Genomic DNA, 142,792 nt, shown 5'->3' on the forward strand with positions numbered 1-142,792 from the left:
TACTTTAAAGTTTTTAAATTATTACGAAATACCCCAAATATACACAAGAGTACACAGAATAATTGGAGAAGGAAATTGCAACCCACTCCAGTATTCTTGATGGGAAAATCCCATGGACAGAGAACCCTGGTGGGCTGCGGTTCATGGGGTCGCAAAGAGTCGGACAAGACTGAAGTGACTTAGCACACACGGCACACAGAATAATACAAGCAGCATCTTTTACCCCAACCCAGACCTAACAGACATTAACTTTTCATCATATATTTGACATTTCTCTCATTTCTTGCCCACAGATAACCATTCCCTTGAGATCAGTAAATGTACTGCCCAGGCATGCATCCCTGATGTTTTCATGCAAATGCTTATTGATTTATTCAAAAGTAGCATCGATATTTTGGAGTGAGATTGAAACTTAATGTTAAATGGTATCACACTATAATAGGTGCCATTCTGCATATTGCTTTTTTCATTCCTGCTATATTTTCAAGATTTATTTCTGCTAATTCATGAATACACTTCATTTATTTTAACTGTTGTATAATGTACCATTGTACCCACTCCTCTATTGGCAGCTATTTAGACTGTTTTAAATGCTGTATTTGTAATATACATCTTTGTATGTATCTCTGTGGAAATGTATGCACTTGAGGAAATCTGATTGTCTGCATACCATCCCTTGACACTTAGTGACACTCTATCCTACATCCCTTTCCGGAGAATCTATCAACTAGGGGCCATGTCCCTAGTATTCTGACACTATCTCCTACTGAATGACACTGCTGCTGCTGCTGCTGCTGTTGCTAAGCCGCTTCAGTCGTGTCCGACTCTGTGCGACCCCATAGATGGCAGCCCACTAGGCTCCCCTGTCCACGGGATTCTCCAGGCAAGAATACTGGAGTGGGTTGCCATTTCCTTCTCCAATGCATAAAAGTGAAAAGTGAAAGTGAAGTTGCTCAGTAGTGCTGAACTCTTAGCGACCCCATGGACCGCAGCCCATCAGGCTCCTCCGTCCATGGGATTTTCCATGCAAGAGTAGTGGAGTGGGTTGCCATTGCCTTCTCCGACACTATGTCCTGTGGAACAGGTGAGAACTAATATGTGAGAGCTTCTCTGGTGCAGTGATTCTGAAACTCAAGCATGCATCAGAGTATTTGTGAAGTCTTTGAATGCACCCCTAGTAAGGCAGTAAGTCTGAGCTAGGGCTGGAGAATTTGCATTTCTATTAAGCTACCCGGTGTGGTGTTGCTCTGGCTCAGCGATCACATGTTGGAGAACTCTGCTCTGGGAGAGACGAGACCCCCTTGTGTGATCCTGGTCCCTATTCTCAAGCGTCTAGATAATGGTAAATTGATTCCCCTGGCAGTCATGTGAGTGTTCCATGTAGTCCTACTGGCAGGATATGGGGTTCCTTGTGTGTCATTCCCTTCCAGTACTTGGTAATGTCACGTTTCAATGACAGAACTGTAATCTGCTAGCTTCTTTGTCAATCTGAATTTTTCCTGATGTTTAGTGAGGTTACAAATCATTTCATGTTTACCAAACAATGGGTTTGCTCTTCTGAGAATTGCTTGTTCATATTATCTATTTATATTTTTTATTGATTTGTTTGTCTTTTTCTTATTGACTTTCTTAGTTGTATGTATTGGGAAATCTCTCAGTTGGTGGGTTGCCTTTTAACTTGGTTTATGGTATTTCTTGTTTAGTAGAAATGTTTTATTTTAGTTAACTGTGCCTTTTTTTTCCATTCATGTTTTATGAATTTTTTGTCTTTTAACAAGTGAATGAAACATTATTAAGTCTGAAAAATTTATATCCAATCTGATTTAACAATTATCTTTATAAATTATTTACATGTATTTTAATTTAAATTTTTCAAATTAATTTTCTTCAAGTATAGTAAATTGACAATTTAAAAATCAGGTTAAAGCATGATTTTATCAGTTATATTGAATAATAAAGTGATTCTTCAGTTCAGTTCAGTCACTCATTTGTGTCCGACTCTTTGCAACCCCATGGACCACAGCACGCCCGGTCTCCCTGTCCATCACCAACTCCCGGAGTTTACTCAAACCCACGTCCATTGGGTCAGTGATACCATCCAGTCATCTCATCCTCTGTCGTCCCCTTCTCCTCCTGCCCTCAATCTTTCCCAGCATCAGGGTCTTTTCAAATGAGTGAGCTCTTTGCATCACGTGGCCAAAGTATTGGGGTTTCAGCTTAAACAACAGTCCTTCCAATGAACACCCAGGACTGATCTCCTTTAGGATGGACTGGTTGGATCTCCTTGCAGTCCAAGGGACTCTCAAGAGTCTTCTCCAACACCACAGTTCAAAAGCATCAATTCTTCAGTGCTCAGCTTTCTTTATAGTCCAACTCTCACATCCATACATGGCTACTGGAAAAACCATAGCCTTGACTAGACAGACCTTTGCTGACAAGGTGTGTCTCTGCTTTTTAATATGCTGCCTAGGTTGGTCATAACTTTCCTTCCAAAGAGTAAGTGTCTTTTAATTTTATGGCTGAAGTCACCATCTGCAGTGATTTTGGAGCCCCCCAAAATAAAGTCAGCCACTGTTTCCACTGTTTCCCCATCTATTCCCCCATGAAGTGATGGGACTGGATGCCATGATCTTAGTTTTCTGAATGTTGAACTTTAAGCCAACTTTTCAACTCTCCTCTTTCACTTTCATCAAGAGGCTCTTTAGCTCCTCTTCACTTTCTGCCATAAGGGTGGTGTCATCTGCATATCTGAGGTTATTGATATTTCTCCTGGCAATCTTGATTCCAGCTTGTGCTTCATCCAGCCCAGCGTTTCTCATGATGTACTCTGCATATAAGTTAAATAAGCAGGGTGACAATATACAGCCTTGACATACTCCTTTTCTGATTCTAGTTAATAACTTGTCCATTGGTGATGTTGCTGAAATGATATTTGAAGTGCTAAAAATGAGCCTATTGTAGTATTAAAACCTCAGCCTACTTCCACCACTGGTAATATTTTTTGCCTTTTACTTTGACGATTAGGCACTTTCTTCAAGGAGAGAAGAAAAAGAGCTTTTGAATCAGATGACTCCGAAGTATAATTTGGCATAGGAGAGTTTTACCAGGTGGGAGGTGTGCCGTGTGTGACTTTCAGGCTGGTAATGGTTGGTGAATTTTTCAAGTCATAAGAAATGCTGACCTACTCCAGAATGTCTCCTATGTGGCTCCGCTGCTTGGAGCAGCACCTCCTAGGTGTTTATTTGCATCCACAGTTTTGAAGTTCAGTTATCTCTGACGTTGTTAGCTCGTTTATTCAAAAGGAAGAGAGTGCTTACTGCGTGCCGGGCGTGGTGTGCAAGATACTTTGCAGTAGTACGTGAACTCCCTCTGCAAGGTAGGGATTTTCCTTGCTTTATGGGGGCAGAAATGGAAGTTCAGAGAGCTTTTTAAGCTTCTGAGACTCTCATTGCTAATCACTGAGAGAGCTGAGATACAAACCCAGATTTCTCTGCCTTTAGAACTTTCTTGCTACCACTGTGTCCTCTCAGTAACATTCTATCAGAGAATGTTTGTAGGCATTAATAGCTATTAATACTTTAGTGAGACTATTTGCTAAACTGGGAAACCTAGCTGAATTGGATATACTAGATGAACTGGATACACTAGCTGAATTGGTTACACTAGGGGAATACATGAACAGGTGGGCTGTTGCTGGAGGGTTTGAACTTGGCTGTAACACCTTCTGAGAGCCTGAAATACTGGTGCCCAAGGACTGCATGGAGTGGCAACTAGACAGGAGGAGTTTCACATCCTTTGACCTTTTTTCCTAGGGTAGTGCTTCTCAAATTTTAATTTCTTTTAAAAATTTTTATTTTTTTAACTTTTTGAACTTCTAATTTTTTACTGGAGTATAGCCAGTTAACAATGTTGTGATAGCCTCAGGTAGACAGGAAAGGGACTCAGCCACACTGGCGGGATTTTGTTAAAGCATAGATTCTAATTTCCGAGTCTAGGGTGGAGCCCTAACATTTTGGATTTCTAACAAGTGGGCAGGTGATGCTGAGGCTGCTCATTAAGGAACTTCAGTGAATAACAAAGGTCCAAGGTAGACTCAGAAAGAGTGTGTGTGGGGTCATGGACTGGAGAGGTTTGGTAGACACATGGGTGGCTGGAGGAGTTTGAGGGCTTAGCAGTAGTGCCGCAGTTTCAAGGAGGGTGGTGGAGGCTGGGCGGTGGTGGTGGGCGAGGTGGGTGGTAGGCCCTCTGCTGCAGGTTCAGAGCCCGGGCTGAGCAGTGTCACTTGTCCATTATGGTGTCTGGTGAGTCACTGGATATGGTGCTGCAGTACAGGTGATCCTTATGTCTCAGAAGCCAGTGAAAGCAGATCATGCTGAGCAGTGGAATTAGAGATGTGTTTGTTTCATCGTCCAAGGACCCTTTGGGTATAATTCTGGAGCATTCAATGGCAAACTTTCTGCACCTGAGGCTATGAGAGGCTTTTTTTTTTCTCCTAAGCTCTGGTAGCAGAAAGGAGAAGAGTAGCTGGCAGCAGATAAATAAACAACCACAACTTTGTGAGTACTTACTTTTTTATTATCTTGAATTAGGGAAAAGTTGAAGCACTTTTAATAGGCAACACAGTGTGGGCAAAGGAGAGAATACTTATAGTTGGAAGGACTGAGTTTGAGCGTGGTGTCACTTAGCAGTTGTGTGGCCCAAACTAAATCATGGAATCTCCCTGGACTTCCTCCTCTGTTAAATGGGGATGGCAGCCTGCTCAGTTACTGTGAGAGCTGAAATTTACAGGAGTGCTTTGTAAACTGCAAGACTTTCTGTATATATTTATTTATATGGAATATTTACATCAGAGACAGTAGGAATGGAAGGCTGCTTCCACGTAGATGTGTGTTGCTTTTCAAAATAGGTTTTTAGAATCTGTCCTCAGCCCCCCAAATAAGACAGTTTTGTAGACATTCCCAAACATGAAATACTTCTGATCCAACTTTATTTACTTTTGGATGGGAGGCCTAAATTAACTAAATAATTATTTTAGTTTCTTATTTCATTTAAAATATTTAGATCTCAACAACACTGTTCAGTTATATAAAAATATTTTCTAGAGTAAATAAGGGCTTTCCTTGTAGCTCAGTCAGTGAAGAATCTGCCTGCCTATGCAGGAGACCCAGGTTTGATCCCTAGGTCGGGAAGATCCCCTGGAGGAGGAAATGGCAACCCACTACAGTATCCTTGCCTGGAAAATTCCATGGACAGAGGAGCCTGGTGGGCTGCAGTTCATGGAGTCACAAAGAGTTGGGCACGACTGAGTGACTAACACTTCACTTCAGAGTAAATAAGGGAAAGACAGAATATCGAGAGAAACTAAAGCCAGATGACTTAATGACTGTGGTTTTCTTTTTCTACAATTTTTACCTCTAGAGTGTTTAGGTTTTGGGGATGGAGATTTGTTTAGCAAAGAAACTGTATTCTGGGGGATAGGTGACAACTTCATTCTTTTCCATACCCTTTGGCTGTGTTGTGAAACTGTAGGTCAGCGATTTAACCCCATTAAGTAAATTGTGGACTGAGGTGAGGTCACTGTCAATCCATACACTTTGCAGATTTCTTACCAGTATTGATGAGTTTAGAGGGAAGGACATGATATTTTAAATTTCTAAGGTCAGTTGGGATAACCTGCAATTTTTAAAATAGAACTTATTTATAATGGCTGACTACAGCCATGCTGATTTTAATCAAAATGGAAGTTAGATGCATACATGTAGTCTGTAGTCCATAGGGTCCTTAGCCTATGCTGATAGATGTCTAGATACATCCTAGCTAACTTCTCAGTTTAGAGTTGAGAGGGGATGGCTAATTTCTTGAAATCATGTATAGTATATTTAACATTCATATTGATTGCTGTGAATTGATTCTTAGATTTGACTCATTATTTTTCTACTTTAAAAATGCTAAATCATCTACAGCAAAGCAATTTTTAGCTGAGTAGAGGGCTCCATAGGAGCGCACGGGATTTGTGATTCCCTGTCTAACAACTGGGCCTCTGTAACCCGCCCCTTCCTTCCCTCAAGCGAGAAGTCTCTATGTTGGGAGATCAGTGGGCCAATCCCATGCTGCTCTTCCATCCCACCCATCTTCCTGCTTTTTCCTCCAAAATTACTGGCTGACATTAAACATACCCGTGCTGGCTCCGTTTTCACTTCAGTTATGTATTTACCTTGGCAAGTGTGCTTGCTTATGTAAAAGGAGTAGTGTTTATTTCATGATAACAGTAACCTTCAGAATCTTAGTTTTTAAATATAGAATCACATGCTTATAGAAATTCTTCTAGAAATGGCTTTATTGATCAGAGTATGGGGTTATTTTAATACTTTGTGTCTATAAAGACTTTCAGTTTTCTGGAGGCTCATTTAACACCACCTGACCTGTTGAGTAAGACATGGGGAATGTGCGTAACAGGCAATGCTGGTATATTTGCAGGGTAGGAGACTGGCGCAAGTCCCTGAGAGCACGCAGTCCTCCCCAGAGCGTCAGTGCTCACTCGCCTCCTGGCAGGGTCTAGTTCATCCTGAGAACACCCTGCGTTTGTATTTATTGTCATTATCTCTCTACTGTGGCATCCCGTGTGTTCACCCAGGTCAGTCACTTGGAAGTGATCCCTGAATCCTCCCACCTTTTTGCTTCCTACATCCAATGAGGTATCAAATCCCACTTCTGCTTTCCACCTGTGCCAAGTAATCTCTCTGCCTCTGGGACAGACAGCTCTAGTTCAGTTTAGTCAGTTCAGTTGCTCAGTTGTGTCCAGCTCTTTGCAACCCCATGAACCGCAGCACGCCAGGCCTCCCTGTCCATCACCAACTTCCAGAGGTTACCCCAACTCAAGTCCATTGAGTCGGTGATGCCATCCAACCGTCTCATCCTCTGTTGTCCCCTTGGGTGGGCATAAAACAGTAGCAGCAGCTGGCAAAATGGTTTCCATAGAAAGTCTCATCCACGCACATCTTTTTTTTTTTAATTTAAATTTATTTTTAACTGGAAGATAATTGCTTTACAATATTGTGTTGGTTTCTGCCATATATCGACAAGGATCTGTCATAGGCATAAGAATGTCCGCTCCCTCTTGAACCTCCCTCCCACCTCCTACCCCATTCCACCCCTGTAGGTTGCCACAGAGCACGGGAGTTGAGCTCTCTGTTTCATACAGCAAATTTCCACTGGCTATCTAATTCACATGTAGTAATAATGTATATGTTTCAGTGTTACTTTCTCATTTCCAGGCACAGGCTTGAAGCCCTTCATCAACTTCCCTTTGTAACTAGGAAAAAGTCTAGACTCCTTACAGGAACAACAGAGCTCTTCGTGATCTAGCCCCTGCCACCACATCTAGTCTTCTCTCTGGCAGTTCCCCAGCCCACACCCCAGCCTCACCAAATAACTTGAAATATCACAGAGGCCTCATACTCTCTCTAGCTGTGGGTCTCTGTAAACGATCTTCCCAGTGCCTGGAACATTTTCTCCCAGTGTTGCCTGGAATATTCAGGAGGGCCTGCTCTATTCCTGATATGGAGTAGGCATTTAGTTCATATTCACAGAATGAACGCCTAGCAGTCACATATGAACAGGGAAAGATGGTAGATGCGTGGGTCCCTGGGCAGCCTGGGGGAGCCTGTCCTGGCAGCTACCCTGCTCCCTTCCTACCACTGCTGAGACGGCAGCCCAGCAGGGCATATGCAGCTTCCTATCCACGTCTTGTCCCTCAGCACAGACTGGCTTACGGAGAGATGACAGCTAGCCTGATCTTCTGGTGTAAACTTCAACTCAGTAATTACTCCTGCTAAGGCCAGGGGCTGGGCCTCCTGCTAGAGATTTAGCTCTAGAGTGGCCTCTTCCTCTTCTTTGGAATTCTTGCTCCTTGGCTGTCAATTGTCAGGTTGTATGGTCTTCAGTCTGGGCCTTTAACTTCTCAAAGAGTTTTCTTCCTCTTGTGTTTTCAAAATAATTTTATGTATTTAGTTGGTTATATTTGGCTGTGCTGGGTTTTCATCGCTGTCTGTGGGTCCTCTCTGGTTGTGGCCAGCGGGGGCTAAGCTCTAGCTGGAGGGCGCAAGCCTCTCGTTGTGCTGGCTTCTTTTGCTACGGAGCGCGGGCTCTAGAGCGTGCAGGCTCAATAGCTGTGGCGCATGGGCTGAGCTGCCCCGAGGCATGTGAGATCTTCCTGGATAAGGGATTGAACCCACGTCCCCTGCATTGTGAGGCGGACTCAACCGCTGCACCACCAGGGAAGCCCTCACAGGTTTTTCTCAAGAAGATAATTTGTAATTTTGAAAGTGGTGACACTTTTTTCTGCGGCTTGACAATGCCTTCGTGTTATTTCTTTTGCTTTCTGCTGCACTGTCAGCTCCTTGATGTCAGGAGTCATGCTGGGTTTTGTTTTGCTGGTTGTATATCCAGAGCAGTATCTGGAGCACGACATAGTAGGTGCTCGGTAAATAATTCAGTGAGTCATGTGAATGAATATAGGGGTGAAGGAGCTGAGGTAAATTTTCAATTTTTAAAAACGTTTAGAACTCTTCTTGATTTACAAAATTATTGCAGAGTTAGTACAGAGTTTCTGTATACACTGAATCCCCATTCCCCTATTATTAGCATCTTACAGTGTTATTGGAGCTCTTTCTCGAGCTCTTCCCTCTGTGATCTTTCTAGTTTTTTCCCCACTCTGGGCCTGTCCTTTTAATCTGTTGTGCAGAAAACTGGCTTTTAGTTACCCTGCTCTGCTGTATGTTTTGTATGGCTAAGCCTGCACCTGGGATTTAGCTAGGTGCCTAAGAAAAAACAATAGGGATTGGTCCCACTTTCTTGGGATTACAGCTCCTCCATTTGGAGAGAAATTTCCCCTCCTTCAGGATTTTAGGTGCCTATAGGCCCAGCTGCTAATTTTGTCACCCCGGAATTGTCTAGGGGCAGGGGCTCCAGAGAATGGAAAAAGGAAAAGAAGTACAAATGATTTCCCTCCACTGTCTCAACTTAGGAACCCCTTTTCCTGCTCTTGAGTCAATAAAAGGGCCTCTTCCAGAGCTTTCTCTGTGTGCGCCCCAACACCCACTCCTGAGTTTTGCGCTGCCTTGGGGCCAAGATACAGGAGGGGGGAAAAACAGGGAACCTGCCTGCCTTTTCCGTGATACTTTGAATTTTGGTCTCTTCCCCTATTTGTCTACTACTGGTTACTTTGCAGAATCCTCAAATAGCTACTTCATGTATTCTGTGAAGATGCTATAGCTGCATTCAGTGAGAGAGACAGGGAAGAGCCTGCTTATTGTCCTTCCCCATCTCATCTGGAACTAGGACTCAGAAGGTTTAATTAACTCTCAGATTTTTAATCTAAGTAACACATACAGGGGACTATACTATAGAGATACATGGATATATTTCCTTCAGGAGAAAATATGCCAACATATTAATCATGCTCATCAATCTATGAATGGAAGGATATAATATATTATTTTTCTTTTCTGTATTTTCTGAAATTTTCCCACAGCTACCATAAATTACACCAGAATAAAACTCAACTTTTTTTTTTTTTAAGAAGGCCTACTATGGTTGAGTGCTATAATTAGAACCCCATAGCACCATTTAATCTGAAACGTTTTGCTTTTATTTCTCTATGAGAAACGAACCTAAAACAGCCCAGAAGTTTGGGAATGATGTATTGCTTTCTAGTTTTGGAAACATTTTGTTTATGCCAGTATCGGACACTGTTTTCATTACTGTAGCTTCTGTAACTGAAATTGGAAAATGTGTTTGTGTACTCCAACCTCATTTTTCTTTTTCAAGATTGTTTGGCTATTTGAGATCTTTTTCAATTCCATATTAATTTTAATATAAGCCTTTATAATTCTGCAATAGATGCCTCTGGGATTTTGATAGAGATTGCATTGAATCTGTAGATTGTTTGGGGTCCTATTGCCATCTTAACGATTTGTTTTCAAACTCATAAATGTGGGATGTATTTCCATTTAGGATTTTTAAAAATTTATTTCAGAAATTTTCAGTAGTTTTCCACTGTAAAACCTTGAACCCTGTTAAATTTTTATTTTATTATTTCTGATGCTATTGTAAATGGAATCATTTTCTTAATTTCCTTTTCATGTTATTCATTGATAGCATATAGAAATAACTGATTTTTGTGTGTTTATTATATACCCCAAAGTTTTGCTGAATTGGTTTATAAGCCCTAATAGTGTACTTTTGTGTGGATGTTTTAAATTCTTTATATACAAGGTGATGTCGTCTGTAAATAGAGACAGTTTTACTTCTTCCTCTGCAGTTTCAGTGCCTTTTATTTGTTTATTTTTTCTTGCCCATTTGCTCTGGCTAGAATTTCCAGTACATTGTTGAATAAAAGCGGTGAAAATGGGTATCCGTCTCTTGTTTCTTATCTTGGGGAAGGGGAAAGCTTTGAGTTATTTACCATTGAGTATAATGTGAGCTGTAGGTTTTCCAAAAATGCTATTTATCATGTTGAGGAAGTTCCTTATACTCCAAATTTGTTGAATATTTTTATCACTTTGATTTTTCAAGTCCTTTTTCTGCATCAAATGAGATGATTATGTGGTTTTTCCCCTTCATTCTATCACTATAGTGTATTACACTGATTTTCATATTTAACCACCCTTGCATTTCTAGGTAAATCAACTTTGGTAATGATGTATGTTTCTCTTAATATGTTGCTGAAACATGTTTGCTAGTGTTTTGCTAAGACTCTTTCATCCATATTCATAAGGGACGTTGGTCTATGGTTTTCTTCTCTTCTGATACCTTAGTTTGCCTTGGTATCAGTGTAATATTGGCCAGATAGAATGAGTTAGGAAGTATTGCCTCCTCTTTTATTTTTTGGAAGAATTTGGAAAGGATTGGTGTTAAGTATCCTTTAAGTATTTGGGGAACTTCAACAGTGAAATCGTCTGGATCTGGGGTTTTCTTTATTGGAAGGTTTTTGATTGGCAATCAATCTCTCGTTAAGTTTTTTTTTCCTTCAGATGTTCTATTTCTTTTTAAGTCAATTTTGTTTGTGTTTCGAGAAATTTGCTTACTTCTTCCACTTATCTAATTTGGTTACAGTTCTTGTATGCTCTTATAGTCCTTTTCACTTCCATAAGGTCTGTACTAATGTCACCAACTTTATTTCTGCTTTTAAAAACTCCAGTCTTCTCTCTTTGGTGTCTTTTGGTCCATTGAGCTAAATGTTTACCAATTTTGATTTTTTTGAAAGAACCAACTTTTTGTTGATTCTATTTTGTGTTCCTGTTCTCTCTTTCATTTATCTCTGTTCTAATCCCTGTTATGTTATTCCTCTGCTAGATTTGGGTCTAACATGCTCTTTTCCCCTAGAGTTTCAAGGTGTAAAATTAAGTTATTGGCTTGGGATCTTTAAAAAATATATATATATAAGCATTTAAAATTATACATTTCACTCTGGGCACTGCTTTTGGCTGCATAACAAATTCTGTAATGTTAATTTTCCTTCACATCAGAGTATGTTTTAATTTCATATGTAATTTTTTTGATTCATTTTTATTCAAGATTGTGCAGGTTAATTCTCATGTTTTGGTGAATTTCCTAGCTCCCTTCTGTTACTGATGTCTCTCTTCATTCCATTGTAGTCAAAAAAGATTCCTTGTATGATTTCAGTCTTTTCAGATGCATTGAAAGTTCTGTCACCTAACACATGGTCTACTCCAGAGAATATTCCATGTTCACTTGAGAATAATCTATATTCTACTTTCAAATGGACTTTTCTATGTACATTAGTTAGGTCTAATTGGTCTACAGTGTTTTTCAAGTCCTCTCTTTCTGTATTGATCTTCTGTTTAGTTACTCTACATATTATTAAAAATGAATACTTCAAATAGTTGAAATCTCCAACTATTTCTACCTTCTACCTTTAATTATGTCAGTTTTGCTCTGTATATTTTGGAAAGGCAATGCCAAAAAATGCTCAAACTACTGCACAATTGCACTCATCTCACACGCTAGTAAAGTAATGCTCAAACTTCTCCAAGCCAGGCTTCAGCAATACGTGAACTGTGAACTTCCTGATGTTCAAGCTGGTTTTAGAAAAGGCAGAGGAACCAGAGATCAAATTGCCAACATCCGCTGGATCATGGAAAAAGCAAGAGAATTCCAGAAAAACATCTATTTCTGCTTTATTGACTATGCCAAAGCCTTTGACTGTGTGGATCACAATAAACTGTGGAAAATTCTGAAAGAGATGGGAATACCAGACCACCTGACCTGCCTCTTGAGAAACCTATATGCAGGTCAGGAAGCAACAGTTAGAACTGGACATGGAACAACAGATTGGTTCCAAATAGGAAAAGGAGTACATCAAGGCTGTATATTGTCACCCTGCTTATTTAACTGATATGCAGAGTACATGTGAGAAACGCTGGACTGGAAGAAACACAAGCTGGAATCAAGATTGCCGGGAGAAATATCAATAACCTCAGATATGCAGATGATACCACCTTTATGGCAGAAAGTGAAGAGGAACTAAAAAGCCTCTTGATGAAAGAGAAAGAGGAGAGTGAAAAAGTTGGCTTAAAGCTCAACATTCAGAAAACAAAGATCATGGCATCTGGTCCCATCACTTCATGGGAAATAGATGGGAAAACAGTGAAAACAGTGTCAGACTTTATTTTGGGGGGCTCCAAAATCACTGCAGATGGTGATTGCAGCCATGAAATTAAAAGACGCTTACTATTGAAAGGAAAGTTATGACCAACCTAGATAGCATATTGAAAAGCAGAGACATTAGTTTGCTACCAAAGGTCGGTCTAGTCAAGGCTATGGTTTTTCCAGTAGTCATGTATGGATGTGAGAGTTGGACTGTGAAGGCTGAGTGCCAAAGAATTGATGTGTTTGAACTATGGTGTTAGACAAGACTCTTGAGAGTCCCTTGGACTGCAAGGAGATCCAACCAGTCCATCCTAAAGGACATCAGTCCTGGGTGTTCATTGGAAGGACTGATGCTGAGGCTGAAACTCCAATACTTTGGCCACCTCATGCAAAGAGTTGACTCACTGGAACAGACCCTGATGCTGGGAAGGATTTGGGGAGAGGAGGAGAAGGGGACAACAGAGGATGAGATGGCTGGATGGCACCACCGACTTGATGGACGTGAGTCTGAGTAAACTCTGGGAGTTGGTGATGGACAGGGAGGCCTGGCGTGCTGTGATTCATGGGGTTGCAAAGAGTCAGACAGGACTGAGCAACTGAGCTGAACTGAATTGGCTTATCTTCATATTCACTGACTCTTTTGTCTGCCTAAATGTGCTGCTGAACCCCTCTAATGAATTTTTTATTTCTGTTATTATACTTTTGAGCTCCAAAATTCCCAGTAGGTTTATTTTTAAAATTTTGTCACTTTATTGATATTCTCTATTTGGTGAGACACTATGCTGACTTCCTTTAATTTTTTTCATCTATGGTTTCTTTGTATCTTTGAGAATATATAAGACAGTTGATTTTAAGTCTTTGTTCCAGTAAGTATAAGTAAGTACAATGCATGTGCTTCCTCAAAGGCAGTTTCTATTAGTTTCTTTTTTCCCCCCTTGCATGAGGGCTATACTTTTTGTTTCTTTTTGTGCCTGGTAAATTTTTGTTGGAAAATGGACATTTTTTATGTTATAATGTGACAACTCTGGAAAAAGATCTTCTCCTCTCCCTGCACTTGCTATTGCCATTTGTTGGGTCACTGTTTCATGTTTTCCTGAACCATTTTGTGTTCTGCACTTTTGTTCTGTGTGAAGTCTGTGTTTCATTAGCTTGGTGGCTGGCCATTGTTTTGACAGAGATTCCTTATATACCGGGATCCTAGAAAATAGAAAAATGCCCTCCCAGTCTCTGCGGATTGTCTCCATCTTAGGATATTCTTTAGTGCTTATTAGGGCATCTGTAACTCTGCCTTACCCTTACCTTCCTGTTTTGAGAAGCCTGAAGTTCAGCCACAGATGATAATACATGGTCTTCCACTTGTTATTTTTGACATTTAGAGATTCCTCAGGGGTAAATCACTTTCACTTTTCACTTTTATGCATTGGAGAAGGAAATGGCAACCCACTCCAGTGTTCTTGCCTGGAAAATCCCAGGGACAGCGGAGCCTGGTGGGCTGCCGTCTGTGGGATCGCACAGAGTCGGACACGACTGAAGCGACTTAGCAGCAGCAGCAGGGGTAAATCTAACTGAAAGTGGTATTTTCAAAGCCAAGTTTCTTCAGAGGTTTGTCAGCAAAGCTTTAGAGTTGAAGGTTGTTGCATGGAAATGAGATCAACTTTGGGCCTTTGACACACTGTATTGGGCATAGGTAATCAGTGGGGCTGGGTTAGAGGACATTAGGACAATTCATGTGTAAGGGAGAATGGGACAGTCTGTGCATAACGGAGGCTTTAATTTGAGTTTATGATGGTAGATTAGGGCTATGTAGTTCTTGTGGGTTCAGCTTTCTAGATAATTACATTGTTGCTAATATCTGCCAGTTCCATCTGCAAAGGACAGATTGATGCTGCTATTTTGACTCTTGGTTGCAGAGCTGTTTCTGTTCTCTGCTGCTGCTGCTGCTGCTGCTGCTGCTGCTGCTGCTGCTGCTAAGTCGCTTCAGTCATGTCCGACTCTGTGCGACCCCAAAGACGGCAGCCCACCAGGCTCCCCAGTCCCTGGGATTCTCCAGGCAAGAACACTGGAGTGGGTTGCCATTTCCATCTCCAATGCATTAAAGTGAGAAGTGAAAGTGAAGTCTCTCAGTTGCTAACTGGGTAAAATTTATTGCAAAAGGGAAAGCTTTGATCTAACTCAGCGTTACCAGGGACTTGCATTTTGTCTTGTTTTTAAAAGCATGCCAATGATTAGTATTTTCTCTGCAGCATCATAGTGACATTAAATAATTAGAGAAGTTGAAAATATCCAGCCACTGGGAGCTGACTGGTTAAATAATGTATTTTATAGCCTCATGTGGGATACTAGTCAAGTGCTAAAAATGAGATGTAAAAAGAGGACAAAAGTATATTGTCGAAAAAAAAAACCAAGATGCAAATAACATACATATAGATATCTACTCTTTTTCCAGGAGAAAAGCATGTACATAAACATATAAGGTGCTTGTGTGCTCACTCAGTTGTGTCACTCTGCAGCCCCATGAACTGTAGTCCACCAGGCTCCTCTGTCCATGGGATTTCCCAGGCAAGAATACTAGAGTGGGTTGCCACTTCCTACTCCAGGGGTTCTTTCTGACCCAGGGGTTGAACCTGCTAATGCCTCCTGGGAAGCCCCTATAAGGCGCTTAGGTAATATTTTATTACATCCTTATTATGTGCTAGCAGTATGCTTGGTACTTAACATGCCCATGTGATCTCGTATAGTTCTGACAACAATGCTATGAGGTAGGTAAATTATTTAACCCCCTTTAAAAGATGAGGAAACAGCACCCTTAAGAGGGTAAGAAACCCACCCCAGGGTGCATAGAGGATTAGAGGCAAAACAGGACCCCAGCCCTGAAGCCTATACTCCTAACCACTGTGTTCTGTGCACTTTTTGTTAACATTCATCTGCTGAAAGAGCATATGGTGGCCTAGTATTTAGTAGGAATGTCATATGAGACTCATAAAGTGGATTCTCAACTAGGTGCCTTCCAGATCCCTCCCTCCCTGTGAATATGTGTCCAGGCTGCAGAAGCCTCCTGCATATGTTTCTGAAGTGCTGCTTCTCTGGACAGGACATTGTCCCTTCCACTTCCATTCACTCCCCCTCACCCACCCCCTGCCTCTTTACACCATGATGCTGTTATTCATTTTGGAGTTCAGAGGGCAATTAGCCTGCTTTGTTTTCTGACTTCTTGCTAGCTCTAGGGATCTGGATGCACACCTTGTTCTTAAAGCGTGGGAGGGGGGTTCAGGACGGGGAACACGTGTACACCCATGGCGGATTCATGCTGATGTATGGCAAAACCAATACAATATTGTAATTAGCCTCCAATTAAAATAAATAAATTTAAATGAAAAAATAAAATGCAGAGTCATCACTTTGCCAACAAAGGAAAAAAAAGAAAAAAGGACATAATGACTATAGTTGTTAACTGCTAGTGTAATCCAGGTCTACAGCTTGCATTAAACATTAGCTCATATTGCCTCCAGGTTTGAAACCAATGTACCCAGAAGAAATTTACAAAGGGACAATGATGTTGAAATATTTTAAGTGCAAACAGGATTCCTGTGTGTTGACAGGGACAAGGCCATGTTGTCTAAAGTCCCTATATTGATTCCTAGTTTTCCATTCCTTTCCAGTGGCCTTTCCCCTTTGGACATTCTGCAGTCTTGTGACTGAGCATTCTAGCTCCCTCTTTGTGAAATGCCTCTGATTGAATGTGTATATATAAAATCTCTTATTTTATCCCAGCGGAGGTGACTTTAATATGGAGGGATAGTACTGCCACTGTTGACCGTGGAGGGGTACTACTGCCACTCTTGACCAGTTGGAAAACTTAGCATTTGGAGCACTGGAAAAAAATTTTTTAATGTTCATCTTCTAAGTAAAGAGGGAATTCGGTTGCCAGAATTATTAGTTCATACAACCGTGTTCTACTTTTTGCTTCCCACAGAGCAATGTTTGGTGCATGAGGTTTTGGTTGATTACGTTTTATTGCATTCTAGTGGGAACCAGTTTCTCCACCCATTCTCACTCTCTGTACTTTCAATTCCCTTTTGTTCCTTGGGTCAAAGGATGCAGTTAGATCTGAGAGCTGGAGAGAGTGAAGTAAAAGATGCTGGCATTTAATGCAAGAATTGGTTCAGTATATAATCCTACTTATTTTCTTGGTCAAAGCAAAAATAATGCAGATCTTGCCAGAAGGATGTTTCTCAAGTGTATAGGACCTAATGTATAGATGCTTAGTTTATCATATGGAAGCTTTGGGAAACTGGAGTCTGATAATTTCCCTATAATGAATCTGCCTCTCAGGATTTTTTTTCCCAAAAATCATTGTTCTCCATAGCCTATCTAGATATTTTTTAACATCTTGCTTGTTAACGTGACTGCCAGCATCTTAGAGAAGTTGACAGTTTATGTGATTTCTATTAGCAGAAAAAAAGTGGGCTCAAAAGCTTTTTCTCTAAATGAATCTATTGTTGAATGTCTGAACTGGCTCAGAATACAGGTGCATGCTCTGCTCTGAGAAGGTAGAAGAAGGGGAAGAGCCCGATCCAGACAAGGTATGTGGGCGGAGGAGGCCGGGAACACAGAAGCGACGGCCAGCCACCCTGTGCTGTGATCTCAGCCTAAACCGTATCCCTGGGAAGGAGTTTCTTACTTCCTATTTGTATCCCTGGGCAACCACAGACCCCCACCTCCTACGTGGGATGTTAGCCTTGGAGCACTGAGGAGGTGAGCTGCAGAGCTAAGGCAGAGTCCCAGAGGAGCTTCAGTTCTGCAGAGTCTATGCAGCCGTATTTGCCATACATTGGTCACACGCTTAGGGCTTGGGAGATGAGAGCTGAGGGCTAAAATTCCGCAAGGTAAGAAGACCCCCTCTCCCAGAAAATGGACTCCTCCAGTTTTCTCACATGACTACTAAGGTACTTTCACTTTTCCATATATAGGAGTCCCTCAGGAGCAAGGTCTGGCCAGTCAGAGGGAGTGACACACCCCTCTCCAGTCCCTCCTCTTCTGCCCATCCGCACCTTTACTCTCACGTGCTTGCGGGCACTTAGGCAGAAGTGAGCCCCGTGGCTCTGCCAAAGACGAGCCTGTTGGGTTTAAAGGAGGAAAATTAAAAAAACCTCAGGCCAGGTCCCAGCATTAAAATTGTTACCTCGAAGAAGCTGAGTGGAGAAGTGTGAAGAGATGAATGGACCAGTGGATGGCCTGTGTGATCATTCTCTAAGTGAGGAAGGAGCATTCATGTTCACATCGGAATCTGTAGGAGAGGGGCACCCAGGTGAGTAGGTGGTCTTGGACAGATGGCAACCTATACAGGGTAGGGGGCTATTACTAAAGGCCTGGAAAACAATGTGCGTAAATTACTATTAAGGATCTCAAGAAGAGCAATATGCAATCTTTTTTATTTTATTAATTTGCAGTTTTGTAAAACAGTCACTTGTTATGCAAATAATAGATTGTAAGTTAATGAAGCCAAGGGTCTGTGCTGCTGCCCACCACCAGCGTTTCCTTGGGGCTACAATAGAGAATATATGGTTGCTTGGATAAACATACTATGTGTGTAGAATGTATCATCAGGTATTCACTTTATGCAGAGTTTTGTTTTGTTTTCTGGTAAAGCTTTTTTTTTTTTTAATCAATGAGCAGCTTAAGTCAACAGAGAATGTTCCCACAAACAAGTCCACCGGTCACTAAGTTTCGAATGTAAAGCATATAGAGTTTAGAAATGAACAGCAGTGCATTCTAATAGGGGCTGAGACAGATCTCTAGGTCCTGCAAGAAAATCCCAGCATTTATTTTTTTTTGATCTCTGAAAAGTGCGATGTGGAGAAATGAGAGAGGCTTCCGTGAGGACCACGATGGGAGCCTCCAGTTTCTGGGACAGTGGTTCTCAGACTTCAGGGTGCCTCACCATCACCCAGTGGGCTTGTTAGAACACAGAGTGCTGGCCCCACCCCCAGAGTTCCTGATTTAATACGTCTTGGGTGAGGCTCAAGAATCTGTGTTCTGAAGAAGTTCCCAGGCAATGCTGATACTGCTGATGTGGGAGCCACACTCTGCGGACCACTGATCTAGGAGAACCCTGGGGGCCAGACACACTGATTTATGCTTTTAAGCACCTCTTCAAAATTCATCAGAGTATTTGAACTTTTTGGTGACTTATCGTCATTGAGTTTAACTTTTTTTCATCTTCCTCATCCTTGCTATTTCTCAAAGATCTCTAATTTTTATACCTTGTAACTCAGCTTTAGATATCTCAGTGCACTGCCCCTTCCATATGCTTTAGCCACTGGTTCTCAGCTGGGGAAAGTTTTGCAACCCTTTTCCCCTAAGGGCGTTTTGTAATATCTGGAAACATTTTTTGGTTGTTACAGCTATTCCAGGGGGTCGAGGCATGGCCTGATACTGGCAGATAGTGGAGAGAGGCCACGTGTGCTTCTAAACACAAGACCATCCCCCACAACAAAGAAATTTTCCAGCCCAAAATGTCAATAGTGCTGCTGAGAAATCTTGGCTTAAACTGAATGTTGTTTGTAGCTTAGCTCATTTCAATGTAAACAGCATCTTTCATTCTGCATGACTTTATAAAGTTCCTAGGTTTACTTTACTCATAGCCTCAGATTTTCTGCTATGTCTGATGTATTCTGGACAGCTCCATGACTTATTAAGGCCATCCACAGGTCAGAAAATGGCCTTATATAGAATTTGCTCCATGTGGAGGAAGAGGGTGCTTTTTCACAAACAGTGGCCAGTGGTCCTATTGTACACACAGCTATGTGCTCAGTGGACAGAAAATGAAAATTCTAGTCAGTTGACTATTTTGTCTGCTTAATGGCAGGCCTTCAATTTGCCTGATTTAGCTTACCACTGTACATTAGCTGTCCATGTAAAACTGATTTCTTGGTGGTTTTCTTCTTGTCATTCCAGTGCTGAATTCCCCTCCATCAGAAAGATAAGATTAATGCTTCCTTTTCAACTTCCAAGAAAGCTATTAGCTATCTTAAGGCTACTAAGTGATATTGATAGAAAATTTGAAAGCCTTAAACAGTTGAGAAAGGACCTCCTAAGGCATTATCTTAATCTACGCAGCTATCTTAGTACCCTTGCTCAACTCCAGTTTATCCCTAATATCCCTACCCCATTTCCCTGTGTGCACTGGAAAATGTGACCTGTGTCCTCTGAGCGAGCAGAGTCGCCCATGGTCAGCATGTGAGTGGCTCCTAGGAGTCCTGATGGCTGGGTCTAAAGTGATATTTGAGCAGCAGGAGGCCTTTACTGGTAGGTGGTTGTAGGGGCATGAACTCAGGCAAACCTTGATTTATAACCAGGATCAGCAGGGAGATGGAAAAACTCAAATATATATTTAGTAGCAGCTTTTGAAGGAAAGATTAGAGAATTAACCTTCAGATTAACATTTTAACTACAGAATTTCATACGTACTTTCAAAATCAGAAATGCTTGATTCTGGGCCTGCCTTCTTAATTTAAAAACTTATAAAATGACAAAAGGGACACAAGGAAATTTGAGAGGTGATGGATGTATATTAAATCTTGATTGTGGTGATGGTAACACAAGTATGTACATATGACCAAACTTGCCAAATTTACATATATTAATTATATGCAAATTTTTATATGCCAATTATACTCCAATAAGTCTGGGAAAAATCTTATTAACTTACTAAGAGTGGACTCTTTGGGTATTTTGAACACTAAACAAGATGTATTATGTGCAAATAGACGTCACTTTTATTTCTGAGTTTGTAAACATTGGCAGTACACATAACTCCAGAGCAAGAGTGGATTTCTCCAGTGTCTACATGCTCGACCATGAGGAGCCTTTTTTAAAATTATTTATTTTGGCTGCACTGGGTCTTCGTTGCTGTGCATGGTTTTTGTCTAGGTGCAGTGAGAGGGGGCTACTCTCTAGCTGCAGTGTGCGGACTTCTCATTGTGGTGGTTTCTCTTGTTGTGGAGCACGGACTCTAGGCACAGGGGCTCAGCAGTGGCCACACCCAGTTTGCTCCAGCATGTGACATCTTCCTGGACCAGGGATTGAACCTATGTCCCCTGCATCAACTGGCGAATTCTTAACTACTGTATCACTAGGGAAATCCCATCGACCATGGGGAATATTTAAGGCAAATCATAGAAGAACAAGATGAAGTACCAGCCCATGTTGAACTTTTGTCAGTCCCACCTTGATGAGGAGGTCAGACCCAGCTGCTGGGACATCAGGCCTTCAGGAGGCTGCATGATGGTGGGGAGGATCTCAGAGCAGCTTGTGGAAGTGTTCAGCAAAACAGCAGTGGCCATGATGTGTAGAGGTTCTCTCGCAGGATTCTTACAGCTGGAGTCATGGAGGTGGGCGTGGCTTTATGCACAGCGCACTCTAACTGGTGGAACCAGCAGTACAAGCCTCTACCCGTTCTGGCCTCTTCTCCCCGTCGACGCCTAATCTCACTGATGCCATTAGTGTTTTAAATTCTGTTTCTAGGACTTTTCTTAAATTCTAACATGAATTTAAGGAAATATGCTGAGGAATGAGATATTTCTGTGTGTGTATCTTAGTTCCTTGCACATCTGTCTCTATTACTTATTTAGATATAGTTAGATATTCCTATAAATCTAGTTTTCTATGAATGAGATACTTTTTGATTGGAAGAATAGATGTGTGTGTATATGCGAATTACTTTAGACTCTTGTAACTGGCTTTGGAATATACTTTTCTTTTAGGGAATTCTATGACTTTATATAATATACATCATCCAAAATTGAGGCAAAAGTGGGAAGAAATAAAAATTCCAAAAATTTACAATTTCTTATGCTTTAAAAGTGTCCTCTTGGGTAGACTTGATGTGTAAATTGGCAAAATATCTAATTGTTTTAACATTTCAGTTTTTAGGCTTGACATGTCTGTGAATTTTGCTCATGTTCCCTCTTGTTCAGATAAGATCTGCGACCAGATCAGTGATGCAGTGCTGGATGCCCACCTCAAGCAGGACCCCAATGCCAAGGTGGCCTGTGGTAAGAGATGCCTGACCCCTCCTGTTGGAGCCCTGAGTGGGCTCGACTCGAAACCTGTGCCCAGGTTGAAGCCCTCGGCACAGCAGGGAACCGGGGACTTCAGGGCCTAGAGGGCCCCGGGGTGATAGGACTAGTCTCTTCAACTTTACAGAGGGGATCTTGGGTATCCCTTGGCCAAGGTCATGGGGTAGGGGTCCTAGTGTGGAGACCAGAGCCCCACTCTCCTCACAGTCAGCAGCTTGTTTTGTCCGATGCTCAGAACCACACCCTTCCCTCTCCAGCGCCACCCTAGCCCTCAGACTGAGCACTGTGGGGACCCGTGTCCCTCTAAGGGTGAACTTCACCCTGACATGTTTATAAATAACTTGCCTTGACTCTATGCTCAGGACCCCATACCCTAAAGCCTGCAGTGGCGCTTTAGCTGGAAGGGGGCAAAAGAGGCCTCATGTATGCTGGCTGCATTTTTTATGACTACTTGCAACCATTGTCTCGTTGCAATGCACACAGCAGTCTTAGGATTATTTCCATCCAACAGCCGAGACTGAACAAGCAGTTCAGGATCGGGCAAGTCGTAAGTGCGTGGTATAGAAACTTGGAATACGTGTGCCCAATTCTTTCCAAAGTGCAGGTCTCTGAACGCCTGTGAAGACGGTCAGAACTTGTGCTGGGCTGTACTGCCTGTTATCACCGTGATGGTCCTTCTGGAGTCCGTTCCCTGTGTGGTCTCTTGTGCAGGTCTCTGTCAGCACTCTGAGAGGTCCCCTTAGCCAGCACGTGGCCACTAGCCTGTCTCTTTCCTTCAGAGACGGTGTGCAAGACAGGCATGGTGCTTCTGTGCGGGGAGATCACCTCCATGGCCATGGTGGACTACCAGCGTGTGGTGCGGGAGGCCATCAAGCACATCGGCTACGACGACTCCGCCAAGGGTGAGGCTGGGTCCCCGGGGTGGGGCCCACCTGAGGCTCTCCATCTCCTGGAAGAGCAGATGTCTCTCCTTCTGAGCTCACTTGCCAGGGTCCAGGGCTCGCAAGCTCTGGCAACAGCATGGCAGCCCAGGCAGACTGGCCCTTGTCCATCCATTGCTGACTCTGGTCTTGTTTACGGTCCTGACTTCTTAGAAGAAGAAGAAGAAGCTCTGGGTCCAAGGGGCTGCTCTCTCTTGGGGACGTGTTTTCTGCCGGGTGCTAGGGCAGATCTGTGTGTGTGTGTGTGTGTGTGTGTGTGTTGTTGGAGGAACTCTGCTCCACTCCCTATGATGCAAATGAGGAAACTGAGGCTTAGAGATGGCAATAACTCATATAGGTGGCACAGTCAGTAAGTGGCTATCCCCAGGTGGGACTCCGTGCTTTCTGCTAAGCTAGGCTACTCTTTCCCACATAGAGAAGAAGGTGACTCAGTCCAGCACAGGTGCCGAAAGCAGGTGGAGGAGAGGCTGGCCCAGGGTGGCTCCAGTGCCAGGCAGTGTGGGAGCCTGCAACCCTAGGAAGAGGCCCAGGCACTGGCTGGAGTTGAGGAGGAGCCCTGTGATGAGGTGGGGGTGAGAGAACTAAGGGCCCTGAAGCAGACGCCTGCACTAGGAACAGGCAGGCTGGGAAGGAGCCCAGCCTGGAGGGCGTCAAAGGACAGGGCATGAGGGCCCAATTCTAGGACTGGGGTACACTGGTCTATTTATTGGTTGTTTGGGGTGATATGTGGCATCTTTGTGGGTCAAGGCAGGCTGCGCTGACATGCACACGTCTTTTATGTGAGAGAGGCCCTCTCTGTGTGAAGGCACAGACACATAGAAGCTCGGTGCGGTCACCTACCCGCTGGCTTGCCCAAAGGACTCACTTGAGCATACGGAAATTTTGCGGATATATCAAGAACCTCTGGGAAGAAGAAACCAGTGAAACCAGGTTGCTTCTCCCAGCCAGCACAAAGGGTGTTCACGGAGCAGGCATATTGTCCCAGAACAGCAGCTCCCTGCCACATTACCTTGCAACCCTTCACCCTGTTCTGCCAAGAAGAGCCAACTTATTATTTACTTATCCCAGAGCAAACTTTGTTCTGCATTAGGTAGTAGGAAAGTAGTTTCCCCAGGGGTGTTACTTCCCCTAGAAGAGAGAAGTGGGAGTGGGCCCAGCTCTTCTTGTCAGCACGCCTGCACCAAGGGGACCTGCAGGCTGCGGGCTGGCCTGCAGTCACAAGGCCCCCAGGCTAGAGGCTCCCACTGCTCCTCGCTGCAGAGTTGACCTTTCTAAGCCTTCCTCCTCTCCCCTTAGTGCCCTGAACTGTTTCCCCAAGTGACTTGGAGCCTTTCATTCCGTCTCAGCACTGAGATTTATTCTTTAGACAGGGAATGTAAGGTGAAATGGGGATTTGGTGAGCCCTTGGCAGCTGAAGGCTGTTCCCTGGTGTGTGTATTCAGAAGCCTTCACTAGGAATAGGGGCTGCAGAGGACAAGGTGGCCTGGCACTCCTGAGCAGAGGCACTGCCTGGCATCAAGTGTGATGCGGTACGAGACGCTCGGCAGCGAGTCAGCGGCAGAGTGTGCACGGAAGACCTGGGGTGGGGGCCGCTCAGGGATGTTTACTGAGAGCTGGATGGACTTGTGGAGGGGGACGGGGGTCAGAGGAGGAGCTTTCTAGGCAGAGGGTCCTCGTGGAGCTGGAAAAGGAGGTTGTGTTTACGCTAAACCTGAGTTCACTTCGGTTGCGGGCTCAGCTGGGAAAGCCTGGCTGGAGCTGAGCAGATTCCAGTTTATTGCCTTTGGTGGTAGGTCTTCACTTGAAGCTTGTAGGTAAATAATAGGTTGAACCTAGGGGTGTTTTTGTGGTTTTATGTGTTTTAGTAAGCCCATTCTGGCCGCATGGGTGGGAGAACAGATTGGAAGAGGGTGACAGTCAGTGTGTCACTGACACTTGACTTTGTGGTGCAATCTCTGTGCATTTTTGCTCCTCATTCATACCCATCCTGTAGCTGAGCCCAGCAAGATGGGGAAAACCAATTTGGGAAGAGTGTGCAGTCTGCCTAGGGGCACCCTCGTGGGGCTTCTTGGCCTGAGCTGCTGCTACCCAAGATGTCTGTGTCCCAGGCCCCAGCCCACAGTCCCCAGCCTGGGCCAGGCAGGAGGAGGGGACTTAGCTCCATCTCTGTGCTTGAGCTTTGGGGGTAGGCTGGCAGGGGCCTCAGCCTCCAGAGGTGTGGTTTTTCCCACTTTGCTCCAGGCCCTGTGCGCACCTCGGGCTCGGGGCACTCTGGCTCAGGAAGTGTCTCTGGATGGCCTACATGCACCTATTTATTGTTCAGTATATTTGATACTTGGGTTTGGTGTATATTTCTGATACTTGGCCTCTGATAGGCAGTGTTGGAAGGGCCCTTGGTATTCACTTAGTGCAGTGATTTTCAACCTCGGGGAGAGCCTAAGCGGGCAGGCCCTTGGTCATCCACCGCCCTTCTACCAGAGCAGCCGTAGCTGTTATCTGGTTTTCATACCACCGTTCTGTGTAGGGTATATATTTTCAATTGAGGTGTAGTTTAATACACTGTGGAGGGTTTTTTTTTTTTTTTTCTAAAGAGTTCCATGTGATAGGATGAGAAGGATACTGACATTCCCCATCCTAGGCCTCAGTTCTGAGCCCAGACTGATGGCAGAGACCACCTACCCCAACACTAAATGCCCTCTTGGGTGCCAAGCAGCCCCCAGGAGCTCCAGCCTCCCTCAGCTTAGGCCTGCTCTCCTTGTGTACAGGCTTTGACTTCAAGACCTGCAACGTGCTGGTGGCTTTGGAGCAGCAGTCCCCGGATATCGCCCAGTGTGTCCACCTGGACAGAAATGAAGAGGATGTCGGTGCCGGCGATCAGGTCACTAAACACTAGCGTGGGCGCCACATCAGAACTGCAGGGCAGTGTGCTCTGTGTCACAGGGCTGGCTGTTCGTGGGTAATGGACTGAGTGCACTGTGGGCAGAGCTCCCCCGCCCCCTGTCTGGAGTCACACAGCCTTTCTGGAGGGCAGGATGGGTTGGGAATGCCCGGTGTGGCCTGTCTCCCTACCTAGAGTGTTGGGTTTGGGGACCCTGTCTTCCCCTCCACAAATACCCAGTATAAAAAGTCATATGCCTGGAAGGGTGGAGGGCCAGTGGGGCTTTAGATCTGAAGAGAGTTGTCACCTGTAACCTGAAATGGGTGTCTGCTACAGGGCCTGATGTTTGGCTATGCCACGGATGAGACGGAAGAGTGCATGCCCCTCACCATCATGCTGGCGCACAGACTCAATGCCCGCATGGCAGAGCTGCGGCGCTCAGGGCAGCTCCCCTGGCTGCGGCCTGACTCCAAGACACAGGTGAGCCCCTGCTCTCTGAGCCCCTGCAGGGCTCCAGAAATGCACCTCAAACTAACCCCTTCCTCTTGATTCTGGTCGTATGTTAAGATCAAAATGTTCTCTCTGGGCACTCAAAGAAATGTTGAATCTGAAAAGAACTATTTATTTGAAAAATCTTCTGCTCCAGATAAATCTTTTCTTTTCTCCCCTGATCCGCCAACATTTTAGTATGAAAAAGTTTTAAACACAGAAAAATGAACAGTTCTAGGTTTTGAGGGGGTGGGACTTCTTAGCATATGTTTACTCTAGTAATATGATTCCGCAGTTCCTGCCGCAAACCTTCGTAACTGGTTTCAGACTTTTGGCCACTGCCTGTCAGGTCTCCGTGTCTTAAGCAAAGCTTGAATACCCCATGAACAGGTGCTGTCTGTAGCTTGCTGCAGCCCTTTTGCTTTGCTTCTCATAGAAAGGGTTTACCTTTGCTGATCCTGATGCTCTGTTGCCAGTGACCCTGACCCCGTGTTCCCTGCCATGATGAAATGCGCACTGAGTCCGGATGTGAGAGCTGGCAGTAATGCAATTGCTGGCACATGCTGAGGCCTCTGTCTGCCTTCACTCTCCACATCCTGACAACCCTGATGGCCCCTTTCCTCGGAGCTCCTTTCCCAACTCTACTTCCGTACTCCAGTGGGGTCTGGACACTTCCTTCTACATTCTCTTTCCTGCTACCCACACTTGTGGGTTATTTTCACCTCTGCACACTTGGCTTCCAAATCTTCCACCTGCAGGTCTGTCTGAATCACCAGCCCCCATTTCTCACTCCTCTTGCAAACACATGGGCCCCAGGAGTGCTCCTCAGCTGAAGGGGTTTCGTGGAGCCCACCTTTCCCCAGCCCTCTCTGTCTCCACTGGGTCTGGGTTACATTTGTCCCTCTGGAACATCCTTCTCTGGCCCCCTTTCCCAGGCCAGGCTTTACTGTGTCCTCCTAAAGACTCTCTCTGTCTGGAAACTGCAGTTAATTTGCTTTGGACTTCGCTTTTAATTTCTTTATACCTGCTCAGAACCATCTACAACTTTCTACTTCCTATTGGAGGCGAGAGGAATACCCACTTGTTATTCTGGCATTTAAAGCAGGCATTTAAAGGTCTTCCAGTTGTACCTTCCTCGATCCCCACCCCCAGTCTTTGCTTAATCCTTATGCTTTCACCCACGTTCCCTTCGCTTCTCAGTCCTTCGCACCTGTGCTCTCACCCCTCACCTTCCTTGGAATCTTTCTCTGGTCCCCACCTGTCCTTCAGTGGCCAGCCTGGCTCCTGCCTCCTTCTGGTCTCCCCTGATCACTCTCGAATGGGATGTCTTCTTATCCTGCACTTGGAATTTGGCTCGTGTGGTTTTATAGTTCAGCACGGTGCTTGTGACTCTGTCTCGGTACTCCCCAAGGGTCAGGCTGCCCATGGTGGAGGTTGCATATTGGCTGTACCTGGAGCAACAGAGTGTCTCTGTGGCCTAAAGGAAGCCCTTGGGACTTCAGGTGTTATCCACATGACCCCCACACTGGGAAGTGGGTTCATGAGCATCACTCAGGTGATCTTCGAGGTGGTGGGCCGAAGAGCTGAAATATGTAGGTTGTGATGGTACCAAAAGAAAGGAGCCTGCCCTGCCTGCTCCATTCTGTGCCAGAGCTATGTGGGGATGAGGAGGAAGGGCAGAGAAATCCTAGAACACAGATGAGAAGAAGTAAGTGGAGTGGCTCAGGTTTCCTTCTCCCTCCTTGAGGGTGAGCATTGGAGGGCTCACCTATCAGATTCCCTGAAATAGCAAAGGTCTCCTATGTTTGCTTAGTAATAGTAGGTTTCCGAGTCCAGAGGGCAATGAGGGAGGGAGGGGAAGACGGGCCCTTCCAGGCTTTCCCTTCTTGCAAGGAGACACTGAATTCTCATATAAATGTCCTCTGCCAGCCTCCACAAGGCTGCTACCGTGGGAGAGGTGTCTTGCCGGGAACAATGTCTGGGCCTTCTCGTCTACTGGTAAAGGATTTTTATCACCTGCCCATGGTGTTGACTGTGAACAGAGTGAGCCTTTCCACCTGAACAAATTTTTGCTGCTGATAACTAAGAGCAGGGTGGCAGTACAAATGGCTATTTTTGTACCTGGCCAGAGTTGTGTTTTCCACGGTGTACTTTTCTCCACATCTTGCTGACACGAGATAAGCTCAATGCTTAGGGCCCTTCACTCAGCCGCAGCTCTGCTTGGGGTTTGCGGCAGAGTGGGGGAGCCCAGGAGCATTGGAGATGGACCTCAGCAGCAACTCAGGAAGCGAGCCTTCTCTGAAGGCCAGGTACAGCAGGTCTGAGTCCAGAGCTGCTGTGGAGCCTCCCCTCTGGAGCTCCCTAACGCCCAGGTCCAGCTTCCTCTCCCAGGTCCGGGAGTGCACGCAGCCCAGCATGAAAGGTGCTGTGCTCGGTTCACAGCTGGTGTGCATATGCCCGTCGCCCTAGGATCAAGCATTGTGCAGCCAGGGCTCTGTCTCTTCCTTTTTCTGGACCCCACCCCGTTGTTCTTTGGACCAGGCAGGACATAGAGTTTGATGGATATGGAAGAGGTCTTTGCCTCAGGCAGAGCCCCAGGGGGACACTGTTTGCTGCCTGCAGTCCTATCAAGGCCCTTGGGGTGGGAGCAGCCTGTGCCTGCTGGTCAGCGTCCCTGCCAGGGCCATCTGGCGTAGCTGCACTTCTGCAGGCCCCATAGCCCCTCTGGGCACTGTTCCTGTGGGTCCACACTGCCTTGGGTAGCAGTGGGGTCTGGGGCTCCAGTACTGAGGGTCTTGGGTGACAGCCTTCTGCTGGGCAGAGCCCAGTTACCAGGCTGCACAGTTCCAGGTCACAGCCCCCCTTTGCTGGCTGTGCGATCTTGACCGAAGTATTTACATTCTGGAAGCCGATTTTCTCTCATCTTTGAAATGGGGCTGGTAGCAACTTCTCACGGCATTTGGCATTCCTTGTAGCATAGAGTACACACCCAGTCAGTGCCAGCTTCTTTTTTTATTTTTCCAGCCTCATCTGCCTTCCGCACCACCTCCTTCCCTCTTGCTCTGTGCGCAGCCCAAGGTGCGCAGGCTGGGACATGGGCTCTCGCCCTCTCTGGCGAGGTGGGAGAGGACAGGGTGCAGAAGCATTCTGTCTGCACTGCTGAGGCCGTGACACAGGCTGAGGGAGCAGGCGGAACAGCGGCTGGCTCGTGGGCTTTTTCACTGACTGGCCTGTGACTTCAAGGAAGTTGTTATTCTTCGCAGAGCCTGACTTTTCTCATTTGTAAAGTGGTGACAATTGTGCCCAGCTTGCTGGGATGGCTGCAGTATTCATTGATAACGCATGAAACAGGCACAGAACTGACTACGCTGTGGGGAGAGAGTCCCAGCTCTGTCCTGTGGCCAGCCCTGCAGGGGAGCTACAGACACGATCCTGCTTTCCTTGTGCCTGCGGCTCTTCTTGCTTTTGCCCAAATACCCGGAGGCTGGCAACCCAGGCCTTGCTGCTGCCTCTTAGCTCAATCACCCTGGCTCAGGTCCCTCCACCAGACAAGGTCCCTGGGCACATATGTTTCCAGAGGCCCTCCGTTGAGAAGCTGAGGCAGCGGGCATGTGGCCTGTGGACTCCCGTGTTCTTAGCAGAAGCCTGGGTGTCTTACCTAGAGCCATGGAGGGTCAAGACAGGGCTTTAGTGGAGGGACATTTGCTGGCATACAGGACCCTCTGAGACAGACGGAGTCATCTGCTGAGTCACAGACAGAGGAAACTCTGCAACACCTGGTCTCCAAAATGGCACTGATTGTGGTTGCGTGGGAATAGCTTGTGCCTCCTGCCTGATCAGCTCATGGCGCCAGGCAGTCATTTGCTATAAGAATGTGATGAACTGCCCTGAAGGCCCTTTGAGGACAGGAGGCCGGCGCCCCCTCCGGCTTTTGGGAGCCCTGTCCACCTCCTCGGCACCTCTGCCCAGCAACGGAGTGTCCTCAGGTCTGGGCAGGACTTCACATTTCCTCCCACCCTGCCACCCCCAGGTAACAGTGCAGTACCGGCAGGACAACGGCGCGGTCATCCCTATGCGTGTCCATACCATCGTCATCTCCGTGCAGCACAATGAAGACATCACGCTGGAGGACATGCGCAGAGCCCTGAAGGAGCAGGTGATCAGGGCAGTCGTGCCAGCACGGTACCTGGACGAGGACACCATCTACCACCTGCAGCCCAGTGGGCGGTTTGTCATTGGAGGCCCCCAGGTGCATCCCTGTCTCCAGATGAGCCCTGATTTTGCTTACGTCCCCAGCACAAACCTGCAGGAGGTGGTGGCTTTGTGTGACTCGGCCCTGAGTGAGATGTGAAGTCAGCTCACTTTGTGCAGCCTGCTATGTGCCCTCAGTACAGGAGGGTGGGGGACATGTCCCAGGAGGTTCCCAGCCAAGGGGCTAGCTAACTTTCCATCACAGGTGCCGAGCTTGCCCTGGTGGGTTTGCCCTGGTGGTGTTTCCTGGGTCTTGGCCACATGTGACCTGCAGCTCTTGTGGGCACCAAGGTGGGGACACAGAGTGGCCCCTTTCTCCTGTGCCACAGGCATGAGCAAGCAGAGAGTGGCCTAGCCCCTTGGAGAGGCCGCTGACCACTGCCAGGCATCTCTGCTGTGGACGTGTTGCCATGTAACAGAGCTCTCGGGCGGGGTCCTAGGCCAGAGTGGCACAGAAACCCAGGGTGAATGGAAGTCCTGTATTTTCCTGCAGAACTTCTCAGGGCCTTGGCATGCTCAGGGCCTTGGCATGCTGCTTAGAACTGTGGATTTCTAAGTGGGGCGGGTGTTATGGTGGTATAATATGCAGACTTTCCCCATGTCATTTAATATAGAGCCCCCTCAAACATCTTCTGAGGACTGGCATTTCATGAAATAGACACCTGAGCAAACGGGGAACGATGTTTGCCAGGTGGCACCAGCTGGGGCTCCGCCCAGGGTATATTGGTCCCAGCGCAGTTCCCATCTGAACTCGGGTTTCTCCTTTATGATCGACTCCTACAACAAAGGCTTGGGGAGCGGACTGTGACCCCAGTGGCCCATCTGACGAGGGGCCTTTTTCTGACGAGGTTCCAGCTGGTGACCTGACTTCAGTGACTACTCAGTGACTGAACTGGGATTAGAGCCCAGGGTATCTGGCTGACTCTCAGCCAAGGGGGTCTTTGGAAGACGCACTCCTAGAAGCTTCAGAGACTGTCTCCAAGTCGTGGTCTAGTGGCCATCCCAGTGTTTCGCCACCCCTCCCCCCACATCTTCTGCGTCTTCCTCTTCCTCCGCAGGGGGATGCTGGTGTCACTGGCCGAAAGATCATTGTGGACACCTATGGCGGCTGGGGGGCACACGGCGGAGGCGCCTTCTCTGGGAAGGACTACACCAAGGTGGACCGCTCGGCAGCGTACGCTGCCCGCTGGGTGGCCAAGTCCCTGGTGAAGGCAGGGCTCTGCCGGAGGGTGCTGGTGCAGGTGGGTGGAACCCCGCCCTGCTTGGACCACCACACCTGCCCTCAGGAGGGGCTCACTGGCCTGGCGGAAGGCCGCACTGCCAGAGGACCTGACTCTGTGCCATGCTGGGTTTTGTGGCCACTGTCCTGCAAACCCGGGAGTGGGATAGCAGAAGCCTTCAGGCAGCAGGGCACACGTGGAAACTGCAGCTGTGGCGTGGTGGGTGTGTCTAGGCAGATGAGGGCTGTGGGTAGGGAGAGCGTATTGGGCAGGGTGTGTGTGGTTTCAACGGCCTCTCCCTGAGGACATCAAGGTCTCCGTGAGGGGCCTCTCCCTGACCCTGGGCTCTTCTGACAGGTGTCCTATGCCATTGGTGTGGCTGAGCCACTGTCTATTTCCATCTTCACCTATGGAACCTCCCAGAAGACAGAGAGAGAGCTGCTGGATGTGGTCAATAAGAACTTCGACCTTCGGCCTGGTGTCATCGTCAGGTAAAATGGCTGCCCCTGCAGTTGGACAAAGCCCTCTTCCCCCCCACCCCGTGCTCGCTTATCGGAAAGAGAATCAGAAGGAAGGATGTTCAGCCCCCTAGAGGCAGGAGGGGCTTCAAGCTCCTGGCCCAGTACGGTGCAAACCCCAAATGCAGAATGTCTAGTTTTCAGGTTGAAAGAGCCCAGCAGACACTGACTTCAGGGGGCCCATCTTTGAGCAGGTTGGGGATCTTAGGAAAATAACTGCAAGACCAGATGACTGGGAACTGAGTCAGCAAGTCTGGCCCCAACTGATCTCGCTTCTAATGCCACCCCTGTTTTCTGGAGCTTGCGGTGTCGATGTTGGTTTGTGCCAGGTCAGTGGAGCAGAGTGTAGGCCAGAGTTCAAATCCTGATTCCTGGTGCGTCTGTCTGTGTGATTGATCAGGCTGTCCCGGAACCCTGAGACTGTTTCTTAAGCACCAGTGGTAGTGACCTTGTAAGGTGTGGCATGGCAGAGATAGGAAATTTAGGAGAATTGCTCTTGAGTGGTTAACACCCCACATACTCATAGTCTGTTAATTACTCCTGTGCCCCCAATTCAGGGAAAGACACTCCCCTCCTTTTCCATTAAAACTGACCCTTTGCTCTACTGAACGTGCAGGGACTTGGACTTGAAGAAACCCATCTACCAGAAGACGGCGTGCTACGGCCACTTCGGGAGAAGCGAGTTCCCTTGGGAAGTTCCCAAGGAGCTTGTATTTTAGTTCTGCTGGGGGCCAGGCCTGGTGAGCCCTGCAGCCTTCAGGTGGAACAGCTCCTCTCCTCCAGGACCCCAGCTCTCAGATCACCCAGTGCCCCCTTCCTGGGCAGAGCCAGGCCCCTCTGACTGAGCAGGAGGAAGGGGGCCTTCCGGTCCCGGGGCTAAGGTCTTCTCATGACGCCAGTCACTATGTTTCCCTGCCTCTCCCCCAGACCAAGGTGATGTGAATTTAGTGGAAATAGCACCTCTGTCGGAGGAAACCTGCTCACTCACCCGCCCCCGCAGCCTGGACCCTGAGCGGGTCCCTCCCTCCCTGGCGTGTGCTGGGAAGATCTCAGGGCTCCGTGAAGGTCTGGGCGTGCTGGGCCACCCTTCAGGTCTGCAGCCCTGTGGTCAATGTCCTGATCCTGGGCCTTCCCACAGGCCCTCCCAGGCCATGCCTGGGGCAGGGGTGACAGCAGCTAGCGTGCAAGAGACTACGCTCATCACCGATCGCATTTCTTCTTCACTGTAATATGATGAGGTGACCCCTTATGTTACCTGCATTTAAGGTGAGGAGGCCGAGGTAACTTTCACAGGGCCCACAGCTGCACGGGTCAGGGCCTGGACGTGCGTCTGGGATCTTTGAATTGTGAGCCCATACACTTTGACCCCTCACCCTCAGCACCACCCCCTACCCTGATCTCATGCTAAAAACAGGTCTGAGTGAAGACATGAGGCTGTGACCTCTGTCCTGAAGACCTGAGTTTGCTGAGAGTTAGGGGATCGACCCCCTTGGCGACCCCTGAGCAATGATCTACAGAGCCAAGACAGAACCAAAGGGATGTTTCCTTTGCCTCTGTAATTTCAGAAGATAGATCAGGTGGTGCTGGATATCCTGGCCCATGGGGCTGGGCTGGAGTTTGAAATTAAGAGGCACCTATGTTATCCCAGCCCCTGACTACTCAGGGACACGCAGGGTTGGGCCCATGGACTCCTCCGATGAGGGTCCAAGGCCAGTCCTGTCCCATATAAGGCTTCCTAGAGCAGAAGCAGCAGCTTGTCCCTCAAACAAGGGATGGAACCCTGTGTCCTCTGCATGCTTCTCTCTCTCTGACCCCTTTCTCTCTCTTGTCTCTCTCTCTCGTAACCCCTGCAATCTGAGTGCTGTTGGAATAAGTGGGTGAGCCTCTCAGATCCCCCTTCCAGAGAGGACAGCCCAAAGGCCTGAATTCAGATGATAAATGGTGACTGAAGTGGCAAGTCTTGACTCCTAGAGGGAGCTAAGTTGGCTGAGATGTCATGAGGAGATTTCTGCCTTTGCCAGGTGGCCTCTGGGGCCAGGGCTACCCCCGAGGCCTTGGGTGATTCTCGGCACATTAAGATCTTAGAAGCTATGCATTCTCTTGCTTTCCCTTCCATGGCCAGCACCTCCCTGTACTCCTTCCCCAACCTGGGCCTCTGACTGCTGCACCGCTACCTTATCCCCCGCTCCTTGGACCACAGGTTCAGGCAGGAGTTTCCACAGGTCCCCAGAGAATACTGGGGGCTGGCTTCTTCCTGTGGCACTCAGTGCCAGCTCCGGCCAAGACTCACAGCTCAGGAAGCCTCATCTGGGCAGCAGACAGCCTGCACTGAACTGTAGGCCTAAAGCACAAAAACCTTTGGCTTTCTCTTTCCATCAGGGGCAAGGCAGCTGTTCAGGGCAGAAAAAGAAGCCAAAATGACCGTAAAAACCTAGAGCTGATGTGTGATATGGAAGCTCAGGAGTCTCACAGGGCTATGGTCACCTGGGAAGTTTCAAGTTCCTTTTCGGAGAGGGAGGCTTAGGTTTGCAGGTGGCTGAGTTCCTCTAACTTGGGCCATATTTGAAGTGAAAATTCAAATTTTTATACTTTCTACACCCCCTGGGAGAAACAAGGTTTTCTTGAGTCAACACTGTTATATGAAACTGGAGTCTATTTGTTAATAGTGCCTGCTAAGCCAGTGAATAAAACCTCGAGAAGCAACTACTCTATGTTCAGTTTCTGTCTGCAGCTGCCCTAGACACCTCACCTCCGAGTAGCATCACCTCATCCAGCCTGCAGCCAAGCAGCTGTCCTGCCCTCAGGTGGCCCAACTGAAGTCTCTGCCATCCTGTCCACATGGGCTCTGGGGCCTCACGCCAGCTTGTGTATTATCGCTGCCTCACCTATTCATTCCACACCACACTGCATGGAGGTGGGCGGACCCAGAAAATCCCCGTTACTCGTGGAGACCTTGAGGCAAACCGAAATGGGTTAGGACCCAGAGTGGCTGACAGGTGGCTTCCCCAGCCTTCGGAGTGTGCCCCTCGTCCTCGCCTGGTTTCTTCCGCTTCCCCTTCTTGCGTGTTGTCTACAGTGTGCTTGGCATGAAGCAAGTGTTCAGGCAGTATTTGTCAATCGGTTCGGTGACTGAAGCCAAGTGAGGTGAGTGAGCCAAGGGGGTTGGTCAGCAGAGTTGGGAGTTTGGTCTGGGAGGTGGTGGTGGTTGGAGGATTTGGGGCATGAGAGGGGACTGGAAGAAATAGCAACCCAGCAGTGGATGGCTAGGGTGAAAGGCTTGGAATGGGGGACTTTAAGAGAAATTTTTGCCAAATTTTCGACAAATTCCCCAGAGCTGATATGACTAGGGCACAGTATCAGTAACAATGATACGATAGCCAAGATATGGAAACAACCCGAGTCTGCCAATGGATGGATAAAGAGGATGCGCTTTATGTGTGCAGTGGAGTGTCATTCATGAACAAGAAGGAGATCCTGCCATTTGCAGCAACATGGATGAAATTTTAGGGCGTTAGGCTACATGAGATAAGTCGAAGAAAGACAAACGGTATGACGTCACTTCCCTGTGGAATCTACAAAAGCCGACCGAGAGTAGAATGGTGGCTGTGAGTGGGTGAGACAGTGGGTAGATGGGGGAATGGGGAGATGTTAGCCAAAGGGTAGACACTTCCAGTTAAAAGTTCTGGGGAGCTGATATATAACAGTGATTATAGCTAATAGCACTGTATATACTTAAAATTGCTAAGTGTGTAGATCTTAAATATTCCCACCACAAAAAAGAAATGATAATTGCATGACATGGTGGAAGTGTTAGCTAATGCTCTGGTGGTAATCATTTTGCAGTATATTAAGTGTATTAAATCAGCTCTTTGTACACCTTAAGCATATCTATGTTATAAGTCAATTATATCTCAGTAAGTCTGTGGGGAAAAAGCAGAGGGACAGACGCCTGGTTCCTGGACTCTCAGATCTACTGCCTTCTTACTGTGGCATCTTCATGAAAGAGGTTTTGGGGAAATAAGAGAGGCTGTGCTCTGAGTTCGGCTCATATCAGCCTTCAGTTCAGTTCAGTCACTCAGTTGTGTCCGACTCTTTGCGACCCCATGAATCATAGCATGCCAGGCCTCCCTGTCCATCACCAACTCCCGGAGTTCACTCAGACTCACATCCATTGAGTCAGTGATGCCATCCGGCCATCAATGCAGAAAAATGTGGGTAGGGAAATAACTCCATGTAAGCAGAAACTAGCCAGAGGGAACCAGGAGAGTTTACAACCCCAGAAGTCTGCATCAAAGGTGCCATTGGACCTCCCTTTACAATATGGGAGTCCAACAGACCCATTTGCTGTGACTGTCTCAAGACAATGTGAGCCTCAAAAGTCATAAGGGAAATAATTCACTATATTTCGTTTCATAAAAAATTTCTGTGCATTGGAAAAATGCAAAGATAAAACATAAGTAACAAATGGAAAATATTTGCAATGTCAAATTTAATGAACCAGAGATCAATAAGAAAGCAGCCAAAACCCCAGAGGTAAATGAACAAAATACAAGAACAGGAATAGACAGATGTCATTAAAGTAATGGAACAAACCACCAGAAATGAGTGTTGCTCAGCTGTACACATTTCAAGAAATAACTTTTAAAAAATGCAGTATTGGATCTTGGCCAAGAAATGGCTGGGGGGTGGGGTGGGGAAATAGTCTTAAAATTCAGAGCTATCAAAGGCATAAGGAAGTACGCATTTCCAAATACAGTCCCTGTGACTTGTTCACAGACTTCCAAGAGGGTACTCGGTTCTTTTGTTCTTAACATTTAAATGCCATGTTTGTCCTGTTTGACCTCTGGGTCAGAGGTGCCATCAAGACAGGGAGGGAATGCTTTGCTCCCTGAACTGTGGGTCAGGTGGCCATGCCCCATCCTGAGGACGACCAGGAAGGCAAGGTTGGTGTGTGCTGAATGGATCATGGTGGTGGTGGTAGGGTGGGCATGTGACTTTTCTTGGGAAACCCATGTCTATTCTTGCCTACCTAAGAGCAGGGTCCTCTCTTGTTGCCAAGGTTGAAGGGGCTCCCTCTAGGGTGTTTTGTGGAGTTCCAACAGGGTGGCCCTGGGACACTGGGGGCTAGAAGGAGCCCCTGTCCTCTACAAGCCAAGGCTGAAACTGCTGAGGCATTTGTGTAGCCTAAGAGGACTATTCAGATCCCCAAGTTACAGAGGAGGAAACTGAGGCTCAGGAGGGTGGGGCCACCTCTGAGGATCCTCACTCCATAAAGGGCTGACCCTGTCCCCAGGCAGGATAGGAACCACAGGTGTGGTGGCTGAGTCTCCTTCACTTCATTGCAAGAAGTGGCTGGATCATGTCCCACCCAGCACTGGGCCTCACCATGCTGCTCTGGAGGGTATGAGGACCCTCCAAGCTGTGTGTACTCTCCGGTAAGAGGGACAGCCCTGGGCCCCTGGGGAGGAGTAGGGAACTCCCTTTCACTTACCCCTGGACCCTGTGGGCCCCCCCACCTCCAGGGTCCCTGACCTCAACCACTGGCACACACCTCCCTCCTCCTGACTGAAGGTTGGGTTGGGTGCAGTGGGGTAGGGGTCTCTTGATATTTGTGGGTGACATAAAGCTGGTTGGCTTGTTCTGTTGGGCTGAGGGTTTCCTACACAGCTCCAAGGGGGCAGCCCTGGCTAGGCTGACAGTGCTGCCTCCCCATCGCCTCCCCCAGGGCTGCGCCCCTCCCAAGAGGCAGGCCCCTCCACCTCCCTCCACGCACCTCTGAAGAGCAGTGCCCCTCTCCTGTGGCCAAGATTGAGGGTCCTACCTAGGAACTTTCTCCCTAAAAAAAAAATGTGGTGGGGGGAGAAGGGAAGAAGGAAGATCACCTTTAATTAGCTCCGGTTTTGGCACCAAATATCCCGAGGTCATGAGCTCCACGGTATCTCAGTTGTTTCTGTCTTACTTCTGTTTCTCTGCTTTTCTTACGTTTCATTTTCCATTTCTAACTTTCTGAGCTCCAGATAGATTCCAGTGGCTTCTAGATCCAAAATTTACCCCAGAGGCAGTTCTACAGTTTCCACATCGTTTTCCACTTCAACTTTTTCACTTGTTTCTAGTTTCTCTGACAGGCAATTACAGAAAATAATCTCTGTTACTTGTATTTTTCAAAAAATTTTGAGGTTTTTGTTGTAGTCCAAAATGGTGAATTTTAATCTTATGTGATGACCTGATGTCATTAGCATGTAGATTTGCATCTATTTCACTTTGTTGTTTAAATGTTTTGAATTATGTAAATCAGATACTCCAATGGACAGTAATTTTAAGCTTTCCTTAGGGAAAGCTATAGACGAAAGAGAACAGTAATGTGTGAATGCTCAGGCACGGCAGATGGTGGTTTCCTCCCTCCCCTTCTCTTCCTTCCCTCCTGCCTCACTCCCTCTCTCCCCCTCCTAACCATCCCTTCTTTTTCCTATCTTTTTTTCCTTCCCTCCCTCCTATCCACAGAGGGTCTCCAACAAGATGAACCCAAACAGACTTACACCAAGATATTTAAATTTTAAAAGTTAAAGAGAATTTTAAAGGCAGCAAGAGAAGAACCAGTTCACATATAAGGAAACCCTTGTAAGACTGTCAGCCGATTTTTCTGCAGAAAATTTGCAGGCCAGACAGGATCTCTTGTAACTTAATATAAAAACAAACAAATAATTAAGAAATGGGCAGAAGACCTGAATAGATATTTTTTTTCTAAAGAAGACATTCAGATGGCCAACAGTCACATGAAAAGATGCTCAACATCACTAAACATTAGGAGATGCAAATCATAACTACAATGAGATATAATAAACCTGTCATAATGGCTGTAATCAAAAAGAGAATAAATAGGGAGTTACCTGGTGGTCTAGTGGTTAGGACTGTTATTCCCATCTCTCAAGAATTTCTACAGCTTGTTGTGATCCACATAGTCTAAGTCTTTAGTGTAGACAACGAAGCAGAAGTAGATGTTTTTCTGGAATACCCTTGATTTCTCCATGATCCGTGTTGGCAATTTAATCTCTGGTTCTTCTACCTCTTGGAAACCAGCTTGTACATCTAGAAGTTCTCAGTTCATGCTGCTGAAGCCTAGCTTGAAGGATTTGAGCATAATCTTGCTAACATGTGAAATGAGCACAATTGCATGGTAGTTTTAACATTCTTTGACATTGGAATGAAAACTGACTGTACAAAAAAGGTCTTAATGACCCAGATAACCATGATGGTGTCGTCACTCACTTAGAGCCAGACATCCTTGAATGTGAAGGCAAGTGGGCCTTAGGAAGCATTACTATGAAAAAAGCTAGTGGAGGTGACAGAATTCTAGCTGAGCTATTTCAAATCCTAAAAGATGTTAAAGTGCAGCACTCAATACGTCAGCAAATTGGAAAGCTCAGCAGTGGCCACAGAACAGGAAAAGGTCAGTTTTCATTCCAATCCCAAAGCAAGGCAGTGCCAAAGAACTACCATATGATCCAGCAATTCCACTCGTGGATATTTTTACCTGAAGGAAATAAAAACACTAATTCAAAAAGATGTATGCACCTTAATGTTCGGAGCTGGGGCTTCCCAGGTGGCGCAAGTGGTAAATAACCCACCTGCCCTGGGTCTAGAAGATCCCTTGGAGGAGGAAATGGCAACCCACTCCAGTATTCCTGCCTGGAAAATCCCATGGACAGAGGAGCCTGGTGGGCTACAGTCCATAGGGTCGCAAAGTGTCGAACACGACTGAAGCAACTTGGCATGCTAGCATGCACATTCACAGCTGCATTATTTACAGTAGCGAAGATATGGGGCAAACTAAGTGTCCATCAGCAGACAAACGGACAAAGAAGATGTATATATTTCACGAAATGTGAAGTGAAGTGTTAGTCAGTTGTGCCCACCTCTTTGTGACACCATGAACTGCAGCCTACCAGACTCCTCTGTCCATGGGATTTTCCAGGTAAGAATACTGGAGTGGGTGGCCATTTACTTCTCCAGGGGATCTTCCCAACCTAAGGATCGAACCTGGGTCTCCTACACTGCAGGCAGATTCTTTACGGACTAAGGTTATTCAATCATAAAAAGAATGGAATTCTGCCATTTACAACAACATGGATGGACCTGAAGAGTATTAAGCTTAATGAAACAAAGACAAAGACTGTATGTCGTCACTCAGATTTAAAATCTGATAAAATGTGGTATAACAAGGAAACAGACTTATAGAGGACAAACTAGTGGTTATCATAGTAGAGAAGGGGGGAGGGGCAAGAGATTAAGAGGTAAAAACTATGTTTCAACAGGTGACAAGAGGATATAGCCAATATTTATATTAATTTTAAATGGGGTATAATCTATAAAACACTGAATCACTGTTACATACCTGAGCTAATATTATAAATCAACTCTAGGTTAATTAAAAAACCACACAGAGTCTAGATTTGGATCACGCATCTAATGATCCAGATGGAGTGTTTGTCAGGGAGGACATGTTCTCTGAGCCCTGGACACATTTCTTCTTCCTTCCTTGCCTGCCAGGCATTCTCTGCTCCTCCTCCACACCATCCCGTGAATGCACCTGTGGAGTTCCTGGCAGCAGGGTGTTCTCTTCTTTTCCTCCAGGAAGCCAGCGTGGGCCCTTGAGCTAGCTTCTCACCAAGGGGTCATTGTTCTCCGGGTCCTCCCTTGGGGGCTGGGTCTTCCTTGCATTCCCTCAAACAGAAAGTAGAAATGGATTACCTCTTGGCTTTCTGACCCTGCGGGTGGCCTTGCTAATCCAAACCCCCAAATTACCCCAAGGCCCAATGTAAAAACTCACCTTGTCCAAATGTATTTTTGAATTAGCTATATTTGTTTTCATTTCAAAGAACTGTTTTTACATAAGTCTTTTTTTCTTCTTCTCATATTGCATCTCCGTAGTATTATAAACAAGTTATGGATAGTATTTAGCAGGTAGTGGTTTTTAAAATGATTCCCATTATATTTTAATCTCTAGAAAATGTAATAAGGTAAATTTGATGTAATTCACTATTTCTTAACTATTATCTGGGAGAAGTTCAACCACCAAAGACGTTAGACATATCGGAACACTGTTTCTCTGTTGAAGCTTCTGTGTGGCTGGGCGGTAAGAGAACAGCGGAGGTTGTATCATGGCACCAGGGGCTCCTGGCGGTCTGTCCGGGTCTGGCAGGGCTGCCGCCCTCTGGTTGTCACTGGGGCTGGACTGAGTTCAGTTACTTAGGGCTGCACAGGTACACGCAGGTTGGGATTCCCACCTCTCCAGGGCTTCTGGGCCAGGGAGGCCTTCAGCTTTTTCATCGAAGAGTGAGGAGCCTTCCCTGACGGCACCGTTGGCTGTGCGCCCGCTGAAGGCCTAGGAGCAGCCTGAGCCAAGATCTGGAGCAGCAGCCTTGGGGCTGGAGGCTGGGGCATGAGTCGCTGCGCCCAGTAGTCTAGCTGATCCAGGATCAAACATGCTCAGGGGTGGATGTGGATTCTAGGCAAAGAGCAAGGCTGGAGCTTCTGGCTGATACAGCAAGCAGTCCTGGGACCTGAGGCTTGGATAAGGTCTACCTTGCAGAGTGACTGTCCAAGAGGAGTCCATCCAGAGCCTAAGCCTGTGGGCAAAGGATGCACTGGATCTTCAGGGAAATTTTGCCCAGGATTCTGTGAGATCAGATGGGAAGAAGTTCAAACCTGACTCTAGACCCTGCAGACCGTGCTACTTCTGGGAAGTTATGGAGCCTCACTGAGCCTCAGTTCCTCTATTATTTAAGGGAGTAAAGATGGGCCCTGCAAAGAATATGGTGGATGTAGAGAAACCTAACATGTGCTCAGGAGTGGACACTGCTTCACATCCACCTTCTCCAGGGACAGCATTGAGCCAGCCTCTGTGGAAATAGGGATGGAACGTCCAAGGGTGAAGACTCTATCAGGCTAGGTCAGGGGGAAAGCAGATCCTCATGGCAGAGCCAGGAGAGTGAGAGGATTAAGTCAGGACTTATCAAGACCCCTGATATAAAACCGCCCTTCGTGAAGGTGGAATGAGTGAACAGGGAGAGTGATGTGCGACGTTTGTTTTCAGATCGGCTCATTTGACTGCAATTTTTTCTTCAGCCACCAGAGGGCAGAGCTGACCCATACATTTCCTATGGGATAGCCGTGGGCTGTAAGTTGTCGCCCTATTTATTTAACTTATATGCAGAGTACATCATGAGAAATGCAGGACTGGATGAAGCACAAGGTGGAATCAAGACTGCGGGAGAAATACCAATAACCTCAGATATGCAGGTAACACCACACTTACGGCAGAAAGAGAACTAAAGAGCTTCCTGATGAAAGTGAAAGAGAAGAGAGAAAAAGTCAAAAAACTTAAAACTCAACATTCAGAAAACTATGATTATGGCATCTGGTCCCATCACTTCATGGCAAATGGAGAAACAGTGGAAACAGTGAGAGACTTTATTTTGGGGGGCTCCAAAATCACTGCAAATGGTGACTGCAGCCATGAAATTAAAAGACGCTTAACTCCTTGGAAAAAAAGTTATGACCAACCTAGACAGAATATTAAAAAGCAGAGACATTACTTTGCCAACAAAATCCATCTAGTCAAAGCTATGTGAGAGTTGGACCATAAAGAAAGCTGAGCACTGAAGAATTGATGCTTTTGAACTGTGGTGTTGGAGAAGTCTCTTGAGAATCCCTAGGGCTGCAAGGAGATCCAACCAGTCCATCCTAAAGGAGATCAGTCCTGAATATTCATTGGAAGGACTGATGTTGAAGTGGCAACTCCAATACTTTGGCCACCTGATGTGAAGAACTGACTCATTTGAAAAGATCCTGGTGCTGGGAGAGATTGAAGGCAGGAGGAGAAGGGGATGACAGAGGATAAGATGGTTGGATGGCATCACTGACTCGATGGACATGAGTTCTCTGGGAGTTAATGATGGACTGGGAAGTCTGGCTGCAGTCCAGGGGGTCACAAAGAGTTGGACAGGACTGAGCGTCTGAACTGAACTGAGCTGTGGGCTCCCTCTTGTGAATTCTTTTGGGAAGGCTCAGGGATCACCTTCCGCCTCTGTAGGTACAGAAACCATTCACAGGCCCTGAGAAGTCAGAACCATTTTCTTAACATTCTGTCTCTGGAGCAAGTCCTTTTCCTTAGGGGGAGGGATTATGCACATGAGAGCCTGATCCTTAGGTTCCTCAGGAATCCATATGGAACACACAGACCATCCAACTTTTGCGTCTGCTCTTCAGGGGACTTTAGAAGGCAAAGGGAAGGCCTGATCAAGGACACTGAAGGCCCTGCCCCAGGCACCATCATCCCCCACCCTGCAACGAGCCAGGCCTCAGGGGCACAGCTGGGAACCAGGGGGCTTCCTGAGTAAGGATCTCCCCAGGATTGTGAGACTCGGGCACAAGCAGGAGAGTGTGTGGCACTGTGTCCTGCTGCCCCCCGACCTTTCATTGCGTGCACCAACCTGGTCTCCTTCCCTCCTTGGGCCCCTCTGTCCCTTTCATGAGTGTCTCCCAATCCAGCCAACTCTCCGCGATTCTCTGGGGCTGTGGAACAACGCTCTGCTGGCCACTTGGTTTCCTCTACATCCATGGTGTGGCTTGCATCCTTGTGGGACTCTGATTAGTTCACTGTTCCCTTCCCTGGTTCGTGTTTATCCGAGAAACTTATCCTCAGCCTACTCTTATGCACTTCTTGGGCGCAGGCTCTTTCTCCTCCTCCCTGTTGGTCTTTGGCCCAACTGGGATCTCATGTAGAATCTTTGTTTGTCCCATGGATATCTGTAGAGCTGTGGGCAGACAGAGCCGTGGCAGAGGGCACAGCCTCAGGACAGTACTGCTGGGTTGCCGAGACAAGGCTCTTTTATGGAAGCAGACATAGCTGGTGGCCAGTGGCCCTGCAGGGGTCACCTGCCATAGTTGGATTCCTGAAGGCCCCGCCTCTCTGAATGTCCCTGCAGACCTTGCTCCTGGCCTTGGGCAGTGTGGGGGCCACGGCCAGTGTGTGCCCTCTGGTCTTGAGTTGGGGCTTAGGCATGTAGCTATCCACTCTACCCATTCCAGTATTCTCGCCTGGAGATTCCCATGGACAGAGGAGCCAGATGGGCTACAGTCCATGGGGTCGCAAAAGAGTCCGACACAACTAAGCAACTAATAGAAATGCTTTCACTTCCATGTAGCTTAGGGGAGTCCCAGCTCTGGCAGAGGATGGGGCTGTGCTCAATTGGCAGCAGGCTGAGTTCCCCTGGCTCAGGTCATATATGAAGCACAAATTCAGTTTTTTACATTTATGCTTGTAGTCATAATTTTCATATTAACACCATCTCCCGGTAAACCAAAATGTGTTTGGTTGAAGCTGTTTCAGAGACATATTAATTGGAATCTGGAGTCTTTACTTGTTCCTAGTCAGTTTCTCCTGGGGCAGTGAATCCAACGGTACATGGGATGGAGGGATTGGAGGCAGCAGCAACATAGCAGAGAGGTATCAGAAGACTGTGGAGTTAGGAGTGATGTAGACGCCAGGGAAGCCTTGCTTGCCCCTCAGAGGGCGGACACTGGGCTAGTGTGTGAGGGGCTGACCCTGCTCCCTACAGACGTGGGACACTCCATCGAGGACCAGATTTTCCCCGCATCCGTTCCCCTGCCAGGACCACTACCTGAACTCTTGTCTCATCATCTCTTCAGCTCAGTGAGGTGGGGTAGCCTGCGGTCTGATTGCCTGCCAGGGTGCTGTGAGAGAACAGAGTAGGAGGGGCTGAGACCTCCTCAGCCCCATTTTTGAGCTGCTCTAAGTTGAAAGCTCTCCAGAGAACATCCCCTCTTGAACATTCAGGTCTTTTAGAAAATGAAACCCAGACCATAGCCGATCTTAGGCCCACCTCTTGGCCTGAGGAGACATTGTCCCAACATCCCGGGTCACTGGGACAAGCACTGCAGGGCGTTCATGCCCAGAGGCTTTGGGCTCTTCTGAAATGTTTTCTAAAGTCTAGGATGAAGGTACTGAGATATTCTTGCTGTAATCAGAGGTTGATAGAATACAGGAGGGCTCGCCGAAGGGCACTGCACACGGGAGAGTGGACCATGTGGAAGGACCCAAAAGAACAAGCCTCTTTAGAGAGCTCTGTGCAGACTCACACTGTTAACTCCAGGCTGTTCTGGGGCCAGGCTCCCAGGTGGAGGCCAAGGCTGACACAGGGTCACTTGTGTATCAGGATGGGGCACCGAAGTTCTCTGAGGGACAGTGGAGGGCCTGGGTGAATGTAATAAATGAATATAATAAATGTGGGGGAGGCATGGGGAGATACATGATGGGAAAAGCCCCTTCGACTCCAATACAGACATGAGGCTGGAATCAGTCAGATCAGAAGCTGGTGGTTCTGCAAATCAGGAGGGGAAAGAGAGTTCCATGTTGTCCTGAGTGTGGGATTCCTCCCGGAACCCTGTAACTGTTCAGCGCACAGGCTAATGTGCGTGTTTGATTCTGATGACCAGGGCCTCCTCGATCCTGGGACAAACTAAAGCGTTGTTTGTGAAGAAGCTTGCAGGCTCTTGAAAGTCTTCTGCCTGTCACAGTGTAGGTGGCAGACAGTCTCTCTAACTCCCTGAGGCTGGGATCCAGGGGCAGCCCATCCTGCGTCCTTCTCGGGGAGGTGAACCCCAACCTGCTTGGGGCTAGTCCCTCTGTCCACCTGCCCTACCCCGCAGGCTACGTTCAGCTTTGCTTCCAGCAGGCAGTCACGTGTAAATAAGCTCCAGAGCCTGAGCCCTGGCTGATGCCTCCTCTCTGGGCTGAGCATGTGTGCTTTGCAAGGTGTCTGAAGCCCACTGCCCCAGAGAAAGGGACTCTTCGACTCTGTGAGAAACCTCTGCACATGGTCAACATCTCTGCTTTGGTGGACACTCGTCCCCTGGAAGGCTGGTCAGGCACTCTGGCCACACGGTCCTTTCCTTTTCTCTCTCCTACCGTATCTCACTTCCCTGCCTGCCCTCCCGATGTAGCCACGGGAACTCCCTTGGGAGAGTCGCTCTTGTCCAGGTGGAGGCAGGGCATGAAGCAAGCCCTGAGCATTCTCACCCCTGGCTCCTGCGTATCCCCTGCCATTTCAGGAGAGCTGGGGCTTGTTTTATTTTTTATTTTTTGGCCACACTCCACAGCATGTGGGATCTCAGTTCCCTGACCAGGGATCAAACCCACGATCCCTGCATTGGAAGCATGAGGTCTTAACGACTGGTCCAGCGGGCAAGTCCTGGAGTTTGTTTTCAATAGCAGCCTCATTTGAACCCACACACTCTCCTGCTTACCAACCACATAGAGGTCAGAGCCAAAGATGATTCACTTTGACCACGCGCTCCCAAATTAGACCCGTGAAGTGACATCAAAGCCAAAGGAGATCTCTGTTCAACCTCTGCAGGACAAGGTCCCTGCAGGGAGGGTTGCCAGATAAAATATAAGACGCTCAACTGCATCTGAACCTCAGATAACCAATGAGTAATAATATTGCATACTTACAGTAAAAAGATTATTTGTTCCTTTGTGCACTGTTGGTGGGATTGTAAACTGGTAAACAGGTCTGGTCACTATGGGAACCAGTATGGTGGCTCCTCAAAAATTGTAAAATAGAACTACCAGATCATCCAGCCATCTCAGTATATATTCAAAGTATATATCTGAGTATATATTCAAAGGAAACGAAAACAGGTTATCAAGAGATATCGGTATTCCCGTGTTCATTGCAGCATTACTCACAATAGCCAAGTATGGAAATAACCTAAATGTCCATTGATAATAAGATGTGGTGTATACTACCATGAAATATTATTCCGCCATGAGAAAAAGGACATCCTGCCATTTGCAACAATATGGATACACCTTGAGGACATTATGCTAAGTGAGGTAAGTATTAGTCGCTCAGTTGTGTCCAACTCTTTGCGACCCCAAGGACTGTAGCCTGCCAGGCTACTCTGTCCATGGGATTTCCCTGGCAAGAATACTGGAGTGGGTTGCATTTCCTTCTCCAGGGGATCTTCCTGACCCAGGGATTGAACCCAGGTCTCCCGCTTTGCAGGCAGACTCTTTACCCTCTGAGCTACCAGGGAAGCCAAGTGAGATAAGTCAGAGACAAATATTGTATGATATCTACATTTTTGTGGCAGAAAATACAATCAGAACACTCCAGACAAGAGAAGAATCATGATCAAAGACACGGAAAGCAGCACTCAGTTCTGTGAACTTGGAGCATCATCCTCTGAGAAGCTGCAGAAGGGAGAATTGATGGAACAAGAGATAAAGAAAGAGGTAAGGCCAGGTAAACAATTAATTCATGATTTTATTAGAATTTATATGACACACTTTTATATATTGGCATTAAGTTATGTAAGTAACTTGTTAAACAGATGACCTAAATGATGAAATAAAACACCACATGATACTCTTGTCACTGTTTAATGAAAGTAATAGCTGAACCAGTGCTAATTTCTTCATTTTGATGGTTATGTGGAAAAATATCTATGTATAAAATATAAATTAAGATACTAGGGTGATGGAATGTCATGGTTTCAGAAAACAATTTGTACTGCCCTGCATCTTTCCTATAGGCTTGATAGGAAATTTAATTTTGATTCAAAATTTAAAAAGGCTCAGGAAGTTATATAACCTGATCAAAACCACATGGATAAAGAGTGGCAGTTCCAAATCACAACTTGAGTATTTCTGACTCCTAAGTCCACCCCCTCCCCCACCAATCACATGGCCCTGACCTCCAGGCTGCCTTCCCCAGGGCCCTTCAAGATCTTCCCAAGAAGACTCTCCCTGTTCTTGTTCCTTCACCCCAAGAACCACACTCCCTCCAAGCCAAGTTGAAGTCCTTAAGCTGGACCCAGCTTGCCCCAGCCCAGTGCTGGCCCTGGCTCCCCATCCCATGCCGGCAGAGTCACAGGCATGTGACAGGTGGCAGCAGGGCAGCTGGAAGCACTTAGAGCTCCAGATCAGCTCTGACAGGCCTCCTGCTCCCAGGAGAGGAGTTCCATTAGCTAGGCTCCCACTTTCCCTGCGGATCTCAAGATTTTCAGACCACTCACAGGTAAGCATGGCAATCTTTTCCTGTCTTGGCTCTCCATTGTTACCATCCTACGTTAGAGATTCCCTCCTAATTAAGTGGCTTGAAGAGGGAATCTCTTCCATTGTCTTCACAAGTCATTCTACTACTTAAAGATATCACCACTGCAGGTCATTAGACATCACCATGGTCAAGACAGAAAATATGGCTTCCTGCCCTGTCTCCCTACCACTGAGCCTGCCAAGGTAAAGGAGTGGGGACCCAGCCAAGGGATCACCTGTGCCAGTGAACCATGTACCCATCAACTCAGCCACAGACCCCAGAAGCAGGAGTTGGGAGGCTCAGTAGTGAGCCATGCCCCTTGACAGACAGTTTGTTCCAGCTCAGTCTGATGATCCCTTGGCTTGAGACATGACCTCTGCGTGGTTTAGAGCCACAAGGATGCTTCCAAGACCAAAGAGTCTCTGGAACTGGAATGGCCCCAGCGGACAGCCCTTTATACCACTGATCTGTCCCTCTGCTCCCCTGGGAAAAGAGTCCAGCCCTGGTATGTTCTCTCCCACTGGTGGGCTTTTTGAGGGTAGTGATCCCAGGAGTGTGAACATGTCACTAGCCAGGACCAGGGACCTGAGACCCAGGAGGGAGAAGACTTCCTTTGCCACATGCCTCCTTGTAAGTGCTCTCGTCCTTCACTGCGTGGGAAACTGGATGGATGGAAGGAGAGTGGGTGACCTCCGGCCCATGGGAAATTTCCCTTCTTACCGACCTGGAGTTTCTCGTTAGCAGGTTTTCTAAGTGCCTCTCCAGCCTGAGTGCCTGTGAGGAAATGTTGCTGAGTAAACAAGATGGCGGCTTCCTGCCCAGCCCTTCTGGTGTAGAGGCCCTTGTGACAGGAACCTCTACAGGTTGGAGAGGATGCCTGGGGGCCTACATCAGTATAAATGGCACCATCCACCTGGCCACACTGCTCTGGAGGCAGGGAGCATGGGCTGTGTTCGTGCAGGTGAGTTTAGCCCCATCCTCTGGGTCTTCCCCAGGGTGAACCAGCCCAACAGTCACAGGCTTCACCACAGGTCAGGTGGAAAGGAGGGTCCTCCTCTGTACTACTAGGAGCTATTCCATAGAGTCCTAACTACGGGTGCAGGATGGGCTTGCAGATATCCTCATTCTTCACTGTGCTCCTAGGCCAAGTCCCTTCTCCCCAAGGACTCAGCAGGGCCAGCAGGGTTGGGGCAGGGGGAGAAACAGCCTGCCAAGGAGAAAGGGACACCAGAGCAGGGAGGAGGGGACTCCCTGTTGTTGACCAACTGGGAATGGCCAAGCCATGGGCCCTGGTCATTTCTCCTCATCCTCAGGATCGTGATCCCTCAACTCAAAAGGAGGCCATCTGAGAGTATGAGGGACAGACAGAATGAGTGAGTGAGTGACCATTTCCTTCCTCCCAGCAACCTGGGAGGTACAGGCCAGGATTTCCTCCAGGACAGACGTGTTAGGGGAAGCCAAGAGAGTTCCCTGGGGGTACACAGTGAGGAACAGAGACTCTATTAGAACCCAGGTCCTCTGACTCTCCAGAGCTCTTTACAACCCCTCACCTGCCCAGGTACCATACCACCTCCAGCCAAGGGGATGGGGCATGAGACCGTGTTAGGTACCAAATGATGCTGACATTTCCAAAAATAGTTTGGGTCTTTCCAGAGATCCTGAGAGTACCAACCCAGCCCTCAGGCCCCAGCATGTGCTGAATCTTGACAAAGCAGAGCAAGGGGAAACCCTGATAAATGCTTCAGCGGGGCCACGGCCCTTCCCTTCCACAGGAGGAGCCGCTGGAACAGGCGCCATGCTGCTGTGCTCTTTGACCCTTACGCTCCTCTGGATGGTGGCTTCTGGCCTCGAGTGCGACACGAAGGAAGTTTGTCTTGGAAGCCCTGGCATTCCTGGCACTCCTGGATCCCATGGCCTGCCAGGAAGAGATGGGAGAGATGGTATCAAAGGAGACCCTGGGCCTCCAGGTACCGAGTGGGAGGGGGGGACAGTGACCTGATTTCAAGGGGACCACCTGCCCAGGTGGGTCCAAGGGTCAGCTGGATGGTGGGTATTTCCTGGGACCCTTAGACTGGAACAGCCCTGGATGGTCTATCCTCAGTGCCCGTGGAAGGACAGGCAAGTCAGCCTGGCTGAAATGGAGGTCCAGTCGCTTAAGCCCCAACTCATTGTGGGTTACAGATACCATACATCCTCCTCCCCTCTCTCTGCAGGCCCCATGGGCCCCCCTGGAGGAATGCCAGGCCTCCCTGGGCGTGATGGGATGACTGGAGCCCCTGGCCTCACTGGAGAACGTGGAGAAAAGGGAGAGCCTGGCGAGAGAGGTCCTCCAGGTGAGCTGGATGGGGCCAGTGGGCAGAGGCAACTGGACACCGTGCCCATGTGTTCAGTTACATGAGGAATGATGGGGGTCAGACAAAACTGTGCAAGTTCCCAAAGGGCATCCCGGAGGTGTTTGGGGTGTGGGTCATAAGTGCAGAGTCTGGTGGGAATCGAAAGTTTTCTGTGCATTACAACTGCTGCCAGGAAGATACGGGACATCAGGTGTGGGAAATGGAATAGCGATGGAAGGAGGGGAAGCCCTTCCTGGGGCCGAGGTGTATGGGCTCACATGGACCAAGAGCAGACAGATGATGAAATTGGGGGCCCTGCTTGCCCAGGGGGCCTCTGGAGCTCTAGGTTTCTTACTATCCCTTATAGCAGCAATGAGGGTACATCAGAGTACAGAAAGAACCACATTTGCTCTTAATGGAGGGTGGGAAAGGGGCCCTGCCCAGGAACTAGAGAACTCCACAGATATGGACAGACAGAGCCATGGAAGGACATGGAAGGAAAGAAGAGCAGGGAAGGGGCAAGCAGGTGCAAGGAGGCACTAAGGGATAAGCGTGTAGGGAAGACTGAAACCTACTCTGGCCTTGTGGACCGTTATGACCGGGGGCCCGGGTGGTGGCTCTAGACTAGTGAAGGGCCGAATTCCAGGCTTGCAGTTGATCTCAGATCTGCTTGGCAGCAAGTGGGGTTGTTGTCGGCCTGTTGGTCCTCTCATCTTGCCGGGGATTTCTCTACAGGGTTTCCAGCGTATCTAGATGAAGAGCTCCAGGGCACACTCCATGAGATCAGACATCAAGTCCTGCAGTCACAGGGCGGTAAGGGGTCCCCCTTGGGGCTCTATATGGTAGGGGGTCTCCCATTGGTTCTCCTCATCCTCAGAACCAGGCTCCAGAATCTAGAGACTTGATGAACAAGTGTAGATGTGGAAGTCATTTTTTAGATGTTCTTAAACGGCCAGAGGTGAGAGAAATAGACATGAATTAGTTCCCTATGTCCTGGGGAAGCAAGGTCCCTATCGATATTGCTTTCTTTGATTCCCAGGAAATTGCACAGTTTATAACACATAATAATAAGTAATTGCTAAATGGGTGAAGGAATAAACAGAATCATGAGGGCATAGCAGAGAATCCAGAAAGACTGGGGTTGGAAGAAGGAGTGATGACAGAGGCAGGCAAAGATAAAGAGATTGGGGAGAACACAAAGGTGGAGAGCCTGAAGGGAAGGAGGCAAAGAGGTCTGTGGCCTGACCTGGATTCTTCTGCTGTCAGTCCTCATTTTGCAGGGGTCCATGCTGGCAGTAGGAGAGAAGGTCTTCTCTACCAATGGGCAGTCACTCAATTTTGATGCCATTAAAGAGTTATGTGCCAGAGCAGGTGGACACATTGCTGCCCCAAGGAGTCCAGAGGAGAATGAGGCCATTACCAGCATCGTGAAGAAGCACAATACTTATGCTTACCTGGGGCTGGCTGAAGGCCCCACCGCTGGAGACTTCTATTACCTGGATGGAGCCCCTGTGAATTATACCAACTGGTACCCAGGGGAGCCCAGGGGCCGGGGTAAAGAGAAGTGTGTAGAGATATACACAGATGGTCAGTGGAATGACAAGAACTGCCTGCAGTACCGACTGGCCATCTGTGAGTTCTGAGCAGGCACCAAAGCCACAGGATGGACAGAGTCCTATCTTTCCTTTCAGCCTCCATCCTGGGAATCTACCTGGTCTATGGATCAGGTGCTATAATTCCTTTGTGGCTATCAGAATTGAAGGCACTCTTGATCACTCCACTCCTGGGTGGATCCTAACTCCTCCCCAATGATCACTAATCAGTCTGACTCCCCCAGAACCCCTTCTCAGCATTGCACTCTTGGCAGCCACTCTAACTTTGCCCTTCTGCAAGAGACAGAGGTTTCTTTCCTCCTCTTCTTGTCCAGTTCCTTTATTTATAGATGGCAACAGTAAGGTCCTGAGATGAAGGTTCCCTCCAAAGCACCACACTGGGTGCCTGCTTCCTGGCCCCCTCTACTCTGTCTTTGCAGCTCACTGCTTGCCCAGCCTCATCAAGATTTAGCCGTTCTGCTCAAGCACAATGATAGGTGGACTTCTGGGAAATTTCACACATGTGGAGCTAAGGATACATTTGGGTTTATCTATCAACCTGAGATCTGTGGGGAGGCATCTTGTTAGGCTCTCCATGAAGTCAGAGGGTCAGGTGGTGCTCCAGCATGATGGAGGCCAATTTATTCCTAGTGATTGGCAGGTATTATTCACTTCCTTGAGTCTTGGGGTGTCAGCCAGTGCCTCTAAGGAAGATCTCACCCTCACCATAGACATTACCCAAGTAACTGCCTGCTGATGAACACATTCCCCACCTCTTCAGAACTCAGTGAGGAGTTCACACCACTTGTCACACCACCATTTATTGAGCACATACTATATACCAAGCACCTTGACACGCACTTCTAAAACATCTTATATGACTTAATCTTTGCACAGTGTCATGGGATGAGCGTTATTTTCCCCAATCTTTTATATAACAACACTGAAATTTAGAGAAGTTTAATGTTTTGAGTTTCTTTTTTTAAACATGAAGCAATTGGCAGAGGCTGGTTTCAAACTCATCTACCTGGACCCGAAGCTTGTGCTCATAACCACCCCACCTTCTCATTGAACAGAGATGATTCAAGTGTAATAAATCATGACTGTGTTAACATGAGTTTCCACTGCTTTGGTTTCAAGAAACATTTCTGTATTTTTAGAAGTCAAGTTAACTCTAGCTCTGAACCCCCACTTACCTGAAAAGTGGGAAGTGCAATCTCAGGTTGAATTTTCCTTGTTGGATGATAGGGGCCACCTAGTTCCATCCTGGAAGCACATTGGGCACCATCATTCTCTCTACCACCCACACATGCAAAAGAATAAGACAAAAAGTTACTGCCTACCTTTCATTTTAAGAACCTACCACTCTATGGCCAGGGTGGTGATGAATCAGAAATTAAACAGATTTTAATGACAAAGCTAGGGGCAATAATCATTTGGAGTATATTTTAAATCAACCCCAGAAAGTTTGCATTCTAAGGAAAAATATATGTAAATAATTATGAGACTGTGTATTAGTTTGAGGAAAAGAGTGAGCTTCAAGGCTTCAAGATTGCACCTATCTATAAGATTATTAAGATTCTTGAACGTGCTATAAAGTTTGTGAGTTACATGGATGCCTTTCTTAATGTTGAACAATTCCATCCCTGGAATATACTCAACTTGGTCTAATAGCTCATATTCTCATAGCACTTTCAGTTCAGTTCAGTTCAGTTGCTCAGTCATGTCCGACTCTTTGCGACCCCATGAATCGCAGCACGCCAGGCCTCCCTGTCCATCACCAACTCCTGGAGTTCACTCAGACTCACATCTGTCGAGTCAGTGATGCCATCCAGCCATCTCATCCTCTGTTGATCCCTTCTCCTCCTGCCCCCAATCCCTCCCAGCATCAGAGTCTTTTCCATTGAGTCAGATCTTCGCATGAGGTGGCCAAAGTACTGGGGTTTCAGCTTTAGCATCATTCCTTCCAAAGAACACCCAGGGCTAATCTCCTTTAGAATGGACTGGCTGGATCTCCTTGCAGTCCAAGGGACTCTCAAGAGTCTTCTCCAACACCACAGTTCAAAAGCATCAATTCTTCGGCGCTCAGCCTTCTTCACAGTCCAACTCTAATGGCTCATATTCTCATAGCACTTACTATGTGCCATATATTATACTTGTACTAACTCATATAATCCTCATTAACCCTAATATGTAGATGCTATCATTATACCCAGTTTAAAAATGAATCAGTTCAGTTACTCAGTTGTGTCCAACTCTTTGTAACCCTGTGAACTGCAGTACACCAGGCTTCCTGTCCATCATGAACTCCCGGAGCTCACTCAGACTCATGTCCATCGAGTTGGTGATCCCATCCAACCATCTCATCCTCTGTCATCTCCTTTTCCTCCCGCCTTCAAATCATCCCCAGCACCAGAGTCTTTAAAAATGAATACTGAGGCACATATAGGTTAAAATGATTTTCCAAAGATCATGCAGCCAGTTCATGGCAGAAGTGGGCTGTAAATACAGGAAGTCAGAGTCCAGGGACTGGGCTATTAACCATTGATGCATGACTAGATTTTTAATAACTGTTTTTTACGTCAAGCTTCCTCGGGGGCTTCCTATTTTCTCTACATCATTTAATTATCCTGATATTAGTGGCTACTAGGGAGATATTCTTCTCACATTTAAAGCTGCTGTTCCCTGAGTGTCTGCTCATGTTCACACAGCCAAGTCAAATACCAAAGGGGTCAGGGTGTTTACTCCACACACTCAGTGGGAGGTGGTATAAAGTACCATAGTAAAGGGCATGGCTATGTATTTCTATGAAAAGAAGACATGAGAAACTAGGAGCAATCATTCAAGCCACTGTGGACCTATCTGCCAAATATATTTGATTTTCCAAAGAACAAGGTTTTTGAAATTTTATTAATAGCTCCAGGCTGCTGCTAAGTCACGTCAGTCGTGTCCAACTGTGTGCGACCCCATAGACGGCAGCCCGCCAGGCTCCCCAGTCCCTGGGATTCTCCAGGCAAGAATACTGGAGTGGGCTGCCATTTCCTTCTCCAATGCATGAGAGTGAAAAGTGAAAGTGAAGTCGCTCAGTTGTGTCTGACTCTTAGTGACCCCATGGACTGCAGCCCACCAGGCTCCTCCGTCCATGGGATTTTCCAGGCAAGAGTGCTGGAGTGGGGTGCCACCGCCTTCTCTGATATCGTGTCCTAGCTGTATGTAAATCTCTGTTTCAGATTTCTCCCTTTCTGGGAGGTCTGCTCATTTGCTGTAAGGTTTGAGTGTTCTTTGTCCTCTGAGCCTAAGGGCCCTTCAGAGTTATGTCAATGGCATCAGGAAACATGATCCTGGTGTGCTGGCGGGAGGTGGCGATCTTCTCTACAGTGGGCTCCTCTCAGCGCCTGGCAGGCTCCTTGATGACGGGAATCTGGGAGGCTTGCTGAACAGGGCACGGTGACTTGAGTACACAAGGGCCAATGCTTGAGGAGCCAAATCACCAATCATGAAGCAGAGTCAAGGGGAAGTGGCCCCACCCCCCGGGACAAAGCAAACCTCTAGAGTTGCTTTAGTTGTTAGAATAAGTGTTTCAAAGAGCGGGTGTAAGTTTAGGGGAAGGCAGGAATTCAAAGTTGCATCAGGGACTTGAAAAAGGCCATTTGATCAGGCTCTGGAGATAAGAACTGGGTGCTCCTGGAAACCCAGGCGTGGAGGAGCCATGGACTGATCTGGTGTCTGCCCTGCTCAGGGTCTCTGCTTCTCTCCTCACTCTGCCAATGGATTCTCACTGTGTGCCCAGCCCTGAGTTACACCCTGGAGACAAGGAGGTGAATCAAAGGCAGCTCCTGCCCTAGAAAAGAGAGCACAGATATCAGCTCTAGGTAGAGGGAAGTCAAGAGAGCCTCTTTGAGGACATGGTGCTGGAGGATTCTTTTGTTTCATAATGTTTATTGAGCACTGATTTTGTTCCAGGCCCTCTTCTAGGTGGGGATGTAAGATCCCTGTTCTGATGAACCTCCTGTTGTAAAGGAGTGGGCTGGTCAATACATATGGCAAGCAAAGACATAAGAAAATTTTACATAGAGATGGACTAGAAGCAGATAATTAAAACAGATAACTCTAATTTTGTGATAGGGCTTTCTCCAGTGATATCACTTAAGCTGAAATCTGAATGACAACAAGTAATTGTGCAAAGATGGAGAGAAGTGTTCTCGGCTAGATCACCTAGCACAAATGCCCGTGTTCAACTCCGAATCTGAGTTATTTACAGACACTTCCTCTCCTTGTGCCTAGGCCTGTGATGCACCCAGAGAGGACAGATAAGGGATGTTCTGAATGAGAAGAAAGGGATGAGGTGACTTCATGTCGTAGGTCTTTAACCCCTTCCCTCCTACCCCCAGTAAACTAAATATGGATGAAGGGGTGAACTAGGCAGAACAACTGATAGAGAGGTGTGCACCCGTGTGTGTGTGTGTCTGTGTGTGCACGAGCATGTGTGTGTTTGGTAGGATGTGTATGCATGTCTCTTCCAGAAATAAATATTGGGAAAGAACTATCCTCTATGAATCTGATCCATGGTCTGAGAATCTGTGATTCTAGATGGTCAGATAGCTGAGTGGTAGAGATGGATGTGTGAGAGGGAGCAGTAGGAGGTATCTGGGGCGCTGCAGTAGAGAGCTGCCTAGTGCTAAGGTGGAGGACCCACCAGCAGCCTTGGAGAACTGCCCAGGATATGGCAGTTCTAAGGATGGTTGTTCATTAATCTGGGGTTGAAGGCCAGTCCACCACTGTCTCTGCTCACTAGACTGGTTGGGGCTGACGTTGCTGAGGCATCTGCCAAAGGCCCAGGCTGGAGGACCAGCTTCTCGGCCACAGCCTCTGCGCTCTGAGGTGGCACGAGTAGGTCATTCGTGGAGGACAGAAGTGGAGGCGTGGGCCAAGAGTCTGGCCATTTGACTTGATCCTGGTGAGTTCCAGGCAGGGGCTATGGTGGGGTCATCAGTTTCCCTGAGGGCCTCTGTCTCTCTCTGACCTGGGGCCTCGTGCCCTTCCTGGATCTAGTTGACCATCTGCAAACTAAAGGTAGTCTTTTCAGCCAAATGGAAGGATGGAAGTGGGGTGTATGTGCTAGCAACATGTTTAGCTCTGGCTTTGGTCTGTAGCATAATCAGGGGAGGTAAAGAAAGGAGAAAGGTGAAGATCTGATCAAGAAAACTCCGTTCCTGGATTTCCCCAGCAGTCCAGGGGTTACCCACCAGTGGTTCCATCTCCGGTCCAGGAACTAGGATTCCACATGCTGTGTGGTACAGCCAAAAACGAGATCAATTAATCCCCAAATTCAAAATCCTAAAAAAGAAAGACATTTCCCTTCCAACTCATTGCTTCTCACTGAGTCCTGGAGAAAAGAAAGGGTTAAGAGAGCTGACAGGCCAGGGGAGGCAAGGACAGAGGCAGTAGTATGAAGCAGCTCCAGGGACACTGGGGTGAGAGGCCAGAGATAAGCAGAGGGGGAGGCCCACAGCGGCAGGGCTCTGAAGGCTTTCTGGGAGGGGGCCAGCTCAGGCAAAGACTGGATGGGGATCTGATGGCTGGATGGGGCGCAGAGCCAGAGAGGCATCTGGGAAGCTTGCAGCGAATCCTGCCAGGAGGAGGAACATGAGATCACCCCACCGGGCCCAGAGTGAACAGAAATTTCAGAAGCCTAGGCTCTGGCTGAACAAATGGCCTCTCCATGGAAAATTCAAATGAAGGGAAGAAGGTAAATCTAAGTCTCAGTTGGCTGGGATCAATGACCAAGAAGCCTCCATTCTCAGGGTTAGAATAAGATTCCATACCTCAGGGCAATCTGGGTCCCTAGTCCCAGCAAGTGCCTGTCACAAAACAGAGACTTTATTAAACAAGATGATTGACAGGCTGTTGGGAAAAAGCTGTGGTTCTGAGGGTGGTTGGGACCCTGGGCCGTAAAACAGATTTTTATGTGAAATGAGACAATGGATGTTGTAAAAACAGGTGCCATCAAGCAATGGGCCTTGTGGGACCTTGGGTCACCTGCAACAGTTTTGAGTCTAGCTTTAGGGTCCATAGAGGGGATGGAAGAGGGAAATTTAGGCTATATAGACCTTCAAGAAAGGGAGTTAAGAGAGCAGCCAAAGCTCATGCCAGCAATGAGCTCTCTTTGCTGGGCCATCAGCTGTTCTAAAAGGAACAGGGCCTGTGTGTCATGTGCAGACCCCATGGGCTCTCATGCTTTAATGCTGCCTAAACTACCAACCCTTGAACTCAGAGGGCGAAAGAGCCCCAGGGAAAATGGGCCCCTATTAGGTTACTCTTGCATCTAAATTTGTGTTAGCAAGGAGATCCAACCAGTCCATTCTGAAGAAGATCAGCCCTGGGATTTCTTTGGAGGGAATGATGCTGAAGCTGAAACTCCAGTACTCTGGTCACCTCATGTGAAGAGTTGACTCATTGGAAAAGACTCTGATGCTGGGAGGGATTGGGGGCAGGAGGAGAAGGGGACGACAGAGGATGAGATGGCTGGATGGCATCACGGACTCGATGGATGTGAGTCTGCGTGAACTCCAAGAGTTGGTGATGGACAGGGAGGCCTGGCGTGCTGTGATTCATGGGGTCGCAAAGAGTCGGACACGACTGAGCGACTGAACTGAACTGACCTGAACTGAATTTAACTCTAATAATTTACTTATCCTAGCAGTAGTTTTTCTAGTAGCTTAGGAGTAACTTGGAGCCAAGAGTTGTGATATTTCCCTGTGTCAACTGCCCTGAGCACAGGGCCCAACACATCAGTTGTTGTTCAGTAGCTCCAAGAGTTGTGTCCAGCTCTTTGCGACCCCGTGGACTGCAGAATGCCAAACTTCCCTGTCATTCACCATCTCCCAGAGCCTGCTCAGACTCACGTCCATTGAGTCAGTGCTGCCATCCAACCATCTCATATTTTGCCACCTTCTTCTCCTCCTGCTTTCACTCTTTCCCAGCTTCAGGGTCTTTTCCAGTGAGTTGGTTCTTCACATCAGATGGCCAAATAATTGGAACTTCAGCATCAGTCCTTCCAATAAATATTCAGGGTTGATTTCTTTAGGATTGACTGTCTTGATCCCATTGAAGTCCAAGGAACTCTCAAGAGTCTTCTCCAGTACTGCAATTTGAAAGCACCAATTCTTCAGTACTCAACCTTCTTTATGGTCCAACTCTCACATCCATACATGACTACTGGGAAAAACATAGCTTTGACTATATGGACCTTTTTAAGCAATGTGATGTCTCGGCTTTTCAATATGCTGTCTAGGTTTGTCATAACTTTCCTTCCAAGGAGCAAGTGTCTTTCAATTTCATGGTTGCAGTCACCATCAACAGTGATTTTGGAGCCCAAGAAAATAAAATCGGTCACTGCTTCTACTTTTTCCCCTTCTATTTGCCATGAAATAATAGGACCAGATGCTATGATCTTAGTTTTTTGAATGTTGAGTTTTAAGCCAGGTTTTCCCACTCTCCCTTTTTACCCTCATCAAGAGGCTTTTTAGTTCCTCTTTGCAGAGGCGATGGCAAATGTTGACTAAACAAAATAAGATGAAACTATTTTCCTCAACTCTCTTCATTCCAAGGTACGGATCATGTCCCTGTTTTCATCACTTCCTGTCCTCCTGTGTGTGATGACAGTATCCTTCTCAAATACAAAAGCCATTGAGGATGCTCAGAAGACCTGTCCAGTGGTGGCCTGTGCCATCCCAGTCACTAACGGCACCCCAGGAAGAGACGGGCGAGATGGACCCAAGGGAGAAAAGGGAGAACCAGGTAGATGACAGGCCAGTCTTCTTAAACCTTTGCCCCCGTAGGAGAGCGTCCCCTCTAAGGGGTCTAGCGTAGAGACAGGAGGAGGCTCATCTTTCATTATGGTGCCTGCCTGTGAAAGGGCATTCTCTAAAGATGCTTCTCTGGCCCTCCAGGATCCCTCACTGCCACCCTGGAATTGGCGGTACGCGGTTGTCCTTAGAGAAGGGGTGTCTTGTTTGCTCAGGGAGCTGCCTTAGGACAGGCCATCCCTGGGATGCAGGAGGATCTTTCTTCCTTGAGTCACCACAAGTTGAGTGGCGGTTTCTTGGGGTCAATCAACTATCATGCTTTCGGAGAAAGAGAATGAGTGGCAGCTACTTCTTCATATTTCCTTCATCTTCCAACAGGGCAAGGGCTCAGAGGCTCCCAGGGCCCTCCAGGGAAAATGGGGCCTCCAGGAAATATAGGGAATCCTGGGCTTCCAGGACCCAGGGGCTACAAAGGAGATCGTGGCGCTAGCTCGGGTAAGGAGCCCACCCCAGCGTGTAGCAGGGGCTGAGGGGACGCAGGCCCTGGGAACTCCAGGCCAGGCGGGAGGTGCCCCGTCTCCTGCTGCCCCACTGGAAGATTCTCAGCTCTGCTTCCTGACCCAGCACTCTTGTTCCTCTCAGCTCCTCGGGGCCTGAGTGGATTTCCACAGCTGCCTGGGTACAGACTTCCAAAGTCCGCCAGCTGCTCCCTGAGCAGGCTGCTGTAGGCCATGTGCCCTGGCCTTTCTTCAGCTGCAGCAGTCCAGCGTGTGGCTGCAGGCTGCAAGGATGGAGACGGGTCTTCTCTGCTCTTACTTTATGCCTGTTGTCACGAGAGTGGCATGAAAAGTGTTGGCCTCATAGAATGCCTGGATAATGGGGGACATCATAGCAACTTAGTTCAGAGTAAAATAAATTCAGTAACAACAGAACCAAAATGATGGCCTCTTACTAATATTTATCCACTGGCCTATCAAAATAATAAATGTATTCAAGAGTTTGCCTACAATAAGAAGTTAAAATAAGATTAGGGAAATTTTTCAAAAAGGAGAATAATTTGTTGGGCCTTTCTTATGAATAATCATAATATTTAAGAAATATATGAAGAAAAGGACCCAGAGCTATAGTTTGTGGTATTACTACTACTATTATTAGTATTTCCAGAGTTATATTTTTACAATAGCTACTATATATACTTGGGAAGGCAGGAATACATTTTATTTTCCTTTTGCTTCTTTTTATGTTTTTATTTTTCTGGAATACTTTTTACTCCACTAATATATACATGTATTTTCAAAATACTCTGCTTTCCAATTTAAGGTCTTCTTCTCAATAAATATCCTCTCTCTATTGTTTTACAGTTGCTGAGGCTAAGCTGGCTAGCTTGGAGGGACAGATAAGGAACCTGCGATCAGAACTGGATCATGTCAAAAAGTGTAAGCTTTTTTTCTGTCGCCAATGTGTTCTGGATTCTTTTTATCTCCAGAGAGCTCTAGGTTCAGGGGGAAGAGCGGAAAAGAACTTACATGTATGACCACTTATTATATACCAGGGCTAGGCTGGTTGTCATTTTCTTAATAATATGATTTCATTCAATCCTTTTGCCATCCCTATGTGTGGGTATTACACCCATTTTATTGACAGGTGAGAAAAAACTAGGTCCAGGAAGCATGCAGCATGCAGTTAGGAGGATGGAGGAGGATGGAGTGGAGGTCTGCTGACTCTGGGATCTTTGCTCCTTCCTCAGCACCCATGGGTCTCAGATGGGTATCCACACCTCTTTCTCACTCTGGTGCCCACACCTGGCAGTGGGGCTCTAGCATGTTTCCCTAGATTCACCAGTACAGGGACAGTTTTTCCAGATATTTGTCCTAAGGATGGGCTATCCCAGGAGATCGCTGGCTTGCTGCCGGGGGCTTGCCTTCACTTTCTTACCAGGATCTCACCAGAGGTGGTAAAGAATGGGGCTCAATCCCAGATTCCCAGAGAAGGGCTTTTTCATCTGTCCAGGGCTGGGCTCTAAGCCAAATCAACCCCACCTACCCTTTGTGATTTCAGTGCAAACCTTCTCCTTGGGCAAAAAGTCTGGGAAGAAGCTGTACGTGACCAATGGTGAAAAGATGCCTTTTTCCAGCGTGAAGGCTCTGTGCACTGCACTTGGGGCCACCGTGGCCACACCCAAGAATGCAGAGGAGAACAAAGCCATCCAGGACATGGCCCCCGACACCGCCTTCCTGGGCATCACAGATGAGGTGACCGAAGGGCAGTTTATGTATGTAACTGGAGGAAGGCTAGGCTACAGCAACTGGAAGAAGAATGAGCCCAATAACCATGGCTCAGGGGAGGACTGTGTGCTCCTCTTACCAGACGGGCTCTGGAACGACATCTCCTGTTCTTCCTCCTTCTTGGCCATCTGTGAATTTCCAGCCTGAAGAGGCAAGTTCCTCTGCTCCGCCAGTGACTCCCTGCTGAGCTCTCTGCTGCTCTGGAAGAGAATTCTGTGTTTATTTTCCCACATCCAGTGTTGACTCATTCCTTCTTGGGGATGGGAGGAAAGTGAAGGGGTGTATTGGATTGCGGGAGGAGGAAGTGAAAAGAGGCTGACAGTGGGGCATGAAGGTTTCTGGTCCAGTCCATGGCAAAGGACACTGTCTGTCCTGCCTAAGAGCACAGCATTGGGTCAGAGTCAATTACAGAAAAAGCAAGCAAACTATCTCCTTTTTTAGTGAGGACATCAGCCCAGCTGATGGATCAGTGGAGGACCACGTCTGTGTCCAAGCAAGCATTAGTCTCAGCCTCCAAGAGATCCAATTCCATTTTTCCAAGTTGCCACTGCTTGGTGTCAAAGTCTCCTTCCTTCTGATGGCTAGCCCAGCCATGTCTACAACATAAGTGTTGCTTTAGTTATTCATGAGCTACCCCTGAAAATTTCTCACTGCCAGACTATAACTCCTGGCATGGGTAACAGTGAATAGTCCTAGGAATCCCTTCGCCTGCTCAAGTGGCTGTGGTCTCCCTATAGCCACTGTGGTGATCCCGAGGAAAAAGGGCAGGCTTTCCTTCTTGCATACTTTTAGGAGACTGATTTGATAGTGCAGCATATGCCAGCATCATAGAAGCAAATGGTCAGGCAGGTTGTGTCGTTCCCCACAGCATCACTGGTCTTAGTCCCTCCATGTTCAGCATCCCCTTCCTTCTGTGACATCCTCATCCCATTATAGGTCAATAGGTCCATTATTAGTAGAGACAAGAGGGAAACTTCACAAGGGTGAGTTTCATACCCTGGAGGGGAAGCTGTACAGCACCATCCAGTCAGCAAATAAAACCTCCCCTCTGAGCAGAGTTCTGACACCATCTTGGCTGACAGTCAAGCTCAAGACTATGGATGTTCTTGAGCAATCTCAGGGTGGTGGAGTTGAGATTATATAGAGCCCAGGCAACCAACTGGGGGAAGAGAGTGAATTCTGGCTCCAACTGTAGGTCAATCACAAAATGAGATTGAAAATATTTCATGAATGGGCTAAGGACCACTTTAACTTAGTGAAATATCTTTGTTAAATTAGTTTTCCACTTTATTTTTCTTTGTATCCAAAGTACCAGAGGGGGCACTTTGTACTTGGGAAACACTTGATGAGCATTTGTTGGAGTGGTGCTCCAAAGACTTAGCAAAATGGATGAGCGGGTGGAATATTGAGAATTGAATATTATAGGGTAGAGTTCTCTCCAGGCTGTGCTTCATCTGCGAGGCTATCAGGGTAGGGACGGGGTGTGCTAAAGACATTGGGGCTGGCAGGGTGAGGGGGAGAGTGCCTTGTCTGTGGCCTCTGGCCCACCACGATGGTCACATCACTGACTTTTCAACCTCCTGAAGCTCTTCTTTAGGCACTGCTCTTGGGGGCAGTGAGAAGGGTGCTTTTGTGATGCAGAGCCAAGCAAATCACTATTTGCACTTCAAATCCAGGCTGCTTGCCAAAGGAATGGGAAAGTGCCCAAAATGTATGGAAGAGGCATATATGAAACATAAAGAATGCAGGCTATGGCAAACAGAAGAAGAAAATTTGAGAAACATTTTAGAAGGAAAGAAGATACATAGATGATGACCCAGAAAAAGAAAATTATGGTAACCAAGCATGGAAATTACACCTGAATTTTATCATTGCCAAGATGAAAATGAGAAAATGGACAGGTAACCATTATATAATTCTTTCTATTTTAATAATAGGAATGAACGGGAATGGGGACCACTTCTACCCTGGGATGAATATCTCCTTTGTTTACACTGTGCGGAAGGAACAGTGTCTCCAACACCACAGTTCAAAAGCATCAATTCTTCGGCGCTCAGCTTTCTTTACAGTCCAACTCTCACACTGATACATGACCCCTGGAAAAACCATAGTGTTGACTAGATGGACCTTTGTTGGCAAAGTAATATCTCTGCTTTTTAATATGCTATCTAGGTTGGTCATAACTTTCCTTCCAAGGAGTAAGTGTCTTTTAATTTCATGGCTGCAGTCACCATCTGCAGTGATTTTGGAGCCCCCCAAAATAAAGTCTGACACTGTTTCCACTGTTTCCCCATCTATTTCCCATGAAGGGATGGACCGGATGCCATGATCTTCGTTTTCTGAGAGTTGAGCTTTAAGCCAACTTTTTCACCCTCCTCTTTCACTTTCATCAAGAGGCTTTTTAGTAGTTCCTCTTCACTTTCTGCCATAAGGGTGTGTCGTCTACATATCTGAGGTTATTGATATTTCTCCCGGCAATCTTGATTCCAGTTTGTGCTTCTTCCAGTCCAGCGTTTCTCATGATGTACTCTGCATAGAAGTTAAATAAGCAGGGTGACAATATACAGCCTTGACGTACTCCTTTTCCTATTTGGAACCAGTCTGTTGTTCCATGTCCAGTTCTAACTGTTGCTTCCTGACCTGCATCTAGGTTTCTCAAGAGGCAGATCAGGTGGCCTGGTATTCCCATCTCTTTCAGAATTTTCCAGCAGAGATTATCTGGGTGCTAATAAGATCCTCCACCCCTGCCAGGTCTTACATTGTAATCACCACTATAAATTGCTCAGTGTTCAGTCATGTCCGACTCCGTGCAGCCCCATAGACTGTAGCCCACCAGGCTCCTCTGTTCATGGAATTCCCTAGGCAAGAATACTGGAATGGGTAGCCACTCCCTTCTCCAGGGAATTGTCCCATCCCCACCCCAAACTCCTTATCTGACCACTGAAGCAAGGTTGGCCCAACCCCAGTCATCATTGCAATGCCCTATTTTATTTTATTTTTAGCAGTTATAGTTACCTGAAATCATCTTGACCACTAACTTATATCAGTGCGGCAAAATCAATGCATGGATAGAAACCTGGCTCTACCACTCTATAGCTGTGTGACCCTGAGCAAGTCACATACACTCTGTGCTTTAGCTGCCTTCTTGGTAAAATGGGGGCAGTAGTACTGCCCATCTTACAGGGATGTCATGAGGGGTAAATGAGCTGATACAAGTAAGGCATTAAGAACAGTATCAGCCTGCAGTAAGTGCCGTGCAAACATTTCTTCTCACTGCTCTTGTATTACCACACTACCACTCACCTCTGTAGTTCCAGGACCTAGAAAAGGACTCACTCACTTGTGTCCAGCTCTTTGAGACCCCATGGACTCTACAGTCTATGGAATTTTCCAGGCCAGAATACTGGAGTGGGTAGCCTTTCCCTTATCCAGGGGATCTTTCCAACCCAGGGATTGAACCCAGGTCTCCTGCATTGCAGGTGGACTCTTTACCAGCTCATCTATCAGGGGAGCCCAAGAAGTCACATACACAATCAATAAAGTTGGATACATAAACAAACAAATGAGTGACTGAATCTAAATCCTCCCCCAAAATGTGTGATCCGACTCCCTTCTCTGGAGCTTGACTCAGCTTCAAGCTGGATCCAAAAGAGAAGTAGCCAGATTTGTTTTGGAATACAGCTCTGGGCGCAGCCTCCTTTCTCCAGTAATGGGGTCCGGTGAAGTCGTGCCCCAGGAGCTGAGGCCTCCTGCTGCCCTCTGCTGGCATCTGTAAGACAGGATCAGCAAACAAAGATCGCAAGGTAGCCAGGTGAGAGGCGGGGATCTGTCAGAACTTTGAGACTTCACAAGATCCTGCTTCCGGCTCTTCCCCTTCCCTCTGGTTGCTCCACTCTCTTGGAAGGCCGTTCCCTAAAAGCCCCTACCCGCAGGGCCAGATCCAGATACCCCACGCCCACACGTGTCTCCAGCACCCTGGACTCACCAGCTTAAGACCACACTCACTGTGAGCACTCTGGACCAATACCCTAGGGCTCTGGGCTGAATTCCAGATTAGAGAGAAAGCAGTGCCCCTTTCCTCCTCCCTGACCAGGAGCTGTAACCACAAGGAGCCCCAAGGCAAGGACATCAAATCTGACCCCAGGCCATGAAGTTAAAGTGAGGGAGGGCTAAGCTGAGATGCCAGATTCCCTTCATCCTTGTCCTGTTTAATTATGACCAGTACCTGAAAGGAGATGAATGTATTGCTTTAAAGTTCTTTTCATCTTTTCCACGTTTGTGGTTACAGCATCTTTCTGATCTCTACTGCTCTGGTTGTTACTGTTTTGTCTTTTTTTCTTATATAGATTTATCAGGATACATTTTTCTTATTTGACTTTAAAATGTTTGGTTTCTGGGTTAACTTATCATTTCTTTTATTTTTAAGATATTTCGTTAATTTCACTTTTATATTTATTTGTTTTGTCCTCTATTTTTTTGTTGTTTTTAACATTTGTTTCAAAATGATAAACTGTTCAATTATTTTCAGTTCATATTTTTATGGTTTAAAAAATTGTAATGGCAAAAGTAAGACATATTTTCCTCTGAGAATAGCTTTAGCTATAGCTTATAGATTTTTGGATACTTGTTACTATTTAATATGAGTTTCCTTAATTACTATTCAAATTGTGCATTTGTTCATGGTTCCATACTATTGGCCATCATTATTTCTTCTTTTATGAATTTTCTCTTTTGATTCTCACTTTTCTTATTTTTTCTACTTAGATACTAATTTTTTGTGCAGATACATCAGTATTTTATTTGGGTTTTTGTCTCCGATAGTCTTATTTTTTTTAATCTGGATGCTATTTTATTTCCATTAGAAAAATACTATCTATATAAAATTTAGTCCAGTTTCTTTTCCTTTATGTTTTTCATTCAAACTTAAATGCTTAAATTTACCTCAAGTAAAAGCAGAATCATATATCTGATATGAGAACTAAGTATTTCACATCATTAAATTAATAGGATTTGATTGAATTAGATGTGCTCTTTATTTCTCAGGAATTGTAACTCATCTTTCCTCCATGTTATTTCCCTTTACTTTTGTGTTTCTGAGAATTATGTAATGCATGTCTGTTTCCCCACATCCAGTAATATGAGTGTTCTGGAAGTGTAATTTATAACATTAGTAACTAGATTCATCATTAACCTTCAATTTATGTTCAATTCTCCTTATTAAGTGGACTTTCCACAATCATTTCAGATGTTTCAGTCAACCTTACACTTTCCAGTGAAGACTGTAAAAATGAAGACATAAATTTAAAAATCTTATTTAGATTCCACACTAAACGACACTGGAGATCAGTGTCATTCTGAAGGAGAGCAGCCCTGGGATTTCTTTGGAAGGAACGATGCTAAAGGTGAAACTCCAGTACTTTGGCCACCTCATGAGAAGAGTTGACTCATTGGAAAAGACTCTGATGCTGGGAGGGATTGGGGGCAGGAGGAGAAAGGGATGACAGAGGATGAGATGGCTGGATGGCATCACTGGCTCAATGGACGTGAGTCTGAGTGAACTCCAGGAGTTGGTGATGGACAGAGAGGCCTGGCGTGCTGCAATTCGTGGGGTCGCACAGAGTCGGACACGACTGAGCGACTGAACTGAACTGAAATGACACTGGACCCACTGAGAGTGATGCTATCAGGAGAGGTCCTTGCACAGCTACTGCTTCAGTCTCAACCCAGCCTCCTTTTGGCAAAGCAGCAACCTGCTACTCTGAAAATCTTGTTTGTAAATATCACTGAGAGTATTGAAGTCCTTTATGTCAGCCAGCAAAGCAGTTGTTTTTATCACATTTGTGAAGTCCCAGCCTGCTACTTTCAGAATTTTACCCGTGTTTGTGAGAGGCTGTTTAGCTCTTTCTGCCACTCTGCTGGCACAAGCTGTCTACCTGCAGAGTCCATGCCTAGCTGTCCTGATATGTGTATGGTCCTGTTGACTAACACAGCCTGATTGCAGGGACCAGTGGCCACTGTGGCTTTTGTGGTGTGGATCACCTTCTCTTTTTCTCCAATTTGTTTTTATTTATTCTTTTAAAAAATTGGAGAATAATTGCTCTACAATGTTGTGTCAGTTTCTGCTGTACAACGTGAATTAGCCATATGTATACATATACCCACTTCCTGTTGAGCCTCTCTCCCCCCATCCCACCCCTCTAGGTTATCACAGAGCATCAGGCTGGCCTCCCTGTGTTATTCAGAAGCTTCCTGCTAGCTATCTATTTCACACATGGTACTGTAATATTTAAAGACGGCATGGCTAATCCTTTTCCCTCACCGCCCTTCAGAGTCAACTAGCCCATATACTACTTCTTCTTGCATCTCGCTGCCCTCTCTGACAGTCTTAGATTGCTCTTGTCCCTTCTAAGACTGCACAAATCATGACTTAACATTTTCTTCTGATTTTGATTTTTATACATAACTAAAAGAATCTAATTTCATTTTTCTTATAAATGCTTAAGCTTTTAGCTCAATATTATTAATTGAAAGATTATTTTCCTGCAATTTGAGGAAAATAAATACATTTAAAAAATAGAATTATTGTTTATCTTAATTATGCATATATAAGATATATGTGTATAAATAAATGTATATTTGGACCCGCTTTTGGACTTTGTTATTTTTTACATTGTTTTGTTTATTCCTGCATCAGTAATACACTATTGTAATTATATTAGCTTTCTAAAACCCTTTAAAATGACCAAGTCTATTCTCATTATGTTTTAAACTTAATTTTTATGTCTGTTCTAGGATGTTTATTCTCTCACCAGAGCTTTGGAATCCTTTGCTGAAGTCTTCACAGCTTCAGTCACCCTTTTGCAGGGATTGAGTCTTTGAAGAATTCACATCCCCCTCCTTCTCTTTCTATTCCCTCAGACTCTCTGTAGCTGGGGATAAAGCATCCTAGGCTTGTTCAAAACCCACCACTGGTTTTCCTCCTCTTCCCATCCTGCTCCATCCTTATGTTCACAGAATGCCTTTGCTTGGTCTGAGGTTGTCATCTGACCTTTTGGCCCTTACCCGTGAATTGAAGTATTCAGGGACTTGATAACTGTGCAGAAAAGCTGGCACTGTTTCTTCAGATCAGAGAGCCTGGAAGCATCTTGAAATCCCCTTCTTCAGGGCTATAAATAGACTTACAAGTAGGAATGAAGGATCTTATTCACTCGGCTCTTCCACTTACTCACTTTGTTCACTCCTTCTCCTTACTAAATAAATAAGAAGAGCACCATTTCGCTCAGGCAGGGCCCCCTTGAGTCCCTCTGTGGCTCCAAGTTGTTTCAGCCAGCCAGTCTGAGAGACTGCTCTGCTTAACTAAATGGAGATCAAATATGTGAATATTCAGAATGTATTCAGTAAGGATGGGCTGCATAGGATGTAGTAACAACTCTAAAACCACACTCAAAATCCAAGTGGATCTAGGTGATCCCCAAGGGCATTTGTTTTCCACGCATTTGCTCAGGTGTCCAGAATCCTGGGATGTCCAACCTTATAATCACCAACATTTCTGTGCTCACCAGGGCAGCAGAAAATTGGGCATTTCAGCAATATTCACTGGCCTTCATCTTCTTCTATCCAGGAGAAACACATGTCACAGGGCAATGTTGCCTCCATAAGGCCTCTCTTATTGAAACGTTAGTGAGAAACAGTAAAATCTACCAAAAGATACCAGTCATTAGTTATACAGAGGCCTAATAGTCCCAGGCAATTCAACTGAACAATAATGAGTATCTAGGTCTCTGAATATATTGGTGCCTCCACAGGAAGAAGGCTCTCCTCTATTCTCCTGGTGAAAACATTTTACAATCCATTTTACAATCCACCCACTCTTTTCCAGTTTACACTCTGAGCACCTCCAACACCCATTGCTGAAACACAATTTTATATCTGATCTCTAATGTTAAGGAAGTTCCGGGTTTTAGTATATGTGAAGGCATGACATGCCTGAATAAATGTTTGGCATATCAATTAATATTTTACTTTTTCTGATAGGTACCTGGTTTCTTTGCTCTACTATATAAAACACAGGTAACCTGAAAAAGTCCACCACACCATTAAGCTTGAATTAAGGACATCTGGAAAGTAAGAGTGATCAAGAATGTTCTGAATGTAAACAACTCAAATGTCAGTGTTGTTATATCAGCGAAATTCAGAACAAAGCTAGGATCCTAGAAAAGTTAAAAAAAAATGTAAAACAACAACAAAAAAATGTGGGCGGGGTTCCCATAGGCTCTTCAGTATAGGTTGTGGGCTGGGCTGGTGACAGGACGGTTGAGAACCAACAGGCAACTATAGAATATACTTGAGAACACACTATAAACAGAGGCTTCCCTATGTGGTTGTCCCGCCTCCAGACATGGAAGGATGTCTTGTTCCCACGATGTCAGCTGGCATTGCGAGTGTCTTAACATCTCTCAACAATAAGAGGCCCACAGTTCTGGCTTCACTCGGCACCTAGGCTACTAAACTAGGGTCATGGCTACTGTGGTTGGGGTGGGGCTGATGTGGTTGGAGATCCATGTTCACATTTGCTCATGACTGACAGTGTAGGAGGGAGAGACCTCTGTGACCAAGAATGGTTAAAACCCTGCATTTTCTGAAATCCTTGCCTCTTTCCTCTGCTTTAATCGGACTGTGTCTGCAGAGCCCGAATGACTCTCCCTACTTATTCTCTGTGCTGGAGAGAGGCAAACCAGACTCTCGTGGCCCACAGTGCCGGTTGATCTAAGCTTCTTTCTCAGCATTTGCAGACTTCAGCAACGCAGATTTTTTCCTTCCTATGGCATCACATAGTTTCCTCTTGCCAAGAAATAGGCGTGGCTTACACATTGGGATATGAGTAGTGACCACCCACAGAGCATCCGCCCAGACCACCAAGACCTCCCGTGCATCCCATGGCCATGTTGAATTATGAGGTTCCAGAGTGAGCTGATTGGATCAGAGGTGGGCATCTGAGACAGAAAGATGCATTTTCACATAGTTTTGAATAGATGTCAAGCAAGAGAGCAAGACTTTCTGACCTTTGTGACACACAAGAGACCTGGATGCAGAGGATTTGATATGTAAAGAAGGGAAAGAGGTGAGGATGGGCAGAGAGCGCCAGAAGCCAGGGAGGTGGCACAAGGTTGCTTGCCCCCCAACCTAGTTCTTCTAAAGTCAAATCAGAATTCTCTGTTCTTAAGGGGGAAAAAAATGACTTCCCTTTGGCTTAAGTAGATCCAGTTGTTTTTCTTATTTGCAATATAAACAGGCTGCTCTAAGATCCACGCCTTTGTGCTGGAGAGCTGTTTGCTCATTATTGTGTAAATGTTTATATTTCAGAAACTGCCAGGAATTTGGGGAGATTTTCAGTAACAGGAGAACGATCTTAGCGGGAACCTGAGCTGCATGCTGTTGAGAGGTGTGGCTTTGTTTTCAGATGTGCTGTTCATATATGCAGTGTGGCTGTAAGCATATTGGGAAGAAGGGTGGGGCTTGGGGGTCCCATTCAGAAAGGGCCAGAAAAGGCAGTCCTCCTGGTCCCTGGGAACAAAGGAAAGAGAGGCTGGTTTCCTGTCTGGGGGAGGATATTCATCACCCCCTCCCATAAGCCTGTGGTTCATTCAGGCCTCATTATAATTTCTTAACCACAGATGTCATTTAAATCTTTCTTTACAGCACTGTGTCAATAAAATCAACTAAATATAAAAATTTTTGATGTAAAACTTTACAGGCTGAAAGTATAAGCTCTGGGGTCATATGGCCTTCTTCAAGAGTGAGCAGTAACACCAGTGCTACCTGTACAAGTTCCCTTCCTCTCTGTGTCTTGGTTTCTTGTCTGTAAAATGAGAAGGTTTTGACTAGATTATCTCTGAGGCAGAGTGGAGACCAACATCCCCAGAACCGCCAGGCAGGAAGAGGTCTGGGGATGAAACTGAATATGGCTCTACACCCTCTTTGCCTGAGATTTCAAAAGTGATTACGATTGTGCAGATGGTATATTCTCCCATGAGCCAATGGCAGTCACATTGTCAAGGGTAGAGAGAGATCCTGGGTATTCAAGAGTGAGGGTCCTACTGTGTGTAAGGCCACTCAATCTGGCCAGAGAAGCTGGTACCTTCCTGCCAGGTCATCCCTCTTTACCTGTGCAGCTTCCTAGACTCAGGGCTTGAAGCAAGAGGCAGCCGCTGAGAGACTTCCTGTTAGGGGAAGCACACTGATTGAAACCGCCCACCCTGGCCAGGCACCATAGTAACCATCTGCATGAGTTGTTTTACGACAGGATATCCCGGTAAGGAATACGGAACTAATAAGCCTCCACCAACCGGAAGAGTTCGGGAAAGGTCAAAATGACCACATGTCCAACCACCTCCCAGAATCCTTCTCTCTGGCATTCATCTTGGCTGAACAAGGTGTGCACCACCAGGAAGGACTCTTGAGTTAGAATGATTGGCTAAAGACAACCAGAAACTAATCCCATCAGCATAAAACCCGAGACTGCCAGCCACGTGGCGGAGCAGTTCTTCTGGGTTCCCTTACCCTCCTGCTCTCCACCCGGGTGCCCTTTCCCAATAAAATCTCTTGCTTTGTCAGTGCATGCGTCTCCTCGGACAATTCTTTTCTGAGTGTTAGACAAGAGCCCAGTTTTGGGCCCTGGAAGGGGTCCTCCTTCCTGCAACACTCCCAGCCCCAGGGTGACAGCTTGCATTGGCTAGAGAAGTCCAGGGTTTGGGGAGAGGTCTTGAACAGAACAGTACCTGGGGAGGCATCAATAGAAGGAATTTAAACTATGGGAGAGAATGAGCCCAAGCCTGGAGTAAGTGTGAGGAGAGAAGGGAGCCAGAACTGAGGCTCCCAACCTGCTCCATGGACTGGAGGAGAGGAGGAGAGACGAGGGAAAGAGAGTGATGCTGAGCAACCAGGAAGATAAAACGGCAGGCAGGAGAGGAAAAGGGAAGGAGGCGGAGACAGTGATCAGTGAGGTCAAATGTAACTGATGGTTGGTAGAGATGGAGGGATGAGGCAGAGACACTGGATTTTGCAACAGGGGAGAGTTGGAGAACTTCCTTTAACCCTTGCCCCTGGGAAGGGAGGCTACCCCTCTTTTCCTCTGACAAATCTTTCTTGTGTGAAGCCAGTTTCGAACTTTATTCTGAGGGATGTATTCCATAGGAGCCCTGCCTCTGGCCTTATCCTGTGGCTCTGTGGAGAAGCCCTGGCAAGCAGAGGGTCACCGTTTTATTGAAACACTGGAAAAATGCAGCTCTGGGCACTGCACCCGCCTCCCCAGCACACACTGTGTGTGTGTGTGTGTGTGTGTGTGTGTGTGTGTGTGAGGAGCTCAGAACTCGCAGATCACGAGGCGCTGTTCTCCGCAGACCTTGTCATTCCACTTGCCATTGGGAAAGATCTCCACACAGTTCTCTGAGCCGCCATCATTGTTGGGCTCCTGGGGGGCCCAGTTGGAATAGACCAGGGGCTCCCCCGTGGGGTAGATGAAAGTACCCTCCTTCCTGGTATCGGTCATGCTCAGGAAAGCAGCCTTGTTCTGGGCTGTGGCCAGCTGAGTCAAGGCCTCGTTCTCAGCTGCAGAACGTGGGGAGGGCAGCTGTCCTCCAGCCTGTGTGCAGACCTGCTGGGCATCCTGAAACGTTTTTTCAGAGCCTGCCGTCTTAAAGATCTTCTCCCCGACACTCCGGCCATCAGGGAAGAGCACCGCTAGGGGAAGAGGAGAGTCAGGCTGTGGATGCGGCGGCACCTAGACCTTGTGTTCCAACCAGAATCCCCAGCCTCCCATCCGGGTACCAGGGCACCAGATGGGAAGAAAGTGAGGCACTTGGTTCTGAGCAGCCCTGGCTCCACAATGTGCCCTGTGATGGTGCCGTGGTCTCCAGGTACAGGTGAGGACCCCGGAACTCAGGTGCTTATGTAAGAGGCCCAAAGTCGCCCAGCTGTCAGGTGTAGACAAGGATCAGACCTTGCTGGAGGTAACACTAAAGCTTGCACTTTCTGTTCCTCCCTGTGTTGCATGCCAGAATCAAGTTTTCAGTTACTGGGTAGGAGGGAAATGACACCATGCAGTCCAGGGCAGTTCCTGGAATTGTGGAAAACATCATACGGGCTCACTCCAATCCCTCCATGATGATCGGGCGCGTGGGGTTGTCACAGGGAGTTGTGTGCTGTCTGAAGGCATGAGGGGAAGGAGAGGACGGGGGTGCCTCTGAGAACAGCCTAATATTGGGCTCGACATGCTTGTGATGCAAGTCACTCAGTGTCCCTGGACCACTGGGCAGTGTGTGTAGGAACAGTGGGCAGGATGGGATCAGCACTAAAGACAACCCTGTTTTGGATCCAGAAGACCATGTGTTCATCCTCACCTTGGCAATGATGCTCCAGGTGGACACAAGAAAGTCACTTCCCTTTTCAGGGTCTCATTACTTATTTCTAAGGTAGGGGTATACAGTATAAGAGTATCCTCTGTGTGATGTAAGTATCTCTTCTTATTATAACCCGTCCCCATCACTCTGACTTCTACGGTCATACATGGAAACTTTTAGGGCTCCCTGGACTGTTTAGGAACCCAGGCTGCACCCTGACCATCTGCCCTTCTCTGAGTAGCTTCAACAGGGACTCAGGGAACAGATTCTCTGGGGGGTCAGGACGGCACCCAGATCAGCCCTGAACAAGGTCAGTGTGAAGCCATGTGACACTACTGGGCTTACAGCCCATGCATCTGGGTGGGTGTGTACTTGTATCAGTGAATACGCCCATGTGTCTATCCGAAGATACATGGGCAGACTTAAGGTCCATCTGGATAGGAGAGCCTGTGCATACACGGTGCTCATGTATGTAGATGGTGTCGCACAGGTGGTGGTGTTTAGGTACAGATGTGCGTAGCCAGTGCATGTGCCCAAGCCCTCTTGGTGTGCATCAGTGTGCACATGCGGGAGTAAATATGTATGCAGATATGCTTGTGGAAGGAGGAGACATACCAAACACTGGCAACTCTCATTCTTAACTACTTTGGTACTTAGCTGGCTAGAGTCCTTAGAAGCCAACAATACGTCTCACCAGATCAGCCTCCTCTATGCTCTGCTCCTTCAGAAAATGTTTGATCAATCACTGAGTTTGGATGAATGATGTGAATGCAAAGCTGTCGTCAGGGAGAGCAGAGAAGGAGGAGGGGCAGTTGGTGGAGAGTCCCAGGGCACAGGGCACTCGGGCATGTGCTGCAGGAGGCCTCTGCCTGCTTAGGATCCAGGCCTAGGGAAGAATCTCTGCCTTAAACTCCACAAGAGGTGCGGGGGAGTCCAGCACTGGCCAGACACTGGAGGCAGCCTGCTCCTGCCAGACCTGGGGGCATGTTTAGGGAGAGATACTTGGAGGCCACACACTAAGGACAGGTCCCCAGCAGCCTTGAACCCCACATGAAGCATCCCAGCCCCATTCCCATGATCAGGTATGGATTCTCTGCTGCCCTGGGCTGTGTGGCTGCTTCTCTATGCACTTGCATACCTGGCCCCACAGAAGAAAGACAAGGGTTGGGTATCCCCTCGTCTGTCGTAGGCACCTGCCCAGGGTATGCTGGGATAAGGTCTGCTGAACTGGTGACAATGAACACTTCCTCCTCCTTGTTCCGTGTGTCTACTTGCAGTTCCTGGAGCACGGATCTGTCCCAGCCCTCTCCTCAGCCCCACTCCTGCTCCAGGTCAACGTCCAGTCCCAATCATGGTCCCAGCAAGTCCAGTTTAGACCCAAGCCCAGCGAACCGTAAGCCAAGCCCAGACTAAGTCTGAGGCCCATGATCAGGGACTGGCTCAGGGTCAGGTCCAGGAACTCACCTTTCTTATACTGAGAGAAGGCATTCTGGAGGCTTTGTAGCTGTCCCTCTAAGGTTCCCACCCGCTGCCTGAGAGCATTGACCTCTGCAGGAGAGAGAGGCCAAGTGAAGACAAATCCAGAACAGCCTGGGGTCACTCAGAGCCCAGGACTCAAGGAAAGAGTGTCCAGGTGGAGATGCAACTTGGGGGTGGGGTAAGAAGTTAGAACAGAGGCCTAGAAAGCCTACCTCTGCTGACCTAGCTGGCCTCTGCGTCCATGGGATTTCCTGTGGTTCTCTTCTGAACAGTATCTCCTGAGCAGGTCCCTGCACCTCACTGACTGTGAACCAGATATCATTTTAATTCCAAATTCTAGGAATCTGATAGCACTTCCTTTTGTATCGCAGGGGGTGGTATGGTTGTAGGAAAGGAATACACAATGGATGGAAAATACATCCATTGAGTTATTTGCTGTTCAGGGTTATCTGATGAACTGGAGAGGCAGGTTTGCTTGTCATAAAGATCAGATAGAAAATCTGCTCAGGTTGTCCTCCAGCGAGTCATAGAGGCTAAGCCCAGAGTCCACCTCGCCATATACCCTGTCAACTTTTCCTGCTTGGACCCCCACTTGTAAGTAAACAGGTTACCTGAGAGGAGAGCTGAGCTGAATAAGGCCTCCTCCCTGCCCCACACCCTAATGGGGCCCCCAGGGCTTCCTTACCTGCAAGCCCACTCTCACCCTTTGCTCCTCTTTCTCCAGGAGTACCTCTGTCCCCCTTCAGTCCTGGGGGGCCCCTGGCACCTGAAGACCCCTGTGGACCGATGGCTCCAGCAGGCCCTGGGATCAGAGAAGTAGAAATGGGTGAGTGCTGAACATATATTTTAGCATTTTCATACCCACTCCCCACCTCCAAACATGGACTTCCTATCCCCCAGCCATACACCCTCCACCTTTACAAATGTCCCTCAGTGCCTGGATCCTCTCCTTGCATCCTCTCTGTACACTGACAGTCCCTTAACCCGACAACCAGCCTTCCCTGAATACAGACAGTTCCTGCTGTTCATACCACCCTCTTCCTAGAGACAGACAGTTCCCAGAACCCAACACTGGCTCTCTCCCTAGAATGCCAGCTCTGACCTGAAGGGTAGTGGGGGTGGGCACAGGGGAACATAAGCCCAGCCGCACATCCATTGCTCACCTGCCAGCCCCGCAGGTCCAGGGGCTCCGGGCTGACCAGGGGCACCTCTCTCTCCTTTGAGACCTGCGGGGCCTGGGGAGCCCTGCATGCCTGGGGCACCCACTCCTCCTGCAGAAGGAACACGCTGAGAAACACGGCTGAGAGTGTGCTCAGCAGGTACCATTTCCTGAGCAGTGCAGCTTGTCACCCACAGCTCCAGGTGAGAGAGTGACCCGGGAGACGGCTCCTGACTGCTTGGTCTCCTCTAGGAAATTCAGTCAGTGTGGGAATGTCTGCCAGGCCTACCAGGCGCAGAGGTTCCAGGCTTTCCAGGCACTGTGCACATACCCTGGTCCCCACCAAGGCTGCCAACGTCACCCCTCCCTTCTCCCTCCGCAATCTGCCACATACCACCCTCCTACCTTTGGGCCCAGGTTCTCCTTTGGGGCCTGGTGTGCCTGGAGGTCCCGTGCTCCCCTGCCTCCCTGAGGGGCCCTCTCTTCCAGCTGGACCAGGCATACCTGTAGGCCCTGGGAAAAAGGACCAGCGTGGTTAGTGACACTGAATCTCCTTGGAAGTGGGAGTGCATAAAAGATGAGGCTATAATAGAAATCAGACAGGCAGCCTCCTCCTAAAGATGTTGCCCTCACTCTCCACCCTCCCCAGAAGCTCCAGTCTTCCCTGAAATAACCCCAAGCCACCTTGAGAATGACCTTCCTCTTCCTGGGGCAGAATCTGTGCACTCCTACTGCCATGGCCTAGCGGCAGCATGCCATCTGCAGACACCTGCATTCCATGCCCAGCTGCTCACCAGGTGGTCCAGTGTCTCCCTTTAGTCCAGGTTCTCCAGCAGAGCCATTGTCTCCTTTCGGCCCAGTGGGGCCAGCTGGTCCTGGCATTCCTGCTTGTCCTGCTAGTCCTGGTGAACCTGTGGCAGAAAAAAATGAACATACAGCTGACCCAGCCTAGGAGGAGCCAGCTGCCTTCAGAGTCAGGGCCCTGGCATTCCTTCAGGGTTCTGTAGGGTGTAGACACTCCCCGTTCAGGTGACTGGTCCAGTGGTGATGCAGGGAATGCGTGTTCACATCTCCATTTTACAGGAGAAGGAACAGGCTTGCAGAACTGGAGGCAGATCCAGACCAAGATTTGCCTGACTTTGCATACAATGCACCTGCCCCTGCCCCAAGGCCACCGTATTTATGGCAGGTAAGTCTGTCAGCTCTTACTCTGGACCATGGACTCCCTGCTGTCCCCCATCCCAAAACCAAAGGTTTCTGTCAGAAATGACACCTGACAGTAACCACCAGAGAAACAGAAAGCAAAAGCACGACGAGCTGTCACCTCACACCTCTCAGAATGGCTGTTGTCAGACAGCAAATAGGAAGCGCTGGAGAAGGAGAGAAAAGGAAAGCTCTGTGCAGTAGGGATGCGAACTGGAACAGCCACTGTGGAGACAGTATGGAGGTTTCTCAGAAAGTTAAAACTCGAGCTACCGTATAATCCATCAATTCCACTTCTGAGCATTCAACTAAAGAAAACGGAAACACTAACCTGAAAAGATATATGCACCCCCAAGTTAATTACAGCGTCGTTCATGGTGGACCAGACATGGATGCAGCCTAGAGCCCAAGTATCTGTGGATGGATGAACGGGTGTAGAAAGTGCAGGGTGCACATACAATGGAACATCATTCAGGCATAAAGGGAATGAAATCCTGCTATTTGCAGCAACCTGGTGAACCCTGAAGGCACTGTGCTTAGTGGAATAAGTCACAGAGAAGGGGGCACTATACGATCTCACTCATATGTGAAATCTAAGAAAACAAATGAACAAAAACGACATACTCACAGATACAGAGAACAGATTTGTGGTTGCTAGAGGTGGGGTTGAGAAGTGGGCAGAATGGATAGAAATCTTCAAAAGGTACAAGGGTCCAGTTAAAAAACAATTGAGTCCCAGGAATACAGCGTACAGCGAAGTTACTATAGTTAGTAATCCTGGGTTGCATGCTTGAACATTGCTGAGCAAGCAGATCTTAAAAGTTATCATCACATACAAACTGTAACTATGTGTATTGATGACATTGACATGACTTATTGTGACATCACTTCACAATATATGCAAATATGAAATCATTATGATATACATCTGAATCTATTATAGATAAATTCTATTTTAATATAAAGAGAAAAAACTATGTAACATGTTTTTAAAATTAAAGAAGATAGTCAAAATTAATGTGCATCATCAAGTGATGAATGTAGGCTATAAATACTCTATTTAGTTTGAATCAGTTTCTTCAACATGTCCACGCTTGTGTCAGGCATGTGCACATGTAACACACATTGAAAAAACCACAAGAAGAGCACACACAAGTGTTAACAGTTATTTTTTCTAAGGAGCACAATTAGGTAATTTTAATTTTCTTCTTTTTGTGATTAGTGATCACATGTTAATTGTTTTGTAAAAATGATCGAACATTTAAAAATCACATTACTTTAAGAAGGATGCCTAAGTCTGAAATTATGAGAGATTTACCTTCAAAGACTAAAGGGAGAAATGGCTATTGATTCAAGAATTATACACTCAATTCTGTGAGCTTGGTTATTCTTTTTTCATTGAGATGAAATTCACATAATATAAAAATAACCATTTTTTTTTTTCTTTACTGTGATGTGTAACTTGCAGGATCTTAGGTCCCCAATCAGGGACAGAACCTGAGGTCTGGCAGTGAGAACACCGAGTCCTAACCACTGGACCTCCAGGAGTTTCCTATAATTAGTCATTTAAAGTATGTGATCCAGTGGCATTTAGAGCATTGACATAATTGTGCAACTACCACTTCTCTTTAGTTTAAAACTATTTCATTAATCCCAAAGAAAACCTCATACCCATTTATCACTTCGTCCCTTCCTCCTCCCAGGCCCTGGCTACCACTATGAAGCTGCCTGTCTCTGTTATCTATTCTGGATATTTTATATAAAGACATACAATGTGTAACCCATTGTGTCTGCCGTTTTAAACTAGGAGTGACATTCTTGAGGCTCATCCAAATTGTAACACATCTCAGTCCTTCATTCTGGTCTATGGCTGAGAAATGTTCTATAGTATGAATGCAATACATTTTCTTTATTCATTCACCATGCATAAATCTTGATAGACACTTGGGTTGTTTCCATGTTTTGACTGTTGTGAGTAAGCATCTATGTGCAAAAAGACAACGAAAGAAATCTGTCGGATACTACTAACTTGTTCATTCACTTATTTATTCATTTCCTCATTATTTCATTTCTCTGTTCACTGAGAAACTATCTGTGGAACATCACTTTCTGCCTAGTACTGAGCAGGAAGTACACGTTAGCACCAGGTCCTGGTCTGCAAGGAATTTATCATCAAGTTTTAAACTGTGAGGCACAGGTAACAAGTGAAGAAAACAGCTTATGAGATGTCCCTCGTCCCATCCCAGTACCCCCAACCCATGGACACACACGTACTCATAGGAAACAGGACTTCAAGGCTGAAGAGGATTCAGAGACCTGGAGAGGGGAGATGACATTTCAGATCTGGAAACCACTCCCCCAGGGTAAGAAGGGCCAGGCTTGCCTGGGCCAAGACTGTGCAGGTGGCAAGAGCCTCTGTGCTGGACATTGTGTCTTGCTCTTAGCTCCAATTCTCACTAGGCAATCAATGGGAGCCCGGAGGATGGGCCCTGCATCCCAGAACCCCTGGTGCACTGTGCTCAGGTAGAGACACCTGGTCCCTGGCTTAGCCTTTCCTGGGCTCCCCCCTGGCAGGGGAGGGCAGCAGGAACCCTGGAAGCAAGTCACTCCTTAGAAGGGAGCATGAGAGGTTGCCCATCCTTTGCACAACCATGGAGGCCGTGAGAGCAGGGAGGGAGAAGAAGGGATACTTTTCATTTCAGGGCCTCTCGGGGAGCTAGAGAGACCTGGCACCTTGAATACCACCCCTCCTCTGAGATTACTTCTAGGAGGCCTTCTCAAGCCCCAGCCCATTCATGTTAGAAGCTGCTCTCTTTCTAAAAGGCAGATAGATACTTGTCTCTTACCCTACAAATCCTGGGGATGTTATGTATTCTTTTCAGCTTTAATGTTGTTCATTTCTTTCCTCCAATCAAAACACAAACTTCAGAAAGATAAAAGACCTCATTGATCCCCCATAGCCCTGGCCCAGGGCCATGGTGGTCCCCTTGTCCTTGTTGCTGGTTCATCAAATTCTCACTTCTTGCCAGTAAAAACCAGATCTTCTCCTGTGAGGCAGTGTTTCCAGAAAATTCCCTTAATAATCAATACATTTGGAAACCTCAGGAGAATTCAGCTGGTTGGTACAGCAGAAGGATAAACTATCTTGAAGACCCACCAAAAAAATGAAGCCTTGGCTCAATTCTTTGTCACTGTGTGGTCGATATTATTCTCATCCATAGATGATTAAACTGAAACTTACAATACTGTCATCAGTTCAAAAATATTTAACATTCTCCAGAGGCAACATTTAATATGAATGAAGAACAGTTAAGTTTTGGAGTATGTGTACTCAGTCGCATTGGACTCTTTGTGGGTTGTAGTCTGACAGATTCCTCTGTCCATGATATTCTCTAGGCAATAACAGAGTGAGTTGCCATTTTCTATCCAGGGGATTGTCCCAACCGTGGCATCAAACCCACATCTCCTATGTCTCCTACATGAGTGTACTAAGGCACTTCAGTCGTGTGCAACCCAGTGGCCCAAAGCCCGCCAGGCTCCTCTGTCCATGGGATTCTCCAAGCAAGCATACAGGGGAGGGTTGCCATGCCCTCCTCCAGGGGACCTCCTGACCCAGGGATGGAACCTGCATCTCTTACATCCCCTTCACTGGCAGTCAGGGTTTTGCCACTAGCACCACTTGGTAAGCCCAATGAGTTCTGCAGCAGGGGACTCCAAATACCAGTCATCCGCTCATTGTTTGTACATTCTTGGGGTGGTTGGGGTCAGAAGATCCTAGGGGAGGAATCAGCACAGGTGGTTATGGAGCTGGGGACTTGGGCAAGCCAGTCTTTGCCAACCAGTAAAGCCATGTCTCAGGTGGACTGAAGATCTGGGGGAAACCCAGCCACTTGGAAAGACCATCTTCAAGGTTTCCACAGCAGAAGATTCAGAGTTTTGGGGTTGGTTACAATTCCAGTGCCCACCCCTTCCCACCAGGACAAGTCCATGGACCCAGTTCTACCTGGATCTCCCTTCTCTCCCCGGGGGCCTTCTCTCCCATCTCGTCCATCACGACCAGGCAAGCCACCCTCCGGGGGGCTACACATAACCAGGGTACAGGCGTTGGCCAGTGTTTTCTGGGAATAGAACGTCATTTCTGCTCCCAGGGATCTCCAGGGCTGTGTGAGCAGGAGCAGCACGGAGAGAGGGAGGAGAAGCATGTCCTAGGCAGAGGAACAGAGAGAGGGGCTGCTCTTGGTCCAAGGACAAGGATTAGGGCTGGCCCAGCTCCTGGAGGGCAGGAGAAGCCCTTCCCCTATCTCCCCTCCCATCCTCTGGGGCCAAGAGTAGCAGGGCTCCGAAAGCAGGTTAGGGAAAGTTAGGATAAGGTCTGGCCAGGGAGGACATGAGCGGACCAGTCAGGCCTCTGACCTGGCCTGCCAGCACATGACTCTACTCTCAGATGCTCTGTGTCATCCCTCTTTGGGCTTGTCATCCCTGCCAGGGGCACTGTGACCAGGGTGTAGAATTCCTCACTGAGGCCACCGTCACACCAGAAGGGACTCACTGAGGGGCCTCAGGTGGGACCCTTCCCTCTCTGGGCCTCTTTATCCCTTTTTATACCAGTAAGTCCATTGCTTTACCTCTTACAATGCTGGCTTGTTTCCTCTCACTTGCTGCTCTGGACAGGCTAGGACTGGAGTCTGCAGCGCTATCTGAAAGAAAAAGCCAGAGTGCTAATTCTTGGTAAGGTCTGTCCTGAGCACAGAATGGGGCATGACTGCTTATTTTCCAGGATTTGTCATTCCTGGGCTCCACCAGGAAAGTTCCTGGCACACCTAGCATGCCTGCCCAGGCCTCCTGAAAGGGCTTGGGACAGGGGCCTCATGGAAGAGGGGACCTGTGAGATGGGTGCCATCAGGGGGAGGCTGGCTTCAGAGGAGGAAAGCCAATGTCCAACAGAGCTTCCAGTCACCATCAGAAAGGGACTCAGGAGCTAAGTGAGATCAGGGTGCAGGACATGGGTCACTTCCAGTGTTGGGCTTCTTTCCTCTCTCAGAGAAACTGTAAAGTTTTGAGCATGGAAAAGAATCATGGGAGGTGCAGAAATGTGGAAGAAAGCCCGAGGGAGCTGTGTAAATGACCAAGGGTTGCCAAGCAGGCTGAGGTAGTGGGAGGGAAGGGGTTTCCTGGTCAGAGAAGTGCTTCCTTCCAAGAGGAAGATGACATGCACTTTCCAAAGGGACTGCCAGACAATGGCATCAGAGATCTGGTTGGATATCACATCCAACTCTCCCTCTCTGGAGAGTTGGAAACACGTCTGGAGAGTTGAAAACACATCTGGAAACACATCTCCCACCAAACAAAGGGAGCAGAATGAAGAGCTCCCCTTATTACCCCATTTTCTCCCACCACCAGCACTGAACCACCTAGAGAAGGTCTACACACACCCTGCCTTCTTCACCCACCCACATAGGCAGGGAGATATTCACCAGACATGGGAAAACAAGAGGCAAGGACAGAGACACTCACAGTTGTTTCCTGCAGGGCTCTAGCACGTCCAGGCAAATTAGAGTTCCTGGGCGAGAACTGGCTCCTTATACCTGTCCTGTAACCTGACTCTCAGCCCGTTTCGTGAAAACTCTCTTCAAGAAGTAGGTAATTTCCTTCCTTGTTGACTCACTCAACTGCACCCTCTCCTGGCTTCTGGACACCTGCTACTGAAATTCATAGGACTACACACACCTTAGAGTTCAAAGAGCACCCTCAGCCCAGGATCTCATCAGGACCTCACTGCAGCCCTGTGAGTAAAGTGGCAGCATCAGTGTCTGTGTTTCACGGATGTCCAGGAATCCAAGGTTCAGAGAAGACCAGCAAGCTGCACAATGACCTAGAGCTCTTGCAAAAGCAGACTGCCTTTGCCGAGTCCAAGATACAGCACCCGCTGCGCCCACTTCTCTTCCACCTTCATCTCAACATTACTGCTCAGATGCTAGGAAAGAGCTGGGAGCTGCTTGGCCAAACTGAGCAAAGTGGGGCAGGTGAAGGGCTGCTGAGGCAACAGCCTGTGGGAGACAGCGTCTGGGGGAGCTGCCATCTGGCAGGGGTCACTCTTTTGCTTTCTGCTATAGATCTAGGACAACGCTCCACTTGCCTCAAGATGGCTTTCCATGCTCTCTGTTCATCCCCTGCCCAGCCCTCCTTCACTCACCTGACTATCCAATTCTCTTAATTACAGGGTTTAACGGTAATCGCCTACATACTTGCTGCCCCAGACACTGGTTTCCCTGGTACCTGATAAACAAACTGATGTCAACTCTCTGTTAGACTGGGGGGTTCCTCCCTCAAACGGTTAAGATTGCCTCCATGCCCTTTCTGTTCTCGCTGAACATGGTTGCGCTAAGACTCTTCTCTTTTGGACATTAAGATTCCTTATCTAATAAGCCATGGATGTCTTTGCCCCTGTCTCCCAGCTCTTGCTTCGGTCTCAAGGTTGGGCATCAACACGCGTGCACACCCGCAGGGTGCAGCCCAACAATTGGTGAGTCAGCCAGAAAGCTGCAGATAATCCAGTGAGTGCTGAGATGTTGGAGAATGAGGACAGGGAAGGGAAAATTGTGGGGATAATCCCGGGGCTCATTCCCCTAGCACGTGGGTTCATGTGAGAGATATCTTTCTCTTCCATTAAACTGATGACATCCTATTAACCTCAGAGGCTCTTCCAGTTTAAAAGTAGCAGCCTGGGCTTGTGCTTCACCTGACTGCCTGGGAGGGCTTGTGATACTGGAAAAACACAAGAGCCTTTCTGGTTTTATTGTTTTCTACAAAATACGAACATACCCCTAACCCACCACCCCTAAACAATTACAGGCTTTAGGGACACTAACTGGGGCAGCTTGTGAATTGGCCATGGTTGGTTACCCTGAAGGGTTTGGTTGGGACCTGTGGCAATGGCGAAATAAAAAGAGTACCCTCTGGGCTTCTGGTCCCAGGTGTGGGAGGGGGCAGAGCAGGGATATGGTGTCAAGGAACACAGCTCTATGCAGCCTACATGCTTTACAACAGGTGGAAGCTGTTACAGTGGGCCTACTCAAGTTTGCTGAGCAATGCAGAAAAACACCACTTAGTGGCCATGAGGTTCAGGAATGAGCTGATAAAAATGTCATACCCTGGCGTTTCCACCTGTCCTACAGCCCTACTGCTGCTGGGCTAACAGAAGGCCAAGTGGACTGAGTAAGGAACAACTGATACAGGAAACCCAATGTCTCAACCTGTGAACCAAGAGACTAGCTTAAGTCACAGAGCTTGTCATTAAATACTTCAGGAGCAGTCAGCACAGGGCGTACCTACATCGTGTTAACCCAGAGCAAACTATTCAACATCATTGGAGTTCAACTGTTGACCACCCAAGTATCATTGCCAACCATTGATCAGGAGAATAACTCACTTTTGCCGTTGCCACAGGATCTATCCCCAGGGGAACATATTGTAAGTGGCCCCGGCACTAAAACTGGCAGGGAAGTCCCAGGTGTTTTGGGTTTGCTGCCCTGTGGGGATTAAGACTAGAAAGGACCTTACAGGTTTCATCTGGACCCTGGTAAGAAGACTAAGAAATTAATCTCGGTCCCCTACTAGAGAAAGGCACCATTCATCTTGTGTTCTGTTACCCAGCCCCCCTCTGGTGTTTGACACTGGCTGAAGACGACAGAGGCTGGACAGCATAATGGTACTGCAGCCCAGGACAAAAACCGTAGTCAAGCATGTTAATATGTCACAGTGCTCTTACTGCTTGTCTTTTGCTTAATGGTCAGGATCTTCCCTGCAATGAGTCTGTTAGACATCTTATATTTCATGTCTGGTCTGAGTGGAGGGCTCTGTTTGCAGACAGAGCAATAATGATGACCTCAGCCCAAAATGAACCTGATGGCTGGGTCTGCAGTGATATGCTGCTGTTGTCCTCAGGAATCCCATGAAAAACTGACCTGACAAATGCCTGTCTCCAAAGGCTGCTACCTTTTGGACTCAATATTCACTAGATGTGGTTGTCTGTGTTGCCTTTGTGGTATCTGTTTGTGGTACACCTCTAAATACCTGAGCCAGGTAAGGTGCAGAAGAGGGGTTGACCAAGATATCAAGGGGTATGAAGGTTATGTAGGGGTGGAGTGTATGGTCAGCCCATTCAAGATGGCTGTTCTCTTGCTTTCTCTACACCTCCCTGCTCAACCAGTCCCTGCTCCACTCACAGGTCTATCCAATTCTCTTAAATATAGGGCTTAGTTAGTAACTGCCCACATGCTGGCTGCTGCCCTAGCTGCAGGTTTCCCTGGTAACAGATAAGCCCTACTGACATCAATTCCCCCAGTGAATCATAGGGAGACACTTTGACACTTCTTCCCAGTGTCAAAAATTGCTGCCATTTCCTATCTGCTATAAATGGTGGCATGTCACTCTAGGAGTTTCTGTTTTGAAAATGTAAGATGCCCTGTCCAATAATTATTGATGTCTTTGTTGCTGTCTCTCCCTCTTACTTCAGTCTTAAGGCAAGGCATCTGCAAGGCACAAAGGCCTGTGAGGTCCATCCCAACAGCAGTGGGCAGATTGTTTGGTTTTGGTCTCTGGGAACTGTCAGGGGAGATCTGGCATTGAGGCCTTCTGCCAGAGCATTCACAGACTCCCTTCTGCTCTGTTCTGGATGCTGAGCTCTTTGCTTCTAAAACCATAACAAGGGCAGGAAAAAGGAGACATGGCCATCAGAAGAAGTAAGATTCCACTGTTTCCCCCCTGACCAGTCAGGCAGAGGACAATGTCTCTGAGGTCAAATCTTGGGGGTTCGATTTATACCTTTCATCTCATCCTTGCAAACTAGGTGCAAATTCAGAGCAACTGTCCACATCAGGCTAGGAGTGGCTTCTCCATTGGTTGGTTAGAATGGAGGGCTCCTCATATAGTATTGCTTATCTTGTCCTTTCATTTCCTTAAAGTTGACATCTTAGCATTTCCCATTTTTTGATTCTTAGGGGAAATAGTGATCTGCCTTCATTTCACTACCCAGAGTACTCAAGTCCTCATGTATACAGGCATTCCTTAAAACATTTTTCCCTCTGCTAAGAGCTGGGATCCAAATGAAAAATCACCTTCTCTGGCTCAGATGGCTTTCCTGGTTTAGGCATGGATTGAAATTCATACCTTCAGTGAATTCATGCCTTCAGTGGGCACGTGCCCACTTGATATGACTATAAGCTCATCTCTTATGTACAGATGTTCAGAAATAAGCAGTCATGATGTCCTGAAGAAACGCACCTGAGTTAGAATCAACACTCCTACTTCAGGCTGAATTGGGAGAGACACTTTTCTGTTGAGGCTGAATTTCCATTCCTTTCATGCAGAACAGAAGAACACAGGGTCTTGCAAACCAGCTGAAGCAGGATCATAGGTTTTTGGATACAAATGACTCTTTCACAGACTCAGATATACCCCAAACCACTGTCTTCCTACCTTTTGTAGAACAACAGTTCTCAGCCAGGGATAATTGTGTCTCAGCCCCAACCAAGTATGAGCCCAACGAACTGAGATGATTAGGTTATCCCAAGGGGTGGGGAGGCTGGATTTGGGGCAGGGTTTGTATGGGCTCCTAGGGCTCTCAAACCCAAGATCCTGGTAACCAATGTACCTCTGTTTCATAATCACTTACTTCAGAGCTTACCAGAGAAATGATCTGTTCTTGTACCTTGGAGAAAAGGAATAAATGAATAAACCACATGCCCAACCAGCCTGATCCCTCATTATTTATGCACATTCCTTCTTGACCATCCATTCAAATGAGCCTGTACCACTCAGCCACTCAAGGCCACATGTATTCCCAAGGGATGAACGTTAACTACTAGGATTTGAGTAAATGCTGTCTCAAACACCCCAAAGGGAAGCAAGAGAAACATGTCTTCTTGAGAGTTCAAGAAAGGTTGTGGGGGGTGATTTGGTCCAAAGGTACAAAGAACCCCCAACAACTGGTGGCCCAGTGGTTAGGATTCCTGGGTTTCACAGCTGTGGCCTGGGTTCAATTCCTGGTCAGGGAACTGAGATCCCATAAGCCACATGGTACAGCCAAAAAAAGAAAAACAAGTCTTCTCCCCAGTACCCTCTTTGAAGTCCCTGTAACCCATAGCTTATTGGTTTCTTTCTTTTATTTTTGGCCATGGAGCAAGGTATGGGGGATCCTAGATCCTGACCAGCAATGGAACTCATATCTCCTGCATTGCAAGCAGGAAGTCTTAATCACTGGACCACCAGGGAAGCTCCCCCATAGCTTATTGGGTACTATAACATTTATAAAAAACCCGATCTGTAATAAGCTGCTTACTTTATTTGTTGGTAGTCTGAATGTGGCTTCCTCTGCTGCTGCTGCTGCTAAGTCACTTCAGTCGTGTCCGACTCTGTGCGGCCCCATAGACGGCAGCCCATCACGCTCCTCCGTCCCTGGGAATCTCCAACCAAGAACACTGGAGTGGGTTGCCGTTTCCTTCTCCAATGCATGAAAGTGAAAAGTGAAAGGGAAGTTGCTCAGTCGTGTCCGACCCTCAACGACCGCATGCACTGCAGCCCACCAGGCTCCTCCGTCCATGGGATTTTCCAGGTAAGAGTACTGGAGTGGGGTGCCATTGCCTTCTCCAATGGCTTCCTCTGAATTAACTATTTTCTTTCTAGCTGTGTCTTTGATCACTAGATACATTTTCCCCCCTTTTTTATATGAGCTATTCCATTCAAAATTATTCTACCAATCCATAAGCTGTCCTGTGTCAAAGCCATCTGAAACAGTAGTGCGAAAAAGGAATCCTGGTCTGAAACTGGCAATATGGGTATTATTTTATCCAGAGTCCACATAGTATATACTGTTCATTATTCTCTAGTGTTGACTATAGTCATCAAAGACAACATCCCATAATCAAACTGACCCTATTGCTTACATTCTCTACTATGTCCTCATGTGACTTCATTTTCTACTGTGAGATGAATATCCAGTCCAGGTCCCTTCCCCATCAGTGAATGCACCAAACCAAGCTTTCCTCCATTGGTGGAAGATACAGAAAATTTATTTTTATTAATCCTTCACATTGTATGATATAACTTGTAAAAATTGTTTAGAAAAATACTTGATATAAAATATTCATTCAAAATTGCTAGCCCAGATTATCTCTTTACCTTGATCCTGAGAGATAATGAAGGAGGAATTCAAGCATACTTGGATTCTAGTTTCTAGAATGCAAAGATTTCTTTTTTTTCAAACTGAAATGTATTCAACATAGAACACTGTGTATATTTCAGATGTACAACATATTAATTTCATATATTTATACATTGTAATATGATTGCCATTGTAGTGATAATAAGGACCTCTATTATAAGACAGTTATAATTTCTTTTTAGTAGATGGAATATTAGGTTCTGGTCTCTTAGTTTCATTACAATAGGGTATTGTCTATATTCACTAGGTATTTGATCTCTAGGACATATTTACTACTTGTTGCAAGTTGGTACACTAAAAAAATATTCTAACTCTTCTCTCTGTCATCCCCTAGTAACCATTTACTCTGTTTCTTGAAGTTGTTCTTTTCTAGAGTCCATGTATAAGCGATATTTTAGAGTATTTTTCTTTCTCTGTCTGAGTTATTTCAGGTAGCCTAATGTCCTCAAGATCCATCTGTGTTATTGCAAATGGCAGGATATACTTCTTTCTCATTGCTTAATAATATTCCATTGAACATATGTGTATCAGTTCATCTGATCAGTCGTTTCCAACTCTTTGAGACCTCATAGACTGCAGCAGGCCAGGCCTCTCTGTCCATCACTGACTTCATGAGTTTATTCAAACTCGTGTCCATTGAGTCGGTGATGCCATCCAACCACCTCATCTTCTGTTGTTCCCTTCTCTTTCTGCTTTCAATCTGTCCCAGCATCAGGGTCTTTTCAAATGAGTCAGCTCTTCCCATCAGGTGGCCAAAGTATTAGAGTTGAAGCTTCAGCATCAGTCCTTCCAATGAATATTCAGGACTGATTTCCTTTAGGAGGGACTGGTTGGATCTCCTTGCAGTCCAAGGGACTCTCAAGAGTCTTCTCCAACACCACAGTTCAAAAGCATCAATTCTTTGGTGCTCAGCTTTCTTTATAGTCCAACTCTCACATCCATACATGACCACTGGAAAAACCATAGCCTTGTCTAGATGGATCTTTGTTGGCAAAGTAATGTCTCTGCTTTTAAGTGTGCTGTCTAGGTTGGTCATAACTTTCTTGCAAGAAGTAAGAGTCTTTTAATTTCATGGCTACAATCACCATCTGCAGTGATTTTGGAGCCCCCCAAAATAAAGTCTCTCACTATTTCCATTGTTTCCCCCAATTATTTGCCATGAAGTAATGGGACCTGATGCCATGATCTTCATTTTCTGAATGTTGAGCTTTAAGCCAACTTTTTTTTTTTAATTTTTATTTTTACTTTATTTTACTTTACAATACTGTATTGGTTTAGCCATACATTGACATGAATCCACCACGGGTGTACATGTGTTCCCAAACATGAACCCCCCTCCCACCTCCCTCCCCATAACATCTCTCTGGGTCATCACCGTGCACCAGCCCCAAGCATCCTGTATCCTGCGTCAGACATAGACTGGCGATTCGATTCTTACATGATAGTATACATGTTAGAATGCCATTCTCCCAAATCATCCCACCCTCTCCCTCTCCCTCTGAGTCCAAAAGTCCGTTATACACATCTGTGTCTTTTTTGCTGTCTTGCATACAGGGTCGTCATTGCCATCTTTCTAAATTCCATATATATGTGTTAGTATACTGTATTGGTGTTTTTCTTTCTGGCTTACTTCACTCTGTATGATCGGCTCCAGTTTCATCCATCTCATCAGAACTGATTCAAATGAATTCTTTTTAACGGCTGAGTAATACTCCATTGTGTATATGTACCACTGCTTTCTTATCCATTCGTCTGCTGATGGACATCTAGGTTGTTTCCATGTCCTGGCTATTATAAACAGTGCTGCGATGAACATTGGGGTACATGTGTCTCTTTCAACTCTGGTTTCCTCGGTGTGTATGCCCAGAAGTGGGATTGCTGGGTCATAAGGTAGTTCTATTTGCAATTTTTTAAGGAATCTCCACACTGTTCTCCAAAGCGGCTGTACTAGTTTGCATTCCCACCAACAGTGTAGGAGGGTTCCCTTTTCTCCACACCCTCTCCAGCATTTATTGCTTGCAGATTTTTGGATCGCAGACATTCTGACTGGTGTGAAGTGGTACCTCATTGTGGTTTTGATTTGCATTTCTCTAATAATGAGTGATGTTGAGCATCTTTTCATGTGTTTGTTAGCCATCCGTATGTCTTCTTTGGAGAAATGTCTATTTAGTTCTCTCAGTTTCACTCTCCTCTTTCACTTTCATCAAGAGGCTCTTTAGTTCTTCTTTGTTTTCTGTCATAAGGGTGGTGTCATTCTCCTATCTGAGGTTATTGATATTTCTCCTGGCAATCTTGATTTCAGCATGTGCCCTTTCCAGCCCAGCATTTCTCATGATGTACTCTTCATATCAGTGAAATAAGCAGGGTGACAATATAGAGCCTTGACGTACTCCTTTTCCTAGTTGGAACCAGTCTGTCGTTCCATGTCCAGATCTAACTGTTGCTTCCTGACCTGCATACAGATTTCTCAAGAGGCAGGTCAGATGGTCTGGTATTCACATCTCTTTCAGAATTTTCCACAGTTTGTTGTGATCCACACAGTGAAAGGCTTTGGTGTAGTTAATAAAGCAGAAATCGATGTTTTTCTGGAACTCTCGTGCTTTTTTGATGATCCAGTGGATGTTGGCAATTTGATCTCTGGTTCCTCTGCTTTTTCTAAGTCCAGCTGGAACATCTGGAAGTTCATGGTTCACACACGGTTGAAGCCTGGCTTGGATAATTTTAAGCATTATTTTGCTAGCATGTGAAATGGGTGCAATTGTGCGGTAGTTTGAGCATCCTCTGGCATTGCCTTTCTTCGGGACTGGAATGAAAACTGACCTTTTCCAGTCCTGTGGCCACTGCTGAGTTTTCCAAATTTGCTGGCATATTGAGTGCAGCACTCTCACAGCATCATCTTTTAGGATTTGAAATAATTCAACTGGATTCCATTACCTTCAGTAGCTTTGTTCTTAGTGATGCTTCCTAAGGCCCACTTGACTTCACATTCCAGGATGTCTGGCTCTAGGTGAGTGATCACACTAAGGTGGTTATCTGGGTCATGGAGATCATTTTAGTATAGTTCTTCTGTGTAGTCTTGACACCTCTTCTTAATATCTTCTGCTTCTGTTAGGTCCATACCATTTCTGTCCTTTATTGAGCCCATCTTTGCATGAAATATTCCCTTGGTATCTCTCATTTTCTTGAAGAGATCTCTAGTTATTCCCATTTGATTGTTTCCCTCTATTTCTTTGCATTGATCACTGAGGAAAGCTTTCTTATCTCTCCTTGCCATTCTTTAGAACTCTGCATTCAAATGGGTATATCTTTCCTTTTTTCCATTGCCTTTAGCTTTTCTTCTTTTCTCAGCTATTTGTAAGGCCTCCTCAGACAGCCATTTTGCTTTTCTTTTTCTTGGGGATGGTCTTGATCACTGCCTCCTGAACAATGTCACAAACCTCCATCCACAGTTCTTCATGTACTATCAGATCTAACCCCTTGAATCTATTTGTCATTTCCACTGTATAATAGTAAGGGATTTGATTTAGGTCATACCTGAATGGTCTAGTGGTTTTCCCTACTTTTTTCAATTTAAGTCTGAATTTGACAATAAGAATTTATGATCTGAGCCACAGTGAACTCCCAGTCTTATTTTTGCTGACTGCATAGAGTTTTTACATCTTTGACTGCAAAGAATATCAATCTGATTTTGGTACTGATCTACAAGCAGGTCTAGTGGTGATGAATTCCCCCTGTTTTTATTTGTCTAGGAAAGACATTATCTCTTTCTTTGAAAAGATTATTGTTTCTGGGTAAAGTACTCTGGGTTTGAATTTTTTTCTTTCAGTGCTTTGAATATATTATGGCCTTTCTCCTGAACCACAAAGTTTTGCTGAAAAATTTGCTGATAGTATTTTGGGAGCTCTCTTATATATGACAAGTAGCTTTTCTATTGCTACTTTCAAAATTCTCTTTGTTCTTGATTTGATAATTTAATTATAATATGTCTCAGAGTAATCTGCTTTGGGTTGATGCTATTTGGTGTCATTTGAGCTTTATTAGTTTTGTTGTCCATTTTTCCTCCCACGATTTGGAAGTTTTCAGCCATTTTCTCCTTAAATATACTGCTCCTTTTTCTTTCTCTTCTATCTCTGAGACTCCCATAATGTGTACCGCAGTTCCTTGATGGTATTCCATAAATCATGCAAGATTTCCTTAAGAGAAAATATTAAGAGCAAGTGAGAATTCAAATTATGCTAGAGAAAAAAGAGTAAAGAATGTGAAAAATATAGGAAGATTGTGGGTAAAGAATATAAGATAAAGGAGGCTTGTGAAATCAAGAATAGACTCTCTAGAGAAATAAATTTATTGAATTGAAAATAAGAAAGGATGAGGCAGTGGAGAGAATAGTTAAGGGAAAAAACAGCAAATGATACGTGAGAAGAAAGCATATACTCAAAGAAATGAAGAATATAGAAGTATTCATACATAGAAACATCACAATATAAATAGAGAAAAGAGGAAGAAGAGAAAAATGTGAAAAACACTAAAATTGCAAAAATGTTCATCAATAAAAACACAAAGCAATAGAAGACCTATAACACTGTATAAGCATAAAGGGAAGAAGAGATGATGGGAGAAGGAGAAATGATATATAAACACAAAAAGAATATGTGAACAAATGTCATCTCTACAGATAACTAGCCCAGATTAGTAAACGATGAAGAAATAGATAAACAATAATGGAAGAGATGTTAAAGGAAAGGAGTAAATGTAAAACCTAGAGAAGACTGCATTCCTGTGATGAATAAAATGGACCTAAGGACAGTAAAGAGAGGTCAAGAATTCGAGAACAGCAGGGATGTATGCCAATTATTTCTCAATGAAACAAAAATATATCAAAAAAGAATTAGGGAATTGAAAAGAAATTATAATGTTTTCTCTGCACAGGAAAATGCAGAAATGAATTAAAAGAGCAAAAATAGCGTAAGAGAACACAAGTGAAAGCAAAGCAATTGAAAAAATAAACCCATGTGAGGCTATCAAAGCGGGTAGTTCAAGAAATAAAATCCCATGGGTGGAAGAGTCTGGTGGGCTGCAGCCCATGGGGTCGCAAGGAGTCGGACACCACTGAGTGACTTCACTTTCACTTTTCACTTTCATGCATTGGAGAAGGAAATGGCAACCCACTCCAGTGTTCTTGCCTGGAGAATCCCAGGGACGAGGGAGCCTGGTGGGCTGCTGTCTATGGGGTCGCACAGAGTCGGACACGACTACAACGACTTAGCAGCAGCAGCCACAGCAGCTCAAGAAATGACAGAGATGCCAAAGAGAATTAAAATGAGCTACAAATAAAGGGTGTCAAGCAATTAGAATATAAATAGTAGACTCTTATGGGCCAGGCACACTTCTAAACAATTTACCTGTAGTAATTTATTTAATCTTCACACAACTTTATGAGAGAATTAGATTTATTCCTATTTTACAGATAGGAATGCTGAAGCAAAAAGAGAACAAATATCTTGCCCAAGGTCATACATCTCGTAAGTGATAGAGCCGAGGTTTAACCAAGAAAACCTGTCTTAGAAACAGCTCTTCTAACACTGTGCTACGACAACTCAAAGAAAAGAGAATGGAATAAAATCAGAGAAAAAATATTGTTTTAATGGAGACATGTGGGTGAGAAAAGGAAGCATGAAAAAGACTAAGAAAAGGTGTGCAATGTAGTAAAAGTAAATAAACAAAACAATGCTGGAAAAAATGAAAGAAAACAGAACAATGATAACTGATGAAAAAAGACAACACATGTAGAAAAAACTGAGAAAAATGTGACAATGAGCATCAAAGGAGAAAAAAAAAATTTCAGAAATCTGTCTTCATTGTTCCCTGTAGGAGCTGAAGCAGAAGTGACTCATGTGAAAGGGATTCCTTTCCCTCAGTGCAGGTGGGAAGTGAATAAGAGGCTACAGCTGTGAGGAGTGCATCCCAGGTGGTCAGTGATAAAGGATCCTCCTGCTAATGCAGGAGACCCGAGGTTCATTCCCTGGGTCAGGAAGATTCCCTGGAGAAGGAAATGGCAACCCACTCCAGGATTCTTTCCTGAAAAACCCTATAGACAGAGGAGAGGCTAGCAGGCTACAGCCCATGAGATTGCAGAGTCAGACACAGCTTAGTGACTAAACAGCAGCAGCAGCAGCTGGTGAGGAAGTGTCAGCCCTATACTTGTAAGGAACAGGTGGTGGTCACATTTCCCATGTGATTATCTATTACCTGCACTGCCCATTAGGCACTCTTGGGTGAATCTCTGAGATGGTGTTAAGACAATGGACAAATTATTTGCTGCAGCAAATTATTCTACTACTGATTTATTGTGACAGCTGCCAAGGGAAATAACCCTGTAGGGACACAGACTTTTCCAGAAATAAACATGGCATTCACAGAAAACCAGGGATAAGAAACAGGAATGGAAATCAATTCTTCTGATGAGACAATAAGTTAACTAGTAACTTTCAGCATATCAACCTGATAGAATACAATGCAGTATTTTAAATTATGATTTACAAAGACAATATAAACATGAAAATGACATATTAGGGTTAATAACAAAACATAAAATAGGTTCTAAAGTCTTGTTTGAATGTGGATTGCAATTATTTCAGAGTAAACATCCATGTGATTAGAGACAAAGGGAAATGTATAATATTTCTGATTGTAGATGATCCATAATTTGTTCAATTAAAACATTCTTTATGGGCCATGGGGAAGGGCTAGAGTTGTAGTTGGGGTTAGCAGATGCCAACTATTATATATTGCATAGGGAGATATATTCAATACCCTGTGATAAACCATGATGGAAAGTAGGGAAAAAGAATGTGTGTGTGTACATACACACACACACACACACATACACACACACACATCACACACACATATATATATATACACACCTATATATATATATAGCTGAATTCCTTTGCTTTACAGCAGAAATGAACACAACACTGTAAACTCAATACACTTTAATTTTAAAAAAGCCTTTAAGTGATATGGTCTCTTAAATTAAAAAAAATAATAGAAAAAAAAGGTGTATTTACCAAATACTTCTATCATGAAAAATATCATTTTCCTCTGATATAATTAGTGGCACTGTCTAAATTACATGAGTAGAAACGCTGTATTACAAACCATGAAATAAAATAGTATCTTTAAAAAGTAAATAATAAAAATATCTTTAACCATGAAAGTACTAAGTTAACTGGCATTACATTTCCTTTCAAAACTAAAGCAAAAACCATTGGTAAATAATTTATCTCTAATAGAAGGTAGCATATTAATTCACTTAAAAGCCCAACATTTTATTGATACTCCGTTCTGAAAAGAATTATAATATGAAAATTTGCACAAAGGACATGAAAAACATTTTGAATATGCCTACTTTAATGACTTTTGGTGAACAGTTTGGGATGATAGCAGACCAACCTATTTCTAAGCCTCATTTTTGCCAGTGATAGCAGGTAAGTTACAATCCAAATGCCAGGATTTTTTCATCTTTGTTTATGGACTAGGATATTTGCCCACCATATACATCTATCTAGTGGTGTGCTGGCAAAGTAGCTCATCGAAGTAAAAAGTACTTCTTCATAGTGTTTTCAAATTTTCATGCATTTAATCTACAAATGGATTAACGACCAGCTTTTAAAATTTCTGAATGTGTCCTTCAGTTCAGTTCAGTTCAGTAGCTCAGCTGTGTCCGACTCTTTGCGACCCCATGAATCGCAGCACGCCAGGCTTCCCTGTCCATCACCAACTCCCGGAGTTCACTCAGACTCATGTCCATCGAGTCAGTGATGCCATCCAGCCATCTCATCCTCTGTTGTCCCCTTCTCCTCCTGCCCCCAATCCCTCCCAGCATCAGGGTCTTTTCCAATGAGTCAACTCTTCACATGAGGTGGCCAAAGTAGTGGAGTTTCAGCTTTAGCATCATTCCTTCCCAAAGAAATCCCAGGGCTGATCTCCTTTAGGATGGACTGGTTGGATCTCCTTGCAGTCCAAGGGACTCTCAAGAGTCTTCTCCAACACCACAGTTCAAAAGCATCATTCTTCGGCGCTCAGCCTTCTTCACAGTCCAACTCTCATATCCATACATGACTACTGGAAAAACCATAGCCTTAACTAGATGGGCCTTAGTCGGTAAAGTAATGTTTCTGCTTTTGAATATGCTATCTAGGTTGGTTATAACTTTTCTTCCAAGGAGTAAGCGTCTTTTAATTTCATGGCCTTAAGAGCTACTATTTGCCAACTCCCCAGAACACTGCTGCTTCAAAAAGAAAATAGGTATCATGGATTTTCCAGGTTTTCTTCTCCTTTCTGAGTTCACAGAAAAGTCTGGTTATACCAACCACTTTAAATTTTAAAAAATCCGTGTGTTTTCTTTGGAGAAATGTCTATTCAGTCCTTTGGCCCAGTTTTTGATTGGGTCATTTATTTTTCTTGAATTGAGCTGCAGGAGTTGCTTGTATATTTTTGAGATTAGTTGTTTGTCAGTTGCTTCATTTGCTATTATTTTCTCCCATTCCGAAGGCTGTCTTTTCACCTTGCTTATAGTTTCCTTTGTTGTGCAGAAGCTCTTAATTTTAATTAGATCCCATTTGTTTATTTTTGCTTTTATTTCCAGGATTCTGGGAGGTGGATCATAGAGGATCCTGCTGTGATTTATGTCGGAGAGTGTTTTGCCTATGTTCTCCTCTAGGAGTTTTATAGTTTCTGGTCTTACATTTAGATCTTTAATCCATTTTGAGTTTATTTTTGTGTATGGTGTTAGAAAGTGTTCTAGTTTCATTCTTTTACAAGTGGTTGACCAGTTTTCCCAGCACCACTTGTTAAAGAGATTGTCTTTACTCCATTGTATATTCTTGCCTCCTTTGTTGAAGATAAGGTGTCCATAGGTGTGTGGATTTATCTCTGCGCTTTCTATTTTGTTCCATTGATCTATATTTCTGTCTTTGTGTCAGTACCGCACTGTCTTGATGACTGCAGCTTTGTAGTAGAGCCTGAAGTCAGGCATGTTGATTCCTCCAGTTCCATTCTTCTTTCTCAAGATTGCTTTGGCTATTCGAGGTTTTTTTGTATTTCCATACAAATTGTGAAATTATTTGTTCTAGCTCTGTGAAAAATACCTAAATAGACGTTTCTCTGAAGAAGACATAAGGATGGCTAACAAACACATGGAAAGATGCTCAACATCACTCATTAGCAGAGAAATGCAAATCAAGACCACAATGAAGTACCATTTCATGACAGTCAGAATGGCTGTGATCCCAAAGTCCACAAGCAATAAATGCTGGAGAGGGTGTGGAGAAAAGGAACTCTCTTAAACTGTTGGTGGGAATGCAAACTAGTACAGCCACTATGGAGAACAGTGTGGAGATTCCTTAAAAAACTACAACTAGAACTGCCTTATGATCCAGCAATCCCACTGCTGGGCATACACACTGAGGAAACCAGAATTGAAAGAGACACATGTACCCCAGTGTTCATCACAGCACTGTTTATAATAGCCAGGACATGGAAGCAACATAGATGTCCATCAGCAGATGAATGGATAAGAAAGCTGTGGTACATATACACAATGGAGTATTACTCAGCCTTTAAAAAGAATACATTTGAATCAGTTCTAATGAGGTCGATGAAACTGGAGCCTATTATACAGAGTGAAGTAAGCCAGAAAGAAAAACACCAATACAGTATACTAACACATATATATGCAATTTAGAAAGATGGTAATGATAACCCTGTATGTGAGACAGCAAAAGAGACACAGATGTATAGAACAGACTTTTGGACTCTGTGGGAGAGGGAGAGGATGGGATGATTTGGGAGAATGGCATTGAAACATGTATACTATCATGTAAGAAATGAATCACTAGTCTAGGTTTGATACAGGATACAGGATGCTTGGGGCTGGTGCACTGGGATGACCCAGAGAGATGATACAGGGAGGGTGGCGGGAGGGGGGTTCAGGGTTGGGAACTCATGTACACCTGTGGTGGATTCATGTCAATGTATGGCAAAACCAATACAGTATTGCAAAGTAAAAAAAAAAAAAATTAAATAACAAAAATCAATTAGAAAAAGTTAAAAAAAATTAAAAATAATCCAAGGATGATATGATTATTGAATATTTGAGCATATTGTAAAAGAATCTTCAGCTGATCAGAAAGCATTCTTCGAGGTCTTAATCTATGTGAGCAGAATTTCTTTTCAAGTGAGATTTATGCTATTCACATGCATGATAACTCCAAAAATAATGAACGGACTTTTACTAACTTGAGAAACGTAATGTATTATGTGCTGCCTACTTCCATTCACTAGTCACTGCATGCTGTGCGACCTCACCAAAGCTGTTAAGCCAGGTACTCCTGCCAAAAATTAAACTACCTTGACAGGTTATTGATACAATTGTCCACAGTGGGTCAAGACCTCATGCTCCTTTTAGGAAATATTGTGACCCCCAAATTGAATCATGTCTCATTCACATAATATGCATCTATTCACATAATATGCATCTAAGTTTTGCCTTTTGGTCAGAAAAGAATAGAAAATACATTCAATCAATAATATGATCTATCCCATGACTTTCTCTCAATTTGTTTAGTCTATTACTTTGTGTTCTGATGCTTCAGCTTCTACCTCCCTCAGCCTATAGCCTATTGTGTTAATGGGTGTCTGCCTTCACTTGACCTGATATCTCCTCATAGGCAAGAGCATACAAAACACAAAATAGGTTTCAAACTGTGATAAGATTTCACTGAAACAAGAGGACACAATTACCAATACATTCTACTGGGCCAAAAATTATTCTAGTTTCCTCTTGCTGCATTTGGAATCAAGTCTAAACAAAGTGACTCCTTTGACCCAAGTATTTATCTTTCGTTTTTGTTTTAATTTTGCATTTTTGTACATTTTAAAGGTTAGTTTCCTCTCACAGGTATTACGCAATGGCTGTATTCCGCATGTTGTACAACACAACCTTGAGCCTATCTTAAATCCAGCAGTTTCTACCTCCAATTCCCACACCTCTATATTGCCCTCACCCCTCTCCCGACTGATAACCAAGAGGTAAGTATGGGCAGAGAGGCAGAAGCCAGGGAGGTGTCACAGTTTGCCTATAACTGCCCCCCAGTCCTTCTCAAGTCAATTCAGAATTCTCTGCAGCAAAAAATGCCCCCCTTGAGCTTAATTAGATCTAGTTGTTTTTCTTATTTGCAGTAAAAACAGGCTGCCCTAAACTCCCTTGATAAGAATGACCAGGCATGGTCTTTGTACTGGAGAGCTGTTTGCTCACTATTGTGTAACTGTTTATATTTCAGAAACTGCCAGGAATTGGGGAGATTTTCAGTAACAGGAGAAGGATCTTAGCAGGAGCCTGAGCTGCATGCTGTTGAGAGCTGTGGCTTTGTTTTCAGGCGTGCTGTCCCATATACTCAGTGTGGCTGCAAGTATGTTGGGAAGAGAGGTGGGACTTGGGATCTATTCAGAAAGGGCCAGAGAAGTCAATCCTCCTGGTCCCTGGGAACAAAGGAAAGAGTGGCTAGTTTCCTGTCTGGAGGAGGGGTATTCATCATCCCTTTCCATGAGCCTGTGGTTCATTCAGGCCTCATTCCAACTTCTGAAGTACAGATTTCATTTAAAATTTTCTTTGCAGTAGTGAGTCAATAAAATCAACTAAGCATTCATAGGCCTTTGGTCTAAAAATTTACGAGCCGAAAGTGCAAGTTCTGGGGTCAGATGACCTTTTACATGAGTGAATTTCAGCACCAGTGTTCCCGATCTCGGAGGGAGAGCAGTGAGCGGTCCTGAAGGGATATCTTAGTTCCCTGCCCAAGGATAGAACCTGGGTGGACTGGATGAAACCCCAGGAATCCTAGTCAACACACTCTCAGGGGCTAGAGGCTAGAAGCAAAGTGACTATGGCTCTTTACCCCATTTGAAAGCAAGAATGTTTCAAGGAGGCAAAAACTGTAAATAGATTTTTTTAAAAAGTTTATTATTAGAGACACAGCACAATGTATGGCAGAGCACACAGAGAAACAGGTTGTTTATTTAAGACAGAAGCAAGGCAGAAATATGCCCCCAGAAAGAAAGGGTATGAGCATCCTCTCTAATGAGGAGGAGTGCAGTAAGGCAGAGCTAAGCAGAGACACACACCCGTGGTGGAGTGTGGGAGTCCCGGATGAGGGGGAGAGCAGTAAAGATGTGGCATAATATAGATATGTCTTGTATAAGACAGTCGTTTAGGGTCTTTGCTACCTTTGGCCAATTATCTTGTTAATATCTTCACACCTGACTGGTCCATGGACCCTCAAAAGGTGCATGTGAAACTGTTTTCTAGTATCCCAATGCAGAGGCCTATGGGTACATGTCCATAGTTACTATGGGGTGGAGCCCCCTCCCTTTTCGACCCCCAAGAATCCTTCCTAAGCATGTGTAGACAGGGAAGTCTTTGTTGAACTCAGGAGTGGACACCTTATCTCTTTGCTTGTGCAGAGCTCAGCTTTTACCACTAGCTTTGTCCTTGGAGTGTCTAGGTGTGAACAAAGCTTGAATTTTACTAGACTTGACAAACACCAGGGGTCCGGCCCAGAGGAACCCTGTCTCCTACCTTACTCCCTTCCTCTCTGTGTCTTGGTTTCCTTGTCTGTAAAATGAGAAGGGTTTGACTAGATTATCCCTGAGGCAGAGTGAAGATGAACATCCCTTGTACTTCAAGGCAGGAAGAGGTTGGGGGATGAATCTGAACATGGCTGGGCACCTACCGGCGTCCAGCCCAGGTTGGATCCAGGGATACCCTCAGGGGAGATGGCGTCGGGGAGAGAGAGAGAGAGAGAGAGAGAGAGAGAGAGAGAGAGAGAGAGAGAGAGAGAGAGAGAATGTTGCAGTTAAGAAAATAAAGGCGAGAAAGAGGTTGATATTCCTTAGTTTATGCAGAAAGCCAATAAAGCCCCAGCACAGAACTTGCTCTGTTCACGTAGGCCACAGGCGCCTTCTCAGTGTAGCGAAGGCGCCCCACCTTGGGCACCTTCTCAAAAGGGTCTTAGAAGCCTGGGCAGGAAAGTGAACTCAGAGGGCCCCTGCGCTCCAGAGAGTCAACCTGAAAGAGAGAGAAAAAGAAAGAAAAAAGAATGACACGGGGAGACCAAGCTTCAGTGAGCATGGCCCGTAACTTTATTTTCCAAAGGAGCTTATATACTTTAAGCTGTACATAGAGAATAATGGAAGATGCAGAGTCATGCAGGGTCAGCAGTCCTGAACCTTATCGAGACCAGGCTTTCTTTCTGCATACCTATCTGTATATACAGGTCTTAGGTGATTTACATCATCTTCTGGCCAGGAGGCTTTTTAACATTTTATGTCCCTTTTTTCTGATAAAGCTTAGTCAACCAGAAAACTTATTTTCTCTAAAAGTGTTTTTTATCTAAAGTCTGGTGCCACTCTCAGAAAATACTAAATAAAGTTACGTTCTTCATAGATCAAGGGTACATTGGGTTACAAGGAGAGATAATTTATTAACTCAAGGTCTAATGTTATTAATGCCAAGGCTACTACTTATTTTTTCTATATATCAACTATATTAATCAATGTACTCCCAGGCATACAACGAATAAGAGATATGAAAACTCAGCAGCAAGCATTGGCTCAACAATGAAACCCTTCACCAGTACTATTCTAATAATTTTAACTCCTCAAAAGGTTTTATTTAAGCTTCCCGTGCCTCTCGCAGTTGAGAGGCTGTAAACAATCACAAGTGTAGTTGTAAAAGTCCGGATAAACCTGTCAGGCAAGTTAGAGAGCCATCAGAGGGGTTTGAATGGAAACACTCCTATTATGCCTAGGAGACTTATTAACTAGAGCCCTAAGCTGATTTTCTTCAGAGAAAGGTAGTCGGGGATAGCCCCTCACTGGTATCAGAGGAGTTGGTGGAAGGCATAAAATAGTAAGACAGACAGACTCTGGTTTTGGGGTAGATGCTCGAGCAGGTCCAGGGGGTCCCTCGAGTCCTGATTCACCTTTGCCTGTCAGGTCTCTTCCTTATGACCTTTGTCATGGATGGGATCTCCCATGCTGGCTCCCGGCAGGCACCCTTTCTGCCTGAAACTTAAGAAGGGATTAAAATGTAAAGATGGCACATTCTCTGATGAGCCATCCACAGTGACACTGTCACGGAAAGAAAGCGATCCTGGGTGGTCAAGGTCAAGTGTGAGGAGATTCTACTGGGTGTAAGGCCACTCAATATGGCCAGAGAAGCTAGTACCTCCCTCCCAGCAAAGGGCAGCAACGATGGCCTCCAAGCCCCAGAGATACAGATTGCATTGCTGAGAGGATTCTGGGGTTTGGGGAGAGGTCCAAACAGGGCTCTACCTGGGGGAGGCATCAATAGAAGGAATTTGAAACCATGGGAGAGAATGAGCCCAAACCTAGAGTAAGTGCAAGGAGAGAAGGGAGCCAGAGGTGAGGCTCCTGCTCCCCTCTGTGAAGTGTCAGAAGAGGAGGAGAGACAGTGAAGGAGGCCAAAGGATAAGAAGATTGAAGACAGGAAATGAAAGGCAAGGAGGAGTCAGTGACCACTGGGGTCAAATGCAGCCCATGTTTGGTGGAGGTGGAGGGCTAGACACCTGTCTTGTTGAGGAGGAGACACTGGATTTTGCAACAGGGTCATCTTGGAGACCTCCTTTTGGCCTTGCCCCTGAGTCAGCAGTCTGCCCCTCTTTTTTGTGACAAGACTTCCTGGTGTGAAGCCAGTTTCAAACTTTATTCTGATGGAGGAGTTCCATAGAAGGCCTGCCTTCTGGCCTCATCTCATAGCTCAGTGGAGAAGTCACGAGCAGCCAAGGGTCACCTTTTCATTGGAATATTGGCAGCACACAGCCCTGGCATTGCCCTCTTCCTCCCCGGGGGGCTCAGAACTCACAGATCCTGAGGCGCATCTCAGCGCAGGCTCTGTTGTTCTAGCTGCCATCCCGATAGATCTCTATGCAGCTCTCTGGGCCTTTGTCAGTGACCCTGTTGTTGGGCTCATGGGGGGCCCAGAGAGAATAGACAAGGAGCTCCCCCGGGAGGTAGATGCCCTCATTCCTGGTGTCAGTCATGCTCAGGAAAGCAGCCTTGTTCTGGGCTGTGGCCAGCTGAGTCAAGTCCTCGTTCTCAGCTGCAGAACATGGAGAGGGCAACTGTTCCCTGGCCTGTGTGCAGATCTGCTGGGCAGCCTGAAATCTTGAAGATCTTCTCCCCGACACTCCTGCCATCAGGGAAGAGCACCGCTAGGGGAAGAGGAGAGTCAGGTTGGGGATGTGGCAGCATCTAGGCCTTGTGTTCCAACTGGAGTCTCCAGCCTCCCATCCGGGTGCCAGGGCATCAGATGGGAAGAAAGTGAGGCACTTGGTTCAGAGCAGCTCTGGCTCCACGATGTGCCCTGAGTGGTGCCACGGTCTCTAGGTACAGGTGAGGACCCCAGAACTCAGGTGCCTACTTAGGAGGCCCAAAGTTGCCCAGCTGTCAAATGTAGATGAGAATCAGACCTTACTGTATGTGACACTAAAACTCCCACATGCACTTTCTGTTCCTCCCCCTGTTGTATGCCAGAATCGGGGTTTTAATCAGTGTGTAAATAGTTAGGGCTTTGGCAGGGAAACGACACTGTAGAGACCAGGGCAGTTCCTGAGAGTGAGGAAAATACCAAACAGGCAGCTCACTCTCACCCTTGGATGGTGACTGGGCATGTGGAGCTGTCTGAGCGGTTCTGTGCTGTGTGAAGGAGTGAGGAGAAAAGGGAGGACGGGGGTGCATCTGAGAGCAGCCAATTGCTCACCTCTGCACCGGGGGCAGTCCAGTGTTGGCTTCCGTATGTTCACAGGTGATGTTACAGCCAGTCAGCCTCCCTGAACCACTGGGCAGGGGATGATGGCATCTGTGAGCTATATGTGGGAGTGGGAGTGCAGGGTGGGATCAGCTTTGGAGAGAGCCCTGTCTAGGCTTCAGAAGGTCATGTGTTCAGCCCACCCTGGCAGTGGCAACCCAGGAAACAAGGGAAAATCACTTCCCTTTTCAGAGTCTCAGTCCTTATTTCTAAGGTAGAGGCACATTACGTAACAGCATGCCCTTTGTGATGTGTTAAGTATCTCTTTTTATTCCATCCTATCCATACCGCTCTGACTCCAGGGTCTGCATGGAAATCTTCAGGGCTCCTAAGAGGGCTCACTGGACTGGTTCTGAACCCAGGCTGTACCCTGACCCAATGCCCTTTTCCTCTGAGTAGCTTCAACAAGCAGTCGGAGACCAGATTTTCCATGGAGTCAGGATGGCACCCAGACAGCCCTGGACAAGGTCAGTGCAAGCTCGTGTGCCATGATTGGTTACATCCCATGCATCTGGGTGTGTGTGCATGTGCATGTGCATGCATGAATATATCCGTGTGTCCATCTGGTGTACATGGTCGACTCAAGGTCCATCATGATATGTGTGCATATGCGTGCATGTGTGTTCATGTATGTAGATGCTGTCAACTGAGTTACGGTGTCTAGGTACACACGTGTAGCCCACACATATGCCTAAGCTCTCCTTTGTTTGTATCAATCTGCATGAAGGAGTAAATAGGTGTGCAGATAAGCTTGTGCAAGGAGGAAGACAAACTGCTGGAAATTCTCATCCTACTACTTCAGCACTTAGTTGACTTTAGTCCTTAGGAGCCAACCGTTTGTCTCACCCAATTAGGCCCCTTTATGCTCTGCTGCTGCTGCTGCTAAGTCACTTTCGTCGTGTCCGACTCTGGGTGACCCCATAGACGGCAGCCCACCAGGCACCCCTGTCCCTGGGATTCTCAGGGAAGAACACTGGAGTGGGTTGCCATTTCCCTCTCCAAAGCATGAAAGTGAAAAGTGAAAGTGAAGTTGCTCAGTCATGTCCGACTCTTAGCAACCCCGTGGACTGCAGCCCACCAGGCTCCTTCAGAAAACGGTTCCTTTTTTTGATCAAAGAGGTTTGATAAGTGATGTGCATTCAAAACTGTCATCAGGGAGAGCAGAGAAGGAGGAGGGACAGTTAGTAGAGAGTCCCAGGGCACAGGGCACTCAGGTGTGTTCTCCAGGAGGCCTCTGTGTGATTAGAATCCAGGCTTAGGGAAGAATCTCTGCTTTAAGTACCCAAGGAGATGCAGGAACAGTCCAGCACTGGCCAGATATTGGAGGCAGCCTGCTCCTGCCAGACTTCAGGGCATCTTTAGGGTGACATACTTGGTGGCCACACACCAGGGTCAGGACCCTGCAGCCTTGAAGCCCACATGAAGCATCCCACCCCCACTCTCAGGATCATGTCTGAATTCTCTGCTGTCCTGGGCTGTGTGGCTGCTTCTCTGGGCATTTGCATACCTGGCCCCACAGAGGGAAGAAATGCATCCTGGGTTGGGTGTCCCCTTTTCTGTCATAGGAATCTGCCCAGAGTAGGCTGGAGTGAAGTTCTGCTGAACTGATGACATGGACCGCATCCTCCTCCTTATCTAGTGCATCTACTTGAGCTCCTGGACCACGTGGGGCACAGCTCTGTCCCAGCCCTGTCCTTAGCCCCACTCCTACCCCAGGTCTAGGTCCAGTCCCAGCCATGGCCCCAGCAAGTTGAATTTAGACCCAGCCCAGCGAACTGCAAGCCAAGCCCAGACAGACCCTATCTGAGGTCCACCCTCAGTGCCAGCTCAGGGTCAGGTCTAGGAACTCACCCTTCTCATACTGAGAGGAGACATTCTGGAGGCATTGTCGCTGTCCCTCTAAGATCGCAAACTGATGCCTGAGAGCACTGATCTCTGCAGAAGAGAGAGGCTGAGTGAAGATGGGTCCAGCATAGCCTGGGGTCACTCAGAGCTCAGGCCTCAGGGAAGGGTGTCCAGGTGCAACCCCAATTGGGGGTAGGGTAAGGAGTTGGGACAGAACCATAGGAGGCCCACCTCTGCTGACATAGCTGGCCTCTGCTGCCCATGGGATTCTTTTGTAAATAGTATCCCCTGAGAAGATCCCTGCAGCTCACGGACACTGAACCAGATGACATTTTAATTCCAAATTCTAGGAATCTGATATAACTTCCTTTTGTGTGTGTGTGTGTGTGTGTGTGTGTGTGTGTGTGTGTGTGTGTGTGTTTGGGAGGGGGGTAGCATGGTTATTTGAAGTTCAAGGTTATCTGATGAATTGGAAAGGGAGGTTTGCTTGTCCCAAAGATCAGAAGGGAAAACTGCTCAGGTTGCCCTCCAGTGAGTCATAGAGGCTAAGACCAGTGTCCACCTCACTGTCCATCTGTTATTCTTTCCTGCTTCCACTCCCACCTGTAACTAGGGGGGATGCCTGAGAAGAGGGACTGAGCTGAAGAAGGCCTACTCCCTACCTCACACCCTAGTGGGGGTCTCCAGGGCTTCCTTACCTGGGACTACAGTCTCTCCCTTTGCTCCTTTTTCTCCATGATCACCTCTGACCCCCTTTAGTCCTGGGAGGCCCCTGGCACCTGAGGGTCCCTGTGAACTGATGGCTCCAGCAGGCCCTGGGATCAGAAAAGAATCGTTGCATGTGTTCTGGGCACATTTTCCAGCATTTTCACCTCCTCCAGTACATGGACTGTCATACCCCCAGCAATACACCCTCCCCCTGTGCAAATGTTCTTCAGTGCCTGGATCCTCTCCTTGCAGCCTCTTCGTACACTGTCGAACAACCCAACAACCAGCCTTCCCTGGATACAGACAGTCCATGCTACTTGCACCACCCTCTCCCTAGAGACAGACAGTTCCCAGAGCCCAACACTGGTTCTTGCCCTGAAATGCCAGCTCTGACCTGGTGGCTGGCGGTGGTGGGCACAGGGAATGTGAGCCCAGCCCCATGACCATTGCTCATCTTCTATGCCAGCACTTCCAGGGGCACCTCTGTCTCCTTCAAGACCTGCGGGGCCTGGGGAGCCCTGCATGCCTGGGGCACCCACTCCTCCTGAGAAAGGAAGACATTGGAGAAACATGCCTGAGAGTGCACTCAGCAGGTACCATTTCCTGAGCAGTGCAGCTTGTCACCCACAGCTCCAGGTGAGAGAGCAAGAGAGCGACCTGGGAGACTGCTCCTGCCCACTTGGTCTCCTCTAGGAAATTCAGTCAGTGTGGGAATGTCGGGGGAGAGGCCCAGGCCAGGCCTACCAGGCGCAGAGGTTCCAGGCTTTCCAGGCACTGTGCACATACCCTGGTCCCCACCAGGGCTGCCAACATCACCCCTCCCTTCTCCCTCCCTTACCTGCCACATACCACCCTCCTACCTTTGGGCCCAGGTTCTCCTTTGGGGCCTGGTGTGCCTGGAGGTCCCATGCTGGGAGGAAGAGCCTCTCTTCCAGCTGGACGAGACATACCTGTAGGCCCCAGGAAAAAGGACCAGCCCAGTCAGTGACACTGAACCTCCTTGGAAGGGGAAGTGCACAAAAGATGGGGCTGTAATAGAAGTCAGACAGGCAGCCTCCTCCTAAAGATGTGGCCCTCACTCTCCACCCTCCCCAGGAGCTCCAGCCTTCCCTGAAATAACCCCGTGCCACTTCGAGAATGACCTTCCCCTTCCTGGAGTAGAATCTGTGCGCGCCTACTGCCATGGCCTAGCGGCAGCACATCATCTGCAGACACCTGCATTCCATGCCCAGCTGCTCACCAGGTGGTCCAGTGTCTCCCTTTAGTCCAGGTTCTCCGGCAGAGCCATTGTCCCCTTAGGCCCAATAGGGCCAGCTGGTCCAGGCATTCCTGCTCATCCTGCTAGTCCTGGTGAACTTGTGACAAAAAAAGATATGTACATAAAGCTGATGCCAGCCCAGGAGGAGCCAACTGCCTGCAGAGTCAGGGCCCTGGCATTCCTTCAGGGTTCTGTAGGGTGTATACACTCCCCTCCACCTGACTGGTCCAGTGGTGATCCAGGAAATGCGTGTCCATATCCCCATTTACAGATGAAGAAACAGGCTTGCAGAGTTGGAGGCAGATCCAAAGCAAGACCCACCTGACTGCGTACAATGCACCTGCCCCTGCCCCAAGGCCACAGTATTTATGATAGGTAAGTCTGTCAGCTTTTACCCTTGACCATGGACCCCCTGCCCTCCACCTTCTGAGAACCAAAGTTTATGTCAGAAATGACACCTGACACTAATCACCAGAGGAATATAAATCAAAAGCACAATGAGCTGTCACTGCATACCTTTAGAATGGCTATGATGAAAAAGATAGCAAATAACAGTGTTGGAGAAGGTGGAGAAAAGAAAATCTTTGTGCACTGTTAGTGGGAACGTAGGCTTCCCTGGTGGCTCAGAAGGTAAAGAATTTGCCTGTAATACACGAGACCCAAATTCAGTCCCTGGGTTTGGAAGATCCCCTGGAGAAGAAGATGGCTACCCACTCCAGCATTCTTGCCTGGAGAATTCCATGAACAGAGGAGCCTGATGAGCTATAGTCCATGCAGTAGCAAGAAGTAGATATGACTGAGTGACTGCGCCTAGGGGAAATGTAAATTGATACAGCCACTGTGGAGAACAGTATGAAGTTGCTCAAAAATTAAAAATAGGTCTACTATACTTTCCAGCAATTCCACCTCTGAGTATTTAAGCAAAGAACATGAAAACACTAATTCAAAAAGATATTGAAATCTCAAGTTCATCACAGCATGTTTACAGGAGCCAAGATATGGAGGCAGCCTAGAGTCTAAGAATCTGTGGATCAATGAATGGATGGAGAAAATGCAGTTTGTATATACAGTGGAACATTATTCAGCCATAAAAAGTAATGGAATCTTGCAATCTGCAACTACTTGGACAAACCCTGAGGGCTTATAAATGGTTATAAGTGGAATAAGTCAGGCAGAAAAATACAGGTATCATAGGATCTTATATTTGGAATCTAAAAAACAAACGAACAAAAGCAGGACACACATAGATGCAGAGAACAGATTGATGGTTGCTACAGGTGGGGTTGGGAAGTGAACAGAATGGATAAAATAGGCAAAAGGCACAAACTTCCTGGTATAAAATAAATGAGTCCGAGGAATGCAATGTACAGCAAGGTTACTATAGTTAATAATACTGGGTTGCATGCTTAAAAGTTGCTTAGGGAGTAGATTTTTAAAGTCCTCATCACACACACACAAATTGTAACTATGTGTGTTGATGGATTTTGACATGTCTTATTGTACAATCATTTCACAATACATACAAACATAAAATCATTATGTTGTATACCTGAAACTAATATATTTCGGTCATTTATAGTTTAATAAAAAGAAGAGAAAAAGCTATGTAACATGCTTTTGAAAGTACAGAAAATAGACTAAATTATAACATGCCGTTAAGTGATAGAAGGATGTTATAAACATCTATTCAATATGGTTCTCTTCATCCACAGGCTGGATGTCTTATGCATGTGCACATGTAAAACATATTGGAAAACCCATAAGAACAGCATATACAAAGTCTTCACAGTTCCTTCTATGTGGCACAATTCAGGTCACCTTGATTTTCTTCTTTTTATCTTTGGTGACCATATATTATTTTTATATTGGAAAAGTGACCAAACATTTTTAAAAAACATGTTACTTCACAAAAGACTGCCTAAGTCTGAAATTATATGAGATTTACCCTACTTAAGAATTTTACACTCCATTCTGGGAATTTGGTTATTCTTGATCCATTGAGATGAAATTCACATAATAGAAAATTAACATTTTAATTTTTGGGGCTGTGCCACACAGCATGCAGAATCTTCTTTCCCTGACCAGAGATTGAACCTAGGCCTCTCAATGAGAACGCAAAGTCCCAACCACTGGGCAACCATCGAATTCCCTAAAAGCAGCTTTTTCAGTGTACAAATCAGTGTCATTTTGCTCATTCATAACATTATGCCACTACCACCTCTATTTAACTCAAAAATATTTCATCAACGCCAAAGGAAACCTCACACCTGTTCATCACTACGTCCCTGCCTCCTTCCAGGCCCTGGCTTCCACTATTCTGCTTCCTGTCTCAATGATCTATTCTGAATATTTTATATAAATACATGCAAAGAATGACCTTTTGTGTCTGGCTTTTTGAACATGGAGTGACCTTCTTGGGGCTCATCCCAGTACTTCATTCCTTTGTATGCTTGAGCAATGTTCTATAGTGTGAACACAAAACATTTTGTTTATCATACACTGTGAATAAATGTTGATAGACACTTGGGTGGTTTCCATTTTTTACTCTTGTGAGTAAAGCATTCACGTGCAAAAAGACAACAAAAGAAATATGTCAGGTGCTGCTAACTTGTTCATTCACTTCTTTGTTCATTTCCTCATTCTTTCATTTCTCTGTTCACTGAGAAACTATATGTGGAACATCACTTTCTGCCTACACTGAGCAGGATGTACACGTTAGCACCAGGTCCTGATCTGCAAGGAATCTTTCATCAAGTTTTAAACTGTGAGGCACAGGTAATAAGTAAGGAAAACAGTTCCTGAGATGTCCCTCATCCCATCAGAGCATCCTCAATCTGAGAACACACATTTGGAGCAAACAGGACTTTAAGGCTGAAGAGGATTTAGAGAGACTTAGAGAGGAGAGGTGACATTTCAGATTTGGAAACCATTTTCCCAGAGTAAGAAGGTCGGGCCTGCTTGGGCCAAGAATGCACAGGTGGGGGGAGACTGGTGCATTTGATGTGTGGCTGAGAGCCTCTGTGCTGGGCGTTGTGTCCTGCTGTTAGTTCCAACCTTCACTAGGCACGATACGGAAGCCCAGAGGTTGAGCCCTGCATCCCAGACACTGTGGTGCACTGTGCTCAGGCAGAGATGCCTGGGCTCCCAGATGAGCCCCTCCTGGGCTCCCCCTTGGCTGGGTGGCAGCAACTACCTGGAAAGGAAGTCGCTCCTTAGAGGGGAGCATCACAGGTGGCCCATCCTTGTGCACAAACCGTGGAGGCCACGGGTGCACTGAGGGGGAGGAAGGAACGTCCTGCTGAGCAGCAATCACCATGCCTCCCAAGTACTCATTTTTGCCTCCTCACATCCCCTGAAGTCCTAGCCCTGTAGCTTACTGGCACCTGAAGTGAAGCTTTATGGACCAGCAATTTGGCCAGCCTTAACTGTACTAAAATGCCTCATCTCCTGGCCATTTACATTCTTTTATTCCAACAAGTATTCACTGAGCTTCTACTAGGTACAAGATGCTGTCCTAAATGCTGAGATTATACTAGTGAAAAAAAAAAAAAACAAACAGACAAAAGCCACATCCCTTCCTCACAGAGCTTAAACTCAGCTACATAGAAATAGATAATAAAAATTAAAATGTACAACAGATGGTAATTCATCAGATCAGAATAAGTGCTACAGAGGTAAATTGAAGCCTAGAGAATTGGCGGGGGTGTCTTCTAAATAGGATGGCCAGAGAGGGAGTCTATGAGTGAAGCTGTGAAGGGGGTGAGGAGTGAGCCATCGGGATGTGCATGCTTAGAGCAAGGACAGGGCCCTGGGGAGGCAGGGGGATGTGCGTGCTCAGGGACCAACAAGGAGCCAGTGTGGTCAGAGTTCGGGGAGTGTGGGAGGAGGGAAGGAAATGAGCTAAGAGAGATCAGCAGGGGTCAAGGTTAGGAGATGCTGTGGGACATGAGTTTCACTCCCAGGGGAGATGTGCACCCCAGGAGGCACTCTGGCACTGAATCCTTCTGGGCAGCAATCTCAGAGGCACTGAGGAAAGAAGGAATTGTCCCTGGAAATACAGCCCCCCAAGCAGGGTCCAGGTGTTACTGGCCCTGCACGACATGTCTGGGGCATCACCAAGTGACCCAGCCCCTCCCTCTACCTCTGCTCAAGGGTCTCTCCTCTCAGGCCCATCTTGTCCTTTATATCAGGTTCTTGGGCACATGTGTGTCAGAATCTGTGGGGGAGGTTGTCCCCAGTGCAGACTCTGGCCCCACCCAGCCCTGCTGGTCAGGATCTGAGGATGCTCGGATCTCCAGGAAATTCCCAGACCTGTCACCATTGAAGGAACAGGTGCCTGGATCTGGGGAGCCAGTGTGGAGCCTGGTCTTGTCCCGACTGTGCACTGTTCTCTCTCCAAGCACCAACCCAAGGCCAGGCTTGGAAAGCACAAGAAAGAGAGGTCTGGGGTACACCACGCAGCTGAGGGCCACTGTAGGAAGTCCCCACCCATCCCCTGCCCCAGGATTCAATTCAGGACCCTCTGGGAGCTAGAGGGAACTGGTACCTTGAATACTGCCCCACTATTGAGATCACTTCTAGGCATCCTTATCACGGCTCTGTTCATTAATGCTGGGAATGACTTTCTGTCTGTAAAGGAGAGATACTTGTCTCTTATCCTACAAAGCCTGGGGATATTGTGTATTCTTTGCAGCTTAAATGTTATTTGCTTCTTTCCTCTACAGCTAAAATGCAAACCAAAAAAAGATAAAGACCTCAGTTGATCCCTCCACAGTCCTGGTTCAGTGCCATGGTGGTCCCCTCGTACTCGTTGGTTTATTGAATTCTCACTTCTCGCCAGTAACACCCAGATCTTCTGCTGTGGGTCAGTGTTTCTCAGACACTTCCCTTAATAAGCTGTATCTTAGGAAACCTCAGGAGAATCCACCTAATTGGTACAGCAAGAGGATGTGACTTTACCCTGAAGCCTCATCAAAAAAAAAAGAAGGCTTGGCTCAATTATTTATCTCTCTGTGGTCCTAATATTTCCATCCATAGATGAGCAAACTGAGACTCAGAGACACTGAATAGTTTGCCCTAGGGGCCTTTGCTGTGGAGAAAGAGCTATCAGCCATGCACAGATGTGTCTGATAAAGAAAGCCATGTCCTTTCACCTTCTAGGTTGGGTTTCACATAGCATCACTGTATCACAATTTTCTTCCTGATCAAATGAGATTAATGCATCACTTGTTAGACTTTTGGTGGGATTGTATAAACTACTCAAGTGACCTCCTAAGCACAGGACTAGACTATGAAATATAAGGTCCCTTTCTTTCTCTCTGTAATGTATTTAGGGAAAATCCTTTTATTCAGGCTTGAGTATGGGGCCACAGTGCCTCATCCTTTCTCACTCATCATGGAGTTCAGTTCAGTTCAGTTCAGTTCAGTCACTCAGTCATCTCCAACTCTTTGCAATCTCATAACCTGCAACACGCCGGGCCTCCCTGCTCATCACCAACTCCTGGAGCTTACGCAAGCTCATGTCCATCGAGTCAGTGATGCCATTCAACCATCTCATCCTCTGTTGTCCCCTTCTCCTCTCACCTTCAATCTTTCCCAGCATCAGTATCTTTTCAAATGAGCCAGTTCTTCACATCAGGTGGCCAAAGTATTGGAGTTTCAGCTTCAGCATCGCCCTTCCAGTGAATATTCAGGACTGATCTCCTTTAGGATGGACTGGTTGGATCTCCTTGCTGTCCAAGGGACTGCCAAGAGTCTTCTCCAACACCACAGTTCAAAAGCACTGATTCTTTGGTGCTCAGCTTTCTTTATAGTCCAACTCTCACATCCATACATGACTAGTGGAAAAACCATAGCCTTAACTATACGGACCTTTGTTGGCAAAGTAATGTCTCTGTTTTTTAATATACTGTCTAGATTTGTCAGAGCTTTTCTTCCAAGGAGCAAGTGTCTTTTAATTTCATGGCTGTGGTCACCACCTGCAGTGATTTTGGAGCCCAGAAAAATAAAGTCTCTCACTGTTTCCATTGTTTCCCCACCTATTTGCCATGAAGTGATGGGACCGGATGCCATGATCTTAGTTTTCTGAATGTTGAGTTTTAAGCCAACTTTTTCACTCTTCTCTTTCACTTTCATCAAGAGGGTCTTTAGTTCCTCTACACTCTCTGCCATTAGGGTGGTATATCTGATGTTGTTGCATATCTGAGGTTGTTGATATTTCCCCTGGCAATCATTTTCCTGCTTGTGCTTCATCCAGCCTAGATTTCACATGCTGTACTCTGCATAAGTTAAATAAGCAGGGTGACAATATATAGCCTTGATGTACACTTTTCCTGATTTGGAACCAGACTGTCATTCCATGTCTGGTTCTAGCTGTTGCTTCTTGACCTGCATACAGATTTCTCAGGAGGCAGGTCAGGTGGCTTGGTAGTCCCACCATTTAAGAATTGTCCACAGTTGTTGTGATCCACAGAGTCAAAGGCTTTGTCATAATCAGTAAAGCAGAAGTAGATGCTTTTCTGGAACTTGTACTTTTTCGATGATCCAACAGATATTGGCAATTTGATCTCTGATTCCTCTGCCTTTTCTAAATCCAGCTTGGACAGCTGGAAGTTCATGGTTCATGTACTGTTGAAGTCTGGCTTGGAAAATTTTGAGCATTACTTTACTAGCATGTGAGATGAGTGCAATTGTGTGGTAGTTTGAGCATTCTCTGGCATTGCCTTTCTTTGGGATTGGAAAGAAAACTGACATTTTCCAGGCCTGTGGCCACTGCTGAGTTTTCCAAATTTACTGGCATATTGAGTGCAACACTCTCACAGCATCATCTTTCAGGATTTGAAATAGCTCAACTGGAATTCCATCACTTCCATTAGCTTTATTCATAGTGATGCTTCCTAAGGCCCGCTTGACTTCACATTCCAGGACATCTGACTCTAGGTGAGTGATCTCACCAAGGTGGTTATCTGGGTCATGGAGATCACTGTGTATCGTTATTCTGTGTATTCTTGCCACCTCTTCTTGATATCTTCTGCTTCTGTTATGTCCATACCATTTCTGTTGTTTATCATGCCCATCTTTGTGTGAAATGTTCCCTTGGTATCTCTAATTTTCTTGAAGAGATCTCTAGTCTTTCCCATACTACTGTTTTCCTTATTTCTTTGCACTGATCATTGACGAAGGCTTTCTTATCTCTCCTTGCTATTCTTTGGAACTCTGAATTCAAATGGGTATATCTTTCCTTTTCTCCTTTGCCTTTTGCTTCTCGTCTTTTCTCCACTATTTGTAAGGCCTCCTCAGACAACCATTTTGCCATTTTGCACTTATTTTTCTTGGGGATGGTCTTGATCACTGTCTCCTGTACAACATCACAAACCTCCCTCCATAGTTCTTCAGGCACTCTATCAGATCTAATCCCTTGACTCTATTTGTCACTTCCACTATATGATCATAAAGTATTTGATTTAGGTCATGCCTGAATTGTCTAGTTGTTTTCCCTACTTTCTTCAATTTCAGTCTGAGAGCTTAATTAAATATTAAAAATCTTTAACAACCTGCAGAGGTACCAGTTACTCTAAATGGACAGCAGTTAAGTTTTGGAGCACAGAAGTCCAAGTTCCACTCTTTTACTCACTATTTAAGCATTTGTTGGGTAGTTGGAGTCAGAAGATTCTAGGGGAGAAATCGAGACAGCTGCTGATAGAGCCAGAGGCTTGGGACAGCCAGTCTTTGCCAACCAATAAATCCATGTTTTAGGTGGGCTCAAAATCTGGGTGAAACCCACCCATTTAGGAAGACAATCTATAAGGCTTCCACAGTAAAAGATTGAGAGTTTCTGGGTTGGTTACAACTCCAGTGCCCAACCCTTCCCACCAGGACAAGCCCATGGTCTCAGCTCTACCTGGATCCCCTTTCTTCTCCTGGGGGCCTGTTTTTCCTTCTTGTCCATCACAACCACAAAGGCTATCCACTGTCAGGGGACACAGCCACGGTGCAGGGATCAGTCAGTACTTCTCAGAATAGACATTCATTTCTTTTCCCTGGGAATTCTGGGACTGTGTGAGCAGGAGCAGCATGCAGAGAGGGAGAGGAAGCCTGTCATAGACAGATGAACAGAAAGAGGGGGTGCTCTTAATCTGAGGATGTGGATTAAGGCTGGCCCAGCCTCTTGAGGTCAGGAGAAGCCCTTCCCCCATCTCTTCTCCCATCCTCTGGGGAAAAGAGCAGCAGGGCTCCAAAAGCAGTTTAGGGAAAGATGGGATTCAGTCTGGCCAGGGAGGACATGAGCAGACCAGCTGGACCTCTGACCTGGTCTGCCAGCAGCATGAATCTACTCTCAGATGCTCTGTGTCATCCCTCTTTGGGCTGGTCATCCTTGCCAGGGGAAATGTGACCAAGATGTAGAATTCCTCACCAAGGCCAAATGTCACATCTGGAAGGACTCCCTGAGTGCCTTTGGGAGGGACTCTTCCCTCCATGGACTTCCTTCTCCCTTTCTGTACCAGTAAGATGATTGGCTTAGCTCTGACAATGCACACTGGCTTCCTCTTACTTGCTGTTCCAGACTGACTAGTACTGGGCTCTGCAGTGCTATCTGTCCAAAAGAAGCCCTGGTCCTGAATGTTTTGTGATGTCTGTCCTGAGCAAAGGATGGGGATATGACTATGTTTACCAGGATTTGTCATTCCTAGGCTCCATGAGGAAAGTCCCTGGCATACCTAGAGTCCTGTCCAAACCTCCTGTGAGGAGTTGGGACAGGGGCCTCTTGGAGGAAGGGACATGATAGATAGGTGCAGTTAGCAGAAAGCTGGTTTTAGGGAAGTAAAGAACAGATGTCCAATAGAGCTTCCGGTTACCATCAGAAAGGGACTCAAGAGATAAGTGAGATCAGGGGTGGGTATAGGACATAGGTCACTCCTACTGTTGGGATTTTTTCTTCCCTCAGGTAGAAACTGTAAAGTTTTGACCATGGAAGGTGCTCATGGGCTTTGCAGAGGCTCTAAGAAAGCCTGAGGGACCTGTGCAGAGAATAGAGGGTCGCCAGGCAGGCTGAGGTAGTGGGGTGGAAAAGTTTAATAGGTCAGAGAAGTCTTTCTTCCAAGAGGACAATGAATTGCATTTTCCACAGGGACTTCTAGACAGTGGCATCAGAGATCTGGTGGATGTCATATCCAACTCACCTCCCCCGCCTGCCCCACCCCCAGTCCAGGAAACACATCTTCCACCAAACAAAGGGAACAGAGTGAAGAGCATCCCTTATTACCCCATTTTCTCCCACCACTAGCATCGACCCTTCTAGACTGGAACAGCTACACAGACCCTGCCTTCCTCAACACCAGTAGGATAAACCAGCCACATAGACAGGGAGATATTCACTGGATACTGGAAACAAATTGAGAGGCAATAATAGAGACACTCACAGTTGCTCTCTCTAGGGCTCAGAAGGTCCAGGCAAATTAGAGTTCCTGGGCCACCATTGGCTCTTTATACCTGCCCTGTAACCTGAAGTTCTAGTGCCAGTTTCCAGAGAAAAGAAAGATAAATTTTTGCCCTGTGGACTCAGTCGATTTTACCTCCACCTGGGTTCTGGACACCTGCCACTGATGTTCATGGCAATAAACACACATTAGAGCACCCTCAGCCCAAGATCCTATCAGGACCTCACTGAAGCCCTGTGAGTAAAGTGGCAGCATCAGTGTCCGTGTTTCACAGATGTCCAGGAATCCAAGGTCCAGAGAAGACCAGCAAGTTGACAATGACCTATAGCTCTTGCAAAAGCAGACTGTCTCTTCTGAGTCCAAGAGCAAGCACGTGCTGTGCCCACTTCTCTTCCTCCTCATCTCAACATTAATGCTCAACACTAGGAAAGATAGGAAAGAGCTGGGAGCTGCTTGGCAGATCTACAGTGCTTTGCAACAGGTGGAAGCTTATAGAGCAGGCCTATACAAATTGTTGAACAATGCAAAAAAAAAAAAAAACCCACTTGTGCAGTTATGAAGTTTAGGAATGGGCCAATAAAAATGCCACGACTGGAGTTCCACCTGCCCTACAACCCTGCTGCTGCCGGGCTAATAGAAGGATGAGTGGACTACTTAACTGAAACAAGAAACCCTCTTTCTCAACCTGTGGACCAGGAGGCTAACTTGAGTCACATGAATTTGTAACTAAATATTCCAGGAGCAATCATCCCTGGCTTTTGCCGAGTTAACCAAGAGGCAAACTAGTTGACATCATCGCAGCTCAACTGTTGACCACCCAAGGTCATTGCCAACTACTTGTCAGGAGAGTAATTCATCTTGGCCTTGTCACAGGGTGTACCCCCAGGGGAACATATTGTAAATGGCTCTAGGACTGGCAGGGAAGTCCCCAGTGCTTTGGATTTGCAGCCCTATGGGGATTAAGACTAGAAAGGGACTTGCAAGTTTCATCTGGGCCTATGTAAGATGCCTACGAAATTAGTCTAGGCCTCCTACTAGAGAAAGGCACCATTATATTAACCCTGTGATCTGTTACACCCCCTCTCCAGTGTTTGACACTGGCTGTGTGGACTGAGGTTGGACAAGCTTAATGGTAATATGGCCCAGAACAATAATCATAGTCAAGGGTGTTATTATGTCAGAATGATGTTACTATTTGTATTTTGCTTAATGGTCATGATCTTCCCTGCATCGAGCCTGTTAGACATCTTATATTTCATGCCTAGTCTACGTGGAGGGAGCCTGTTTGCAGATAGATAGGGCAACAATGGGCATGTTTGCAGACAGTGCAACATGAGTCTGATGCCTGTGTCTAGAGCGATGTGCTGTTGTTGTCCTCAGGAATTCCATGAAAAATTGACCTTATAAATGCCTGTCTCCAAAGGTTGCCTACCTTTTGGACTCTCAGTATTCACTAGCTGTGGTTGTCTGTGTTGCATTTGTGGTATCTGATTGTGGTGTACCCTTATATACCTGAGGCCAGGAATACTGTGGAAGAGGGGTGGACCAAGAGAGTAAGGGTCATGCAGGCTGTGTAAGGATGGACTGTATAGTCAGCCCATTCAAGATGGCGGTTCTCTTGCTCTTTCTACCCCTCCTGCTCGACTAGTCCTTGCTCCTCTCACAGGACTATCCAGTCCTCTTAAATAAAGGGCTTAATTAGTAACCACGTACATGCTGGTTGCTGCCCTACCTGCAGGTTTCCCTGGTAACAGATAAGTCCAACTGACATCAGATCCTCCTATAAATGGTAGGCTGATACTTTGACACTTCTCCCCCAAAGTCAAAAATTGCTGCCATTTCCTACCTGCTGTAAACGGTGGCAAATTGCTCTAGGACATTCTGTTTCAGACATGTAAGATGCCCTGTCCAATAACCATTGATGTCTTTGTTGCTGTCTTTCACTTTTTTTTCACTCTTAAAGCAGGGCATCTACAAGGCATGAAGGCCTGTGAAGTCCAGCACAACAGCAATAGGCAGGTTCCTTTGGTTTTGGTCTCAGGGAACTGTTAGTGGAGGTCTGGCATTGGGGCCTTCTGCCAGAGCATTGAGAGACCCACTCCTGCTCTGTTCTGGGTGTCGAGCTCTTTGCTTCCAAAACCATGACACAGGCAGGAAAAAGGAGAATGAACATCAGAAGAAGTAAGATTCCAGCTCTGTTTCCCCCCCTGACCTGTCAGGCACAGGGCAATGTCTCTGAGGCCAAATCTTGGGGTTTTGATTTATACCTACCATCTGGTCCTTGCAAACTGGGTGCAAATTCAGAGCAACTGTCCACACGAGGCTAGGAGTGGCTTCTCCATTGGTCGGCTAGAATTTGAGGGCACCTCATATACATTTACTTTCTTGCCCATTAGTTTCCTTAAAATTGACGTCCTATTATCTCCCATTTTTCTGAGTCTTAGAGAAAATAGTGATCCGTCTCCTCTTCACTACCCAGAGTACTCAAGTCCTCAGGAATACAGGCATTCCTTGAGACTTTCCCCCTGTCTGCTAAGAGCTGAGATCCAAATGAAAAATCACCTTCTCTGGCTCAGATGGATTTCCTGGTTTAGTCATTAATGCCTTCAGTGTATGTGCCACTTGATTTAACCAGAAGTGCATCTCTTATGGACAGATGTTCATACATCAGCAGCCACCAAGTCCAGATGAAAAGCACCCGAGCCTAGAATCAGAACTCTTCTTTCAGGCTGTATCAGGAAAGGTGCCCTTCTAATGAGGATGAATTTCCTTTCCTTTCATGCAGAAGAACGCAGGGTCTTGCAAGCCAGCTGAAGCAGAATCATAGTTTTTTGGATACAAATGACTCTTCCAGAGACTCAGATACCCCCAAACCACTATCTTCCTATTTTTGGAAAACATCAGTTCTCTACGGTATAATTGTGTCTCAACCGCAACCAAGGAGAAGGTCAAAGACCTGAGATGATTAGGTTATCCCAAGGGATAGGAGAGGGTGGATTTGGGACAGGGTCTTTATGGGCCCCTAGACTCCTCAAGCCTAAGATCCTGGTAACCAATGTTACCTTGTTACCTCTGTTTCATAATCACATACTTCAGAACTCACCAGAGAGATGATCTTCAGCACAGGTATACCTTGGAGATAAGAAATAAAAGAATAAACCACATGCCCAACCAGCCTAATCCCTCATTATTTTATTCATTTTCCTTCTTTTTTTTTCATACATTGACATGAATCCACCAAGGGTGTACATGCGATCCCAAACATGAACCCCCCTTCCACCTCCCTCCCCACAACATCCCTCTGGGTCATCCCCGTGCACCAGCCCCAAGCATGCTGTATCCTGCATTGGACATAGACTGGTGATTCGATTCTTACATGATAGTATACATGTTTCAATGCCATTCTCCCAAATCATCCCACCCTCTCCCCTCTCCCTCTGAGTCCAAAAGTCTGCTATACACATCTGTGTCTTTTTTGCTGTCTTGCATATAGGGTCATCATTTCCATCTTTCTAAATTCCATATATATGTGTTAGTATACTGTACATATACACAATGGAGTATTACTCAGCCGTTAAACAGAATACATTTGAATCATTTCTGATGAGATGGATGAAACTGGAGCCGATTATACAGAGTGAAGTAAGCCAGAAAGAAAAACATCATTTTCCTTCTTGACCATCCATTCAAATGAGCCTGTACCACTCCGCTACCTCTGGCCACATGTGTTCTCAAGGTATGAACATTAACTACAAGAATTTGAGTAAATGCTCTCTCAGACACCCTGAAGGCAAGCAAAAGAAAAACATCTTTGGGGGAGTTCACTGATAGCCCAGTGGTTAGGATTCCTGGGTTTCACAGCTGTGGCCTGGGTTCAATTCCTGGTCAGGGAACTGAGATTCCATAAGCCACGTGGTGTAGCCAAAAAAAAGAAAAAGTCTTCTCCTCAGTGTATCCTCAGGTTGAAGTCCCTGTAACCTATAGCTTATTGGTTTGCTTCTTTTGTTTTTGGCCATGGAATGAGGTGTGGTAGGATCCTAGTTCCTAACCAAGAATGGAACCAGTATCTGTTGCATTGCAAGTGTGGAGTCTTAACCACTGGACAACCAAGGAAGCTACCCCATAGCTTACTGGGAACTATAACATTTGTAAAACACCTGATCTCTAATAGGTTGCTTTAAGTTATTTGTTGGTATTTGGAATACGGCTTCTCCTAGATTAACCATTTTCTTTCTAGCTGTCTCTTTGATCATAGAGGCATTAAATTTTTTCCCCTTTTTTATAGTGAGTATTCTATTCAAAAATTGTTCTAGCAGTCCATAAGCTGTCCTGTATCAAATCTATCTGAAACAGTAGTACAAAAAAGGAATCCTGGTCTCAAAACTAGGAACATGGGTATTATATTATCCAGAGTCCCCATAGTATATATTGTTCATTTTTCTCTAGTGTTGACTGTAGTCATCAAGGACAACATCCCATTATCAAGTTCACCCTGTTGCTTACATTCTCTACAGTGTCCTCATGTGACTTCATTCTCTACTGTGAGATGAATATCCAGTCCAGGTCCCCATCAGGGAATGCACCAAACCAAGCTTTCCTCCATTGGTAGAAGATACAAACAAATTTATTTTTATTTAATCCCTCACATTGTGTGATATAACATGCAAAAAATGTTTAGCAAAATAACTTATATAACATATTGAGTCAGAATTGCTAGCCCAGATTGTCTCTTCACCTTGATCCTGAGAGATAATGAAAGAAATTCAAGCATACTTGGATTCTGGTTCCTGGAATGCAAACATTTATTTTTTTAAATAATTCAATAATACTTGACATACAGGATTGCATATATTTAAGATGTACATCATATTGTGCTGTACTTAGTTGCTCAGTCATGTGTGATTCTTTGCGACTTCATGGACTGTAACCCACCAGGCTCCTCTGTCCATGTGGATTCTCCAGGCTAGAATACTGGTGTGGGTCGCCATGCCCTCCTCCGGGGGGTTTTCCCAACCCAGGGACTGAACACTGGTATCCCACACTTCAGGCAGATTCTTTACCCTCTGAGTCACCAGGGAAGCCCAAGATGTGGAACCTATTAATTTGATGCATTTACATATTGCAATATGACTAGAGTCAGACATCTTGGAATGTGAAGTCAAGTGGGTCTTAGAAAGCATCACTATGAACAGAGCTAGTGGAGGTGATGGAATTCCAGTTGAGCTGTTTTAGATCCTGAAAGATGATGCTATGAAAGTGCTGCACTCAATATGCCAGCAAATTTGGAAAACTCAGCAGTGGCCACAGGACTGGAAAAGGTCAGTTTTCATTCCAATCTCAAAGAAAGGAAATGCCAAAGAATGCTCAAACTACCGCACAATTGCACTCATCTCACATGCTAGTAAAGTAATTCTCAAAATTCTCCAAGCCAGGCTTCAGCAATACGTGAACTGTGAACTCCCTGATGTTCAAGCTGGTTTTAGAAAAGGCAGAGGAACCAGAGATCAAATTGCCAACATTCGCTGGGTCATGGAAAAAGCAAGAGAGTTCCAGAAAAACATCTATTTCTGCTTTATTGACTATGCCAAAGCCTTTGACTGCGTGGATCGCAATAAACTGTGGAAAATTCTGAAAGAGATGGGAATACTAGACCACCTAACCTGCCTCTTCAGAAATCTGTATGCAGGTCAGGAAGCAACAGTTAGAACTGGACATGGAACAACAGCCTGGTTTCAAATAGGAAAAGGAGTACGTCATGGCTGTATATTGTCATCCTGCTTATTTAACTTCTATGCAGTGTACATCATGAGAAACGCTGGGCTGGAAGAAACACAAGCTGGAATCAAGATTGCCTGGAGAAATATCAATCACCTCAGATATGCAGATGACACCATCCTTATGGCAGAAAGTGAAGAGGAACAAAAAAGCCTCTTGATGAAAGTGGAAGAGGAGAGTGAAAAAGTTGGCTTAAAGCTCAACATTCAGAAAACAAAGATCATGGCATCCAGTCCCATCACTACATGGGAAATATATGGGGAAACAGTAGAAACAGAGCCAGACTTTATTTTGGGGGGCTCCAAAATCACTGCAGATGGTGGCTGCAGCCATGAAGTTAAAAGACACTTACTCCTTGGAAGAAAAGTTATGACCAACCTAGATAGCATATTCAAAAGCAGAGACATTACTTTGCCAACTAAGGTCCGTCTACTCAAGGCTATGGTTTTTCCTGTGGACATGTATGGATGTGAGAGTTGGACTGTGAAGAAGGCTGAACGCTGAAGAATTGATGCTTTTGAACTGTGGTGTTGGAGAAGACTCTTGAGAGTCCCTTGGACTGCAAGGAGATCCAACCAGTCCATTCTGAAGGAGATCAACCCTGGGATTTCTTTGGAAGGAATGATGCTAAACCTGAAACTCTGGCCACCTCATGCTTTGAGTGCTTTGGCCACCTCATGCGAAGAGTTGACTCATTGGAAAAGACTCTGATGCTGGGAGGGATTGGGGGCAGGAGGAGAAGGGGATGACCGAGGATGAAATGGCTGGATGTCATCATGGACTCGATGGATGTGAGTGAGTGAACTCTGGGAGATGGTGATGGACAGGGAGGCCTGGCATGCTGCGATTCATGGGGTCGTAAAAAGTCGGACACGACTGAGCGACTGAACTGAACTGATATGACTTCTATTGTAGTGGTAATTAGCACCTCTATGATAAAACTTAATTATAATTTCTTTTAAACTGGAGAATGATTATACCAAGGAAGTTCTCACACTGTTGCCAAAGTTCTAGGCCCTACAACAGACTTCTAACCTGGGGATCTGGCAAAGGAACTGAGTATCTCCAGGGAATCTGACTTTGATGGTAAGCAGAATTTGATTACAGAACTTCTACAGGACTGGGAAACAGACTCTTGGTGGGCACAAACAAAAGCTGCTGCATACCAAGAATCAGGAGAAAGGAGCAGTGACCACATACGAGACTGAGCCAGACTTGCCTGTGAGTGTTTGGGAATTCCTGGCAGAGGCATTGGTTGACAGTGGCCTTTCACAGGGTCAGGGGCACTTGTCTCCAACAGTGCTGGGAGGCACAGTGTGCTGGCATAAGTCCTTTTGGAGGAGATCACCATTACCCCTACCACAGAATGGCCTCAGATCAAACTACAGGGAGGGAACACAGTGACCCATCAGCAGAAAATTAGATTAAAGACTTATTAAGGATGGCTTCTTACTCTACTGCTCTCCACCCGCGTGCCCTTTGCCAATAAAATCTCTTGCTTTGTCAGCACATGTGTCTCCTTGGACAATTCATTTCCGAGTATTAGACAAGAGCCCATTCAGGCCCTGGAAGGGGTCTGCCTTCCTGCAACAAATGGCGACCCTGGCAGAGACTCTTCTTCGCCGAGACTGACATCCTGACTACTGGGGGTACTCAGGAGCCAGCTTGCCTGCCAATGGACCAGATCCAGCGGCTGCAACTGGGAACCTTTTGTTCCTGGTCTCCTCCTGACACGGACAACTGGCCAGAGCGCCCTGACCAGTAAGCAGCGAGACTGTATTTACCTCTCTCCCCTTCCCTCTCTCTTTCCTCTCCTTAACCCTTCCTATTCTTCCTTGTTTTTCTAGTCCCCCAGTCCTGGACTCAGGAATCTGGTCAAAGGGCCCTCAGCCTGAGCTGAGGATTGGAGATTGATCATCTCCTCTTGGCAGAGAACTTGAATTCTGGTTCTGGTCTGGTCTGATTTCTGGTAGAGCCGAGTTCCAGTCCTCCCTTCTCTGGAGGCCCAGGGAAAAGTCCCAGAACACCTGGGTATCTGTAGGTGGCAGGAGGCGTCTGTAAGGCCACCCCTTTAACCCCTCCTCTCCCGCCTCCTCCCCCTTCTTCTTTCAACCTGGCTTCCTTTCCTCCCTTGAAATCTTTGACGTTAGTACTTGCATCTGAAGTTCTGTGTCTCTATAGGAGGTTTTGCTTCCCTGGTGGTGCAGAGATTAAAGCATCTGCCTGCAATGTGGGAGACCTGGGTTCGATCCCTGGGTCGGGAAGATCCCCTGGAGAAGGAAATAGCAACCCACTCCAGTATTCTCCCCTGGAGAATCCCATGGACAGAGGAGCTTGGTGGGCTACAGTCCACGGGTCGCAAAGAGTTGGACACGATTGAGCAACTTCACTTTCACTTTCACTTTGCCCACCAGAACAAAACTGAGTTTTCCCCATAGTCAATCCCTCCCATCCAAAAGCTTGCACAATCCTCTTATACTCATTCATCAGAGGGCAGACAGAATTAAATCCACAGTCATAGAAAACTAACCAAACTGATCATATGGATCACAACCTCATCTAACTCAATGAAACTATAAGTCATGCCATGTAGGGCCAACCAAGATGGACAGGTCATGGTGGAGAGTTTTGACTAAATGTGGTCCACTGGAGAAGGGAATGGCAAACCACTTTAGTATTTTTTCCTTGAGAACCCCATGAGCAGTGTCAAAAAGCAGAAACATTACATTGAAAGATGAACCTTCTAGGTTGGTAGATGTCCAATATGCTGCTGGAGAAGAGCAGATAAATAGCTTCAGAAGGAATGAAAAGGCTGAGCCAAAGCACAAACAGTGCACAGTTGCGAATGTGTCTGCTGTTGAAAGTAAAGTCTGATGCTGTAAAAAACAATATTGTATAGGAACCTGGAATATTAGGTCCATGAATCAACATAAATTGGAAGTGGTCAAATAAGAGATGCTAAGAGTGAGGAAGCAGTGAACTAAAGTGGAAGGGAATGGTCAAATTTAATTCAGATGACCATTATATCTACTACTGTGGGCAAGAATCCCTTATAGGAAATGAAGTATTCCTCATAGTCAACATGATTCCAAAATGCAGCACTTGGGTGCAGTCTCAAAAATGACAGAATGATTTTGGTTTCTTTCTAAGGCAAACCATTCAATATCACAGTAATTATGTCTATGCCCCAACCACTAATGCCAAAGAAGCTGAAGTTGAACAGTTCTATGAAGACCTACAAGACCTGGTAGAACTCACACCAAAAGAAGAAAAAGATTTCCTTTTCATCATAGGGACCTGGAATGCAAAAGTAGGAAGTCAAGAGATACCTGGAGTAACAGGCAGATTTAGCCGTGGAATGCAAACTGAAGCAGGGCAAAGGCTAACAGAGTTTTGCCAGGAGAAAGCACTGGTCATAGCAAACACCCTCTTCCAACAACACAAGAGATGACTTTACTTATGGACATCACCATATGGCCAATACCAAAATCAGGCTGATTATACTCTTTGCACCAAAAACAAGACCGGGAGCTGACTGTGGCTCAGATCATGAACCCCTTATTCAAAATTCAAACTTAAATTGAAGAGAGTAGGGAAAACCACTAGACGATTCAGGTATGACCTAAATCAAATCCCTAACGATTATACAGCGGTAATGACAAATAGCTTCAAGGGAATAGATATGATAGAGAGAATACCTGAAGAACTATGGAGGGAGGTTCGTAACACTGCACAGGAGGCAGTAATCAGAACCATCCCCAAGAAAAAGAAATGCAAAAAGGCAAAGTGGTTGTCTCAGGAGGACTTATATACTGCTCAGAGAAGAAGGAAAGCAAAGGGCAAAGGAGAAAAAAATATATATATACCCATCTTTGAATGCAGAATTCCAAAGAATGGTGAGGAGAAATAAGGAAGCCTTCCTAAATGAACAATGCAAAGAAATAGAGGAAAACAATGGAATGGGAAAGACTAGAGGTCTCTTCAAGAAAATTAGAGATACTAAGGGAACATTTCAAGCAAAGATGGGCACAATAAAGGACAGAAACAGTATGGACCTAACAGAAGCAGAAGAGATTAAGAAGAGATGTCAAGAATACACAGAAGAGTTGTACAAAAAAGTCTTAGTGACCCAGATAACCACGATGGTTTGATCACTCACCTAGAGCCAAACATACTGGAGTGTGAACTCAAATGGGCCTTAGGAAACATCACTATGAACAAAGCTAGTGGAGGTGATGGAATTCCAGCTGAGTTATTTAAAACCCTAAAAGATGATGCTGTGAAAGTGCTGCACTCAATATGCCAGCATATTTGGAAAACTCAGCAGTGGCCATAGGACTGGAAAATGTCAATTTTCTTTCCAATTCCAAAGAAAGGCAATGCCAAAGGATATTCAAACTACCGCAGAATTGTACTCATGTCACATGCTAGCAGGGTGATGCTCAAAATCCTTCAAGCTAGGTTTCAAGAGTATGCGAACCAAGAACTTCTAGATGTCCAAGCTGGATTTAGAAAAGGCAGAGGAACCAGTGATTAAATTGCCAACATTTGTTGGATCATTGAAAAAGCAGGAGAGTTCCAGAAAAATATCTACTTCTGCTTCATCAACTATGCTAAAGCCTTTGACTGTGTGGATCACAACAAACTATGGAACATTCTTAAAGAGATGGGAATACTGGATCACCTTACCTGCCTCCAGAGAAACTATATGCAGATCAAGAAGCAACAGTTAGAACCAGACGTGGAACAAGAGACTGTTTCCAAATCGGGAAAGGAGTACATCAAGGCTGTATATTGTCACACTCCTTATTTAACTTATATACAGAGTAGGTCGTGTGAAATGCTGTGCTGGATGAAACACAAACTGAAATCAGGATTGCTGAGAGAAATATTAAACTCAGATATGCAGATAACACCACTCTTATGGCAGAAAGCAAAGAGAAACTAAAAAGCCTCTTAGAGAAGGTGAGAGAGGAGAGTGATAAAGCTGTTTAAAACTCAACATTAAAAAAACTAAGACCATGGCATCCGGTCCCATCATTTCATGGCAAATAGACGGGGAAACAATGGAAACAGTAACAGACTTTTTTTCTCGGGCTCCAAAATCACTGTGGATGATTACTGCAGCCCTGACATTAAAAGACACTTGCTCCTTAGAAGAAAAGCTATGACACCCTGGACAGTGAATTAAAAGCAGAGACATTACTTTGCTGACAAACGTCCACATAGTCAAAGCTATGGTTTTCCCAGTAGTCATGTATGGATGTGATATTTGGACCATTAAAAAGATTGAGCACCAAATAACTGATACCTTTGAACTGTGATGCTGGAGAAGACTCTTGAGAGTTCCTTGGAAAGCAAGGAGAACAAACCAGTCAATCTTAAAGGAAATCAACCTTGAATTTTCATTGGAAGTACTGATGCTGAAGCTGAAGCTCCAATACTTTGGCCACCTGATGCAAAGAGCTGACTCTTTGGAGAGGACCCTGATACTGGGAAAGATTGAAGGCTGGAGGAAAAGGAGAAGACAGAGGATGAGATGATTGCATGGTATAACTGCCTCAACGGAAATGAATTTGAGAATGAAGTGAAGTCACTCAGTCATGTCCGACTCTTTGCGATCTCATGGACTGTAGTTTACCAGGCTTCTCTGTCCATGGAATTTTCCAAGCAAGAGTACTGGAGTGGGTTGCCATTTCCTTCTCCAGGGGATCTTCCTGACCCAGGGATGGAACCCAGGTCTCCTGCATTGCAGGCAGATGCTTTACCCTCTGAGCCACCAGGGGGTGGTCATACTTTGGATAATAGTGAAGGAGAGGGAAGCCTGGCATGCTACAGTCCATGGGCTCAAAAAGAGTCAGACATGACAGAGCGACTAAATAAAAACAACAGCAGCAACCCTTTGCCGCATCATCCCCTAGTAACCATTTACTCTGTTTTTATGAATTCAGCTTTTTCTAGATTCCATGGCTAAGTGATATCTTAGAGTGTTTGTTTTTCTCAGTCTGACATCTCAATTAGCATAATGTCCTCAAGATCCATCCATGTTGTTGCAAATGGCAGGATATACTCCTTTATCATGGTTGAATAATATTCATTTGCATATTTGTGTATATCTCATCTTTTTATCCATTTGTTGATGGGCTCCTAGTTTGTTTCTATATCTGAGCTATTGAGAAAAATGCTGTAAAAAGACTTGAGAGTGTATATGTCTCTTTAAAAATCTGCTTTTATTTCCTTTTAGTGCGTACCCAGAAATGGGATTGCTACATCATTGGGTACATCTCTTTATTTATTTTATTTTTTTTTTTTTGAGGAACCTCCATCAGGATTTCCATAGTAGTTGAACTGACTTGCATTCCTATGAATAGGTTACACAACAAGTTCACTTTTCTTTTCATCCTTGCCAAAACTTATCATAACTTTTCTTCTTGGTGATAGCCATTCTTAAAGGTGTGAGGTGATAGCTTATTGTGGTTTTGATGTATATTTCTCTGGTTAAGTGTCTTGAACATCTTTTCATATATCTATATCCATTTCTGTGTTTTGTTTGGGAAAATGTCTCTTTCTTCCATTTGCCTATTTTAAAATCAGGTTATTAATGACTTGTATGAGTTCTTCATATGTTTTCTATGTTATCTGCTATTCATGATTTGCAAATTTTCTCCCAATGTATAGGTTGTCTTTTCTTGTAATTGTTTCCTTTGCTGTGCAGAAACTTTTGAATTTTATATAGTCACCTCGTTTTTTGTTTTTGTTTTTTCTTTTTTTGCCTTTTTTGTTTGTGCTTTTGGTGTCATATCTAAAATATGATTACCAAGACTTGATGTTGAGGACCTGCTACCCTATGCTTTCTTCCAGAAGTTTTATGGTATCAGGTCTAATGTCTATGATTGATGTCAGTTAATGCATTGTGTGTGTGTTATAAGATAGTGGTCCAAGTTCATTGTCCTGCTTGTGCTGATCCAGTTTTCTCAACACCACTGTTTGAAGAGACCATCCTTTTCCCGCTGGATGTTCTTGGCTTCCTTGTCAAATATTTTGACCATATTTGGACAGTTTCTTTCTAAGCTCTCTATTCTGCTCTATTGGTCTGTGTCTATTTTTATTCTAGAACTATACGTTTTTATTTCTATGGCTTTGGGTAGTGTATTTTGCATTGAGAAGGTGTGATACCTCCAACTTTGTTCTTCTTTATCAGGATTACTTTGGCTATTCAAGGTCCTTTGTGGTTCCATACAAATTTGGGGACTTTTCTCTATATCTATGAAAAATGCCATTAGAATTTTGATAGGGATAGAATTGAATCTATAGATAGTGACCTATATCTATAAATTTATTTATCTTTATCTAAATCTATGAGCATTTTAACAATATTAATTCTTTCAATCCATGAACATCATAATCTTTCCTTTTGTTTGTGCTTTTGATTTCTTTCAACAAAGTTGTATACTTTTCATTGTATAGATATTTCACTTAAGTGGTTAAATTTTTATCTAGGCATTTTATTGTTTTAAACTATTAAAATGGGTTAATTTGCTTTATTATTCAGATATTTCATTATTGTAGAAATGCTTATTTCAGTATCTTGATGTTTTTAATGGTTCAACATTACTGACTTTGTTGTTTCCAACAGTTCTGGGTTTCCTTTTGGATTTTCTATATATAAAACTATTTGCAAATGGGGGCAATTTACTTCTTTTTGATTTGGATGCCTTTCATGTCTTTGTCTTGCCTAATTACTCTAGCTAGGACTTCCAGTGCTATGTTGAAAAAGAATGATGAGACTGAGTATCCTTCTCTTGACAAAGATCTTAGAGAAAAATCTTTCACTTTTCACCACTGAGTGGAATGTTAGCTGTGGGTTTGTCCTATGTGGACTTTGTTATGTTGAGACGTGTTTCTTCTATACACAATAGGTTGAGGTGTTTTATTAGGAAAGGTGGTATTCTGGCAAATGCTTTTCCTGCATCTATTGAGGTAATCATGTAACTTTTATCTTTCATTCTATTAACATGAAGTATCATACTTACTGATTTGCGTATGTTGAACCATCTTGGCATTCTAGGGATAAATCCGATTTGTCATTATGTATAATCCTTTTAATGTGTTCTTGAATTTGGCTTACTATTATTCTTTGCATCTGTATTCACCAGAGATATCGGTCCATAGCTTTCTTTCCTTGTACTATGCTTATCTGTCTTTGGTATCAGAGTAACACTGATCTTCTAGAATGACTTTGAAGGTATTCTCTTCTCTTTAATTGTTCAGATGTGTTTAAGAAGAATTGGCATTAATACTTTAAATGTTTGTGGGATTCACCAGTGAAGTCAACCACTTTTGGAGTTTTCTGTGTTGGGCTGTTTAAATTACCATTTCAATTTCTTTACTTGTTCTTGATCTATTAAATTTTATATTTCTTCCTGATTGAGGTTTTCAGGTTGTTGTGCTTCTAGGCACTTATTCATTTCTTATAGGTTATCTAACTTTGTGGTATATAATTGTTCAGATCCTCTTATGATCATAAGTATTTCTAGAGTATAAAGTTGTAATGTCTTCTCTTTCATTTAAAACTTCATTTATTTGTATTTTTCGTATAGCTAAACATTTATCAATTTTTGAAAATACTTTGAAAAACCAGGTCTTTTTTTTCACTGACCTTTTGTATTATTTTTCTTGTCTTTATTTTCTTTACTTCTGCTCTGATCTTTATTACTTCATTCCTTCTGCTAAATTTGAGCTTAATTTGTCTTTTTCTCATTCCTTGATGTGTAAAGTTAGGTTGTTTATTTGAGATCTTTTAATTTCTTAATATTTTAATTTATCTCCAAAACTTCCCTTTCAGAATTGATTTTGAAACAGCCCCTAGGATTCAAATGTCTGTTTCCATTTTCCTTTGTTTGGAGATAATTTTTTTAAATAAATTTATGTATTTTAATTGGAGACTAATTACTTTACAATACTGTATCGTTTTGCCATACATTGACATGAATCCACCACGGGTGTACATATGTTCCCCATACTGAATCTGCCTCTCACCTCCCTCCCAACCCCCTCCCTCTGGGTCATCCCAGTTCACCAGTCCCGAGCATCCTGTATCATGCATTGAACCTGGACTAGTGATTCATTTCACATGTGATAATATACATGTTTCAATACCATTCTCCCAAATCATCCCAGCTAGCACTCTCCCACAGAGTCCAAAAGACTGTTCTGTACATCTGTGTCTCTTTTGCTGTCTCACATACAGGGTTTATCATTACCATCTTTGTAAATTCCATATATATGCATTAGTATACTGTATTGGTGTTTTTCTTTCTGGCTTACTTCACTCTGTATAATAGGCTCCAGTTTCATCCACCTCATTAGAACTGATTCAAATGTTTTCTTTTTAAAGGCTGAGTAATACTCCATTGTGTATATGTACCACTGCTTTCTTATCCATTCATCTGCTGATGGACATCTAGGTTGCTTCCATGTCCTGGCTGTTCTAAACAGTGCTGTGATGAACATTGGGGTACACGTGTCTCTTTCGATTCTGGTTTCCTTGGTGTGTATGCCCAGCAGTGGGATTGCTGGGTCACAGGGCATCTCTATCTCCAGTTTTTTTGAGGAATCTCCAGACTGTTCTCCATAGTGGTTGTACTAGTTTGCATTCCCACCAACAGTGTAAGAGGGTTCCCTTTTCTCCACACCCTCGCCAGCATTTATTGCTTGTAGACTTTTGGATCGCAGCCATTCTGACTGGCGTGAAATGGTACCTCATGGTGGTTTTGATTTGCATTTCTCTGATAATGAGTGATGTTGAGCATCTTTTCATGTGTTTGTTAGCCATCTGTATGTCTTCTTTGGAGAAATGTCTATTTAGTTCTTTGGCCCATTTTTTGATTGGGTCGTTTATTTTTCTGGAATTGAGCTGCAGGGGTTGCTTTTCTATTTTTGAGATTAATTCTTTGTCAGTTGCTTCGTTTGTTATTACTTTCTCCCATCCTGAAGGTTGTCTTTTCACCTTGCTTATAGTTTCCTTTGTTGTGCAGAAGCTTACAATTTAAATTAGGTCCCATTTGTTTATTTTTGTTTGTATTTCCAATATTCTGGGAGGTGGGTCATAGAGGATCTTGCTGTGATTTATGTCGGAGAGTGTTTTGCCCAAGTTCTCCCCTAGGAGTTTTATAGTTTCTGGTCTTACATTTAGATCTTGAATCCACTTTGGGTTTATTTTTGTATATGGTGTTAGAAAGTGTTCTAGTTTCATTCTTTTACAAGTGGTTGGCCAGTTTTCCCAGCACCACTTGTTAAAGAGGTTGTCTTTTCTCCATTGTATATTCTTGCCTCCTTTGTCAAAGATAAGGTGTCCATAGGGGCATGGATTTAACTCTGGGCTTTCTATTTTGTTCCATTGATCTATATTTCTGTCTTTGTTCCAGTACCATACTGTGAACTTGTAGTATGTAGTATGATGACTGCAGCTTTGTAGTAGAGCCTGAAGTCAGGCAGGTAGGTTTCTCCAGTTCCATTCTTCTTTCTCAATATTGCTTTGGCTATTCGAGGTTTTTTGTATTTCCATACAAACTGTGAAACAGTTTCTTCTAGCTCTGTGAAAAATACCATTGGTAGCTTGATAAGGATTGCATTGAATCTATAGATTGCTTTGGGAAGTATACTCATTTTCACTATATTGATTCTTCCAATCCATGAACATGGTATATTTCTCCATCTATTAGTGTCCTGTTTGATTTCTTTCACCAGTGTTTTATAGTTCTATATATAGGTCTTTTGTTTCTTTAGGTAGATATATTCCTAAGTATTTTATTCTTTTCATTGCAATGGTGAATGGAATTGTTTCCTTAATTTCTCTTTCTATTTTCTCATTATTAGTGTATAGGAATGCAAGGGAGTTCTGTGTATTGATTTTATATCCTGCAACTTTGCTATATTCATTGATTAGTCTGGTGGAGTCTTTAGGGTTTTCTGTGTAAAGGATCATGTCATCTGAAAACAGTGAGAGTTTTTACCTCTTCTTTTCCAATCTCTATTCCATTTATGTCTTTTTCTGCTCTGATTGCTGTGGCCAAAACTTCCAAAACTATGTTGAATAGTAGTGGTGAGAGTGGGCACCCTTGTCTTGCTCCTGACTTTAGGGGAAATGCTTTCAATTTTTCACCATTGAGGATAATGTTTGCTGTGGGTTTGTCATATATAGCTTTTATTATGTTGAGGTATGTTCCTTCTATTCCTGCTTTCTGGAGGGTTTTTATCGTAAATGGATGTTGAATTTTGTCAAAGGGTTTCTCTGCATCTATTGAGATAATCATATGGCTTTTATTTTCCAATTTGTTAATGTGGTGCATTACATTGATTGATTTGTGGATACTGAAGAATCATTGCATCCCTGGGATAAAGCTCACTTGGTCATGACATATGATCTTTTTAATGTGTTGTTGGATTCTGATTGCTAGAATTTTGTTAAGGATTTTTGCATCTATGTTCATCAGTGATATTGGCCTGTAGTCTTCCTTTTTGGTGGCATCTTTGTCAGGTTGTGGTATTAGGGTGATGGTGGCCTCATAGAAGAAGTTTGAAAGTTTGCCTTCCCCTGCAGTTTTCTGGAAGAGTTTGAGTAGGATAGGTGTTAGTTCTTCTCTAAATTTTTGGTAGAATTCGGCTGTGAAGCCATCTGGACCTGGGCTTTTGTTTGCTGGAAGATTTCTGATTACAGTTTCAATTTCCATGCTTGTAATGAGTCTGTTAAGATTTTCTATTTCTTCCTGGTTCAGTTTTGGAAAGTTGTACTTTTCTAAGAATTTGTCCATTTCTTCCAAGTTGTCCATTTTATTGGCATATAGTTACTGATAGTAGTCTCTTATGATCCTTTGTATTTCTGTGTTGTCTGCTGTGATCTCTCCATTTTTATTTCTAATTTTATTGATTTGATTTTTCTCCTTTTGTTTCTTGATAAGTCTGGCTAATGGTTTGTCAATTTTATTTATCCTCTCAAAGAACCAGCTTTTGGCTTTGTTGATTTTTGCTATGGTCTCTTTTGTTTCTTTTGCATTTATTTCTGCCCTAATTTTTAAGATTTCATTCCTTCTGCTAACTGTGGGGTTCTTCATTTCTTCCTTTTCTAGTTGCTTTAGGTGTAGAGTTAGGTTATTTATTTGACTTTTGCCTTGTTTCTTGAGGTATGCCCTTATTGCTATGAACCTTCCCCTTAGCACTGCTTGTACAGTGTCCCACAGGCTTTGTGTTGTTGTGTGTTCATTTTCATTCATTTCTATGCATATTTTGATTTCTTTTTTGATTTCTCCTATGATTTGTTGGTTATTCAGAAGCGTGTTGTTCAGCCTCCATATGTTGGAATTTTTAATAGTTTTTCTCCTGTTATTGAGATCTAATCTTACTGCATTGTGGTCAGAAAAGATGCTTGGAATGATTTCAATTTTTTTTGCATTTACCAAGGCTAGATTTATGGCTCAGGATGTGATCTAACCTGGAGAGGGTTCCCTGTGCGCTTGAGGAAAAGGTGAAATTCATTGTATTGGGGTGAAATGTCCTATAGATATCAATTAAGTCTAACCGGTCTATTGTATCATTTAAAGTTTGTTTTTCCTTGTTAATTTTATGTTTAGTTGATCTATCCATAGGTGTGAGTGTGGTATTAAATTCTCCCACTATTATTGTGTTATTGTTAATTTCCCCTTTCATCCTTGTTAGCATTTGTCTTACATATTGCGGTACTCCTATGTTGGGTGCATATATATTTATAATTGTTATATCTTCTTCTTGGATTGATCCTTTGATCATTATGTAGTGTCCTTCTTTGTCTCTTTTCACAGCCTTTGTTTTAAAGTCTATTTTATCTGATATGAGTGTTGCTACTCCTGCTTTCTTTTGATCTCTATTTGCATGGAATATCTTTTTCCAGCCCTTCACTTTCAGCCTGTATGTGTCCCTTGCTTCCAGGTGGGTCTCTTGTAGACAACATACATAGGGGTCTTGTTTTTATATCCATTCGGCCAGTCTTTGTCTTTTGGTTGGGGCATTCAACCCATTTACATTTAAGGTAATTATTGATAAGTATGATCCCGTTGCCATTTACTTTGTTGTTTTAGGTTCGAGTTTATACACCCTTTCTGTGTTTCCGGTCTAGAGAAGATCCTCTTGCATTTGTTGGAGAGCTGGTTTGGTGGTGCTGAATTCTCTCAGCTTTTGCTTGTCTGTAAAGCTTTTGATTTCTCCTTCGTATTTGAATGAGATCCTTGCTGGGTACAGTAATCTGGGCTGTAGGTTATTTTCTTTCATCACTTTCAGTATGTCCTGCCATTCCCTCCTGGCCTGAAGAGTTTCTATTGAAAGATCAGTTGTTATCCTTATGGGAATCCTTATTCTTGATCTCATTTATTGCATTGTTCATTATGTATTGACTCTTTTTTATTTCTTCTAGGTCCTTGTTAAGCCTTTCTTGCATCTTCTCAATCCTTGTCTCCAGGCTATTTATCTGTAACTCCATTTTGTTTTCAAGATTTTGGATCATTGTCACGGCCATTATTCGGAATTCTTTATCAGGTAGATTCCCTATCTCTTCTTCTTTTGTTTGGTTTGTTGGGCATTTATCCTGTTCCCTTACATTCTGGGTACTTCTCTGCCTTTTTATCCTGTTTATATTGCTGTGTTTGGGGTGGCCTTTCCGTTTCCTGGCAGTTGTGGACTTCTCTTTATTGTGGAGTTTCCTCGCTGTGGGTGGGGTTGGACGGGTGGCTTGTCAAGGTTTCCTGCTTAGGGAAGCTTGTGTCTGTGTTCTGGTGGGTGGATCTGGATTTCTTCTCTCTGGTCGGCAATGAAGTGTCCAGTAATGCGTTATGAGATGTCAGTGGGTTTGGAGTGACTTTGGGCAGCCTGTATGTTGAAGCTCAGGGCTGTGTTCCTGTGTTGCTGGAGAATTTGCACAGTACGTCTTGCTCTGGAACTTGTTGGCCCTTGAGTGGTGCTTGGTTTCAGTGTAGGTATGGAGGCGTTTGATGAGCTCCTATCGATTAATGTTCCCTGGAGTCAGGAGTTCTCTGGTGTTCTCAGATTTAGACTTATGCCTCCTGCCTCTGGTTTTCAGTCTTATTCTTACAGTAGCCTCAACTCTTATCCATCTATACTTCACTTTCAGATAATTCCTTGATCGGCTTATACTTCTCAAGATCTATAGGCCCCTTCCTATGTAGTCGGTACTAACTACAGGGTTTTAATCTATTGCGCCTCTCACTTCCAAGGCAGTTCCCTCTGTTTTCACTTCTGTTTGCTGGTTTCTTTGGTGTCTAATTTCCGCCCTGACACAAGGGGGCGGTGGTGGACACTTTTTTAGACTCCCTTGTTCAGTTGTGCTGTGGGGATGGAGGAACGCTGCAAACGGATATTACTGGCATCTGTGGGGAGTCCTCGCAGTGACTCGGCCACCCTCGGTTTGCCCCCAATCACGGCGTGTGTGTTTTTCCTGTCTACACTCTTAGGCTCTAGGTTGCTCTGCTGGGAACTGTCTGAGGCCAGCCATGGGTTGTATGCACTTCCCAGGTCTAAACTGCTCAGGTTCAGGTACTGGGGTACTCCACATAGGTGCAGACTTGGTTGGGCCTGCGTTTTGTGCTCTTCCCAGGTCCGAGCAGCTCAGGTGACCAGGTGTTTGGTGAGCACAGTATCTGCGACCTATCACCTCCCCATACCTGCTGCTCAGTTTTCTGGGTGTCCAACCAGCACACCTTCTTAGTTGGATGTCAATCATCCAGAAAACAAGAAGTCTTGGTTACCAATGAAGTCTGGTTGAAGTTTGGTAGATGATGCCTCTCTGGGGTCACGATTGCCCCCTTCTGGCTCTGGCTGCCCTTGCCTGCCTGTCTCCTGTGGGGAATGGGCCAGTCCACTGCCAGCTGGTTCCCCTCAGTCCTTTGTTCTGTGAGCGGGCCTGGCGGTGTCTTAGGTTAGGGCTTTTTGTAGCATTTATCCTAGGTTATCCTTTTCGCGGTAGCTATCCCATAGTCTGGTTTGCTATCTCAAGTTAGTTCCCTCAAATTTTCCTCAGGGCATTCAGGCCTGGTCCTTACTCTAAGAAATGCAGCCTGTGCCTCCTTGTCCGGCCCTCGCTTGTTAGTGGTGGATGCAGGCATCTGCACTGCTTCTCTGCTGGGATTTACTATTGTGGTAAATCTGTGGGTTTTAATTTTTATTTATTTTTCCTCCCAGTTATGTTGCCCTCTGAAGTTCCAAGGCTCACCACAGACTCGCAAGTGAGAGTGTTTCCTGGTGTTTGAAAACTTCTCTCTCTTTTTAAGATTCCCTTCCTGTGATGGATCTCTGTCCCTACCTGTTTTGTCTTTCTTTTTATCTTTTATATTTTTTCCTACCTCCTTTCAAAGACAATGGCTGCTTTTCTCAGTGCCTGATGTCTTCTGCCAGCCTTCAGAAGTTGTTTTGTGGAATTTACTCAGCATTCGAATATTCTTTTGATGAATTTGTGGGGGAGAAAGTGGTCTCCCCATCCTATTCCTTCGCCATCTTAGGACCGCCCCATATATTATATTTTCTTAAAAATTTAAACTTGTTACATTTTCCTTTCTGATGGCTTTCTTTTTGCTTCTGTTTTTCTTCCCATATTACACTATGGTCTGTTAGTAGTTGGTATGATTATCTAGTTCATTGATAGATACCCTTTGTAATATACATATACGCACCCTGTGTGCAATTCAGCATGACATTAGGGGTATCCATAAAGTAAAAATAGATTCCATTAGAGTTCGAAGGTTTCTGCATAGTATAAACAGAAGGTATGGGCTCGCACCTAGACTTTGAATACAGATCAAGTGAAGTCTTTCTAATACTTTTACCCTTTTGTCTAAGTCAACCTCACTACCGAGATGATCCTGATGAAGGAAGACTGTTCTGAAATGTAATCAAAGTGCACTCTGCAGCATTATTTCACAGGACCCCTACCCTGGGCAAACAACCAATGAATGGCTGGCCAAAGAAATTGGCATTCCAAAGAACTAAGGTTAGCATCAAGTGGCATAAATGATTTCTGCTTTCTCCCTGCCTTTTTAACAATAGCAAAAGAAAAAAAAAATTAAACATTCATATCAAACAAAAATACCTCTTCATATTATACCAAGGGATCCTGGGGGTTTCTATTCTACCTGTGCATTGAAAAATAAATAAGACTTCAGAGAGGGCTGTGGACCCAAAGGAGCTGTCAAACCTGCCTTACCCCTGCACACCAGTAGCCAGAAAAAAAAAAAAAATGAATGTAACCTAAGAAGGAAACTCCACTAGACTATCAGTGGATTTCTCAGCAGAAATTCTACAAACCAGGGGAGAGTGGAATAACATATTCAGGGTGCTGAAAATGAGCATTTTCAGCCAAGAATACTTTATCTGGAAAATTTATCTCAATATATGGGAAAAAAAGTCTTTCCTGGCAGTTGGTCCCATCACTTCATGACAAATACATGGGGAAACAATGGAAAGAGTGACAGACTTTATTTTCTTGGGCTCCAAAATCACTGCAGATGGTGACTGCAGCCATGAGATTAAAAACACTTGCTTCTTGGAAGAAAAGCTATGACCAACCTAGACAGCATGTTAAAAAGCACAGATATTTCGTTGCCAACAAAGGTCTATATCAAAGCTATGGTTTTTCCAGTAGTCATGTATGGATGTGAGTTGGGCCATAAAGAAGGCCGAAGGCCTAAGAATCGATGCTTTTGAACTGTGGTGCTGGAAAAGACACTTGAGAGCCCTTAGACTGCAAAGAGATTACACCAGTCAATCCTAAAGGCAATCAACCCTGAATATTCATCAGACGGACTGATGCTGAAGATGAATCTCCAGTATTTTGGCCACCTGATGCAAAGACCTGACTCACTTGAAAAGACCCTGATGCTGGGAAAGAATGAGGGCAGGAGGAGAAGGGGACGACAGAGGATAAGATGGTTGGATGGCATCATTGATTCAATGGACATGAGTTTGGGCAGGCTCTGGGAGTTGGTGGTGGACTGGGAAACCTGGCGTGCTGCCGTTCATGGGGTCACAAAGAGTCATGACTGGGCGACTGAACTGAACTGAACTGAAGCAATAGCTAAAGGAGTTCACCTTTAGATATGCCATGCAAGAAATACTGAAAATTCTTTGAGCTGAAATAGAAAGATGCTAGTTAATGACATGAAAACATATGAAAGCACACAACACTCTAATATAGACAGTAAAATATAGACAGAATTGGAAAATTGGTCAAATATAGACAGAATTTATAGAATTGGTAAAATATAGACAGAAATGGAAAATTATCATTGCATATTAAATGATATCTGAAGTATATAATATAAAGTTTAAAAAGAGTATTAAGGTGGGAGGGGGGTTCATGTTTGGGAACACATGTAAGAATTAAAGATTTAAAAATTAAAAAAAAAAATCCAGTTCCTGTAAAATAACAGATATACAACATAAAGAGAGGCAAATTTTGACATTAAATACATAATAGATAGGAGTAAATGGATGGCACCTTTGTGGGTGAATAAAGATAAATTGCTATCAGCATAATATATATTGTTTTATCTAGATGCTTTAATTAATCCTCATGGTGTTGTAAATAACCCTCATGGTAAACAAACAAAAAAAAACACAAAAACAAACAAAAACCCACTTGCTCTTTGGAAAAGCTATGACAAATCTGGAAAGCAGCACATAAAAAATCAGAGATATCATTTTGCAAAGGTCCATATTGTCAAAGCTATGGTTTTCCCAGTAGCCATGTATGGATGTGAGAGTTGGACTATAAACAAGGCCGAGCACAGAAGAATTGATGCATTTGAATTGTGGTACTGGATAAGACTCTTGAGAGTCCCTCGGATAGCAAGGAGATCAAATCAGTCAATCCTAAAGGAAATCAACCCTGAATTTTCCCTGGAAGGACTGATGCTGAAGCTGAAGCTCCAATACTTTGGCTACCCAATGCAAACAGCCAATTCATTAGAAAAGACCCTGATGCTGGGAAAGATTGAGGGCAGGAGGAGAAGGGGGCGACAGAGGATGAGATGGTTGGATGGCATGACCGACTCAACGGACACAAGTGTGAATGCACTCGGAGAGGTAGTGAACACAGGGAAGCCTGGCATGCTGCAGTCCATGGGGTTGCAAGGAGCTGGTCACAACTTAGTGACAGAACAACCACAACAATATGGAAGTTAAACAG

The 142,792-nt window shown here is 45.4% G+C and overlaps 4 protein-coding genes and 1 pseudogene across 7 annotated transcripts; 3 read left to right on the top strand and 2 right to left on the bottom strand.

The window, feature by feature from the left end:
- MAT1A (methionine adenosyltransferase 1A) lies at positions 17,670–34,760 on the top strand. Its single transcript, XM_005699270.3, has 9 exons — positions 17,670–17,980; positions 21,651–21,728; positions 22,532–22,654; positions 25,459–25,571; positions 25,908–26,051; positions 30,091–30,309; positions 31,370–31,552; positions 31,889–32,022; positions 32,666–34,760. Exons 1-9 carry the CDS (start codon positions 17,887–17,889, stop codon positions 32,766–32,768), a joined length of 1,191 nt encoding a protein of 396 aa, XP_005699327.2. The 5' UTR covers positions 17,670–17,886; the 3' UTR covers positions 32,769–34,760.
- Positions 43,025–53,215, top strand: LOC102175746 (pulmonary surfactant-associated protein A). Of its 2 annotated transcripts, none has more exons than XM_018042467.1 (7): positions 43,025–46,969; positions 47,230–47,371; positions 48,915–49,134; positions 49,946–50,140; positions 50,387–50,506; positions 51,242–51,319; positions 51,773–53,215. In XM_018042467.1, the coding sequence occupies exons 3-7, from the start codon at positions 49,047–49,049 to the stop codon at positions 52,147–52,149; spliced, it is 858 nt and encodes a 285-aa protein (XP_017897956.1). In that variant the 5' UTR covers positions 43,025–46,969; positions 47,230–47,371; positions 48,915–49,046; the 3' UTR covers positions 52,150–53,215. The 2 variants fall into 2 exon arrangements, with proteins under 2 accessions (XP_017897956.1, XP_017897957.1); XM_018042468.1 differs by having other exon boundaries at positions 49,946–50,113.
- LOC102175466 (mannose-binding protein A) lies at positions 56,891–62,423 on the top strand. Its single transcript, XM_005699265.3, has 5 exons — positions 56,891–57,055; positions 59,709–59,898; positions 60,285–60,401; positions 61,268–61,342; positions 61,965–62,423. Exons 2-5 carry the CDS (start codon positions 59,718–59,720, stop codon positions 62,336–62,338), a joined length of 747 nt encoding a protein of 248 aa, XP_005699322.1. The 5' UTR covers positions 56,891–57,055; positions 59,709–59,717; the 3' UTR covers positions 62,339–62,423.
- LOC102188194 lies at positions 66,220–69,191 on the bottom strand (annotated as a pseudogene).
- On the bottom strand, positions 73,340–84,043 carry SFTPD (surfactant protein D). 3 transcript variants are annotated; one of them, XM_018042469.1, is made up of 9 exons: positions 83,945–84,043; positions 83,056–83,127; positions 82,434–82,635; positions 78,022–78,138; positions 77,633–77,740; positions 77,232–77,339; positions 76,754–76,870; positions 76,054–76,137; positions 73,340–73,930 (listed from the first exon to the last, which is right to left on the bottom strand). In XM_018042469.1, the coding sequence occupies exons 3-9, from the start codon at positions 82,630–82,632 to the stop codon at positions 73,554–73,556; spliced, it is 1,110 nt and encodes a 369-aa protein (XP_017897958.1). In that variant the 5' UTR covers positions 82,633–82,635; positions 83,056–83,127; positions 83,945–84,043; the 3' UTR covers positions 73,340–73,553. The 3 variants fall into 3 exon arrangements, with proteins under 3 accessions (XP_017897958.1, XP_017897960.1, XP_017897959.1); XM_018042471.1 differs by lacking the exon at positions 77,232–77,339; XM_018042470.1 differs by lacking the exon at positions 76,054–76,137.

This window comes from Capra hircus, chromosome 28, assembly GCF_001704415.2.
Source record: "Capra hircus breed San Clemente chromosome 28, ASM170441v1, whole genome shotgun sequence".
NCBI lineage: Eukaryota > Metazoa > Chordata > Mammalia > Artiodactyla > Bovidae > Capra > Capra hircus.

Bases quoted from the DNA above. Each gene is read 5' to 3' on its own strand.
- SFTPD (XM_018042469.1), bottom strand. From the start codon at position 82,632: ATGCTTCTCCTCCCTCTCTCCGTGCTGCTCCTGCTCACACAGCCCTGG. The intron at 78,139-82,433 runs GTAGAACTGGGT...TTTCTGCCACAG, and splicing joins GGGAGAGAAGGGAGATCCAG to GTTCACCAGGACTAGCAGGA. The intron at 73,931-76,053 runs GTGAGTTCCTGG...CTCTTCCCCTAG, and splicing joins CTTCTCTCAGTATAAGAAAG to CGGTGCTCTTCCCTGATGGC.
- LOC102175466 (XM_005699265.3), top strand. From the start codon at position 59,718: ATGTCCCTGTTTTCATCACTTCCTGTCCTCCTGTGTGTGATGACAGTA. The intron at 59,899-60,284 runs GTAGATGACAGG...ATCTTCCAACAG, and splicing joins GGGAGAAAAGGGAGAACCAG to GGCAAGGGCTCAGAGGCTCC. The intron at 61,343-61,964 runs GTAAGCTTTTTT...TTGTGATTTCAG, and splicing joins ACTGGATCATGTCAAAAAGT to TGCAAACCTTCTCCTTGGGC.
- MAT1A (XM_005699270.3), top strand. From the start codon at position 17,887: ATGAATGGACCAGTGGATGGCCTGTGTGATCATTCTCTAAGTGAGGAA. The intron at 22,655-25,458 runs GTGAGGCTGGGT...CCTTGTGTACAG, and splicing joins CTACGACGACTCCGCCAAGG to GCTTTGACTTCAAGACCTGC. The intron at 32,023-32,665 runs GTAAAATGGCTG...CTGAACGTGCAG, and splicing joins CGGCCTGGTGTCATCGTCAG to GGACTTGGACTTGAAGAAAC.
- LOC102175746 (XM_018042467.1), top strand. From the start codon at position 49,047: ATGCCTGGGGGCCTACATCAGTATAAATGGCACCATCCACCTGGCCAC. The intron at 50,141-50,386 runs GTACCGAGTGGG...CTCTCTCTGCAG, and splicing joins AGGAGACCCTGGGCCTCCAG to GCCCCATGGGCCCCCCTGGA. The intron at 50,507-51,241 runs GTGAGCTGGATG...ATTTCTCTACAG, and splicing joins TGGCGAGAGAGGTCCTCCAG to GGTTTCCAGCGTATCTAGAT.